The 123,405-nt window shown below is 46.7% G+C and overlaps 1 protein-coding gene across 1 annotated transcript; it reads left to right on the forward strand.

The window, feature by feature from the left end:
- The first annotated feature begins 7,487 nt into the window (after positions 1-7,487).
- ITPKB (inositol-trisphosphate 3-kinase B) lies at positions 7,488-97,474 on the forward strand. The gene is made up of 8 exons (XM_066595134.1): positions 7,488-7,784; positions 14,806-16,108; positions 77,889-77,988; positions 78,218-78,431; positions 81,006-81,210; positions 89,148-89,249; positions 89,808-89,879; positions 95,371-97,474. Exons 2-8 carry the CDS (start codon positions 14,966-14,968, stop codon positions 95,584-95,586), a joined length of 2,052 nt encoding a protein of 683 aa, XP_066451231.1. The 5' UTR covers positions 7,488-7,784; positions 14,806-14,965; the 3' UTR covers positions 95,587-97,474.
- Positions 97,475-123,405: the final 25,931 nt, after the last annotated feature.

The raw sequence follows: 123,405 nt of genomic DNA on the forward strand, positions 1-123,405 counted from the left end.
GATCTCTGTAACTTGCTTCCGCTGGGGGTCACTACGGGCTCCATGTTTAGGCGTGATTAATTTGTTACGTCTTACTGGTGCTGGATAGGAGCCGAGGGTGTAGCAGCCATGCAAGTCGGTAGTCAGGATAGCCAGGAGTCATTATCGGGAAATCTCTGTTTGCAGTAGAAAGGGATGAGGCAGGTAACGGATTCAGATGGAAAGCCAGAGGTCAACAACTGGATGTCTCGGTGGGCAGTACAAAGGAATGAGGCAGGTAATGTAGTCAGGGAGGAAGTCAGAAGTCAGTATCAGGAGAAGCAGTCAACGCGGCGCTGGATTAAACAATGCTGTGAAGCAGATAAATCACGCGCCGATGCAGTGGCAGGGCAGGGCTTTTATAGGAAGTCTAATCGAGAACCGGGCGGAGCTAGGACATGGCTGGGTTAGCAGCATCTATGAATGAGGTAACAGGTATGCAGAGGAACTGTCCAAGGGCTTATGGCTCAATAAGGAGGGCTACCGCTTGAAGTGCAGGAGGTTCCCGGTTCGAGTCCTAAAGGATTTAGGGCTATAGGAGTTAGGGCTAATAATACGGATACTGAAGTTTATACAAGACTTGGGTGCTTGAACCTGGGTTAAGGAATGTGTTGTTTAAAGGAACATTGCACGAAGAAAAGGGGAACTAGCTTTCGTAAGAGACAATGTGGTATTGATCACCAAAAGCCAGGTATTGTTCTTTTGTAAACAAACTGTGGTATTGAACTTGTTTTGATGGTAATTGTGTTTGTGAAAAAAATGCTAATGATCCTAGGATTTACCATATATACTCGAGTATAAGCCTAGTTTTTCAGCACATTTTTTTAATGCTAAAAAAGCCCCCCTCGGCTTATACTCGAGTGAGGTAAAAAAAAAAAACAACAAAAAACCTGCAATACTCATCTCCCAGCCGGCATCTGTGTCCCCGTCACGATTATCTCCCCGGCGGTGCGGCAAGCTGCTTGAGAATTCACCCCGATGTCATCTCCCTGCTCAGCTTTGATTTCCCTTGCCGTCAGCGCTGTGTAAGTAAGCGCTGTGATTGGATCGATCGCCAGCCAATCATAGCCGGCGCTCAATCATTCACAGCCATTCAGTGGATGAGATCACTGAATGGCTGTGATTGGTTTATCGAGCGCCGGCTGTGATTGGCTGGTGCTCAATCCAATCACAGCACTTACCTACACAGCGCTGATGGTGGGAGAATTCAAAGCCAAACAGGGAGATGACAGCGGGGAGAATTCTCAAGCAGCTTACTGCACCGCCGGGAAGACAATCGTGCCGGGGACACAGACGCTGGCTGGGAGGTGAGTATTGCATTTTTTCTTTACCTAGTATATACTCGAGTATAGCTTATACTAGAGTCAATAAGTTTTACCAGTTTTTTGTGGTAAAACTTATTGATTCGGCTTATACTCGGGTCGGCTAATACTCGAGTATATACGGGTAGTTAGCGGTACTTAGCGTTCGGTAACTCTAGGTTAAAGGTTATATTGCTTTCTTGTTATTCTAGCATTGCTAATTTTTATCGGCTTGTTTTCAAATGAACATTGCAGATTTTTGTAACTCTTGCTATATAGTATCCTCAATCTGCATTTTGCTATCACCACCCGCAACATATTTTAGCGTAGTCGGCAGGATACAATAATGGAGATGGAGGTCCACTGTAAAAAGGTAGGGGTTTCAGCTGCTCCTTTGGATAGTGGCAGTACCCTGGCCAGGGTGCTACAAGTTGGAGTCATGTTATACCACCAGACTAAATGTGATGGACTCTGATACTTATGCTTTGTGTAGCTGGGCTGCAGAGTACCAATCGTCTGTATAATTAATGTCCCTCCTGATCTGCAGACAGAGTTAGCTTGGAATGCCCCAGCGGGAGATGCCCACAAAACAGTATTGTTAAGGCCTGATTGATAACACAGAACTGTTGAGAAAATCTGTCAGCTCCTTGAGGACACGTACAGAGAGACAAGTCCCAAGAACCTTAGACTCAGGTTTTTCATTCAACACCAACGGGAGGAGGAAGATGTTTCCCAATATGCCCCCGCTCCCCGGCAAATTCTGGCTAGTCTCTGGAAGAGAAGTGAACTGGTTGGACACTATGGGACATGCAGAGCAGATTCTGAGACACCAGTTCATTAGTGGATTACATAGTGTCCCACTAGGACAAGTGATGAGAAGGAATCCTGGTGGATCCTTTGCTAATTTTTCACCAGTTGTAGGCAGAAGCCGTTGCCAGGAATAAAGATGAAAGTTACAGCCCATATATCGTGAGATCTCAGACAGCAGAGAGCCGCAGTCTGCCCAGAAGACAGGAGGTTTGGAGAAGATGGACCGAGAGCTGCAATGTACATTGCGTTCTGTGCAAGAGAGATTGATCCAAGTTAAAGCTCTAAGGAAACAGCTTTCAAACGAAAAATCGTAGAACGAAGAGGCCCGGTACCCATCTGGACCGTCATCCCCGGTTGGGTCGGAGGTATTCCCAGTCTAACTTGAACAATAGACTGGCATGAAGCTGACTGCAACCAACCAAGTGCCAGTCCCCATATTGGATGTTACATGGATAGACATGAGTGTGGTGCCAAGATGGCAAAAAGGAGTTGTAGTTGTATCTAAGTCTTCTCGAGGTGATGTCTCTGTGATCCTGGGCTTGAATGTACTCCAGATGCTGGATCAGATTATGTACGGAAAGTGGGCCTAAATAGTAGAAACAGGCGACTAGCTGAACCCAATTTCCCTTACTAATTTAGACCCAAGGATGAGGATACAGGCGCTGAAGTTCTATCAACAGTGATCCTGGAAATCCCTGCGAGAGACATAGTTGGTGTGTTCAAGAAAGAAGAGCGCCTTAAGGTTGAGCAAATTGCCTTGCCTCCAGTGGTGGCACCAATAAGTGGAGTCCGTACCCCCCGAAGGCATTGCTGGGAAAGACCAATGCAAAGTGCAGCAGAATCCAATATGATGATCTGGAAGGGGTGCAAGTAAAGTCTGGGTAACTCGGCAGAAGAAACCGGGTAAAGAAGAGAGAATTCGCTTTAGTCAAGAGTCCCTAGCGGTGTTATGTCAGTGGGACTAGCTGCAGGTACAGAATGACGTTCTACACCACAAGCATCTGGGAGCACAGTAATCATGCAAGGGAGGTAGGTATAGGGCAAGGCTTAAATAGGAAGTCCAATTAGCAACAGGGTGGAGCTAATCAGCAACTGGGTAGCGGGAACAAGGAACTGGGACACGATTCAGCAAGGGAGCTGTCCAACAGGCTTGAGAGCTCAACAGGTAGAGCTGCCGCCTGGAATACTGGCTATGAGCCCTGACACTATGGGCCAGTATGTGCTGAAGCTAGGGCTGACGCCAAAACCGTCAGACGTAACTACTAGGCCTAATGGAGAGGATTTTGCCCCAATAGTTTGCTGCTGACACTGCCATTTGATGAATATGTGTAAAATATGTGCAGTACTGCATTTTTTGCTAGGAACTAGCAGCCTTTAGTGGGGGGAACATATAAGGGACTCACCCCAAATAGTTAAAGGGGTTGTCCCGAGGCAGCAAGTGGGTCTATACACTTCTGTATGGCCATAATAATGCACTTTGTAATATACATTGTGCATTAATTATGAGCCATACAGAAGTTATAAAAAGTTTTTTACTTACCTGCTCCGTTGCTAGCGTCCTCGTCTCCATGGTGCCGACTAATTTTTGGCCTCCGATGGCCAAATTAGCCGCGCTTGCGCAGTCCGGGTCTTCAGCAGTCTTCTATGGAGCCGCTCGTGCCAGAGAGCGGCTCCGTGTAGCTCCGCCCCGTCACGTGCCGATTCCAGCCAATCAGGAGGCTGGAATCGGCAGTGGACCGCACAGAAGAGCTGCGGTCCACGAAGACAGAGGATCCCGGCGGCCATCTTCAGCAGGTGAGTATGAAGACGCCGGACCGCCGGGATTCAGGTAAGCGCTGTGCGGGTGGTTTTTTTAACCCCTGCATCGGGGTTGTCTCGCGCCGAACGGGGGGGGGGGGGTTTAAAAAAAAAAAAACCCGTTTCGGCGCGGGACATCTCCTTTAAACTGCTATGAAAATGGGAAACCTGACGTTGTAATAAGCTCTAGTGGCTAATTTGAAAAACAGCACCCAGATATTGCCTCCTATGTGCTATGCTCTGATCGTCTGTCAGGAGGTCACATGATGGGAGGTCCTAAAATGAGAGAGAGAAGGAGGTGAGCGTGCTCACTGAGGACTTACTAGGGCAAGTATGCCCTCATATAAAAGGGAGCAATATGAGCTGCGCAACTGGAGAGGTACAATAGTCTGCTGGAGAGGTGCAATAGTCTGCAGAGAAGCTGCTTTTGCCAAGGAGAAAGGGCAGCAGGAACCTTGACACCTGGATGTGAGAGGGGCTATGATAAGATTACGGTACAGAGGGACCAGAGACTGCCTGAGACCAAGGAGAGAGAGACCTTGCTATGGGGCCAACCCGAGCGGGGAATCAGGCCTGCGACAGAGATCCACGGCAGTCATGGTATAGACGACCTCCTGATTTTGGACTAACCTGGGCTGGTGGTAGCGATGATTCCCACACAACGAATTGTAAGTGAGGCTGGCCCCCACACTGGCTGTGCACACCTGAAAGGGATTCAGTCCCTTAATTAGCATTTCTGCTATAGGGGATAGAGCCAATAATGCAGACACTGAACTTTCTGCAAGTTTTGGGTGTTCGAACCCAGTTAAAGACTGTTATTTAAAGGACCATCGTACGAGAAAAAGGGGAACCAATGAGAATGTGGTATTGATCACCAAAAGTGAGGTGTTGGTCTTTCGTAAATGAACCGTGTTATTGAACCTGTTCTGCCAGTAATTGTTTTTGTGCATAAAGCATTACGTTGGGCCAATTTACGGTAAAAGATTCATTGCTTTCTTGTAATTCTAACATCACTCATTTTCATTCCTTTGTTCGTAAATAAACATTGCATATTTTTGTAACTCCTGAATCTGCTTCATGATGCCACCACCCACCATATATTTTGGCGTAGTCGTCAGGATCCGATAACAGAGAAGGAGGTCCACAGTGAAAGCATAGGGATTGCAGCATCTGCTTTACTTAGTGGTGGAACCGGCCGGGATCCTGCAGGTGGGAGCCGTGGTGAAGCACCTCACTAAACAATAACTAGTTGGGGCCACTAGAATATCAGAGTTAAAACCCTACGACGTGATAGGCTACGCCGCCAACTACTTTCCCAAGCCACGCCCCTTTCACCTTGGCTGGTATTTTTTGTGACAAAGGTGGCAACCCTAGTAAAGTTGGAAGCAGGCGGGCTGTGAGGCGCAGGAGGTCGGCCAGAGGAGATGCCTAAAGAGGGCCAACCAATCACAGCGCAGCTTTCATGTTTAATGCTGTTCATAAAAAAATAAAAGCTGTGATTGGTTGCTATGGGCAACACAGAATGCTTTCTTTAAGTCAGTTTCCATAAACCTGCTACATATAGATATGGAAAATTGTCAAAAGTAGACAATATCACACATAATAGGCTTAGATACACCAGCTCAGTAGGCAGTATCACCCTTAATAAACTAAGAGGAACCGAATCTGCTGAAAGTACCCCAGTTTAGTAGACAGTATTACCCATGATAAGCTTAGATTCCCAGTTCAGCAGACAGCATCACCCATGATAGGCTTAGATACACCGGCTCACCAGAGATTATTGCACATCATAGGTTTAGCTATTCTTGCACAACACAGAGTATCACATATGATAGGATTAGATACCAGAGTACTGAGGACAGTATCACTTACGATGGGATCAGATACCCCAGGTTTTGATATCTTGATTCAGCAGACAGTATCACACATTTTAAGCTTAGAGACCCCATTACAGCAGGCAATATCACTTATAATAGGCTTAGATACAACACTTTAGCAGATGGTTTCCCAGATGGTTTTGCAGGCAGTAACACCCATGATGAACTTAGATACCTTGGTTCAGCAGAAAAGCTTAGATTCCCCAATTCAGCCGGCATTATCAATCATGATAGGCTTAGATACACCATCTCAGTATTAAGTATCACATCATAGGCTTAGGTATGCTTGCTCAACAGACATTATTACATCTGATAGGATTGGCTCCCCAGCAGCACATATGATGGCATTAGATACCCCAGTTGAACTGGCAGTATCACATATGATGGGATTAGATACCCCAGTTCAGCAGTATTTTGCATGATTAACTTAGATACTCCAGTTCAGCAGACAGTATCACTCATGATAGGTTTAGATGCAGGAGAGAGTATCATACAAGATTAGTTTGGGTGTAGGTATGCTTGTTCAACCGACAGTATTACACATGATAGGATTAGATACCCCAGTTGAACAGGTAGTATCACATATGATAGGATTAGATACCCCAGTTGAACAGACAGTATCACATATGATAGGATTAGATACCCCAGTTGAACAGACAGTATCACACATGATAGGATTAGATTCCCCAGTTGAATAGGTAGTATCACATATGATAGGATTAGATACCCCAGTTGAACAGGCAGTATCACATATGATAGGATTAGATACCCCAGTTGAATAGGTAGTATCACATATGATAGGATTAGATATCCCAGTTGAACAGGTAGTATCACATATGATAGGATTAGATTCCCCAGTTGAACAGACAGTATCACATATGATAGGATTAGATACCCCAGTTGAACAGGTAGTATCACATATGATAGGATTAGATACCCCAATTGAACAGACAGTATCACATATGATAGGATTAGATACCCCAGTTGAACAGACAGTATCACATATGATAGGATTAGATACCCCAATTGAACAGACAGTATCACATATGATAGGATTAGATACCCCAATTGAACAGACAGTATCACACATGATAGGATTAGATACCCCAGTTGAACAGACAGTATCACACATGATAGGATTAGATACCCCAGTTGAACAGACAGTATCACATATGATAGGATTAGATACTTTAGTTGAACAGGCAGTATCACACAGGATAGGATTAGATACCCCAGTTGGACATGCAGTATCACACAGGATAGGATTAGATTCCCGAGTTGAACAGTATCACATATGATAGGATTAGACACCCCAGTTGAATAGACAGTATCACACAGGATAGGTTTTGATAGTAGATAGTATCATCTATGATACTGTAGGCTTAGATACACAGTTTCAACCACACACTCTCCCTGGGGGATCGGTTTATAAGTGTTTTCAGTGCATTATAACATCTGCCTCCCCCCACATCTTTGCATTTATTATACCCCATGAATATAACTCTGGGCAGCAGTGGCGCCCATGCCAGGGTGCCCAGGGGCAGCCATCCATACAACCCTCTGTCTATTCTCTCTCTGCTATTAGCCATGGAGCTGGCGTGTCCTCCTCCTGCAATCCACTGATTGGATGGGAGAGGAGAGAAAAGCAGTCTGCTGTCTCCCAGTGCAGGCAGTGGAAAGTAGCAGAGCTGCAAGCAGAGGGTGCAGCGAGTCTGACAATGGAAACTTTCTCAGTTCCCCCAGTACAAGGAAGCTCGCTGAGCTCGGCCCCAGACAAACTACACAACTTCCTTCCTGCTACATACTTGTACATTGCACATTGAACCAACACTGCAGGGAGGCACAAGCAGCGGAGCGGTGGTCCTGCTCGTCTGTGGACCCCCAGGCTGGGATCTGACCCCACAGAAGAAGAGGAGGGGGGCCAGAAAGGCGACAAGGACTTTGGGAGAGGACAGCAGGGACTAGGTCAACTCTTGCACAGGTAAGAGTGTATCACACTGCCTGAGCTGAGATATATGTACATTGCAACATTGTAACCATAATATACCCACGTGGGACAGTAGGGCGCATTACAAGGCGTGGGTGCCCGTCGCTGGGTGCCCTGTGTGGGCAGATGTCTGTCTGTGCACCAGTTAGGCATCTGCTGTTTGTTACACAGGGATCCGTTCCTCTGTAAAACGCGTTGGGGGGGATATTCGCCTGAAATGTGGGTCATAAAATTGGCACAAATTTTCGGACGGCGAAATTGTAATCAACCTGATTGGTCGTTCTCATTTCTATCGAACGCTGGCGGTTGGTATTCGCCATGACGGTTGTGATGAGGATAAGATCCAAACGCTGAAACAAGTTTCCATTTACAGAAACGTTTCGTCGCCACGGAGCCTCGCTATCGGCCGCATCATGGCGGCACTACAACCCCCATCATACCGCGAAGGCGATCGTTGTGTCCATCTGAGCTTCATATCAGAACCTCCAAATTCACCAGAACCCATTTTGTATTGTATAACTTCACCAAGGAACTCGCATTAAAGGCGGCCCGCATTGGCGCATGTTTATCCGTGAAACGCACGCTATATTTGTCCAAAAAAAGGATGAAAACGTATCGTTTCACGGATCCGCAGTGGTTTATGCGTAGTCCGCCTACGGTTAGCCTAACATACGTTTGTTGTTTTCTTTGTGGGACCGGAGCTCGCCGCCGCTACATTTCTGTTCTATAAAAAAAAACCTGGAAACGTATACGTTTTTTTTTTAACATTGCAGTCAATGAAAAACAGATGGGAATATATGGCGCACGTTTCCATATGGTTAACGCGTCTTTTTTTTTTTGTGATCAAGGAAAAAAAGTGTTGAACCACAAAACTTTATTAGAATTAATAAAAAAAAAGCGTTTACAGTGAAAAACGTATAAACCGCGTTCCGCGCATCGGAGTTTAGAGATATAAATATATGCTTAACTCGCAAATATGGAATGTATATATGGTATATATGACGGGCCGGGATGGCAATTACCCAACCGTCCGTCATCAGAGGTACACGGGACTTGGAGTTTATGGTCTCCTCGAATGTCCCATGACTTCTAATTGTAGTAGGTGCTATTACAACACCTGAGCTACAATGAAGGAATTGTTATGTATGCAATTGTCTGAGCTATCATAGGCTAGATTCATGGAGCTGCAGGAAAACGTGTAAAGTATCACTGGTATCAGTATAAACTCCGGTTATTGGAAAGTGGGAAAGCATACTGGATTTCAAGTCTAGGTCTATTAGGGAATTGCATAAATAGCAATTACGGAATCTACAGCCATTATCGGAGTCTCTCCCGCCTGCTCAGATGCACAAGACATGAGGGTTACAGCCTCCTCAATTATCCCATGTATCCTAATGGTAAAAGGGGCGATTACAATACGGGAGGAATTGCTCTTTATGCAATATTCCAAAATGCTATAGGTTTCATCAATCTATAGGCAAACATATTGGTACGATGTGCGTTAGCACCGGTCGCTGGACATCAATAGAAACTCCGGGTTTTGGATAGTATAGTGTAGGTTTATTAGGGAATCGCATAAATAGCAATTACTTAATCTACAGCCATTATCAGAGTCTCTCCTGTCTGCGTAAATACACAGGACCTGGGTCACAGCCCACACAAATGTTATTTGATTCCTACACTGCATGAATTATAATAGAGGAATTGCTATCTATGCAGTTTTCCAAGATGTTATAGGTGTAGATTCATTGAGCTGTAGGCAAACGTATAAATGATCGCAGGTCACCGGGTGTCAGTATATGGAAATCCGGGATGAGAGGATACTGTATTGTACATGTTGCATAAAAAGCAATTCCCTCATATCTTCGGAATGAGTCCCCACACGAGCGGAGGAGATCCAGTAATATAGCTGTACGGCCTCCATGGCCCCTGTGAAGGGAGGGATCCTAATAGAGGTATACGGGTGCATGTGAGATATCCGACCAATAGAAATCTTGCCAGCGATGGCGGCTATAACTGACCGGAGGGCTTACAGGATCCCATCATATCGGACCGATACTGGGGAAAGGAATCGCCAATTATTTCCAATGGGAGTTGTAAAAGATCGCATCGCACTCACATATTAAGTCGCAACGCTAAGAGCGCGATATCTGAGTTTCTCGGATTGATATCGCGCTCACCAGTGTGAATACGCCCGTAGGCCATATTTACACGTCCGATTGTATCACGCAGGTTTCCCCATTGAAAATAATGGAAAACGCTCCTTGATCCTCCGGAGGATCGCTGCCTCCCCGAAGTGATGCGAGACTTATTAAACACCCGGGCGAGCCCGATATGAAGTTAGCCTTAGGGAATTGCTGCTTATGCAATTCCCCGGATATGACATAGTGCGTCATTATATACTCCGCAGGGGCTCCGGACTTCATTAGTTTTCGGTTATACTGTAAGATCGCTTTAATCACCAGCTGTCAGTAAGCTGCGGAGTATAATAGAGCCTGTTGGAGCCCGGCGGGATATAATAGCCGGTGACCTTTAGAGTATTTAGAAATGAAGTGACAACACGAGGTTCTGTCACATCGGGGACAATGAGGGTGTGAGCGCCATGATGGCGGCGGCGGATCATCACTGCGCAGGTTGACGTATCGTTACATAGCAGGGGGGGCACGCGGGTGCGCAGGGAAGGGGTGCAATACTTTTGTCAATGGAGAAAAAGTCAGACCACCTGATGCTCCAACTTAATGGGAAAATGACCCAACTGCTGGAAATGTGCGCCGTATAGATTAACATGTTGTTTGCCAAATAACCATATCACTAATGATAGGGGATAGAAACTTAATCATCAACTCGATAACAGATGGACTGCGGGGGTCCCTGCAGGAGGAGCAGCTCAGATAACGTTGTGTAAAATGGACTTCCCCTTTAAATCCGTACTGCAGCATGGTTTTATGTATTAAAGGGTTAATAATCTGGCGCTTTATCATATGTAAACTATATAGGTGATCATCAGTAGTCCGTCATTACACACCTCCCAGCCAACCAGTACCCTGCTCTGTACTTATGGGGGTCTCTGGTTTGGTTGGTATGAAAAGTTTTCTTTCTGGAGGAAGGCTAATTTGCATGCTTTTTCCCATGAAGCACTGCCTGAAAAATAATTGTCTGTAGAGTACCAGGATCTCCTCAATGGTACCTAGTTATATACTCCTGTCTAGAGCTAACAAACCTGGGACAACCACCACTGTCATTGCCTGTCACTCGGGATCAGTACAGGATAAGTAATGTATGTACACAGTGACTCCACCAGCAGAATAGTGAGTGCAGCTCTGGAGTATAATACAGGATGTAACTCAGGGATCAGTACAGGATAAGTAATGTATGTACACAGTGACTCCACCAGCAGAATAGTGAGTGCAGCTCTGGAGGATAATACAGGCTAAGTAATGTATGTACACAGTGACTCCACCAGGCAGATTAGTGAGTGCAGCTCTGGAGTATAATACAGGCTATAACTCAGGATCAGTACAGGATAAGTAATGTATGTATACAGTGACTCCACCAGCAGAATAGTGAGTGCAGCTCTGGAGTATAATACAGGCTAAGTAATGTATGTACACAGTGACTCCACCAGGCAGATTAGTGAGTGCAGCTCTGGAGTATAATACAGGCTATAACTCAGGATCAGTACAGGATAAGTAATGTATGTATACAGTGACTCCACCAGCAGAATAGTGAGTGCAGCTCTGGAGTATAATACAGGATGTAACTCAGGATCAGTATAGGATAAGTAATGAATGTACACAGTGACTGCACCAGCAGAATAGTGAGTGCAGCTCTGGAGTATAATACAGGATGTAACTCAGGATTAGTACAGGATAAGTAATGTATGTACACAGTGACTCCACCAGCAGAATAGTGAGTGCAGCTCTGGAGTATAATACAGGATGTAACTCAGGATCAGTACAGGATAAGTAATGTATGTACACAGTGACTCCACCAGCAGAATAGTGAGTGCAGCTCTGCAGGATAATACAGGATGTAACTCAGGATCAGTACAGGATAAGTAATGTATGTACACAGTGACTCCACCAGCAGAATAGTGAGTGCAGCTCTGGAGTATAATACAGGATGTTACTCAGTACAGGATAAGTAATGTATGTACACAGTAGATTACATATAAGCTGCACATTGATCCTTTCAGGTGGACATAACTTTCCTCCTGGTCTGACTGGTGTTATATAATGGCTCATACGCTGGATTGGGGTGAGGCTACTCCCTAGATAAGCCCCTCTTCTCAGTACTGGTTGAGCTGTATATCTGGTAGGGTTGGGGAGACGGGCGGCATCGGGACGTAACTGTTGAGCTGGTTCCTCCCCCCCCGGTTGCTTAGTTCTTCTGGTATGTAGATTGAGTTCTCGCCTCTTGCTAGGATTGGGGTCACCCTGTGTTCTGCCCCTCTGCACCTCTAGTAACCCCATGTGTCCTATAAATATAATGGCCTCGCTGTGCTCCTCACAATCCTACCGCCTAACCGTTCTATTTCTGGTTCGCAGCCATTCATGTAACCCCGTAGTATTGGAGTTTTCTGTTTATGCAATGGATGCCAGCTGCCCGGGAATTCCCTGTGTCTCCCGGTCACGGACAGCGTACGGAGAATTCTCTGCAGCACAAACATCGCTGCCTCGTGCCGAGCAATCACCTGTCGCTGAAACCGGTTCTGCTTAATGCCAGGGCTGGAAACGCGCCAGTGTCAGGTCCTCATCCTGGTACGGATGACCTGGAAGATGGGCCATCTGTTAGATGCCCGTACCGCTGCGTTCTCCTAATATTATGCTGGGGTTATGGAGTGGTGAAAGGTAATGGCGCCATATAGCAGGGACAACCCAACTATTAACTATATGCTTGCTGTGGTCCCACTAAAGACAAGTGTGCCCTATCCAGGGGCACAAGAACAATGAGCGTGCAAACTGCGGTCGCACCTTCGCCCAGTGCAGCGAATGAAGCATTTAGGGGCTTTTGCATTGAGGCCCAGCAGCTTGAAGTTACGCTTCTGCCCCTATCCACATGATAGCGGATGAATGTCTAATCGCTGGTGGTCCAACCGATGGGACCTTCAGCAATCCAGGGACTGCTGCACTGGAATGCTCCATCTAAATGCAGCGGTGGTGCACATGGTCTACCACTACTCCATTCACTTCTATGGACGGGTGGTTGGCAATCTCGTTGTGTCCCATAGTAGTTAATGGAGTGGTGGTCACCGCCGCTGCGATTATATGGGGCATTCGGGTCCCAGCGGTCCTGTGCATAGGGGATAAATGTCTTTAGTGGTAAAACCCTCTTTAATTAACTGCGACACACATGTATTAAAGGGGGTTTCCAGGACTAAGCTATTGATGACCTATCCTCAGGATGGGTCGTAAATAGTGGATCAGTGGGGCCTGCCACCACTCAGCTGATTGAAGAGGCCATGGTGGTCAGTTGAGCGCTGTGGCCTCTTCTAAGGCCTGCGACATCGCGTCCATTGGTCACGTGGCCTGAGAGGAGCTCAATTCAAGTGAATGGGATTAAGCTGCAGTACCAGAAACAGCCACTATGCAATGTACGCCGCTTGCCTGGTATGGGCTGAACAGATGATGGCGCTCATGTGAGCCCTGCTGTCACTTAAATCAGCTGATCGGCCGGGATCCCAAGTGGTGGACCCCCTCCAATCAACTATACGTATGCCAGGAAAGGCCTTTAAAGACAAAAGTGATGTTATATTAAGGTCCCTGGGAAGTTCAAGCAGCTCAGATCAAAAACAAGGAAGCCTATACTATAGCAATGTACAATATTACATCTCGGGTAAAACCGATAGAAAGGCTAAAAAAAATCTTAGAAGAAAAAACAAAAATATTTTTAGAGAAGACAAAGTATCGCCGTAACTGTACAATAGATGGAATAACCCGAAGGCCACACGGGGGGGGGGGTGCAATTCGCAGTGAATAGAACCCATTGATTTCAATGGGTTTGTTCACATGTGCGTATTTTCCTGCACATTTTGGTCACGCAAAAAAAAAACATAGTTCCACAAACATGCTACGCTCATGCGCACAAATACGCATACGCCTGTGTGAATCTGACTGCAACTGCGCTCGGGAGTGTAGATGCGCCTGAATGAGGAAGATTTCTTCTGTCTCACCAGCAGTCCAAACTCCACGCCAGAGCGTAGGAGTTTGAAAAAAGAAGCGGGAAGACAGCGGCTGCCCGATCTTCCCCGCATGCGGTGCTTATTACCTTCGGGGAAGATCAGGTAGGTACTGTCTTTTCCCGGCTGGGAAAAAGGGTGGTGAGAACGAGACCACTGAAATCCCATCGCGATCAGTGGTTTTGTCCCGTTATACGGCTGTGATTATACCGGCGGTTTAAGGGGACAGCACCGCGCTCATCTGAATCCGCCCTCAGATTGTATTTTTTATTACTTTGCATGAATTGCACTAGTGACTAATGAAAATGACAACATAAATAAATACAAAAAATTCCCTGATGTTTTTGCCATTCCCCTCGTGATATAATCCTCCATTATGTCTCAAACTGTTCCTAAAAAAATCTCTATTTTTAAAGTAAAAACTACAAAAAAATTCCCAAGCCTTTTCTACAAGTATGAGGTCACAATGAAATAACAATTGGCTGCAAGGGATCCCGTCCGTTTTTGTACTTTTTTTCCCACGGTCTGTACCATAAACACGCTGCATCCTACAGGACACAAAAGAGGTTAACTCGATGGAGGGGGAAGTGACTCTCGGAAGCCGCGCTCACAATCCTGACAAGGTTCTACAAGTCCGTTCTTGCGTCTGACATCAGGCCTTGTTTACAACACAGGCTGTAAGTGTTGGGCAGGTATATGCAAATGGAATCCTCCCATTGGCGTTTATGACGGCCGTCAACTTGCCAAACTCTAGACTTTTTTTTAATAACCTCTTCGTCTGTCGAAAGAGTCCCGGCAAAGTCATTTACATTTCTCTCTTTCTCTTCTCATTTACAGCTGATTTGTTTATGGAGGTCTGGGCAGTTGCCCAGCTTCGTCGTCATCTGCTCAACTCTTCAAGCAATGCTGTGGACGAGAAGACATCTTTGGGATCTGTGTGCATGAGCTGGTGGTGCCCAGCACGCCCCGTGACTACAGCTCCGCTCCTCACAGGACTATGGCTGTGTATTGCTATGCCTTGAATAGCTTGGTCATAATGAATAACAACAGTGTGACGAAGACGAGCCAGAGACCCGTACTGCCCATGCCCGAGAGACGTAGCACCTATTGTCCACTGTTGGTCCGATCACCACTGCCTCTCCATAGCCCCGGAGCCACCAGTCCCGGTAACTCTCCAAGGAACAACACAACCTCCTTTGTCTTTCCCGAGTCAGGAGAACGATCCTCACCAAGGAGTCATAGTCCTAGTTTTAACGGCAAAGACAACCATTCCCCAAAGTTGGCAAGAGTTAGAAGGTGTCCCTCACCTTTACGGCTTCACGGGGGGAATGTGGGGGAAGCGGTTTCCGTAATAGATTCACGATCGGGGTCTTTGTTAGGGTTTGGGCACGGCAATGGGTCGGGCATGGGACTTGGGGAATCGGAAGAGAAGAGACGTCTTAGTCAAATACAACGGGAGCTCCAAAATGTTCAGGTTAATCAAGTGGTTGGACTTTTCGAAGCCCATATTCAAGCCCAAAACAGCCCGGTTTCTCCAGTGCTTAGAAGTCCTCGCTTGAGTAGTAGGTCCCCGTCACCTCTACGGTTTGGTAAGCGGGAGGATAATGTGTTTAGTTTTATTCATGATCGAGGACACAAATCATCTTACTCCAGCTTGGAAGGAACATCGACCCCTACATCACCTATATCACCATCAGTGATCCCAGTGTCACCATCATCGGTTCCAGGAACTCCATCAGTGGTTCTGGTATCACCATCAATGGTTCTACTATCACCATCAGTGGTCCCCTCTGTCGAAAAGGACACCTATAGAACTTGCAGTAGTACCAAATCTGAGGACAAACTCCATATCTTCGCGGAAGAACTAAACAAGCCTACCCCACCCAGGGTTGTTTCTCCAGGACCCATCCCTGCTGTCATAGTCACTGACCATGGGGAAGACGGCGACAGTCATGCCGACAATAATAGCCTAAGCATCAATCCTACTAATCTTCCTAGGAAACTATCCTCATCTTCTGCTTCGTCTACTGGCTTCTCTTCTTCTTGGGATGAATCTGAGGATGACGTCTCCAGCGATCCGGAGAAATCCCCAGAACACAGCACTCCGTTTCTTCAGACCATCGAGCAAAAGCCAAGAGTGGTGAGTGTCCGACTGTGTATGGACTAAGTCGCCTTGTGTTTAGGCTGATGTTACAGATGTAGCAGAGCTGTATTGCTGACGCTAAGTCTTGCACCTGCGCCCCATCCAAATTACTTACATTTGTATTGGGGTTTTTAGATAATTTTTGTTGGATTGGCGTTGTCTTGCGGCCATCAGACGCTTGTGGACTACGTCACGTGTATACAGAGCGCCTAAAGAAAAGTATTCACTAGACCTGTCCATGCTTCATTGTGCAGCAGCATCGCTTCCCAATGTATTTGTTGTGGGCGTGAACAGTTTATACATGTACGCTAATCTGCATACAGCGGTTTGCAAAAGTATCCAACCCCCAAAAAGTCGTTCATGTTCGGTATTATGTGCGCGCCCGTAATCCTACATATTTGCGCTGCACCTCATCCAGATGGCTGACATTTGTTTTTGTGTTTTTACGTATATATTGTCTTGTTGGATTGGCATCGCCGTGCGCCATCAGACGCTTGTGGACTACGCCGCGTGCATGTAGGATGCTGAATGGAAGGGATTGACTCCCCTAGATTTGTAACAGCATCGATTCACAGTACTTTTTATATGCACCGTATACAGTACGACATTACAGGAGATAGATATTAAATAACCAGCGGGTTGCTGATCCGCGTCTTGGCGTCAGGTGGGAACTTTTCAAATGTTGAAGCAGGCATTATTCTGACTGTCTCTATGAAGTCGAGAAATAGTTTTTACCCCTAAAATGTGGTAAATTGGCTTCTGCCTAATTGGTTTTTTTTTTGCCTTCCTCTGGATCAACAAGGTGGGGAGGGGGGAGGGAACAGGCTGAACCGGATGGACATTTATCTTTTTTCAGCCTAGCATACTATGTTACTATGTTGCAAAAATATTTAACCATACTGAAAAAAAACCCTTATCTTGAGGGTGCATTCAGACGACCATATATAGGCCGGGTATTCTCTCTGCAGGGGGAGGAGGCTGGAAGAGACGGGAGCAGTGCTCTGAGCTCCCGCCCCCTCTCCACCCCCCTGCACTATTTTCAATGAGGAGAGGCGGGACGGGGCAGAGCTAATCCCCGGAATTTAGCTCCGCCTTGCCTCCTCTTATTGCAAATAGTGCAGAGGGGCAGAGAGGGGGTGGAGAGGAGGCAGAGAGGGGGCGGGAGCTCAGAGCACTGCTCCTGGCTCTTCCAGCCTCCTCCCCCTACTGCAGAGAGAATACCCGGCCGATATACGGTCGTCTGAATGCACCCTGGGGGGTTAGAATACTTTTGGTCTTCATTCAAACAGTGTTTTTTCTCTATAACGCATTTTATATGACTCATACATATTCCTCATCACTCATCATTGCTTAGGCCTCCTGTCCACGGGCGATATGTCACTGCGTTGTCCGCGGCGATAATCCGTCACGGCCGCCTTGCTCAGGCTCACAACCTAAATCCACCTATTAGTATGTTGTTGGAGTGTGAGAGGAAATCGGAGTGCAACGCAAACAAGAACATACAGACTCCATGCAGGGGTCGCCCTTGGTCAGATTTGAACTCAGGACCCGGTGCTACCCACCAATGTGACCCATAGTATGCGAACTGGAATAGTATGTGTATCCAGAAAAATCTAGACTCCTAATTCCCAGGTAGAGGCCAAATGAAACCAACGCTCAGACCGTTACCTCTCGTTGCAGACATGCAGCTTCCCAACACGGGGGTGAATACTTATGCAATGTCTTGTCAACTTTTCATTTTACTTATTTCTAAAACTACCGACCACTAATGGCTTGTGAGGGAGGAGGGGGGCAAAATTAGGGGGTTGAATACTTTTGCAATGCGCTGTATATAGTATTTGGATTGTGGATTTCGGTCTCTGTGTTCTGGCAGATAGCTAATAGGAGTCTTATATTACTTTGTCTGCTTTTGTGGCTGTCTTTTTACTATTCCATGCATGGGAGGGCTCTGCTGCGTTCATCCTGAGCCTCCTGGTTCATAAGTAAAATACTAAATCTTCATATTTGTATGTTATTTCAAACAAACAATGCGGAGGAAGCATGATATAAAATTTTGCGCCCAGCCCTTGCATTCACTCCACCACACCCTGCTTCAGCTACGTGACCTCCTTGGTATCCAAGACCTTCAGAACCTTCCTGTAGATACACTTTTTGCAGAAGTTTAAATTAAGACGTTCGGTGGTAACTTGTGAGCGCAGATCACCGGCGATAACCACGCTGAGTACATGGGTCACATGACCAGAAATGACTTCCTCAGTTTAGGGGTGACAATCACTTTCGTCTTAGGTCACCGTTCCATGGATCCTTAGCAGGAGGCTACGACTTGTGTGTAAATAGGTCGCTATCCGTAGACCCACCAAAACTTATACAATGGCTGGCGGGATTAAGGGGGGGGGGGGCAGTTACGGCTTTTGAAAAGTGAAGATGAAACTCCCCAAAACATTGTTGCATCCTTAAGTTCAAAATAGGGCATGGCACTAAGGGGTTAAAGGGAACCTGTCATGTTCTTATGTCCGCTGTGGCCCTGCGGACTCCAGCAATGTCTCTCTTTTTCCTCTGCTCCCTCCCTTTCTCTTCTAAAGGCTCTTTTTGGCTTCAGTTTCGTGTGATTTTCGCATGATGCGCGAGTGAGTAAAAACGCAGAATTATGAAATCAATGGTTTCCAATGGTTTCCTTCACATTTGCGATGTTTTCACTTATGCGATGCCGAGTGAAAAAAAATCGCGGCATGTCCTATCTTTCTGTGATGTGCGATTTTTTTTATTTATTTTTTTTTAATTTTTAATTTTTTTTTTTTAATCTTCCATGTTTCCCTATGAGCCTCCTTTTTATCGCATCACAAAGCATGAACTTGCAGTTTTCATGAGATGTGATGCATTTTTAACATTGGAAATTCTCATCGACTTTCATGCTAGAAAATCGTGGCAAAAATCGCACAATAAAAACGTGTGAAAAAATAACACGCGGCCGCGATGCTGTAGCGAGAAAAAGCAGCGCTGACTCTCAAAATTCGCAGGGATAAAGTTGCAATTTTGATGCTATTTTCTAGTGGCGATATCGCAATTGCCAGTTTGAAGGAGCCCTAAAAGTGTCATGTGGGCGTTTCCAAACACTTATGGTCAATGGGTGACGTCAGGCAAATCTGGGATTGACAAGACAACTGTTAGGTGGATTCACAGCTGGCTGAGTGATCATACTCAAAGAGTGGTCATAAGTGGCTGCACTTCCAAGTGGAAGAATGTATCAAGTGGGACCACAAGGCTCTGTCCCAGGCCCAGTGGTGGTCAACATTGTTATAAATGATCTGGAGGAGGGAATTATGGGAAACTGATCAAATTTGCTGATGACACAAAGCTGGGAGGGATAGCTAACAGTAGGGAAGAGAGAGAGAGGATTAAAAAAAAACTAGAAAAGCTTGAACAGCGGGTGGCGACTAACAGACTGGTATTTAACAAGGAGAAATGCTAAGTCCTACATCTGGGCAAGAAAAATGAAGAAAGCACATACAGAATAGGAGGAATTGGGCTAAGCAGCAGCACATGTGAAAAAGACTTCGGTATACTAATAGATCATAGACTGAACATGAGTCAACAATGTGATGCAGCAGCCAAAAAGGCAAACACAATTCTGGGATGTATTAAGAGAAGCATAGAGCCCAGATCACATGAGGTCATTATCCTCCTCTACTCTTCCTTAGTCAGACCTCATCTGGAATACTGGGTCCAGTTCTGGGCACCCCACTTTAAAAAAGACATAGACAAACAGGAGCAAGTTCAGAGAAGAATTATCAGGATGGTGAGCGGTCTGCAAATCATGTCCTATGAGGAACGGTTAAAGGATCTGGGAAGGTTTAGCTTGCAGAAGAGAAGGCTGAGAGGAGCCTTAATAGCTGTCTACAAATATCAGGAGGGCTGTCACAGTGCAGAGGGATCAGCCCTATTCTCATCTGCACAAGGAAAGACTAGAAGCAATGGGAGGAAACTGAAAGGGAGGAGACACAGATTAGATATTAGACAGCGAGGGGATCAATGAGTGGAACAGGTTACCACAGGAGGTGGGGAGTTCTCCTTCAATGGAAGTCTTCAGAGGCTGGACAGACATCTGGGATGATTTAGTGATCCTGCACTGAGCAGGGGGTTGGACCCGATGACCCTGGAGGTCCCTTCCAACTCTACCATTCTAGGATTCTATGATTGACAATGAGCAGTAGGAACCGCCCACCTGACACCTTCACACTGAAATTAAGAGGAGCCCATACAGGGTAACAGAAGGGAGAGAGACATCCTCAGAGTTAGCCGAAGCTGTGCAGACCGCCCCACGGACATGACAGGTCAGCCTTATGTGCTGGCGGAGGGATGGATCTGCCGCGGTGCGTCTGTTCGTGGTCAGACGTGCCCTGAGGATATAGGAACAATCACGGAAAACATGCAAATTCCGTACAGATGTTCGCCTGCTCCGGGCTCCAATCATCGCTGTAATAATATCTGCACTTACAGGGATTCTTCCCTGAGTCACAATGAGGACCCCTCAGAGTCCCTGAGTCACAATGAGGACCCCTCAGAGTCCCCGTTCTGCACCTTAATGACATTTCACTGATGTTACTTCTCTGCTGATATATAAAGCTAATTTCACAGTCTAACACACTGTGTAGCACTATTAGATTAGTTAATGTACAGAGCTGTTATATGGTCACTGTATGGCGGTATTTACATTGTATGGCACTGCTACAGTTTCCTTCATAGTCTGTGGTGGTGGCGGCACTATATACAGCAGCGTTGTTACACCGCAGTATTGTAATTAGATGAATTAATGTATTGAGCTTTTATTTGCTCAATGTTTGGTAGTATTATTTGAGAATGACGTGGTAGTATTTATTTAGGTATTGAGTGGCACTGCTACTTAGGAAGTTTACACTACAGTGCATTGCCATGGTGGCACTCTATGGCATTATTTGGGCAACACATGGCACTGTCATTTGGCCACCATCTAAAATGACTCTGCTATTTGTGCACTGTATGACAGTAGACAACAGAACTCACATCCAGCCTAAAGCCGACCCTAGGCAGAAATAAAATCGTGGAGCTCTTTTTTGGTTACTGATTATTGGTGTTATTGAAGCATTGTATGGCGGCATTTATATTGCATGGCACTGCTGCAGTATATTTTGTAGTCTATGGTAGTGGCGGCACTATTTGTAGTATTCACCCAGAGTGTTGTTAGATAACTTTATTATGGAGCTTTTATTTGGTCATTGTATGTTGGTATTACTTGAGCACTACATAGTAGTACTTACTTAGGCAATGAGCAGCGACTTAGCATTACAGTGCGTCGCAATGGTGGCACTCTGTGGCATTAACCGGGCAGCATATGGCACTGTTATTTGGCCCCCATCGATTGTGACACTGATATATAAGCACTATATGACGGTAGAGTTATTTGCGCACTATATGACGGTACACAACAGGGCTGGCATCCAACCCTATGTGGAGCTGAAAGTCCCAGCATGCAATGCATGTCTCCGAACCACATGGCATTCAGCCTGATGCCCTTCTAGCTAGCAGGGCATGCTGAATCATGTAGTACCACCATATCCATAGAGCGGCAGCCGATACATCCTGTACGGCATCATCTATAATCTGCAGGGATCCTCGGACCGCCGCGCCGATTTCTATAACATCCATCGGACGGGGTTGCACGCAGCGGCTACAGTTATGGCGGAATTCACTTTTTATGGAACTCCTATTGAGCGATGAGATATAAATAGCGCCGGAGCCGCGGGACGAACGCCAGAAAAAACAAAATGGCTATTCCTGTCTGATCCTCTATACGTCCGTCTATAGGAAGCGCTCGCTGGAGAATAGCGGCCGGCCAAAGAAAATATACTTCAATGCATATTAGAGCCTGGAATGTCGCTGGAATGGCGAGCGGAGCGTGCCACAGGAAGCGGAGTCTCTGCGGGGAGCGTCTCTGTGTTATGGTTGATTTATGTGGCCAGCGTCTGCCAGGATGGTCCCCACTTATATCCCTTCCTGGGAAAGCTGGGTGACAGCGGATACGGATCATCTCTCATTGCCTACAGCAGCAATCCCGATTCAGAGACACCGGACAACACAGCACTGAGACATTTATCAAATGCTTGACTTATCTTGGATTGATACTGAGTTACATCATATCTTATACTCTAGTTGCTTCCAGAGCTGCATTCGGAATTCAGCGAGTCCAGTTTTTATGAAATGGCTACTTTTAACAGTGCGATCGGGTGTCACCAGTGTCCTGAAAATCTAAACATTGTTTTAATTCTCTAGTTACATCCAAAGCTGCATCAAGAATTCAGCATCCATCATTCAAATACCCAAAGTTCCAATTTTTATGGAAATGCTATTTTAAGTAGCTACGTGTACTCTAGTCACATCCAGAGCTGCATTAAGAATTTAGTTTGTGTTTTAAAGGAGTTTTCCGGGATTAAACTATTGGTGACCTATCTTCAAGATAGGTTATCAGTAGGTAATTGGGGGGGTTCGCTGTTTGAGTTCCCCAACGATCAGCTGAATGAAGCTCTGAAGAGTTCTGCTGTGACTTCAGCTCATACCAGGCATAGCGCTGTACATTGTAGAGTGGTCGGGATTAGTATTGCAGCTAAATCCCATTCACTTAATTGGGACTGAGCTTCTCAGGTCACATGACCCATGAACATGACATCACAAGCCTAAGAACAGACCGTGGCACCCACCTGATCACCGCAGCCTCTTCAACCAAGCTGATCGGCAGGGATCCAAAGCAGAGGATCCCCGATAATCAACTATTGATGACCTATTCTTAGGGTAGGTCATTAGTAAAATCCCTTTAAGGGGCTCAGTGATTCGGCAAGAACGTTCTTAGGAATGTTCGTTTGCCCAATCATTGGGCCCTGTGAACATGGCAGACCAGGTAGATGAACGCCGATATCATTGATCGGCGCTCATCATCGCCACCATATCTATAAATGTAAAAGGACCTTTAAATATCTGCCAAGGGTCCCACTTTGTTTGACCCTACAATTTTTACTAGGCTGTGGGTAAACACTTGGCAGGTCAGTTTTTTAAATGTCTTAAAAGGGGCGTGGCTAAGAGGAGTTGTAACCATGTGTGCTATTTTTAGCGCTGTATGTGTTAGATGCTATTTATAACTCCCTCCCACTTGGTCCTGATGAAGCTGCACATAACGGCGGTGATGGAAGGACCCGCCCACAAAGGTTTGAATCCAGCAACCGCCGCCACAAAGCCCAAGATTCAGCCCCCTGACAACGGCATTTAGGGGGGCGCCGTCTAAAACAATCCGTGATCCTATACTTTATCGTGGATTCCGCTTACATCGGCATATAGATATACACTCGGAGGAGTTGCACTTTAAGTCAAATTGGAGCGGCTCACGTCTCCAGATTGTAGTCAAAATTGGTATTTCCTTTCATGGAGATTTGAGGCGCAGCTCCTGGCGCCGAGCAGCGATCTTGTGTTCTCACTCGTATGAGAGGTGCGTCCGCTGCAATCTTCACACCATCTGCCCGCTCCGGTCCTATTCATGGGTGTAGAAGTCGGAGCGCCCGCTTCTCCACAGCGGACATTCGCACTGCTCTGTTTTTGATGAAAAGTACAAGATATGCCTGCAGGATTACGGGACTTTCCGGACGGCAAATCTTATCCCTGCAGATTTATTAACTGCGCCGGTGGAACTGCGAAATAGTTTCCAGCCGATTGTTGGATCAGAAACCAGAAGGGAGAACAATGGGAGGAATCCATCAGCTCACGTATCGGCCAGTAACAGCGCAGAGGGTTTCTGAATTTTCCATATTAATGGCCATTGTTTTTTTAGTATTCAGGGGTTTCTTAAGTGAATTTCACACGGAGGTTATTATTGTTTGAATGAAGGTATTCTGCACTGTATGGCGGCACTCATCGTCGTAGATGCTCTGTATGCCGCCATATGGCGCCTCCACACCGTCTTATGGTATTCTTAGGGGAAAACACCCATTTAGTGGATTAGCAACAAGAAAAAGTCAAGTAGAAGGGAGTGTCATCGCAGAGTAAGGCTGCCCCGGGTTGATTTGTAGTCTGTTACCATGGAGACACATTGGACAGCCTAGGAACTGTAGACAGAAAACGGGAAGAGATGTTTTTTATTAAAGAGGTTGTTACAAAATCTCAAATTATTCCTATAAACAGAGTAGGGGATAACTTTCTGATCAGTGGGGTCTCACCCTTGAGACCCCCGTCAATCCCCAGAACAGGACTCTCGTGTTCCATTCTGATTGTCATTGCAGGGGCCTCATCTCTTCCACATGAAGGGGGCGCTGTCTGAGCATGTGGGGTAAGCACTCTATTCATTTCAATGGGGCTCACGGAAATACCCGAGCATCTGCCGCTGGGTTATCTCTGCAGCCCTATTGTAAGTGAGTGGAGCGCTAGTGCACTTACACAACCGGCACTCCATTCAGTCTTCTCCTCACTGCGGGGGGTGCAGTAACCATGCAGTGAGGGGTGCAGTAATCATGCAGTGAGGGGTGCAGTAACCATGCAGTGAGGGGTGTGGTAACCATGCTGTGAGGACGGGGGATGCAGGAACTCTGTTTTCGAGATCGACAGGGAATTTAGTGATGAGACCCCCACCGGTCAGCAAGTTATCCCCTATTCTGTGGATAGGGAATAACTTGTAATCTTGGTACAGTGCTTTTAGGACTAGGATATTGATCATGCACCCTCAGCCAATCAACTGTTTGAAGAGCGACGCGGCCTCTTCTCAGTCCAGTGATGCCTCATTAATTTGTGACGTAGTCATTCATCAAGTGAATAAGATTTAGCTGCTATACCAGGCACCACCACTCTGAAATGTACAGCAGTGAAGAGGCCGCGGTGCCCACCCAAGCACAGTGGCCTCTTTGGAACCATTAATCTGCGGGGGTCCCGAGTGAACACTCACTGATCATCTATATCCTTAGAAGGGGTTATTCAGAGAGTAAAATATTTACCCAATCTGGTCCGATCCAGCTGTGATGGCACCTCCAATTCCGCCTTGGTTTCTGACATGACATGGTATGGAGCTCTTTCCACCTTCCAGGTACTGGTGCCATCATCGCAGAAGGCTGGCTATCTATTTCAATAACTAAACAAGCCCCTTATCTGTCATGGCCAATGCATCGTCCGAGAAAGGGGCGGCTTAGTTATTGAAATCAGTCATTCAGCCTATCCCCTGCGAGGACGTCAGCAGCGCTGGAGAGATGGAAGGAGCTCCGTACCATCTGACATCGGAACCGGCTAGAAGTGGAGGGTGGATGAGATAAGTATTTCAATCTCTGGATTATCCCTTGAAGTCTATCTGCAAAGTTGCTTCCATTCTCACTTTAGATGCATTGCTGCAATTAAAAATGCAATTCCGCAGATGGACATACCCTTTAATATGAGAGCCACAATCGCCTCGCCGGGTCTGACGCAATCAGCGGTGAGGCATGAATCACACACCGTCAAAGACCATGTATACTACTAGAGAATGCAAATCAAGAACGTCCCTAAGCAATTTACACTGATAGCAAAGTAGTCAAAGAAACATGGCCGCCGACCGGCTGATTCCGCTCCACTCATTTGCGTAGACAAATTCTGTTTAGGGTTCAGAGATTACCGGGACAAGATCAGACCTGATACATTACAATGCAAAGGTGGCTTATCTGGAGCAGGAAAATGTAGAATAAAACACCCGCCTGCCTGAAAATCTGCCCTCTGCACCTGCCAGAAAGACCGCTTGGTGAATGGGAAGACGTCTGTGGGCAATACCTGTATGTGAGAAGGGTCTGTCAGCTATATGTTGCCCTACTGAGATCCCCAGCAATCAGCTGTTATCTGTAGTACTTGATCGGAAGTGTTCAATTCCCCTGCAGCGCCTCCGCAGGAGAACTGAGGCATTACATTGTTCGCATTTAATGGTATAATCAGACTGGAGCAGAGGATGTTAAACCAGTTTTGCCAGTATAATCGTGATTGCTGCCATCTCTGATGTACGCTGGTATGAAGTAAGAGATTGAGTACTGAAGGCCTCGCTTCTATGGAAGGGGTTAATGTGCCTCTGTCTGGTTGTATACTGTGCCATGTTATGTCATGCTATAACACAGCCGCCTCGTCTGGTGGGCAGGGCGTGGGCGAGGCACACTTACTATGGAGTGGAAACTTCATGCTGCATGTGGTTACCAGCTCTGCAGAAACCATGAGATGCAAAATGAATTCGATGTATGGAGGGGAGGGGGGGGGGGGGGGATTTACATGTTTCACACAGTGATGGGGATCATTGCATCCATGTATCATGCAATTAAAAGAGCAACCTAGCCTCTAAATGTATTTGCTATAGTCCCAAAATTTTGGCCCATAATCCTTTGCAACAGGGTAGTGCATCCAAGCTTCTCTTAGCCTGGAGGTGGTTCACATATTTTATTTTGGGAGTGGGTCTCCATTCAGGATTTCATCTATTAGTCAGAGCAAAGGAAAGCTACAAGAGCGTCTCTGACCCTGGAGGACCGCAAGTGTTTGTGCATTAAGTATACAGTCCATTGGTTTCAATGAGAACTGTGTAATACTTCATTTCTCCTGTGGGGGTGCTGCTGGAGAATCGAACACTACCTCATCAGATTACATCTCTTCACTGCGAATCTCAGCAGCTGGACATCTTGCAGCCAAACAGTTTATATGCCCAAAGAAACAGTCCCTGCTGTGTGCGCCAATTCTTTTTTCTGTGCCACTTTGTGCCTTTCTAAGTAATAGAGTCCCTCATGTGCGCCACCGGGGTAATAGTGCCATTCTGTACCCCCTGAAAGTAATAGCGCCACTGTATCTCTCAAAGTAATAATGTCCTCTGTACTATAGTGCCACTCTGCCCCCCTCAAATTTAGATTGCCACTCTGAGCCTCTTAAAGTAGAAATGCCTCTCTGTGTCCTTGAAAGTAATAGTGCCATTCTGGGTCTCTCAAAGTAATTATGCCCCTCTGTGCCACAGTGCCACTCTGTCGCCTCTCAAATTAATATTGCGTCTTTTAGCCTTCCAAAGTATTAATGCCACTCTGTGCCCCTCAAAGTAATACCGCCATTCTTTGCTTACTGCAGTCTACAGCTACCGCTGCCCCCTCGAAACACCAACCAACAGAGGACAAACTTTGGTGCACACTGTCGCAGATCGCATCGCTGCTCAGTGAATTTCAGAGCCTGACTCCTCCCCCTGTCTCCTGCTGTCTGTCTGACCTGACTCCTCCCCCTGTCTCCCGCTGTCTGTCTGACCTGACGCCTCCCCCTGTCTCCCGCTGTCCGTCTGACCTGCAGCGGTGGGAGTTAAAGGTTCTTCTCTGCCCTTGGGTCCGTCTTTGTCTTGTGTCCTGCGGACATCCTACATGGGGCAGTGCCCAAAAATGGGGACTGTTCCGCTGAGATCAGGCCAGTTGGGAGTCGTTACTGTTATGGAATTCGGCTGTAAAGACATCGCCACTGAATCTGTAAACTGTTCCTGTTGCTTAGTTACAATATGGCGGCTTCTTCTGCGCTGCACACAAGATTCCTGCGTCTTCCTAAGAATGTTTTCATTCATTGACAGCAAGCCAAAAAATGTCGCGTGACGTTCCGTTAGATTTCCGTAAATCTAGGGAGTTCCGCCTAAGTGCCGCCTAGTGCCATGCTGGGAGTAGTAGTCCTTCAGCAGTTGGAGGTAAACAACACCTGGCACCATTGTAGAAGACGACTACTTCTCATCTGAAAGGTAAACAGACGCAGGACAATAGTTGTCAATCCGATGAACATATTTACTTTTCCGCCCGTAGAGATTTTCCGTCTCGCTCAGCCTTCCGCTGTTTAGGATGCAGGACGCTGGCGCGTTTCTCAAGCTGTTTCTGCTTTTGTGGAGATGCAGAAAATGGGGCCCTTTGTACTGCAGCCTCCCCGCCAGGTAGAGGGGATTCTCCGGCTGCTGCAGCGCTTCGTTCTTTTATTCTTCGCAGTTATGTCGCTGACCTCGTTTCGCACACATCAACTATTCAATCTGCGTTCAGCCGGTGACTGATACGGCTTCGTAGAAGACGCTGCGGTTGAGGAGACAGTCAGTATGCCACCACCGCTCGCAGGCTCCGCAGTAACCTGCTAAGTTAGATGGCGCTCACATTCTGCGACAGATCAGCCGTGGAATGTCTGCCTCCAAACCCGCACCTTCTGAAGCGGGTTTCATCGTGACTTCCTGTGTGGAATTGGCGACATAATTGGCACGTCGCGGATTGGAATTCCACGCCGCAAGTCGTTTTTCGCACGGGTTTTGTGCGGGTTATTTCTGCAGCTTGTGGATGAGATTTTCAAATGCAGCAGAATGTCCGTGCAGGGGGTCCGCATGCAAATGCAGAATGTCCGTGCAGGGGGTCCGCATGCAAATGCAGAATGTCCGTGCAGAGGGTCCACATGCAAATGCAGAATGTCCGTGCAGGGGGTCCGCATGCAAATGCAGAATGTCCGTGCAGAGGGTCCGCATGCAAATGCAGAATGTCCGTGCAGAGGGTCCGCATGCAAATGCAGAATGTCCGTGCAGAGGGTCCGCATGCAAATGCAGAATGTCCGTGCAGAGGGTCCGCATGCAAATGCAGAATGTCCGTGCAGCGGGTCCGCATGCAAATGCAGAATGTCCGTGCAGAGGGTCCGCATGCAAATGCAGAATGTCCGTGCAGAGGGTCCGCATGCAAATTCCGCTCTGTGCGAACCTTACTTTAACGTTACAGTAGAACTGGGGGGGGGGGGGGGGGGTTGGAAGTTTCTGGCTCATAGAGGAAAGACCAAAATGCAGAGCCCCCAATTTTGGAACAATGTAAAGAGGGAATATTCTTTGAGTGATATTTTTGTTAGGTCACATCCGTTACACACTAAGCCACGCTCTGTGTGTCCCCCGAAGTAATAGTGCCCTTTAGTGACCCCCTCAAAGTAACAGTGCACCCACAGGTCCCCCTCAGTAGTAATGTCCTGGCATGCCCCCCTAAGTAATGATGGCCTTACATGCCCCCTCAGTGATAATGGCTCCGCATGCCCTCCCTCTGTAATAATGCATGCCCCTCCTCAGTAATAATGCTCCTGCGTGCCCCCCTCAATAATAATATCCCTACATGTTCCCTCTGTAATATTGCCCCCCGTAGTAATAATGTCCCTGCATCCCCCCCTCAGTATAATAACCCTCCACAGCACTATGACATCACAGGATCTAGACATTAGGTGATCGCACTACCCAGAAGTCATTGGGAGACCAGAGCTGCTGGTGGGGTATATGAGAGAGCTGAGTATAGTCTGTTCTTCATTCTACTCCATTCCCTGTGGAATATTTCCCCTGCCTCCTGGGACGGTTGGACAAACCCCAGAATCTAGGACTGTCCCACTGAATGAATGATGGTTGGGGAACGTGCAAAATCAGGTTGGCAGCCAACTTTAATACACTGATAAATCTGCCTAGGTGGGCAGCCATAGAGCACATGGTGGATACATTGGAGCTTCCATATGTAAATTTGCCAGTTAGAAATTGGGAAAGTTGGGTGAAGACCCTTGCAGGAGATGTTGGGGGAGGACCCTTGCAGGAGATGTTAGGTGAGGATCCTTGCAGGAGATGTTGGGTGAGGACCCCTGCAGGAGATGTTGGGTGAGGACCCCTGCAGTGGGATGTTGGGTGAGGACCCCTGCAGTGGGATGTTGGGTGAGGACCCCTGCAGTGGGATGTTGGGTGAGGACCCCTGCAGTGGGATGTTGGGTGAGGACCCCTGCAGGGGATGTTGGGTGAGGACCCCTGCAGGGGATGTTGAGTGAGGACCCCTGTAGGAGATGTTGGGTGATAACCCTTGCAAGAGAAGTTGGGTGAGGACCCTTGCAAGAGAAGTTGGGTGAGAACCCTTGCAGGAGAAGTTGGGTGAGGAGTGGACCCTTGCTGGAGATGTTGGGTGAGGACACCTGCAGGAGATGTTGGGTGAGAACCCTTGCAGGAGAAGTTGGGTGAGGACCCTTGCAGGAGAAGTTGGGTGAGGACCCTTGCAGGAGAAGTTGGGTGAGGACCCTTGCAGGAGAAGTTGGGTGAGGACCCCTGCAAGAGAAGTTGGATGAGGACCCCTGCAAGAGAAGTTGGGTGAGGACCCTTGCAGGAGAAGTTGGGTGAGGACCCTTGCAGGAGAAGTTGGGTGAGGACCCCTGCAAGAGAAGTTGGGTGAGGACTCCTGCAGGAGATGTTGGGTGAGGACTCCTGCAGGAGCCTGTTGGGTGAGGACCCCTGCAGAAGATGTTGGGTGAGGACTCCTGCAGGAGCCTGTTGGGTGAGGACCCCTGCAGAAGATGTTGGGTGAGGACCCCTAGAGATGTCATATAAGGTCCATCGTAGTACAGTATGTTCTTGCAGGCTGCATTGAGAAAGTTTTACATCACGTTATGAGGAAATGTTCACATGATGTAACAAGGCCCCTGGTAAGTTTTCATAACTGATACATTGCAGCAGCATCTCTGTGCTGTAAAACATAGCTGATGTTTACCGGAAATACTGCCACTTTTCATTAGGGACACGTCTGGTATTGCAGCTTAGTCCCATTCAAATAAGCTGCAATACCATTTACAACCTATGGACAGAAGTGGCGTTGTTGCTGAAGGAAAGTAGCCATGTTTTTCTAGCCTTGGACAACTCCATGTGATCCGGGAGGGTTCTGTATGTTACTCTTTTTTTTACGTTTTGCAGGAAATCGTGTTGTTTTATTTGTGACAAATGTATCAAATGATCACATGTCGTACACTGATGATAAATTAGTTGCATCTTTAACCACTTCACGACCGCTTAATATTAATTTACGCTGGGCGGTCCTGAATTGTGTATGAAGGGGCTCTGGAGCCGAGTCCGCTCCATACCTGGCGGATATCAGCTGTTTATGTCAGCTGATGGCTGTTGGTAACTGCTGCGATCAGAGTTGGTCCTGATTGGGCAGTTAACTCTTTAGATTCCGTGGTCAAAGCTGAAACAGTCAGCGGGAGGGAGGACCCTTCCCATGCTTCATTGGCACCCCCTACAGTACGATCCGAGTGTGCCGATGGGCTAGCATGGCAGATCAAAGCCTGCTGGAGGCTCCTATGGCTGACATGCTTAGATGATTATCAAAACCTGTAGGGTTCGATAGACAACACTAAAAATCGCTATACTGAAGCATTGCAGCATATAGTACAGGCGATCAAATGATTGCAAGTTCAAGTCCCCTGCTGGGACTAAAGAAAAGTGTAAGAAAAGATTTAACAAAGTTTTTAAAACAGGAAAAAAAAAGGTAAAAATCTTAAAAATTAAAAAAGAAGTCAGAACTATTAAAATATCACATTATTTAACCCACTCAGTGAAGGCTGAAAAAGAAAAAAAAAAAGACGGAATGCCAGAATTGATTTTTTTCCCATGTATCTCAGCTCCCAAAAATTGTGAATAAAAAGTGATCAAAAAGACTTCCGGCTCTCAGAATGGTAATAATAAAAATTACAACTCACCCCACAAAAACAAGTCCTCATACAGCCCATTAAAAGAAAAAAGTAAAGAGGTTACGGCTCTCAGAATATGGCGATGAAAGCAATTTCTATGTAACCGTAGAACAAAGTTCATATTTCATTTTTACTGCATTGTGAACGCTGTAAGAAGTAAACCTCCCCAAAAATGGCGCCATTGCATTAAAAAAAAATTTTCCTCACATTTTTAGGGTGCACTCACACGACCGTATATCGGCTGGGTTTTCATGCCCAGCCGATATACGGCGTCTCTCTCTGCAGGGGGAGGAGGCTGGAAGAGCCGGGAGCAGTGCTCTGAGCTTTCACCCCCTCTCTGCCTCCTCTCCAGCCCCATACATTATTTTCAACAAGACGAGGCGGGACAGGGGCGGAGCTAATTTGTGCAACTTAGCCCCGCCCCCGTTCCGCCTCCTCTCATTGCAAATAGTGCCGAGGGGCGGAGAGGAGGCAGAGAGGGGGCGGGAGCTCAGAGCACTGCTCCCGGCTCTTCCAGCCTCCCCCCCTGCAGAGAGAGACACCGTATATCGGCTGGGCGTGAAAACCCGATCGTGTGAATGCACCCTAAAAATGTTTTCATAGACTAAAAGGTACATTAGATACGACCATTAAATATACAACTTGTCCCGCAAACAAAAGCCCTCGTACGGCTACGTCAATGGAAAAATTTTAAAAATGATGGTTCTTGGAAGGCAAGAGAAACAAAAACACAAATAAAAGGAAGAAAAAATCTCTAGTCCTGAAGGGGTTAATAAGGTCTAGAAAATGACGTCCTTTTTTACACCACCCAGCTAGTGGAGTAGGATTGTGACAAACTGCGATTTAAATAAAAATATCGCATTTCTTAAATTTGCCTAGAATCCTCCCTCTCCTCGCAGCACGCCCCTTTGGCGGAGTGAGGTGTACAGCGGCAAAAAGTTTATAAGCAAAACTCAACTTGCGCAAAAAAATTAGCAACTTTTTGATAACAGAAAATGACAGCCAGCCTTGATAAATTCCCCCCTTTATGCTTGAAGTGGGAACTTTCATATGAAAAAAAAAGAATAAACCCGACGGCCTCGCAGAATTTCCTGCTTGATAATGGAAAATAAATTTGAGCTGAAACCGTCTCAAAAGTTTTATGGCCGACGGGGGAAGGGCGAGCGGAACAACGTCTGTTGTTACCACAAATAGTAGAATATCAGCCATCCTGACATAGGCAGCGCCAACAATGGTGTCATGGGGAATAAATTAGGCTGTTCCTTATATTATAATATTGTTGTAATAGAAGCAACAGAAGTGCCGCCATCTGACCTGCCGGCAGACTCAGGGTGTCCTTGTTGTTGTGCCATAGGCAAGGATACTGGCTGCCCCGTGGGACACACTGATTAGTAGCCCGGGGTCCACATGGGGCCCTGAGGACAGGATACCTAGGAGCAAACGCTAACCGGGTAGTATTATTTAGCAGTATGTGGTGGTATTATTTGGGAAATCAATTGTAGTTTACCAAGTTCGGCTTTGCATCACACATTCGAATGCATGCCCGAAGCAAGGGTGTCGCCGTTAACGGGGACGTCGTGGAGCACATCTTTATTTTGGCACTCTATGACAGTATTATGTAAGCAGTATTTTGGCACTACTCTACGCTATTCTGTAAACAGTATATAGTAGTGTTTTTGGCATTATATACATGACAGTAGTATTTTGGCACTATGTGGTTGTATTATATGGGCTGTGTATTACAATATTATCTTTCCACTATATAGCGATATTATGGCGGTATTATCTTGGCAGTATATGGTGGTATAGCACACGGTCAAGATGCATGACTAATATGTAGCTGAGAGAACGCAGAAGATTGTTTTGGGGTGTTTTCCTGTTTTATATTAATAGAATTCAATCTTCATATAACAAAAAGTCTTGAAATTCTCCAACATGTTCCGTGATTCCAATCTCCGCTCGCCGTCAAAAATGTGTTCTGTCCAAATCCAATGCTTCTCACAGCTGAGGGTTACAATGTTATAGTCTAGTAAGCTAACAGCCGAAGCTCTAGGTTGATACATTTTACATTAAACGGATACATTGTAGCAAATATCAGGATTCTAGTGAGATTTGTACTGCTGATTTGCTTCATGGACAGTCCCTTATAGGACGGACTCCTATATATTGGGGGTCATGTGCTCATTGGGGGTCGTGTGCTCATTGGGGGTAGTGTGCTCATTGGGGGTCGTGTGCTCATTGGGGGTCGTGTGCTCATGACCTTTACCACCACTGAGGAGGGGCATTGGTTTTTTTAAGTTAATTACAATACTCCCCTTCGAACTATTAGAATTATTATGTGGAAGGATAGACCAAAACAAAACTCTCCCCCACCTGTAATCTGAAATGTAGCATTGCCTTCATTGGCCAGAAGGGGTTTTCAAAGCTCATCTCCATTTCAACTGGCAACAACAACCTACATTTTAGTCACTTTAGGGTGGTGGGTGGAGCTATGCAAATTATTGTAGTGTTTAAAATCTGGCACTAGCTTTACAGTTTACTGTATACGGCTATGTAATTGAGCTCAATGTATAAACAGTATTCAGTAAGATCCTGAGCTCCCTCTTGTGGTGACTGTAGGCAGACAGAAATTTTATTACTTAAAGGGATTTTCCAGGCAAATACGATGACTGCTCCTCAGGATAGGTTATCAATTGTTGATCAGCTGAGGTCCACCGCTTAGGACCACAGGCAAACAGCTGATTGGGCACCCACTATTAGCACTACAACACACAAAGTGGTATGGAATGGAAGCAGATTACTCCAACCCCTGTAGTGGCTGGCACTGGTAATTGCAGGTGGAGCTCTCATTAAAATGAATGACAACTGCAGGCCTGCAATTATGAGCACCGGCCACTACACACCTGTACATCCGGCGTGCCGAGCGGTGGACCCCAGCTGATCAACTATTGATGAGCTATCTTAGAAAGATACTTAGGAAATTAATCATCACAAGGTTCTGCCTCTATAAATGACACAATGATGAAAGGCGGAGATTCATGTTAACTTTCATCTCCTAGATATCAGATTTTTGCTGCTGTCTGGATAGCAAACGACTGAAGATAAATGGTTGCTAGTGACAACGCTAGTTTTCCTAACCAAGTGTAATGCAGAATGTAACTGAATACAGAATAAGTAATGTATGTACACAGTGACTCCACCAGCAGAATAGTGAGTGCAGCTCTGGGGTATAATATAGGATGTAACTCAGGATCAGTACAGGATAAGTAATGTATGTACACAGTGACTCCACCAGCAGAATAGTGAGTGCAGCTCTGGAGTATAATACAGGATGGAACTCAGGGTCAGTACAGGATAAGTAATGTATGTACACAGTGACTCCACCGGCAGAATAGTGAGTGCAGCTCTGGAGTATAATACAGGATGTAACTCAGGGTCAGTACAGGATAAGTAATGTATGTACACAGTGACTCCACCAGCAGAATAGTGAGCGCAGCTCTGGAGGATAATACTGGATGTAACTCAGCATCAGTACAGGATAAGTAATGTATGTACACAGTGACTCCACCAGCAGAGTAGTGAGCGCAGCTCTGGAGTATAATACAGGATGTAACTCAGGATCAGTACAGGATAAGTAATGTATGTACACAGTGACTCCACCAGCAGAGTAGTGAGCGCAGCTCTGGAGTATAATACAGGATGTAACTCAGGATCAGTACAGGATAGTAATGTATGTACACAGTGACTCCACCAGCAGAGTAGTGAGCGCAGCTCTGGAGTATAATACAGGATGTAACTCAGGATCAGTACAGGATAAGTAATGTATGTACACAGTGACTCCACCAGCAGAATAGTGAGTGCAGCTCTGCAGTATAATACAGGATGTAACTCAGGATCAGTACGGGATAATTAATGTATGTACACAGTGACTTCACCAGCAGAATAGTGAGTGCAGCTCTGCAGTATAATACAGGATGTAACTCAGGATCAGTACGGGATAAGTAATGTATGTACACAGTGACTCCACCAGCAGAATAGTGAGTGCAGCTCTGCAGTATAATACAGGATGTAACTCAGGATCAGTACGGGATAATTAATGTATGTACACAGTGACTCCACCAGCAGAATAGTGAGTGCAGCTCTGCAGTATAATACAGGATGTAACTCAGGATCAGTACGGGATAAGTAATGTATTTATAAAGTAGCTCACCAGTTTGTCTCCCTCTCTCTCTAATATATATATATACTATAAAAGGGTGTTCATATGTGAACTTACGCTCTAAAAGGTCAGGTTTTGAGTGGGCAATAAACAGCGTGAAGCAATATAGTTCTGCCCATGTAACACGTGGCTGAATCTTATAAGACGCTCTCAATCTCATCTGACTATCCTCCGTAGTGTTGTAATCCTGAGCAGGAGCCGGTGTTGTACTAACGACCCCGCACAGGGCATCCCTTGTAATGTAAGGCTGTCTGGTGTTGTGTGCACAGTGCCAGGCTTCTCCATGGAAAGCTCTGACCTTTCCTGACGACTTCAGAGCTGGGAAACTCAAGTCAAACTATGACACTTAATAGTTTGTTCAAGACTCAAAACTGTCTGAGGTTTCCCTTTGCGTCTGTGGATATATCCCTGTACGAATCCTGTGTAGAGGCCGCGTCATGGACAGCACAGAATGTCATACATGGAGTTATTACAGGGGGCACAGGAAAACTCTGCCACTAATTAGCAGTGTGTTAGTCCGTCGCTCATATTGTATTTCTCTAATGTACTGTTGCTGGTGAATGACTCTATAACAGTGGTGTCTAGCCACTAAATGCAGTAGAAGAAGCTCCAATCCTCAAACCTAGGTAGATCGGGGCAGATTAGTGGCATACAAAAGTCGCAGCTTTGGCACAAATGCCCAAATTGAAAAGTTTTCATCTCATCCCATATCTATCTATCTTTCTTCTATCTATCTATCTATCTATCTATCTATCTATCTATCTATCTATCTATCTATCTATCTATCTATCTATCTATCTATCTATCTATCTATCTATCTATCTATCTATCTATCTATCTATCTCATATGTTTGTGACAACCAATATGGCCACCATTTCTATTCCAGCATTGGTTGTCACCTTGTTCTTCTCCTGATTGCTTAGGACTCATTTACACGGTGTATTTGGTTTCGGTACATGATTACGCTGCATATTTAATGAACCAAAACTATCTGTATTTATTGCGTATTTTGACTTTCTTGCATCACTGAGTATTTATGCACGTAAGAAAACACCAAGAAGGTCCAGTAGGTTTGTCCTTCCTTCGTGCACTGGAAAGATTGGGCAGGTTCCTGGTGTTACGGTATACTACCCTTAATACGCCAGCCCGGGTGCCCTTGATCTCACCCACAACCCTTGTCCCTGCCTGCTTGCCTCCACTCCTGGCTAACCCCAGGCGGGCAACTGGGTGGTGAGCCCTACTCTCACTAGAGACCGAAAAAGGGACGCTGGCGTACCTGGATGGAAAGGGTAGAATACCGACAGAAAAGGCAAATGTAAATAACAAACATGAACAAACTAAGCAGAACTGAGGCAGATGGAGAAACCTGCCGGATAATAGCAAAGTATAGCGGACAAGATTACAGAAGCAGGAGACCAACAGAGGCAGACTAGCTAGCACACTGAGGGAAACCAATAACTGGCAGTGATTGTAAGTCTCTGCCTGACTTTTAAACAAAAGCCTCTGCCCAGGGGCAGAGAGAGGGAGACAGCCAACTCCCAACAGAACATAATAAAAGGGAGCTTGTGCGCGGCAGCTGCACTTACAGGTGCGCGCGTGCACGCCGCCCACACTGACCAGGCACCCGTGCCCTCGGCAGCTGGACAACAAGCCGGGGGGACGCACCCCAACCGCGGGACCCCGCACACTGCCACCTTGGGCAGACCAGCAACTGCCGCATGGTAATACCTGACCGTACAAATCATGGCCGGGAAAAGAGGGGGTGAAAACGAAAGCACTGAAGTCCCATAGAGATCAGCGGTTTGGTTGCACGCGAGTGCGATATGTTGTTCCCTATTCAATGGGAAACACTTGCCAATCCTCCGACGGGCGGAAAACAAGCGCTGGAGGGTTGGAATTTCAGAAAAGTGATATGAGGCATTTTTGAATAAAAAATTCCTCGCATTCGCAGGTAAAACACACGCTGACAAAGCACGAGATCAGGCCGGGTTCCTCGCCCGCATGAATGTAGCCTTATATAGTGTTTCTGTAATTGTAGGAGGAATATTCCTTAGACTGATTGTCTCAAGAAGGATGGCTGGGTGACACCTGGCATGGCTGCCATCACACTGGTGCCAGGAGTTGGCACCTGATACCTAACTTTACAGAGCTAGGCACAGGTCCTATTCAGGTGACAATCCACATGGAAGCTGCGTGCAGCGCAGAGTGTTAAGGCAGCAGTATGCAAGCTCTCGCTCATGACCTGAAGGTTGTTCGATCCCCGCATGGGTCAGGTAGCCGGCTCAAGGTTGACTCAGCCTTCTATAAGGCCTCCTTCCCACGAACGGATTTCCGCCGCGTAATTCGCGGCGAAAATCCGCTGCGTTGCACGCAGCTATTAGGTTCTATTGAACCTAATAGCTCAATGCTCACGATGCGTAATTCCACCGCGGAATTACGCACCGCGATTTCTCCCGTCCTCACCCGCAGCATGCTCTATTTTCTGCGGGTGAGGACGGGCTGTACGCACTGACGGCTTCCATTGCAGTCAATGGAAGCCGTCCATTCACGCTATCTCCCGCTGTAACCAGCGGGAGATAGCGTGAAAAAACGCTTTCCCGCCCACCGCCGAGCGTCATATGACGCCAAATGACGCGGTCCGGCCGCGTCACGTGACACGGCCGGCCGTGCACGTGACACGGCTGGTGACGCGAGAGCGGTGGGCGGTGACGAGCGGTGACGCGGCGGTGGTGGGCGGGGAAGCGATTTCACGCTATCTCCCGCAGGTAAGTAAAGGGGCTCTGGGGGGCGCCGTGACGGGCTTCACTGCGTAATATTACGCTGCGGAGCCCGTCACGCTCGTGGGAAGGAGGCCTAAATCCGAGAAGGCAATAAATAAAAATGACCTGAGAGCGCTGTGGAATAAGTTGGCGCTATACAAACAACAAGATTTAGTTATGTTAGACTCTGTAGAGCATGTACTGTATTGATAGGGGGAATGCTCAGGTCCAGTTGTCAATATCTTAAAGGGGTTGTCTCGTGGCAGCAAGTGGGGTTATACACTTCCGTATGGCCATATTAATGCACTTTGTAATATACATCGTGCATTAATTATGAGCCATACAGAAGTTATTCACTTACCTGCTCCGTTGCTAGCGTCCCCGTCGCCATGGAGCCGTCTAAATTCGCTGTCTTCTGGCGTTTTTAGACGCGCTTGCGCAGTCCGGTCTTCTGCCTGTTGAATGGGGCCGCTCGTGTCATCGTAGCTCCGCCCCGTCACGTGTGCCGATTCCAGCCAATCAGGAGGCTGGAATCGGCAATGGACCGCACAGAGCCCACAGTGCACCATGGGAGAAGACCCGCGGTGCATCGTGGGTGAAGATCCTGGCGGCCATCTTGGAGAAGAAAGAAAGAAGTCGTCGCAGAGCGGGGATTCGGGTAAGTAATATATATATATTTTTTTTAACCCATCCCTTGGGTTTGTCTCGCGCCGAACGGGGGGCCTATTGAAAAAAAAAAAAAACCCGTTTCGGCGCGAGACAACCCCTTTAAACCATTTCCAGGAGGAATAACAAAGGAATAAGACATTGTTCTTCGCCGGCTCTTCTTCAGCCTTTGTCACTTGGTCGTTTTTCATCCCTCAGCGCCTCAGTTCCATTAATAATAGCGACGCTTCCGTTAAATATTTTCACAATGTATCAAGGAGACGGATCACCTTGGCGGACTTGCGTCATCTCTGCTTTGTTTCCTTCCAGCTGTCTCCTTTACATCATCCTTTACATCTCCAGTTAGACAGTCCGCTGTCCTCTCCTCAGACGGCAGAGCGTTCGCGGGGCGCAGCGAGCGCCGACTTCTTTCCTGTTGAATATTTTCCTGACAGCCAGACATTTCACAGCTTCAGTTTTGGACAATAGAACGGCGCAGGAAGATGCAGCCGGCGGCAATTATTATCATTACTGGCCGGGACGTCGCCGCCGCCGCACATGGAGAGTGTCACACGTCAGATCTCATAGTGTATGCAGCAGAGCTGCGGGGGTTAAAAGCCGCTGCATGAACACTCACTAAATCCGATTATCTATCTCCGGGGACATTGACACAAATAATTTTTCCGTGCGACTTTCGGGGAGAAAAATCAATCTGAAATCGCACGGAAATAGAGCACATTGATCTGCATGGGGCGCGCTTTTTTTCATTTAGATGAACAGTCTGTAAGGCAGATTCGGACGAGCGTTTATTTTCAGCCAGGGTTTATTTTCAGGGTAGGGCTTATATTTCAAGCCCCATTTCCCACCCCGAAAATCCAGGCAAAATGTAGCAATATCACCCAGAACACAGATGCGGTTTCGCTGTCACCCGTGTGAAAGAGGCCTAAGGGCTCAGCCACAGGGGCGCCGATCCGCTTGTGTTTCAGGACGGGAAGACAGCCGCACCGCGTGTCGGCGCCTGTGTGGCTGAGCCCTAGCGCACAATCTCACTTTGGCTAGACGTTTTTGCTGCTGGTGTATTTCGCTCTCAGACAATCTTCTAGACTGGATACAACTGTGACAAACACTCAGCTGCGAGAAGGATTCTGTCAGCGTGGATTTCTGGGTGTAAAAAAAATAGCTTCATTCACTCCCAGAAAGCAGAGATGTAAATGGAAGGAGCAGAAAAAGTATATTAGGAGTAGAGATGAGCGAGTAGTGCCTTAGCCGAGTATCTCCCCGCTCGTCTCTAAAGATTCGGGGGCCAGCGGGGGTGACAGGTGAGTTGCGGCGGTGAGCAGGGGGAAGCGGGGGGTAGAGAGGGAGAGAGATCTCCCCTCCGTTCCTCCCCGCCCCCCGCCGGCCCCCGAATCTTTAGAGACGAGCGGGGAGATACTCGGCTAAGGCACTACTCGCTCATCTCTAATTAGGAGGTTTCTAAAGTTCCCATCATGCAAAGACTAAACTTTTACTGGCCGACCTCAATAATAATGAACACTTCTGTTTATGGGGCCTCTTTAGTCGCATGAATTATGTAGGGCCAGATATACCGTAACTGGGGTGCGCTGACCCCCCAAAAAATGGCAACACTTCAAGTTGTAAGTGTCATCATTTGTCAAGCAGATGTTAACATTTTCTTATGCTATTTAATTGTCTATGAAAAACTCGATTCCCTGAAAGACTTTCTGAAAAACATCGGGGGATTCCCCGTTAGATTGACCTCTGAGGCTCCGGTGTTACCGCGTATCTGCAGCATCATTCAAGCTTCATGCCATTACTCAATACCGCATGCAAAAATAATAAGCTTCACCCTAATTATGGAGTGTCAGAAACCATTCAGGACCTCGTCACTCGCTGAATACAGCGTCACCTGCGAGGCACGAGCATCAATGGAGCTTTCAGTCCGAGGGATCATGAAAATCACCATCTTTTCATCTTTACAACCCGTACAATGAAAGCTGATGATTTACATATCGCTAATTTTATGCCCTCCTGCGCAGCAGAGCAGAACGGCTCTTGTAAAGTATTTTTAGCCCCAGGATATTTTTCATTGACTGATGCTTTACAGAAAAGGGAGCAACAACGTCACTATGGCAGAGCGCCGTCACTATGTAGCAGAGCGCCGTCACTATGTAGCAGAGCGCCGTCACTATGTAGCAGAGCGCTGTCACTATGTAGCAGAGCACCGTCACTATGTAGCAGAGCGCTGTCACTATGTAGCAGAGCACCGTCACTATGTAGCAGAGCACCGTCACTATGTAGCAGAGCGCTGTCACTATGTAGCAGAGCACCGTCACTATGTAGCAGAGCACCGTCACTATGTAGCAGAGCACCGTCACTATGTAGCAGAGCGCCGTCACTATGTAGCAGAGCGCTGGCACTATGTAGCAGAGCGTCGTCACTATGTAGCAGAGCGTCGTCACTATGTAGCAGAGCGTCGTCACTATGTAGCAGAGCGCCGTCACTATGTAGCAGAGCGCCACGAGGGTCAGAGGATTCCAACAGCAAATGTTCACTAATCGGTAATATTCCTGATATTCATCCACTTAGTTTACTAAGTGCCAAAAGTCTCGGAAATCTGGGAGCAAAACACAACAGAATGTTTTCAGATACTGATGTACACAATATTTAACCAGCCTCTAAATCTCAAAGAATATCATGTTTCAGATCTGGAGCAAGAATGGAAAATATAACGTGCTGACTAATAGCTATACTAAAAGTATATAGCACCAGCCTATACAACTACTATGACCCTTATGTAGAAGAATATAAATACTCTAATATTGCCCCCTATGTAGAAGAATATAACTACTATAATACTGCCCCCTATGTACAAGAATATAACTACTATAATACTGCCCCCTTATGTACAAGAATATAACTACTATAATACTGCCCCCTATGTACAAGAATATAACTACTATAATACTGCTGCCTATGTACAAGAATATAACTACTATAATACTGCCTCTATGTACAAGAATATAACTACTATAATACTGCCCCTATGTACAAGAATATAACTACTATAATACTGCCCCTATGTACAAGAATATAACTACTATAATACTGCCCCCTATGTACAAGAATATAACTACTATAATACTGCCCCCTATGTACAAGAATATAACTACTATAATACTGCCTCCTATGTACAAGAATATACCTACTATAATACTGCCCCTATGTACAAGAATATAACTACTATAATACTGCCCCTTATGTACAAGAATATAACTACTATAATACAGCTCCTATGTACAACAATATAACTACTATAATACTGCCCCCTATGTACAAGAATATAACTACTATAATACTGCCCCCTATGTACAAGAATATAACTACTATAATACTGCCCCCTATGTACAAGAATATAACTACTATAATACTGCCCCCTATGTACAAGAATATAACTACTATAATACTGCTCCTATGTACAAGAATATAACTACTATAATACTGCCCCCTATGTACAAGTATATAACTACTGTAATACTGCTCCCTATGTACAAGAATATAACTGCTATAATACTGCCTCCTATGTACAAGAATATAACTACTATAATACTGCCCCTATGTACAAGAATATAACTACTATAATACTGTCTCCTATGTACAAGAATATAACTACTATAATACTGCCTCCTATGTACAAGAATATAACTACTATAATACGGCTCCTAGTACAAGAATATAACTACTATAATACTTCCTCCTATGTACAAGAATATAACTGCTATAATACTGCCTCCTATGTACAAGAATATAACTACTATAATACTGTCTCCTATGTACAAGAATATAACTACTATAATACTGCCCCTATGTACAAGAATATAACTACTATAATACTGCCCCCTATGTACAAGAATATAACTACTATAATACTTCCTCCTATGTACAAGAATATAACCGCTATAATACTGCCTCCTATGTACAAGAATATAACTGCTATAATACTGTCTCCTAGTACAAGAATATAACTACTATAATACTTCCTCCTATGTACAAGAATATAACTGCTATAATACTGCCTCCTATGTACAAGAATATAACTACTATAATACTGTCTCCTATGTACAAGAATATAACTACTATAATACTGCCCCCTATGTACAAGAATATAACTACTATAATACTTCCTCCTATGTACAAGAATATAACCGCTATAATACTGCCTCCTATGTACAAGAATATAACTACTATAATACTGTCTCCTATGTACAAGAATATAACTACTATAATACTGCCTCCTATGTACAAGAATATAACTACTATAATACTGTCTCTTATGTACAAGAATATAAATACTATAATACTGCCCATATGTACAAGAATATAACTACTATAATACTGCCTCCTATGTACAAGAATATAACTACTATAATACTGCCTCCTATGTACAAGAATATAACTACTATAATACTGTCTCCTATGTACAAGAATATAACTACTATAATACTGCCTCCTATGTACAAGAATATAACTACTATAATACTGCTCCCTATGTACAAGAATATAACTACTATAATACTGCCTCCTATGTACAAGAATATAACTACTATAATACTGTCTCCTATGTACAAGAATATAACTACTATAATACTGCCCCCTCTGTACAAGAATATAACTACTATAATACTGCCCTCTATGTACAAGAATATAACTACTATAATACTGCCCCCTATGTACAAGAATATAACTACTATAATACTGCCTCCTATGTACAAGAATATAACTACTTTAATACTGCCTCCTATGTACAAGAATATAACTACTATAATACTGCCTCCTTTGTACCAGAATATAACTACTATAATACTGCTCCCTATGTACAAGAATATAACTACTTTAATACTGCCTCCTATGTACAAGAATATAACTACTATAATACTGCCTCCTTTGTACCAGAATATAACTACTATAATACTGCCTCCTTTGTACCAGAATATAACTACTATAATACTGCTCCCTATGTACAAGAATATAACTACTATAATACTGCTCCCTATGTACAAGAATATAACTACTATAATACTGTTTCCTATGTACAAGAATATAACTACTATAATACTGCCCCCTATGTACAAGAATATAACTACTATAATACTGCTCTCTATGTACAAGAATATAACTACTATAATACTGCCCCCTATGTACAAGAATATAACTACTATAATACTGTCCCCTATGTACAAGAATATAACTACTATAATACTGCCTCCTATGTACAAGAATATAACTACTATAATACTGCTCCCTATGTACAAGAATATAACTACTATAATACTGACTCCTATGTACAAGAATATAACTACTATAATACTGCCCCCTATGTACAAGAATATAACTACTATAATACTGCCCCCTATGTACAAGAATATAACTACTATAATACTGCCTCCTATGTACAAGAATATAACTACTATAATACTGCCCCCTATGTACAAGAATATAACTACTATAATACTGCTCTCTATGTACAATAATATAACTACTATAATACTGCCCCCTATGTACAAGAATATAACTACTATAATACTGCCCCCTATGTACAAGAATATAACTACTATAATACTGCTCTCTATGGACAAGAATATAACTGCTATAATACTGCCCCTATATACAAGAATATAACTGCTATAATACTGCCCCCTATGTACAAGAATATAACTACTATAATACTGCCTCCTATGTACAAGAATATAACTACTATAATACTGCCCCCTATGTACAAGAATATAACTACTATAATACTGACCCCTATGTACAAGAATATAACTACTATAATACTGCTCCTATGTACAAGAATATAACTACTATAATACTGCCCCCTATGTACAAGAATATAACTACTATAATACTGCCCCCTATGTACAAGAATATAACTACTATAATACTGCCCCCTATGTACAAGAATATAACTACTATAATACTGCCCCCTATGTACAAGAATATAACTACTATAATACTGCCCCTATGTACAAGAATATAACTACTATAATACTGCCCCCTATGTACAAGAATATAACTACTATAATACTGCCCCTATGTACAAGAATATAACTACTATAATACTGCCCTTATGTACTGTTAACTGTGTACAGTTTTAGTAAAGTGTGTGGTTATTACGGTTCAGCTCTTCTCTGTTATTAAGAGATTAAGCAGTAATTTTAGGAAATCCCCGGGGCTGCAGTATGATCGCCCCTTATAGTAATGGCAGAGCCCTGGGATATGTTGTGCAGTGCAGTTCATACTCGGTGTCTCTGCTCTGCTGCTTCATCGGTGGATTGTGTTTGCACCGCTACAATGGAAAATTAAGGGTTCCATTTTCCTGTTTCGAACCAGTGTTTCCCCTCAGGGTCAAAAACCGCTTCCTCCGGAGCATCAAGCGGCACAGTAAACAGAAATACATGCTGAGTATTTCCCTTTATAATAGTGTGACAGTGACAGCGCGCTGCTGGGGTCTATAGTCAGTGGAAAATAACCTTCAGCCCAAAATACCGGAAGCCTGAGCTTGTCCTCTCACCCCAGTGCCATCTAAGCTGTGATGTGCTTTATATAGTCATGTAAAATAAGTAGAGCCTGCAAGAACAGCGCCACTCTGTCCGGTTGTGGTATTGCATCTCAACTGCATTCAAATAAATACCGCCACGTCCAAAGGACTAATGAAAATAGCCTTTACTTCTATGGGACATCGATGTAACCTCCCTCAGTCCCATAGAAGTGAATGGAGCCACAGTTGAGCATAAAGCACCATTAGGCATTGAGGTGCTCCAGTCTCAGGATGACTTGGGGTCCCATTAGTTAGACCCCCAATACTCAGACATTTTAATAGGAAAAACCGTTTTAATTTCTATACACTCAGGAAGGAAGGCTAGGAATTGTGGGTAGAGATATGCAAATAATTTTGACTGTACTTGGCTGTATCTCATATGTTACTTATATACTCTTATATACGTTATACTGTGTATGCAGAGGCAGTGGCGGTTATCCCTTACTCCTATGTCATGTAATAGATACAGTTGTGGCAGCCTATGCGACTCACTCAGTAATGGTTTAGGGGTCATACTCAGAATCTCCTCCATGGGTCCGATGTCTGCCTTCTATTTATTTTTGACCGTCAGTGGGTTTCGTAAATTAGTCATGTGACTTTTTGATTGCTTTTTATTACATTTTTTCTTGGAGATAGCGGTGCTGATCGGAGCTGTTGTGGGCAGGTATCGGCTTTAAGAAACAGCCAGCACCCACATTGTATGTAGCAGGATCGATCCCCCAAACCCTCTCCATGCAAACCCCGAACCTCCATAATGTAAATGTGTATCCTGGAGTGTTAAGAGGTTAAAAATATTGTAGGCTGAGCTGTGAGCCTCTTCATCAGACGTGAATCCTCATCCTCTTAGGGCTTCTTTCAGGAGACCAAACAGGTGATAGTCCGACGGGGCACGATCAGGACTCTAGGGAGGAGGCTTCAACATCTGAAAACAAAGTCTGTCCCGATAATGTTCCAATATCGGTCTTTGAGATTCCATTCATTTTCCGGCTGATGGTTGACTTTTGGAAGTTTTCCTTGGTCAGTGATTGAGGATTTTTCCATTTCATACTCTTGCACTTTTCTTGCACTGCGGTCACAAATAAACTGACGTAACATCTTCAGAGCTGCAGAGCAGTGACTGGGGAGACGGCGACCTCCAAAGGAGCCTTAATAGGAGAGTGCGGCCAACAGAAGTCTCAATATAACGGGAGTGCGGATAATTTTTGACTCACCCTCGTAGATTTTTTGCATTGGGCCCCAGAAACTCTTGAGGTTACCTTTCTGACTGTAGTGGTTGTCACTCTGCTATCCCAAACTGTCAATGTTTAGAAGTGATGGACTTAATGCCTCCGTACAACAACGGCCAACTGTCTGTCCGGCTCCTCCGTACACAAGAATGTTCGGCTCTTCCGTGCGTTCATGTGTTTAGGGAGGTAAGCTGCAGGCAGGCAGCTCTAGCGGTGGCTTATCTCCCACGGAAAAAAAAAGGATCGGCCGTTGTAAATTCATCATTCCTCATCTTTTTTTCCCTAAACATCATTTATAAGGGGAACATTAAGATGCCCGCACATGCATTAGGCCGTCTGCACACGCCGGATTTGGATGGCGGAATCCACAATCGTCTGCGATATTCCGCAGCCATTAGCAAGAATAGAACCTTCGCATGTCGCTCACACGAGTGGACAGTGATCGGATTTCCCCAGCATGTTCTATCTTTGCGTGGACTCCGTGCGGACGGCTTCCATTGAACTCATTGGAAGCCATCAGACCCGCGGCCCTTCCGCAATTGAAATTGCTGAAAGGTCGTGGATTCCGCGTCATCGCCTCGCAACGTCACGGGAAAAGCAGGGATTTTAAGAAAAATCTTTACTGCGCATGTGAGCCGCCTGGACCATCCGCAATACAGAGAAATAGTCGTACAGGTACCTGTGGGCGCCGTCCGGGCACAGGGTCGGCCCCGTTTGTGTGCAGCCAGCCTTAGAGAGTTGCCCAGCCCCACCTTTACTGGCAGGTCCGGACAACTAATCACCGCGGCGTACGGAGGCCGTCTAAGACATTTAATGACCATATTGACTGTCGCGCCGCAGTTGGGGCTCATTCACATTTACCAGAAAAACAGAATTAAAATGGAATTACAAGTTTGTTTTTCTCCCTCCCTGAAGTCAAGGAGTTTTCAGAAGAAGGTGAAGCTTCCAGGCGCCTCCGGCCCGCCATGTTTTATATCAGTACTGATAAAACACGATTGAAGCAAACTGAAAAAACTTTAAAAAATGGAAATGTTTAATTTTGTTTCAAATTCGTTTCTCTATCCCAAAAACGGAACAGCTGGCCGTAAAGCCCTAATGCAGATGTGACGAGCCCGTACGTCTTATCGCTTATCTACGTAACATCAGATTTGACCTATTTTGTTTTTGCGTTATTCTGTGGCGGGCGGGAAATGTTTTTGCCTGTAATTGTGAGAACGTTTTACTTTTAGCTTTTTTTTTTACTCTAATCTTTTAATCTACTCACAGCCGGGACATATTGTTCATGGTAAAAGGACATTGGCTCAGAATTTCCACTGCCCCCCCCCCCTCTCTTAACCCTTTCCAATCCACTGTCTGACGTCTGAAGACATTATGATTTAAGGCTGTACAGCTCCGAGGTTGGAAGACGTCCGTCGGGGTTCTCTTACTGTATATTGCCGGCCTCTCTGCAGCCTGTCCAACGTGTCACCTCATGCCGTACTGGCTTTAGCCAGCAGATAGCGCCGTTGTATAACAGCAGAAAAAGAGTAAGCCCCCTAGGAAAACCAGTATAGAAATTGGATTGGAAAGGGTTAAAAACAGGAAAAAAAGTATAAAAATAAAAAACCAAAAAAGTTTCAAAAAAACACAGCGAACAAAAATATCAGATTTTAGGAAGTTCAGTTTAGTTAGAAATTGAGCGTTTATTTTTTCCCCAGTAAGGAATTATAGGAAGGAGTATGAGTAATGGGTTATTAATTCAAGAAGATTAGCGGAAGCGCAGCAAATAGAACTTCAAGGGGTTTTCAAGTGTAGGGGTCATCGGGCGATGTGTAGGGGTGATCGGGCGATGTGTCGAGGTCATCGGGCGATGTGTAGAGGTCATCGGGCGATGTGTAGAGGTCATCGGGCGATGTGCAGGGGTCATCGGGCGATGTGTAGGGGTCATCGGGCGATGTGTAGGGGTCATCGGGCGATGTGTAGAGGTCATCGGGCGATGTGTAGGGGTCATCGGGCTATGTGTAGGGGTCATCGGGCGATGTGTAGAGGTCATCGGGCTATGTGTAGGGGTCATCGGGCGATGTGTAGGGGTCATCGGGCGATGTGTAGGGGTCATCGGGCGATGTGTAGGGGTCATCGGGCGATGTGTAGGGGTCATCGGGCGATGTGTAGGGGTCATCGGGCGGTGTGTAGGGGTCATCGGGCGGTGTGCAGGGGTCATCGGGCGGTGTGCAGGGGTCATCGGGCGATGTGTAAGGGTCATCGGGCGATGTGTAAGGGTCATCGGGCGATGTGTAGGGGTCATCGGGCGATGTGTAGGGGCCATCGGGCGATGTGTAGAGGCCATCGGGCGATGTGTAGAGGTCATAGGGCGATGTGCAGAGGTCATAGGGCGATGTGTAGGGGTCATCGGGCGATGTGTAGGGGCCACTAATCAGCTGATGAATGAGCAAATGCTTATTGGCTTGCTGATTGCAGCTTTTATGCAGCACAAAAAACTATTGTCATCAGCAAATCTCCCCGTGTGAACAGATGTGCTGCCAACAAAGATGGAGATGAGAAGATGGAACAATGTATCCACAGCACCACCTTCTAGAAGTTAGCATTCCTGCAAGTCAATATCTGACATTTGAATCAGCCTTATGACAATGACTGGGAATGTAAACCAATGCGTCTGCTCTAGCAGGAAAAGATAACCATGTACAGACAGCTCTTTCAGGGCTTTACCACCTAATCAATGTACAGTCGGTTGCAGGCTATCTGGGTGAGGGGCCTACAACGTGAATCGGTCGGGTAAAGTTTCTCCGTAAAGATACCACCTAGAACTGTCCCCGAAAATAAGACCTACCCCAAAAATAGGCCCTATGCTAATTTTTCAGAGAGGCTTGAAATATAAGCCATCCCCCGAAAATAAGCCGAAAGCTGCATTACATAAACATCAAACAAAGAAACCAATACATTACCTAGCATACCCCGCCCAGGTCCCTCCCGCTGCTATCCGGAGCTCCAGTGCGCTTCCTGCAGTCCTCGGTCGCCCACAGAAGATTGCATTCTGGTTACGGGATTCACAAATCCTGCCCCCAGGAACCAATGCGATAGCTGTGATTGATTCATCCAGCGTTGCATTGATTGGCTGGATTCAGCTCGAGAACTAATCAGAGCCATGGCTTCCAGGAGGCGGGATTTATGAATCACGTAACCAGGAAGCGATCTTTTGTGGTCAGCCAAGGAATGCAGGAAGCCTGCCAGAGCTCCGGAGAGCAGAGGGAGGGCCTTGACCGAGCCTGCTAAGTAAGCATAATAAGACATTCCCCGAAAATAAGACCTAGTGCTTCTTTTGGGGAAAAAATTAATATAAGACAGGGTCTTATTTTAGGGAAACACAGAAGGCATTAAGAGACCATAAATCTTTGCATGCTCCTCTGGGAAATTTAGGCAAATAGAAAGATGGAACAATGTCTCTATAGCGCCACCTATTAGATGGTAGCATTCTTGCATGGGCTTGTAAGTCTCCTTACATCTACTAGGTGCTCTCCCTAATAAGAAACTATACTGTATAACAGCCGGGCGCTCCGAGCAGAGAACAGCTGGATGCAGAAGACAAGCGGCCCCACTTGTCTTCTGCATCCCCCCGCTCGGAGCGCACGGTCATCGCTCAACGTTCACCTTGCGCTGTAAAGGCACACAATGATTATCGCTCAAAAGATATCTTCTGAGCAATAATCGTGTCTAAATGGGCCTTTACACGTACAACTAACACAGTAGGGATTTTTTTCCCTCCTGCCTCCATTTTCATGTTGGCCTGTATGTACACATTGGATTTTAGCCGTCCACACCTGCTGATAGTGACGGTTTGGATGTTCCTCTAATGCGTATGGGGGCGGTTCAACTTTTCCTAGACGGATGATTTGAGGAAGCATCGGCGACATAGAATTTCAGTGCCTGATCCTATTGTTCTCCGAGAGATAAGCCCATGCCAGAGCTGTCTATAAACACGTGAACCTTCATCTGGCAGTTGTTGAAGGTGTATGAGTCTCTTATACTATTGTTATACAATATGATCACAGATGTGTAATGGGTTCGGGTCTGCAAGACCTCAGCGGGGGGCAGGTTACCGGGCAAATTAATGGCCAGTCAAAGATAACTGACAGCTGGGAGCTGGCCGGGCAGCAACCCAACAGGCATTTTACTTACCCAGTCCACAGCTTCCCTTCGGCGCCAACTACTGGTGAATCTGTTACTATTACTACTGTGGCAACTATGGGGGACACTATTACTACCGAGGTCACCATGGGGGTCACTATTACTACTGGAGCCACTTACTGGGGCACTATTACTACTGGGGTCACTAACTGGGGCACTATTACTGCTGGGGTCATGAAGGGGTACACTTACCATTGGGACCACTACTCAGGGCCACGTTTACTCAGACAAGTCTCAATGGTTCAAATATGTGTTGCTTTTTTGTGCATTGGCGCTGTCAGTGCCCATAAATGTTTTTTTTGGGGGGGGCATCATTTCACACTTTGCCGCAGGTAGCATAAAAGAGAATAAGGGTAATTGACTGCACCTTCACGCGACCTGATGATTGGGCCCAGCGCAGGTGCATCAGCGCTGTATAGCTGAGATCCCAGAGTACATACGAGTAGCACTATATGTACTTTACACCCCGTGCGCTGTATACAAGTAGGAGGAGAGATGTGGACCTCCATCAGGCAGTCCAGACTTCCTTTACGCCCTGGAGCTACGTGTCGGGGAAGTCATCTGGGAGATTGCGCTTACTAGAATGAATGACAGCTCCTCCTGAGAGTGCGAAGGAAGACTGTGCCCAGGACTCGGGCACCATCTGCCTCTATGTATAGGGGGCTGCACCCAGGACTCGGGCACCATCTGCCTCTATGTATAGGGGGCTGCGCCCAGGACTCGGGCACCGTCTGCCTCTACGTATAGGGGGCTGCGCCCAGGACTCGGGCACTGTCTGCCTCTACTAATAGGGGGCTGCACCCAGGACTCGGGCACCATCTGCCTCTATGTATAGGGGGCTGCGCCCAGGACTCGGGCACCGTCTGCCTCTACGTATAGGGGGCTGCGCCCAGGACTCGGGCACTGTCTGCCTCTACTAATAGGGGGCTGCACCCAGGACTCGGGCACTGTCTGCCTCTAAGTATAGGGGGCAGCTGGCCAAGGAGCCTCTAAAGAGTAAGCTATACTATTTACTAAAGCAAAAAATATGATAGATAGATAGATAGATAGATAGATAGGAGATAGATAGATAGATAGATAGATAGGAGATAGATAGATAGATAGATAGGAGATAGATAGATAGATAGATAGATAGATAGATAGATAGATAGATAGATAGATAGATAGATAGATAGGAGATAGATAGGAGATAGATAGATAGATAGATAGGAGATAGATAGATAGATAGGAGATAGATAGGAGATAGATAGATAGATAGATAGATAGATAGATAGATAGATATGAGATAGGAGATAGATAGATATGAGATAGATAGATAGATAGATATGAGATAGATAGATATAATTATCTGTCGTCCCATTTCCACAAGAGCTGGTAAAAAGTGGAATACAGAGGAGACCTCTATATTACTTGTGTGGAAAGTGTGCGCGGTTTTACGCCAACTGCAGCCATCTTCCCATGACTCTGACACTGTGAACATTGCAGTATTTCCACTCAGACTCAACAAATAATTCCATTGTAAGAAAAAATGTAAGAAGATTCCATTAAAGGAAAATAAAATCTTATATACACGAGCTTAGATACTTCTAGTTATTAGTTAATGATGGCACTGCGGTATTGGAGATGGATAGATAGATAGATAGATAGATGGATAGATATATAGATATGAGATAGATAGATAGATAGACAGATATTAGATAGATAGATATGAGATAGACAGATATTAGATAGATAGATATGACAGAGATAGATAGATAAATAGATAGATTATAGATAGATAGATATGAGATAGATGGATAGATAGATAGGAGATAGATAGATATGAGATAGATAGATAGATAGGAGATAGATAGATAGATAGGAGATAGATAGATAGATAGGAGATAGATAGATAGATAGATAGATATGAGATAGATAGATAGATAGATATGAGATAGATAGATAGATAGATAGATAGATAGATATGAGATAGATATGAGATAGATAGATAGATAGGAGATAGATAGATATGAGATAGATAGATAGATAGATAGATAGATAGATAGATAGATAGATAGATAGATAGATAGATAGATAGATATGGTAGATAGATATGAGATAGATATGAGATAGATAGATAGGAGATAGATAGATAGATATGAGATATATAGATAGATAGATAGATAGATAGATACGGTAGATAGATATGAGATAGATATGAGATAGATAGATAGATAGATATGAGATAGATAGATAGATATGAGATAGATAGATATGAGATAGATAGATAGATATGAGATAGATAGATAGATATGAGATAGATAGATATGAGATAGATAGATAGATAGATATGAGATAGATAGATACAAGTCCTCTCTTCATGCTCTTGTACCCGGGTAACCCCCTGCAGGAGTCTCCTCTTGGATTATGTAGAAATAGTCAGAGGAAGTCGGAATGTCTCCCGGTTTTTGTACTCCATCCAGCAGACTGTTGACATAAAATCTGACCAGAGATTAAAATAAAGGAAATGTTAGCCTCGTAGTTTATATTGTACAGACGTTTTTTTTTTCTCTTGTGTCTACTTAACTCTCTACAGATTAATTTTATCATAAAACGGGATAAATCCAGGCAGATCTGGACTGTGATATCATGTCAGGGCAGAGAATCCATCTGTCTATCTATCTATCTACATATCTATCCATCTATCCATCTATCTATCTATCTACATATCTATCTATTTATCTATCTATCTATCTATCCACATATCTATTTATCTATCTATCTATCTAATATCTATCTATCTCCTATCTATCTATCTATCATCTATCTATCTATCTCATATCTATCTATCTATCTATCTCCTATCTATCTATCTATCTATCTATCTATCATCTATCTATCTCATATCTATCTATTTATCTCCTATCTATCTCATATCTAGCTCATGTCTATCTCCTATCTATCTATTTCATATCTATCTATCTATCTATCTATCTATCTATCTATCTATCTATCTATCTCATATCTATCTATCTATCTATCTATCTATCTATCTATCTATCTCCTATCTATCTATCTATCTAACTCCTATCTATCTATTTATCTATCTATCTCCTATCTATCTATTTATCTATCTATCTATCTATCTATCTCATATCTATCTATCTATCTATCTATCTATCTATCTATCTATCCCATATCTATCTATATATCTCATATCTATATATCTATCTATCTATCTATCCCATATCTATCTATATATCTCATATCTATATATCTATCTATCTATCTCATATCTATCTCTCTATCTCCTATCTATCTATCTATCTATCCCATATCTATCTATCTATCTATCTATCTATCTATCTATCTATCTATCTATCTATCTATCTATCTATCCCATATCTATCTATCTATCCCATATCTATCTATCTATCTATCTATCTATCTATCTATCCCATATCTATCTATCTATCTATCTATCTATCTATCTATCTATCTATCTATCTATCTATCTATCTATCTATCTATCTATCTATCTCCTATCTATCTACTGTATTTATCCTTCAGTCACTTCAATACTTTTCACTGCAAAACACTGAACATTTCCCTACAAGACAGAACAATTACATACAAAATTGCAGAATAGAAACCTCTAAGTCCCTTATTTTCCATAATAGTTGCAGCCTGTGGTGAATTATCTGCATTAGTCCTTCTTAGTCTCAGCACAGCTTAGTTGTCACATGACTCTGCAGATAAAATCCGCAAGTTGCTACAATGTACAAACCATACTGTAACACTCAGGTGTGCAGCTAAGGGGGGCTGGCGAGTGCCCTTGGTCCTGGGTGTCAGGGTTGGGGAGACAACAAAGCCGCAGTCACACTTGCATTGGGCTTTTGTTTACTGCTGCATTGTGGAAGCTGGAAATCAGAACCCACCTAGCCTAAAAGGATCTGCCCAATGGCGGAATCAAACAGCTCAGAATGGACCCTATTTACTATTATGGGGTCTGTCTGGCATTCTTTATGCCCTCTGGCATTTTCCTGGACACAATAGTGCACATTACTGCACGGTTTCCGGTGGATCTGCGTCGAGCCTCCAGCGCAGATGTCAGTGTGGTCTAAGCCACTCTCCTCAGTCAGAGTATAGATAAAGGGCTTTGGCAGCAAAGTGATTTTTTGCCCCAGGAGATCTAAAGTCTAGATGTACTTCAACACCATCTGGGAACGGACATGTTACATCTTCCACATGCATGAACTCAGGCGGAACCACAGAACTGTGGAACGGACTTCATACACGCTAAGAGACAAACTCAAACTGAACTGTGAACTAGACTTCATTATCATGGACAGACATAAACCAACGACTGACAAGCGCTCAAAACACTCACCTGCATACCTAACCAGATGGAATAACTATAGAATCTACAAGGTATTAGTTTGTATTTTGGCCAAAATACTTAAGCCTGCGAGCCCACTACAAGGGTCCTCGTCTCACAGGTCCTTACTCTAATGAGACAACTGACCCCAGGAAACCTGCCTGCATGCAGGGTGATCATCCCAACAGGGACAACCCTGCGCTGTAACCTAAGGACCTACCAAATCTTAGATGATAAACGATCAGCAGCAAGACACAGTTCACACCACAAGTACAGAAACTTGCACAGACAGACAAAAACACGACACTGTTCACACCTGAACACACTGAACATGACCGCAGGAACAAACGGGAAAGACCAGCAGCCTTTAGCAGAGGAGGTGGTATATATGAACAGAGGACCTGGGGGGATTGGCTGGCTGAAGCAATCCATACCCAGCCTGCCCAGTTAACCCCACCTGTGCAGCTGTGCTGCTGGAAACCCATGTAGTACAACAGATCCCAGCAGCACACCCTAAGAGTACCTCAACCTTAAAGAGAGGCCTCCGGAGACACAGGTACCTAACACACAGGGGTCCGTTGCAAAAGAAAAGGCGAATCATCGTGACACGTCCAAACCGGATGCGCTAATTCAAAACCAGAAATACTGCGCAAATGTGCACACGAAACACCAAGAGAAAGAGAACAAATCACACGGGCCGACATACAGAACACGATCATACTGCGAATAGCACCAGAGGCTAGACGCCGGAACTGACAGACCACGGAACAATAAGACTGCGAATAGCACCAGGGGAAAACCAGCAGCCATTAACAGAGGAGCTGGTATATACGAGCAGCAGACCCACACCCAGCCAGCTCAATCAACCCCATCTGTGGAGCTGAGCTGCTGGAAACCATGTAGTACAACAGAGCCCAGCAAAATGCTGTAACAGGATATGGGACCAATCCTGTTCATGGACCCCAAAGCTGTGCCATGCGTTGCCTTTAAAGGTATTGATACCCATTTAAATGTATCAGTAGAGAACAATAGCATTATTACACATTAACGACTATATTTTGCATTATCTGATGGTCATAGAAAGATACATAAACTGATTTTTACGGGTAGAGACCCTTCAGGGCGACGGCCCACGGAGTCCCCACTGGCAGATTATCAGATTGCTAGAATGTTACATCAGAGTGCATGCGGAGCGCGGTCCTCCGCCACTACACAGACGTGTTATTGGTAATTCACAGGGAAGATAAATATTAACATTCACTTTGACGTTGATGGAGATTCAATCTCTGCGATCGGTAGGTTGTCATCTGGCTTCAGAATTCCTTGTGAAAATGTCAGAGTCGCTTTGACATTTCTGACTTCATGAAACAACATTTGCTCAAGCAGAAAATTACGCCCGACGGGTCCCAAACCAATGGGACTTATTTAGTATATATTTGACGTTAACTAAAGATGAAGAAGTTTGACATAAAATCCACATTTTTCTGCAAACTCAGCTAAATGGATACATCTGCAGCTCTCCTTTACAAATGCTGCAACCACCGGGATAGACGGCACCCTGCGTGAAATGTTAATTTGGCGCTGCTCCAGTCCTATGAAAAAAATAGTATACGCTGCACTGATATGCAGTCTGTCTGTATTGTGCTTGGGCTGAAAGCATACCCACACCGGAACGGCTCAGGGAATAAATACTGTACCAGAACCAAGCTCTGTACATAAATACAGCACCAGAACCAAGCTCAATACATAGATGCAATGCCATAACCAAGCTCAGTACATAGCAACAGAATCAACCTTAGAACATAGATACAATTCTTGAACCAAGTTTATAGCATACGGCATCAAAATCTATCTTGGTACATAGATACAGTACTAGAACCAAGCTCATAACATCAAAACAGCACCAGAACTAAGCTCAGTACATGCATACAGCACCATGATGAACCTTAATACACAGATGCAATACAAGAATTAAGCTCATGACATAAATTCAGCACCAGAACACTATTATAGCATAAAGACAGCCCCAGAACCAAGCACAGCACATAAAGACAGCCCCAGAACCAAGCACAGCACATAAAGACAGCACCAGAATCAACCTTAGTACATTGATACAATACTACAGCCAAGCTCATAACATAAATGAAGCATCAGAACCAAGTTCATAAAATAAATAAGGCACCAGGACCAAGCTCGTATCATAAATACAGTAGCAGAATTAAGGGATTGTTGATGAATGAGCAAACGCCAAAAGTATTATTGGTCTCGGCAGCATATCTCCCTGTGTGAACGGTGAATGTGCTACCAACAGTAATGGTTCTCTATGGGGGACAAATTATCACATGAATGATCATTCATCCTATGTAGGGTCTGAATCAGGCTGTGCAAAGGATAGGTGAATGAGTGCTGATCACTGTGATTAACCCCGAGGTGTATATTTACCTCTGAGATGCACAGGGCTTGTATGCAGTGGGATCGGCAGATGATTCCACCCCATACACGGTGGGTGTCAGCTATGTTTGAAATCTGATGTGCCCCCAACAGCCATGAACAGCCACGATCAGTGTTTGGGAGTCCCGAATGGCCCCCCGTAATGAGATTGCGAGGTGCTGTTTGGTTGTCATGGCAGCGCAGGACCTTTTGAAGTTAGACTGACTGTCAGAAGTGGTGTAGTGCAATACTATGGTATTGCATTATACTGTGAGTAATCAAACGATCGCAAGTTCAAGGCTCCTCTGGGGACTGAAGTAAAATTTTTAAAAAGTTTTATTAATTATTAGAAAAAGTAATAAATGTTTTAAAATAAACCCTCTTCCATGTTTATAATAAAAAACACAAAAACATATTTGGTTTCGCTGTGTCCGTAACAGTCTGATCCATTAAAGTAACGCATTATTTCTACAATGCCAGTATTGCACTTTTTTGCCCAAAAGAATTCTATGCGCAGATTAAAGCTACCCAATAGACACCACCCTTTTATTTATGTTGGCACCTTTGCCATCTAGCAGGCTGGAGCGGCTGCCCTTGAGAAAGCTATACTTGGGGCCACCCAACTTTCCCGGAAACAGAAGAAGATGAATCGGAGGTTTCTTCTAGGGATTTCTGGATTTTGGCGCAGCCGTCGTTGTTCTTCATCAGACCCATTGTCAGAGTTCTCCGTCAGCCGCCCCCCCCAGCAGTCGTGAAGCTCATGAAATATGGATGTGTTGACAGATGTAGCATAGGATGGAAAAGTAAACTGAGGCTTAGCTAAACAAGTGTGCTTTGTGCCCGCCTGGCAAACATTGCTGCTATTTATAAAATCAGGGCCCGGGCACAAAGCAAACACTATTGCTGAGTGCCGATGACCAATGGGAGTTCCCTTTTATTAAACGCCATACGAGGTGCCAACCGCGGTGACACCGGAGAGGGACAATGGCTCGCAGCGGCCGAGCTTGTTCCTTCAGCCTTGTAGGAAATAGAAATGGAATTGTTCTCTGGGATGATTATAAGTCATGAAAGGGGCCGTATGTTCCATACAAGTAGCCCCCGCTGCCCCTTTAATAGCTCAAGACCGCGGCCAACGAAAAATGGTCGAATATCATGATTTTTCATCGTATTTTATACCAATTTTATATGAATTTACATGATTTCAGTGACCTTTTTAGGTCTCTCAGTTTGTCTCATTTTGTGTCCATTCCATCAGTCTTCCATTTTTTCATGTAAACGATAGCGTAGTCTGCGGCGTTATTTTTTTCCGTAAAACGGGAACTTGATGGAAGGTAGATTTCTGCTTTTTTTATATTGTTGTCAATGGGCAATGAATGCATTTCTGTGTGACCTTAATTTCCATTTGTTTGTATCCATTTTTGAATACTTTTATAGGGTGCTAAACCAATCTATTAAAAAACGAAAACTTTTATGGGGTTGCCCAAAGTTGGAAAAATATGGCTGCTTTCTTCCAAACACAGCGCCACCCTTGTCCATTGAGTTGTGTCTGGTATTGCAGCTGAAGTCCATTGAAGTAAGTGGGAGTTGAGCTGCAGTACCAGGCATAACCCACAGACAAGGGTGGCGCTGTGTTTAGAAGAAAGCAGCCATGTTTTTCTAACCCTGCGTAAACTCTTTAAGGTCTTGTTCATATTAGGGCTGTGATACACCGTTGTGCGCCCCTGTCCCAGGAGCCAGACAATGGTAAAACCAGAAGTGGTGGATGTGGCACATGTTGGATTTAACAGAAATTTACCACAGAGCCTCCAAATGCAACCTTGGACGCAGATACGAACGAGTCCTAAGGCAAATATGAGCCGAGAACGACTACACAGAGCGCCTCCCACTCCAGAGGCCCCAATAGGCATTACATCAACAACCCATTAATTCCAAGGGAAATAGTGTAATGCCTCATTTCCTCTGTGGGGGCGCTGTAGGGAAATTGAGCACTTGCTGCCAAGCTCACCTTCAGATTATTACTGAGGCTCTGGACACCCTGCGAGTCTTCCCACAAGTAGGAAGGGGAGTTAGGATGGTGATATTCTCCCCACTGACTTTACTGGGGCTTAAAAAATTGTTACTGTGGAACTAGTAGACAAAAAATGTTGCAAACTGCCATATCCCAAATAAGTCCTTCATTTATTTGCACTTGGGCGTGCGTAGATCCGTCCCTACGAAGATATACTCACGTCTCATGGCGAAGCACCGATGAGTTGGATACACTGTTATAAGAGGATGCCTCTAGGCTTCTTCTTGCCGTTGACTAGAATGGGCCACATCATTCTAGCCATGGCTGGGGGCACAGCGCTCGGAACCTCGTCAATGGATCATAGGTGGCATATCCTAAGGTGAGGTGCAACTTGAAGCTCCTGGGCCCCAGTGTAACATCACCTACCATGTGCCATTAAGGATACCGGGGCATTTGGCCCCCCTTGGGGACCAAGCCCCAGAATGCACTTGCTAGCTCTGCACCCTCTATAGACACTCCCTGCTTTTAAAGGGGTTTTCAGTCCGTTTAAAAAACCTTGTTTGCTCGCTGTCTTCTCCTGTGTAAATGTTCCCGGCTGAGCGCTTCCCATAGGCGGTGAAGCTCTGAGCGAAAAGCGGATGAGCAGCCTGCGAGCCGGTGGCAAGTCTTTCAGTCTGAATGCTCTGCATGAGCGCTGATGACCTTAGCGGTGACGTCAGCACTCGGGCAGTTGTTTAACAGACTTTCGGACGTGTAAAAGGGCCTTTATCCAGGGGATAGGTCATTAGTTGAAAAATCGGCAGAAACCCCCTTTAAGAGTATTGCAGGTTTTGAAAATGGGTAAAGTGGGTGCGAGGAAAAAGTTAAGCCTAATGCTTTTGTACAGACGTGTGGCATAGTGTGGCACACTAACCATGAGGTGGCACGTGGAAGAAAATTGAGTCTACCGGTGCCAAATTTTTAATGGTCAGTTGGCCATTTCGAGGGCATTGGTTCAGCTTGCACACTCCCTGCTGTCATCCCTTTGATAAATGCGTCCCACTTTTTCCTTTTCCAGCTGGCACACCAATATTTTGTGCAAAAATAATGACACCCGTGTATTAATTTTTTTTTTTTTTTTTACAAAAAGTTCTTCCTACATGAAGAGCCAAGTCGAGTTAATTCCCTTTTCGCAGGTTGCATTGTGTTCCAGGAGGGAGCTGCGGTCACGGCCTGCCTGGGCTTGCACTGAATAACTCATGTAATGCACTTGTGTGTCCAATGGAGGAGGGGAAGGGTGAAAACCCTGTAGTAATGATATTCGTCAACTTGTTATTATCTGTTCTCGTTCTTCACCTGCGGACGGGCAGAACGGTCTCTCTGGGAAACCCTGCGGGAGATTAGGCGAGCGGCTGGCAGCGATGGAAAATCCAACAAGCATTTGTTCTGCCATTTAGAGGCCAGAGTAAATAGACGGAGGCCTGTAGAGCGGCGGAGGGCCTCCTCGGGGTGTGGGGCGAGAGGTTTATTAAATTAAAACTTCACAAAAGCAAACCTCCACAATGGAGTCAAAGTGTTCGGCGCTCGTAGGGTGAAGACTGCGGGGTTTGTGGAGAGTGAGCGCTTACCTAAGGGGATTAATGACAAGGGACAGCGAGTTCTTCGAGGAACGGGTCACAGCACCAGAGTCGGGTACGGACGGAGCATTAAAGGACGCATTAAATAATCGCGTTTCACAAGAGAAAATTCTGGAAAAGTTTATTTCTTTTTTAGTTTTCACATTTTTTTGTAATTCAATTTAGACAAGGTTACTACTGATTTGCGCAAAAAAAACCTGCCATATGTCACACCCAGTTCTGAGGCCGGTCTCACACGGACGGGTCAGATTTCGCAGAGTACTCCGCTCCTGACCGCGGCTGGCGACCGCAGGTACCTGAATTATCTTTACTATGGATGACCGCGGACACTCGCCGTCGGTCATGCGCAGTACAGATTTTGTTTTAAATATTTGTATTTCCTGCGCGGCCGCTAGGTGATGACGCAGGTACCCGGGGCCTATCGCAATGTCAATTGTGGATGGGCCGCAGGTCAGGCAGCTTTCATTGACTTCAATGGGAGCCGTCCGTGCGGAATCCGCACAAAAGTGGAACATTCTGCGATTTTATTATTGCTCACGGAGATCGCAACCGCTATCCACTCATCTGAGCGGATATGAGAATGTTCTATCGATGTAATGTGCGCGGAATACCGCGGATCGTCTGCACGGGTGACGATTGCGGATTTCGCAATTCAAATCCGGTCATGTGAGACCGGCCTAAAACATCTCAGTGAATAAATACAGAACCAAGCTCAGTACATAATACAGCACCAGAACCAAGCTCGTTACATAAATACAGCACCAAAACCAAGCTCAGTACATAATACAGCACCAGAACCAAGCTCACAAAATAAATACAGCATCAGAACCAACCTTATCACATACATGCAGCCCCAGAACCAAGCTCATTACATAAATACAGCACCAAAACCAAGCTCAGTACATAATACAGCACCAGAACCAAGCTCAGTACATAATACAGCACCAGAACCAAGCTCAGTACATAATACAGCACCAGAACCAAGCTCAGTACATAATACAGCACCAGAACCAAGCTCAGTACATAATACAGCACCATAACCAAGCTCAGTACATAATACAGCACCAGAACCAAGCTCAGTACATAATACAGCACCAGAACCAAGCTCATTACATAAATACAGCACCAAAACCAAGCTCAGTACATAAATACAGCACCAGAGCCTAAGGCCAGTTGTCCACGGGCGTTGGAATATACCGCCACCTATCATTAAGATACATTCATCGCGGAAAATCGTGGCATAATGTGATTTTTATATGCGAGCGTGTACATTGGGCTGCGCTTTGGATAGTAATCCTATGGAAAGCGTTCATGGTGTTTCCCGCGTGCGGATTATCGCCACAGGTAACGAAGTGAAATATTGCCCATGAACAGGAGGCCTAACTCATAACATACATGCAGAACCAAGTTCAGTACACAAATACAGCACCATAACCAGATGCATAACATAAAATTAGCACTGGAGCCAAGCTCAGTACATAAACACAGTACCGGACCCAAGCTCATAACATAAATACAGTCTCAAACCAAACTCATAGCATACATACTGTGCTAGAACCAGTCCCATAACATAAATACAGCCCCAGAACCAAGCTCAGTACATAAATACAGAGGCAAACCAAAAATGATAACATACAGTAAATACAGCATCAGAACCAAGTTCATAACATAAATACAGCACCAGAACCGAGCTCAGTGTATAATCTGAAGTAGCAGAACCAAACTCATAATTTAAATACAGTACTAGAACCAAACTCGTGGCATACATACAGCACCAGAAACAAGCTCTTAACATATAAACAGTAGCAAAGCTAAGTCATTGTGTTGTTAGGATGCTGATTGGCTTACAACGATACCTAGGAACTTTAGAGGGGAGGAGTCAGGGCAAGCAGAGAGTGATTCCTGTAGCTGCGAGACTATACCATATTGAGGAAGAAGATCATCTGACCGGGCGGTTCTACATCTGCCTTGTGCCTCCCCTATAAGCTGTTGGCCGGCACCCTGGGCTGGGTTACACCTAGCTGAGGCCGGTCATGGTTACACCTCTCACTAGAAGAGGGTCGGGTTTGAGTGGAGTAAGGTTTATAGACAGATGTAAGAGTTGCAACTTTTTGAAAAGTAGCAAAATGTGTCCCAGTCTGATGCCAGGAGCTGGGTGGTGTGCACAGTGATACAAAGCTCTGTGCGAGATAATCTCCTCTAAACGCAATAGTCCATAATCTCAAGTACACGAACGTACAGTAGAGACCGATAGAAGCCATATACGGCCTCCCTCACACACGCTCTGCGGTAATCGCGGCGCTTTGCTACATTAACTTTCGAGCTAAAAAGCTAAATGCTCAATGTCCTGGGAACCCCCTGAGCGTCTCACCCAGCGTGTACAATAATACTACCGCATATGAACGCTTAGGGAGAAAGGTTGTTTTACTGAGGCTACAAATCACTGGGATGATCTCGGATAGTCCGGCATCCAGTAATCCGGCACCTTGCAGGACGGCAGATGATTCCAGCCATTATATGTTATATGCACACAGTTCATGTATTGATACATTTCAGGCATAATCAGCATTATACAAAATACTAAACACAACGGTTATATCTCCGGCCTCCTCACTGCTGACATATATTGATTTATATCATAACTGCGATCTATTCTTAATACCCGGAGTAAGGCCAGGTGGCAGCGCCAAGCAGGGAACATTTGTTCTGCTCCTTCTATGTCCTGGCACCGGTGTGTAGCATCTGTTATCAAACGTAGAGCGCGGAATACAACAGCAGATGAGAACGCAAGACGGAGCGTATATCATTCCAATTACATCATAATAATGTGTTATAGTCTTAGAGTAGTTCTATTGTTAAATATAGGGGGCAGTATTATAGCAGTTATATTCCTGTACATAGGGGGCAGTATTATAGTAGTTATATTCTTGTACATAGGGGGCAGTATTATAGTAGTTATATTCTTGTACATAGGGGGCAGTATTATAGTAGTTATATTCTTGTACATAGGGGGCAGTATTATAGCAGTTATATTCCTGTACATAGGGGGCAGTATTATAGTAGTTATATTCTTGTACATAGGGGGCAGTATTATAGTAGTTATATTCTTGTACATAGGGGGCAGTATTATAGTAGTTATATTCTTGTACATAGGAGGCAGTATTATAGTAGTTATATTCTTGTACATAGAGAGCGGTATTATAGTAGTTATATTCTTGTACATAGGGGGCAGTATTATAGTAGTTATATTCTTGTACATAGGGGGCAGTATTATAGTAGTCATATTCTTGTACATAGAGAGCGGTATTATAGTAGTTATATTCTTGTACATAGGGGGCAGTATTATAGTAGTTATATTCTTGTACATAGGGGGCAGTATTATAGTAGTTATATTCTTGTACATAGGGGGCAGTATTATAGCAGTTATATTCCTGTACATAGGAGGCAGTATTATAGTAGTTATATTCTTGTACATAGGGGGCAGTATTATAGTAGTTATATTCTTGTACATAGGGAGCAGTATTATAGTAGTTATATTCTTGTACATAGGGGGCAGTATTATAGCAGTTATATTCTTGTACATAGGAGGCAGTATTATAGTAGTTATATTCTTGTACATAGGAGGCAGTATTATAGTAGTTATATTCTTGTACATAGGGGGCAGTATTATAGTAGTTATATTCTAGTACATAGGAGGCAGTATTATAGTAGTTATATTCTTGTACATAGGGGGCAGTATTATAGTAGTTATATTCTTGTACATAGGGGGCAGTATTATAGTAGTTATATTCTTGTACATAGGGGGCAGTATTATAGTAGTTATCTTCTTGTACATAGGAGCAGTATAATAGTAGTTATATTCTTGTACATGGGGGCAGTATTATAGTAGTTATATTCTTGTACATAGGGGGCAGTAGTATAATAGTTATATTCTTGTACATAGGGGGCAGTATTATAGTAGTTATATTCTTGTACATAGGAGCAGTATTATAGTAGCTATATTCTTGTACATAGGGGGCAGTATTATAGTAGCTATATTCTTGTACATAGGAGAAGTATTATAGTAGTTATATTCTTGTACATAGGGGCAGTATTATAGTAGTTTTATTCTTGTACATAGAGGGCAGTATTATAGTAGCTATATTCTTGTACATAGGGGGCAGTATTATAGTAGTTATATTCTTGTACATAGGGAGCAGTATTATAGTAGTTATATTCTTGTACATAGGGGGCAGTATTATAGTAGTTATATTCTTGTACATAGGGGGCAGTATTATAGTAGTTATATTCTTGTACATAGGGAGCAGTATTATAGTAGTTATATTCTTGTACATAGGGGGCAGTATTATAGTAGTTATATTCTTGTACATAGGGGGCAGTATTATAGTAGTTATATTCTTGTACATAGGGGGCAGTATTATAGTAGTTATATTCTTGTACATAGGGGGCAGTATTATAGTAGTTATATTCTTGTACATAGGAGGTAGTATTATAGTAGTTATATTCTTGTACATAGGGGGCAGTATTATAGTAGTTATATTCTTGTACATAGGAGGCAGTATTATAGTAGTTATATTCTTGTACATAGGGGGCAGTACTATAGTAGTTATAGTCTTGTACATAGGAGGCAGTATTATAGTAGTTATATTCTTGCATATAGGAGGCAGTATTATAGTAGTTATATTCTTGTACATAGGGGGCAGTACTATAGTAGTTATAGTCTTGTACATAGGAGGCAGTATTATAGTAGTTATATTCTTGTATATAGGGAGCAGTATTATAGTAGTTATATTCTTGTACATAGGGGGCAGTATTATAGTAGTTATATTCTTGTATATAGGGGGCAGTATTATAGTAGTTATACTCTTGTACATAGGGGGCAGTATTATAGTAGTTATATTCTTGTACATAGAGGGCAGTATTATAGTAGTTATATTCTTGTACATAGGAGGCAGTATTATAGTAGTTATATTCTTGTACATAGGAGCAGTATTATAGTAGTTATATTCTTGTACATAGGGGGCAGTATTATAGTAGTTATATTCTTGTACATAGGGGGCAGTATTATAGTAGTTATAGTCTTGTACATAGGAGGCAGTATTATAGTAGTTATATTCTTGCATATAGGATCAGTATTGTGATAGCTATATTCTTAGACATAAAGCTACCACTGTACTTGGGAGGTGTCGATACTTTATATGCCACTGTATGATGTTCTACACCATGCCATGCTGTGCTCTTTAATATGTTGGCTGATGATATTTGCCATTTTTTACTCTCAGGTGCATCTTCAGTCGTCTGGGATACTCTGAGTTCACTGATACCATTTTTTTTTTGTTATTTTTTTATGTCTTTTTACGTATTGCAGAAAATAAGTGAAATCTAAATATATAGAAACATAGAGGATTGATAAAAGAAAAGACTATATGGTCCATCCAATCTGCATTTCATTACTCTCTTAGTATATATATATACTTATCACCGGTTTAGATTCACATAATCGTAGTCTTCTAGCCATTGTTACAAGCTTCTCCAACTCTTTCAGTAATATACTGTTTCCTGACATTTGCTTCTGATCTTCCCCGCCCCCCTTTAGTTGAAGTTTCGCTCTTGCCCCCCACCTTTCCCCTCCTTCCCGCAGGCTACATCTGTAAGTAGTTCTCTACATTTCTGTAACAACCTCATGCTCTCTTAAGTTTTTATTACATCTTTAGTTACAAAACCCCTATTAGACCCCAATCCCAGGGACTTTTAGATGCTAATGGGGATAATCCGGATCCTCCTCATATTGAATTCAAATTTGCGTCAGAGATCTTCGCTGACGGCGCAGCTTCTTGTCGTAGATTTTCATTGACATCCGTGCTGGATTCTTCTGAAGCAGATTTCTTATTGTGAGCATGAGATTGTAGGGCAGGATCACATGGCGAGTAATGGGACCGATTCACATGGGATCTTTCCGATCTACTACATCATCCACGGCAGAAATCCGAAGCTAAGGCTCAGAGTTCTGATGCAGATTTGCAGGCCGCGATCAATAAGGGCAAATCTACATATCGCAGCCCCCGGTGACGGATCTCAATGCTGAAGAGATGGCTGCTTACTTCAAAAAGAAAATTGATGACATCCGTCAGGAAATAACTTCCCAACCCCAGACTAGCCCTGACCCTAGTCTTGTCAGCACTACATTTAACTCCTGCTCACTGTTTGTACACAGACCAGCAACAGAGGAAGAAGTCTCCAAATTGCTCTTCTCTGCTCGCCCCACCACCTGCACTAGCGACCCTCTCCCCTCACACCTCCTCTGATCCCTCTCCCCAGTAGTCGTCTCCCATCTCACCACTATATTCAACCTCTCTCTGACCTCTGGCATCTTTCCCTCTTCCTTCAAACATGCCATCATATCCCCACTGCTAAAGAAGCTGACTCTGGACGCGACCGATGCTGCCAACTACCGACCCATCTCAAACCTCCCCTTCATCTCCAAACTACTAGAACGCCTGGTTTACTCCCGCCTTGTAAGCTACCTATCAGAGCACTCTCTCCTAGACCCCCTACAGTCTGGCTTTCGACCTCAACACTCGACAGAAACTGCCCTTACAAGGGTATCCAATGACCTACTGACAGCCAAATCGAGGGGCGATTACTCCCTACTGATCCTCCTCGACCTCTCCGCAGCATTTGACACTGTTGACCACAAACTCCTCCTCAGTATGCTACACTCCATTGGCCTAAAGGATACTGCCCTCTCCTGGTTCTCCTCCTACCTATCTGACCGCTCTTTCAGCGTCTCCTTTGCTGGCTCTACCTCTCCTCCTCTTCCCCTTGCTGTTGGGGTCCCCCAGGGCTCGGTCCTCGGCCCCCTTCTTTTCTCTATCTACACAGCACCTATTAGACAAACCATCAGGAGTTCTGGCCTCCAATACCCCCTCTATGCTGATGACACCCAGCTATACACCTCTGCCCGTGACATTACTGCACCTTTCCTCCAAAACATCACCGACTGTCTGTCCGCTGTCTCTAACACCATGTCCTCTCTCTACCTAAAACTAAACCTCTCTAAAACTGACTTACTGGTATTTCCACCCTCCACTAACCGCCCTCATCCTGACATCTCCATCTCAGTGTGTAGCACCACCATAACTCCTAGACAACATGCCCGCTGCCTTGGGGTCATATTCGACTCTGATCTATCATTTACCCCCTACATCCAATCTCTGGCCCGAACATGTCAGCTGCACCTCAAGAACATCGCAAGAATTCGCTCTTTTCTCACTGTGGACACGTTAAAAACGCTTACTGTTGCCCTCATCCACTCCCGGATCGATTATTGCAATTAGTTGCTGATCAGCCTCCCCTGCACCAGACTCTACCCTCTCCAATCCGTCCTAAATGCGGCAGCCAGGCTCATCCTCCTGTCCATCCGCTACTCAGATGCCTCTGCCCGTGCCAGTCACTGCACTGGCTGCCAGTTAAATACAGAATTCAATTTAGCGCCCCCCTATATTGCCTCCCTCATCTCAATCCATCACCCAGCCCGGGCTCTCCGCTCTGCTAATGAAACCAGATTGAGCGCCCCTTTAATTCGAACTTCTCATTCCCGCCTCCAAGACTTCTCCAGAGCAGCACCCATCCTCTGGAACGCACTACCAAAGGCTACCCGAGCAATCCAGGATTCGCAGAACTTCAGGCGTGCTCTAAAAACGCACCTCTTCAGGGAGGCATACCATATCCCCTAAAGAAACCCCTCTGAACTGCGCCTGATAACATGCTCCCTGACCTACTGACTGCAATCCCTGCTAGCCACCATCATAAACCGCTCCTGCAGTCACACCGATTCTGCCGTCACATGGCTAAATGTCTGACCATTGTCTATGTGTATAGCATCCCTCACTCCCCACCCCGCCATACCGTGCACATCTCCAGCCCGCCATACCATGCACACCACCAGCCCCTTTACCTTCTGTATCAGCCCACTATTCGTAGTATGTAACCTCGTTGGAGCAGGACCCGCACCCCTATTGTTTCCATCAATTGATTACTATGTAACCGTGGTTCTGTAATGTTTGTACTTTTGTCTTTCTGTATCCCCCTGTCTATGTAAGCGCTGCGGAATATGTTGGCGCTATACAAATAAAGTTTATTATTATTATTATTATATGGCCACCAATATGGTTTCCATGTGGAATCCTAATCAAGAATTGACATATTAACTCTTTTTACTCCACGGCGTAGATCCGCATGTGGAAGAATCTGCACCATAAGAAAGCTACAAAGTGGATTCCCACTGAAGTCAATGGGATAGTGAAATGATGTGGATTCAATCACTGCAGAATCCGTCTGTAAGACCGCAACAAAAACTGTTGTAGAAACTGGCCACCAATATCATTTTAAGTGTTTGTCTTGTGCACTGGTATTGTCAGTGTCTTCTATGTGGTATGCATTTGATGTGTATTGCACCACTGCAGCATTGAATGGGTTAATGTCTGGGTTATGTCTGTGGTTTGTATCTTGTTGTCTGTCATGTGACTGTGTTTTATTTATATATATATGTTGGTAAGGATGCTATGTGGAGAGAAAGAGGAAAAAGAAAGGCTAGCTGGCAAGAGAGGAAGAGGGTTTGTGTGGATTGTCTGGATTTCCCTGTCGCACCACCTTCAAACAGTGTAATTGACTTTGTGTTACTGTTACTTTGTTGAACATTGAAGTAAACAGACATTACCGACCGTTCCCGGTTATGTTCAGAACGTTATCATGTCTGGTATTGCAGGCAGAGTAGACATGACACATCACCATCCCTCTTCCTTCTGTAGCCTCCAGGTATTGCAGGCAGAGTAGACATGACACGTCGCCATCCCTCCTCCTACTGTAGCCGCCAGGTATTGCAGGCAGAGTAGACATGACACTTCGCCATTCCTCCTCCTACTGTAGCCGCGAGGTATTGCAGGCAGAGTAGACATGACACTTCGCCATCCCTCCTCCTACTGTAGCTGCCAGATATTGCAGGCAGAATAGACCTGACACGTCGCCATCCCTCCTGCTACTGTAGCCACCAGGTATTGCAGGCAGAGTAGACATGTCACGTCGCCATCCCTCCTCCTACTGAAGCCGCCAGGTATTGCAGGCAGAGTAGACATGACACTTTGCCATCCCTCCTCCTACTGTAGCCGCCAGGTATTGCAGGCAGAGTAGACATGAGACGTCGCCATCCTTCCTCCTACTGAAGCCGCCAGGTATTGCAGGCAGAGTAGACATGACACTTTGCCATCCCTCCTCCTACTGTAGCCGCCAGGTATTGCAGGCAGAGTAGACATGACATGTCGCCATCCCTCCTCCTACTGAAGCCGCCAGGTATTGCAGGCAGAGTAGACATGACACTTTGCCATCCCTCCTCCTACTGAAGCCGCCAGATATTGCAGGCAGAGTAGACATGACACATCGCCATCCCTCCTCCTACTGAAGCCGCCAGGTATTGCAGGCAGAGTAGACATGACACTTTGCCATCCCTCCTCCTACTGTAGCCGCCAGGTATTGCAGGCAGAGTAGACATGACACTTCGCCATCCCTCCTCCTACTGTAGCCGCCCGGTATTGCAGGCAGAGTAGACATGAGACGTCGCCATCCCTCCTCCTACTGTAGCCGCCAGGTATTGCAGGCAGAGTAGACATGACACTTCGCCATCCCTCCTCCTATATTACTATTTTGGCTCTGTGACTACCAATCACAACTGAGCACCAACCCGTTGTGTGTCTCCATGTAACCCTAGTCTTTAGCGGTATGGAAAGGGTTTTTTCAAAGCATTAAAGGGTTAAACTGCTTTAAAACCTGGTTGGTAATACGCGGATACGAAGAATCGCGACTCCCACCAATGATCTTTCCAACATGATGCTCCACATCTTCCAGGAATCTCGGCCCTGGAAACAAAAGGTGCGGCTGCTAAACAAGATGTTTAAACAACACCCAAGGACAATAATAGCTCAAAATTTGGCCATTGTTCTGAAATATCAGATTTAAGGTCAGTGTTTCGGTAATTACCGTGCCGGACGTCATTACATTTTCCATATAAAGGCATTGTTTAACCCTTTCACACAATCTGATGTTAATACAGCATGTGTGTGGGGTTAATATGGAGCAGGCTCGGGAGGTAAGCACACTCTAATTATAAGGGGTGCCGGCTATAATATACACCTTACACAGAACTGCAACTGCTGGGATCAGGGATAACTGATCCCGGCCACTTAACCATTAGATGCTATAATCAAGCGGACCCGACAGATAAAGGGGCCTCTGGTTGGTTGTCGTATTAGCCTGGGGCCTTGCGATGGTTCCCAGACCTGCCATGAATTTCAGTCTATTAAGCCCTGCCTTGGGCACGGCTTAATAGACTGCCATCAGAAGCATAGTGTACTGTATTGGCGTATATGTATTGTGTTTTGTACACCAGATTTGGTGTAAGGGCAAAATCTTTTGCTTCTCGTTTATCATGTAGGCATAAAAACAATTGTTCACTCCTTCACATATCACTGCGTGTGAACAGCAATTATTTAGTCGTTCATTCACTGGTACTGAATGATATGCGAATTTAATTGCGAACTATTTTTCTGCCTGTATAAACAGGCTGCACAATCTATATATATATAAAAGTGAAAGCCCTCACTGACTGACTGACTCACCACTAATTCTCTAGCTTCCGGATGTCGTACAATTTATGAAATTTGGCACGAGCATTCTTTAGATCCTAAATAGGAAAAGTAAAGGGGGGCCACAGCTTGATTCAATGCTTGATTATACAACCATGAAATTTGGCGCGAGCATTCTTTAGGTCCCAAGTAAGGAGAGTGTTAGGCGCGTCACATTCTGCAGAGGGACATCGGTACATGCAGCCAGAGGAGAATCTAACGCTCTTCTATGTGTATACGTATTTTATTCCTCGGATCCTCTAAAGTAAGAACGACTACGTAAAATTTTCCGTGTGAACAATTCGTAAACACCTGTACCAAATTAACTCTGGCGAAGGCAGGTATATCAGCTAGTTGTACATAAGGTATATTCTGTATATAAGGCATGCATACATAAAGGTGTTATAGGTTATTTACACTGTATATTGTATACAGCATTAGTACAGTACATTAGGGCATGTATAGCATATGTTACAATTGTTACATAATGCTATAACAATTCTACTGTATATAATGTTTTTGTACCGTATCTCTTATTTGGCATATATACTTTATATAAGGCCATATACACTGTATATTATGAAAATAATACTAGATTTTAGGACATTTTACTTGGCAAGTGTTTGTTGTAGACTGTTTTAGCCTATTATACTGTATATTAGGTTATTGTTGTATGTTAGACCATTTATACTGTATATTAGACCTGTATATATCATATAAGAGGTAACTGTTACATCATTTATACTTTACATATAGGTGTTATACTGTATTTTAGGCTATTTATACATCATAGTATTCTTTTGCTACTGGCCCTTATGCCATATATGAGGGCACCTAAACTGTATATTAGGCAATGGTTACTGTATGTTAGACCACGTATACAGTATATTAGGCTTTCTAACTGTACATTAGGCTATTTATATTTTAAATGTAGGTATTATATGGTGTTTTAGACTACATATTAGTCTATTGGGGCATCTAAACTGTATATTAGGCGATTGCTGATGTATAGTATAGCACTTAAACATATATTATGCTGTTTGTATTTTGTATTCAGGCTTTGTTACATATATCATGGCTTGTATACTTTATATTAACGCAGTATATTCAGATATGTGGCTCTTATTTAGGCCATCTACATTGTATACTGCGCCCCGTGATGGCGGTCACGTACTGTATATACAGCTGTGCCTTACTGCATCACTTATGATATATCTGGTATGATCGCTCTGGCGGCTCGCTTCCTGCGGGCCGGGGATCCCACATTCCGTACTGGGGAACGGTTCAATATTCCCAGCATGTTCTCCTCCAAGACGCAGACTTTTGTTTCACTGCTGCTGAACTTGGAAGCGAGAACACTGGGAGATTTCTTTATTTGGTTCTTTTGAAGCATCAATGCCATTTTTGTATTTTCTCCTCCTTGAAGTCGTCTTTTATAGGTTTTTAAGTATTCTGCATTATACAATAGATCAGTGATCCCCAAGCAGGGTGTTACGGCACCGCGGCGCGCAGTGGGAACCCGCCAGCTAATTCTGCCTAAAGGCCTGTGCCGGTAATTATTTTTTATTGGCCATGTTACTAGCCGGTAAAGAATAATTTGGCAGCCGTGTGGAACTTCGGGCCAGGCTGCATCCCTAAAAGCCTGCTAAGCCATTCCAACTCTTACGGATGCTCTGTATGCCGCACAGAAGCGATCAGCTGACTCCTCCCCCAAGATCTGTATGCGCTCTGTACAGTAGTACAGGATCGGAGGGGGAGGAGTCAGCTGATCGCTATAATGAGTCAGTTGGAACGGTTCCCCAGGCTTATAGGGATGCTGATTGGCTGGAGCACATAGGTGGGTGGCATTTATTGGGAACATCTGAGACTGGCACTGTAGGGCATCTGAGGCCACAAGAGTTATGGTGGCATCTGAGACTGGCACTGTAGGGCATCCGAGGCCACAAGAGTTATGGTGGCATCTGAGACTGGCACTGTAGGGCATCTGAGGCCACAAGAGTTATGGTGGCATCTGAGACTGGCACTGTAGGGCATCCGAGGCCACAAGAGTTATGGTGGCATCTGAGACTGGCACTGTAGGGCATCTGAGGCCACAAGAGTTATGTTGGCATCTGAGACTGGCACTGTAGGGCATCTGAGGCCACAAGAGTTATGATGGCATCTGAGACTGGCACTGTGGGTGAATATGAAGTAGGCACAATGCGGAAATCTGAGGTTGGGGCCCTTTACAGGCATCTATGGGAGTATGCGAAAGAGGATGTGGGTGTCTGTGTCAGGCACTACGGGGGCATCGGAGGCCTTGAGGGGGTCTTTTAGGGATGTCTGTGAAATGTTATTACTACAAGGGCCACTAAGGGGTGCTCTCTTACTATTGGGGCCACTGAGAGGGGTGCAATTACTACTGTGGCCACTGTAATGGGGTGCTGTTACTACTAATACGGGCAACTGAGTGTCAAGAAGGATTCACCTTCTGTAAGAACGTTCCCTACGCATGAAGTAAGTTTACTTTTAGTTCTTTTAGGGAAAGTCGCAATATTATTAAAAATCCATCTTCAGATATCCGTTTGGAGAAATCTGAATTAACATTCACACCCCTCATTCATCTACAGAAAAGCCTGTAGTAGGACGACTACAAAAAGCGTCTCCATCTGGATGACCCAACGCATCCATACATTATACAGACAGCCCATTCATTACAAATAGTACTATGTAATCCCTCATTTCTCCTGTGGGGGCACTGCAGAAAAAACTGAACACTTGGTGAGTTTTTCCACAGATTACAGCTGATCACTGTGGCCCCAACAGCCTGTGATCCACTTACTACAGAGGAAACCTTATAACTAAAAGTAGTCCACTAAAATAAAGGATCCCTTTAACCCCTTAGTGACCGCTAATATGCATTTTTATGGTGGTCACTAACGGACTTTAATCCTGCACATACATCTTTTTAGTGCGGTGGCTTGGGTGACTACTGACAGCCAGGCTCCTGCTCTAACCACCAGAAGAGGAGAAATCTCAGATCCTATCAGTTTAACCCCTTACTTGCCACAATCAATAACAACTGCAGCATGTAAGCAGATGATAGAGGGAGGGGTTCCTTTTGTTACCTATCAGCACCTCGCAATGTGTTTGCAAGGTACCAGTGGGATTTCATGGCAGCCAGATGATTGATAAACACCTCCATGTCTGCCATGTATCTCAGCCTATGTGATCCCACCTCCTGCAGAGTCTAATCAGCTGATGTCATGCCTTATTAGAAAGCACTACCTAAGTAATGCAGTGTACTATCCGAGCCATTGAACACTCACATCGTCAAGTTGCCTTCATGGACTTTTTAGGGTTTTCATAGCATCAAAAAAGTTCAATAAAGTGTAAGTTTAAGAAAAAATCTAATGTAAAAAATAGGCATTTTTCCAGGACACAAAAATGAATAAAATACTTTTTTTTTTTTTTTAAAGCAGCACATATTCGGTATTACCTCATTCATAATGACCCAAACAATGAAAATATTTATTTACCTGGCCTGGTGAACGTCATAAAAATAATTTTAAAAAGTAACGCCAGAATTGCTATTTTTCGTTTATTCGTCTCCCCAAAAAACACAATGAAAAGTGATCTAAAAGTCACATGTACCTCAAAATGGTAGCGAGAAAAACTGTAACTTTAAAAACTGCCCCTTTAAAATGCTGTGCTGGGGCGTTTGATGTGAGGGAGGGGAGATGTCATTAAGTTACGGTTTCTCTATATTAGACAAAGAGGAGATCCGCTACAGCTTTAGAAAAACAAGAGGATTGCGCCTTCTGCAGCATTTAAAGGGACAGTACATTGTGAAAACCTCAAAATTAACTAAATGAAGTCTATGACCGTGTGAGTCTGCTAGCTTCAAGGCTGAAAATTTTTGCCAGAAAATGACAAGAAATGAATGTCCCACTGCATCTAACTGCCTTCAATTTGGCCACTTACCTACTGAGGGGGGGAGGCTTGGATAAAGGAGTGGAGCTTGGCTTACCAGGTCTCCTTTTGTAGGTAGACCAGTGGATGGGGGGGGGGGGGGGGGGGCTGACGCCACTGCAGGGTACTTTTATAGGTCTCAATAACTGTGGTCTGTATATCACAAATATAGTATAGGCTCCTATAGAAATCACTCCCGACTATTTGTGGTTTACTACCATAGGCCGTCAATATCTAATTGGTGGGAGTTTGAGTCCCACATGCCAGCCAATTAGCTAAATGATGGGAAATTCAATGATGCAGTACTAGGCACAACCACTACTGTATGTACAGCGCTGTACCTGGATAAACAGTGGAGGAATGCAGTTTTGTCTATCTAATCAGCTGATTAGGCATGAGGGGCATGAATGAACCCGCAAAGATCAATTAGTAACATCCTATACTATAGATACTGTATACCACCAATATTACAGTCCCAGAAAACCAAGTTTAATTGATGGTAATGATGTCCGTCAATGATTGTCCTGTTAGGCGATCTGTGTTTTTGACATTTTATGACTTCATGTATAGATTTTCTGTGCAGAGGACTTCCCGAGTCTGATACTTATTTACCGCTATGGTGTGTAATCGAGGCAGGATTTAATAACTCAGGGTAGAAAATAGAAATTAAGGAACTAAATCTGGATTATACATGCTTTATCTTTTAATTTCCACTGGTCTACATTTTACTGTAGGCTCCAACTACACAAGCCTTCACCTATATATACTGTTGACCATAAATAATAGTAACATGGCCGGCCTTAGGTATGTGGTACCCTTATCATTGCACAGACAGCCAGATACCAGTCTTTGGGAGAGGGAAACAGGTGGATGTTGGGTCTGGGTGATCGCCCCCCTTAGATCCGCCTGGCCATATTATCTTATTCCTCCATGCGGCAGCATCTTGTGCAGCTACATAAATCCTCCTCCTCCTGGTTCTGTCTCCTCCTCTCTGATGTTCTGAGGCGCCACTGTATCATTGTATCAGGGATCGAACCCGGGGCCTCCTGTGCTCCAGTTGGCAGCTCTCCCTGCTGAGCCATCCAGCCCTTTGGATAGCTCCTCTGCTGAAGCCTGGTAATGATCCTGTGTTTCTTAGTCTGTTCCCCTGTCCTTGACCCACCTCTGCTGCTGATTAGGCTAACTATAAAAACCTGACCCTGCCACTGCTCAAATGCGTGATTATTTTGTTCCACGGCTATAGTCAAGCTTCATTACCAGCCTGTTCTTCAACAGACAACTTGAGACCTCCTGTTATCGACCCCTGGCTTTCCTCTTGACAACACTACTCGCGCCTCCTCCCTTTGTACTGTGAACTGAGACCTCCCGTTATTGACTTCTGGCATTCCTCCTGACAATGCTACCCGCCTCCTCACTTGTACTGAGAACTACCGTTGCCGACACCTGGCTCTCCCCTGACTACTCTCTAGACCTGTGCGGATGCTACACCTGAAATCTACATAAATGAAAAGATATAATTAATAATGATACAACTAATGGTAATAATAAACACAACTCTGAGCAAAAATCTAATATCTGATGTTCTTTCATTTGCAGAGCAAATCATGGAGAAAAATCAAGAACATGGTGCACTGGTCGCCCTTCGTTATGTCCTTCAAGAAGAAATATCCGTGGGTCCAACTGGCGGGACATGCAGGTAGCTGAAAGAACAACAAGACCCCCATTGTGTGGCCCGGATCTTGTGAAAGTGGCTTCTGTATAAGAAGTCGGACTGCAGTAGTTGTTGCCATTTAGGCTGCTGGCATCCACTGCCCCCCACTTAGGCTTCTGTTAGTTCCCCCCACAAGCCCAGGCCACACCATTGTGAACATTTATGCCCCATATCTTCCCTTGAGTTGACTGCTTTTATGTCGTTGGATCTGCAGGTAGTTTTAAGGCTGCAGCAAATGGTAAAATCCTGAAGAAGCACTGTGACTGCGAGCAGCGGTGCCTGAACCAGCTGATGAGCGACATCCTGAAGCCTTATGTGCCCGCTTATCATGGCGACGTCCTGAAAGACGGCGAGAAATACAACCAGATGGAGGATCTGCTTTCCGAGTTCGACAGCCCCTGTGTCATGGACTGTAAAATGGGTGTCAGGTGAGATTATTGTCCACAAGTAGGAGCCTGGGACACGGGAGGTCGCCGTACAGCGAATTAGGAGCCTGGGACACGGGAGGTCACCATACAGCGAATTAGGAGCCTGGGACACGGGAGGTCACCGTACAGCGAATTAAGAGCCTGGGACACGGGAGGTCGCCGTACAGCGAATTAGGAGCCTGGGACACGGGAGGTCGCCGTACAGCGAAGTAGGAGCCTGGGACACGGGAGGTCGCCGTACAGCGAAGTAGGAGCCTGGGACACGGGAGGTCACTGTATAGTGTCCTGTCAGAGCCGGACAAATGGGCCAACCTGGAAAGAATAAATGACCCCCAGCCAAATACAAATATAAGGGGATCAGAAGAAGTGTCAGCCATATTACCCCCATAATAGTGCCAGCCACAGGATGTCATAACAGTGCTAGCCATCCTGCACTTACTGTATAAAACAACCCATCTTAGGTCCTACATTACAGAGCCAACTATAGAGGCTGTAGCTGAGACAGCCACAATGCCCCATAATAGTGCCAGCCATAGTGCCCCATAACAATGCCAGCCATAGTGCCCCATAACAGTGCCAGCCATAGTTCCCCATAACAATGCCAGCCCTAGTGCCCCATAACAGTGCTAGCTATCCTGTCCCTATACAAGTACCAGTCACAGGCCCGACAATTACAGAACCAGCTGTAGATGCTGGAGCCTTCCACAAAATCCCCCCCATGACAGTGCCAGCCCTAGTGCCCCATAATAGTGCTAGCTATCCTGTCCTTATACAAGTACCAGTCACAGGCCCGACAATTACAGAACCAGCCACAGAGCCCCATAGCAGCACTAGCCATCGTGCCCCTATACAAGTATCATTCACATACTCATAATTAGAGGACCAACTATAGAGACTGTAGCTGAGCCATGCACAATGCCCTCATAACAGTGCCAGCCATAGTACCCCATACTAGTGCCAGCCACAATGCTCCCAAAAAGTGCAAGCGACAGTACCCTCATAACAGTGCCAACCACAGTACCCCCATAAGAGAGCCCACCACAGTGCCCAAACAAGGCCAGTTACAGTGCCCCCATAACAGAGCTACAGTATGCACAGCTGTCTTCTGAAAACTGACATGTGGTAGGCACACTGGAAAATAGTGTCCAGAGGTTCTATAAATATGGCGCCCCCTGTCTGCGCCATTTCCTATTCCATTTGCCCTATGGTATATAGATTTGCAGTGGACGATTTCCGCACGTGTTTGGGGTCCGTTTGTGCGCCGGATCACCAGGTGGCGGCCGCTGTAGTCCTTCCAGCAGACCTTGACCTTTGATCTTCAGTGTTACATTGTGACAGTGGCTTTTCTCGGCGGTTGCTCCTTATCTCCTCGGCTCCTCTTCCTGTTTGCTTTTTCCTCCTCACTATAATATAATTACAGAGGCTATTGTTAAATCCGTCAGTGGACGAGTTTCCATTGTCGGCAATACCCAGAGCAGAGCGAAAAGGCGCAGATCCAAAATACATGGACAATGAGGCGCACGCCCTGTCCTTCCGTACAGCCCACCGCAGGGAGCAGGGGAAGGGGGTCCGGGACTCGTTAACAGCAGAGCAGAGGTCTTTTGTGGAAAGTTCAGTGAAATTCAGTTAGTCCAGCACTTAATCATCCAGAATGTCTAATAATCCGGCACTTGTATGATAATCCAGTTATCCGGACATCTGATAATCTGGCACCTGTAAGCTCCCATCACGGCCAGATCTTTTAGTGTATATGTACAGAGAAATGGGGAGCATGCGGACTGGCTCCCAATCTGAAGGACTCGGGACCACCATGTATTGTATCAGCACTGTCAAACTCTGAGGGCCACATCAGCATTATGGTCGGGCCGTTTATAAGGGCTTATTCACATGGGTGCATCCGCTCATGTGAATGAGCCTTAAATGTAACTAGTCTTTATATGGCTGCGGCTCTCTGCACTTTGATGGGTCTCTCCACTTCCACCTCTTTAGCGCCAAGTTGCCTACCTTGCATGGTGACTAGGGTACCCAGGTAGGGCTGTCAGAGCTGTGCCACCACTTACGAGCTGCCGAAGAGAGCGTTGTGGAAGTGCGTGCCAGAGCATCCAGGATGGCAGCTCCCTGTGCTGGCGTCTCCCCCTCTGCCAAGTGCTGGCTGTGTGCTCCAGAGAAAGTGAAGAGCTGGTCCTCATCACGGGCCACATAAAATGATGTGGTGGGCCACAATCGGCGCAGGCCTTGAGTTTGAAACGTGTATTATATGGTTTCCCCACGTTTCAACTGATTCTTAAAGGGCTTTTACCACCAAAGACATTTATTCTCTATCAGTTGCTGGAGGTTTGACCACTGGGACCTCCAATCATCTGAAGTACGGTGCCCCCAAATGCCCATGTGTGACCACTGCTCCCTTTACTTCTGTTGGACGGGTGGAGATTGATGCGGATGGCGATCTCCCAGAAGTGGATGCAGTGGTGGTCATGCCATTTACGACCACCGGACCAACAGGGTACAAGCTCTAATAATGCCTTAGCAAATACATTTACTGACCGCCATTTCACTATGTGTCGCTGTATACAGGACCTACCTAGAGGAAGAGCTGACTAAAGCCCGGAAGAAGCCAAGCCTGAGGAAGGACATGTACATTAAGATGATCGAGGTCGATCCCGAAGCCCCAACTGAAGAAGAGAAGCAGCAGAGGGCTGTCACCAAACCACGATACATGACGTGGAGGGAGACCATCAGCTCCACCGCCACCCTGGGCTTCAGAATTGAGGGCATAAAGGTAACGACCAGAATGAAAGGTGTATTCCACCATCTATGGAAAATAGATGTATGTCAGTAAATCAGACCTTAGAGCCAAAGTAAGTTTATTAGGCTTACAACAGGAAGTGCAGCCGAATGAGTTGTCCTTTTAGAGACTGACAACCAACGATCATATTTTCAGTTCATTCAATCAGTAACAAAGTCGCAGGTACTGCGGTGGCCATGTTGGTGGTCATCCACCTGTCCTAGAAGTAGATACCACTAGGAAGCAACACAAAGCCTTTCCTATCTGTATGAATGTCACAGAGGTGCAGGCTGGGTATGAAGCCGGCTCAGCAGCTGAGCCCCCTGCATACCTGGTGGGTGCTGGCTGTTGGATAACAGCTAACACCCACCACAAACAGCCATGACCGGGGCTAGCTCTGACTGTGACTGGCAGCTGATGTGCTCTGTAAATCCAGATCGCAGCATTGTCCCTCTTCCAACTCACCATTGGCCCCCAACGATGTGATTGCGGGCTTCCAATGGTTGCCCTGGGAGCCCTTGGTCTAGTGAAGGCTCCCAAGGCTGCCATGTATTTAACCCTATTTAAACCTGTGGCCTATGTCAGTATGTGATATGCGAAGGTTAAAAATGTAATGTACTGAAATACTGAAGTATTGCAGTATATTGTGGAAGTGATCAGGCAATCACAAGTTCAAGTCCACTATGAAAAAAACGACAACCTGAAAAATGTCTGGCAGTTAAAGGGTTAGAGAGTTTCTCCCCTTTTATGTAGATACAAAGACTAATCTATGTTTAATGAAAGGTTCTGAAGCTTTGTCACATGCCTCGTGTTTGAATGAACTGTCATTTTTAAGAGCTCTGCTTATAGTCATTGAATAGCAACATTGTTTATATCCAAGGTTGACAAGCTGCACGGAGCGGATTCTTCTCGCAGCTGAGGGTTTGTTCGGGTGCTCACCGCAGACTCCCTCTTGTAGAATATTAAGCACAAAATCCGCACTCCTAACATGTAGGTTTTGGTGCGAAATTGAAAATGGAAATAAGGGAGATGGAACAGTACCTCTGCAGCGCCACCTATTGGATGGCAGCATTCCTTCAAATCAATGTACGACTCTGTACCAAGTCTGTAAAACAAGGATTAGGAATAGGAAACCAAGCCAGAAAACCATACACAGATAGCCGTTTCAGGGTGTTTGCCCCTCATTATAGGGCAATGCTGCCATCCCATAGGTGGCGCTGCAGAGGTATTGTTCCTTATTTGCATAAATTACCCAGAGGAGCGTGCATGGCCGTATAAGTCTCCTCACTCACCTCTTAGGTGTTTTCACACCCCTTTTGGGTTCTCTCCTTGGGAAGAGACGATGCACCACTCACCGCCCGGCCCACTCACCCACTAGGTTTCTCCACACACTCTCTGGGTGCTCTCCTTAAGAGAGATGACACCCCCATTGAAAATGAAAGAATTCCACCAGCAATCCCACATCGAAGTCCATATGTAGGCGTGTAGATTTTGGTCAGGGCTGGACACCAGTGTAGTAGATTTGATTTTCGCTGATACATTGTAACAAACTATCAGAAAAGGAGAGAGATTTGTTCTCTTGGTGGGTTTACAGCAGCACTAAGCAAACACCACAGACCCTAAAGGCCCGTTTACACGCGACGATCATCACTCACAACCTGTTCAAATGAACGAGACTGATTGATAATCGCCCGGAGTAAATCCAATAAACTCGTTTACTATTCGCTCACTTCTCGGTATCACCGACTTGCAGTCAGCATAAAAAACATCGCTGGATCGCGGGATTCTCGCCAAGTGTAAGCGCTCCACAAAATGGGACAAAAGCCGTCAGTTCGGCCCAAGTGTTATTTTACACCACGGGGGACCCGTTCAGATAACTCAGACAACCGCTTTAAGTTATATCTGCCGCTGGGAAAGCTGGGTGACAACCAGCTGGCCATCGTTAGCGCCCCTATGGGTCGTCACTGAACTTTCCAAAACTCTTAAACAACTTTACATGTTCACCTCATACCCACCAGAATACCGTGTCGGCGTGATGTTACGATGACATCACATGGGAGATGGCTATTTAACAGCTGTGTCCTATACATGCCGGGCCGACGTGTCTCAGGAAGGATGGAATGGGATCATACAGGATGTGGACTGTCCTTCCATCATGTTGTCACTCCGCTTCCTACATTCCGGAGTATTTATGTGAGGGGGGGGGTCTCTATAGATTGCAATTGTAGATTCAGCAAGAGAATCCATGTAGTCATCTGTCAACTAAAGACGTGCCCGTGGTGCCCGTGTTCTACATTCATGGCACCATATGGAAAGTACTTCTTACTCATGCTGTAAAAGTACGGCGTCATACGGGAAGGGATTAAAATGCATTTCTATTGGACATCCCACAACCCTGCGATGCAGCTCAAACAATGGGGCAGAACCTACCATATACCGATACTGACTTCCTGGTCTGTGAATAGAATGCCTGAACTGCAGTGCAGACTGACACCTTCAAAACTTAGGGAAGCGGTTGCCTGGGTTTTGTATGGATGTGTTCACATATAGCTGTGGGAAGCCGCATCACCACATGAATACATATATACGGTACATGTAGATATTGTGTCATATGAAGTCTCTTGTATCGTGCACAGAGAGGACGGTATCTACAGGTGGGGGGATTTGGGGTAGATATGAAATAAATTCAATTTACTGAGACGTCTGGAACCTGCCCTTACATGGAGCACCGTGCGCTCGTTGCCAGAAGCTAAATACAGGGAGATTTAATAAAGAAATACCTGCGCCAGGAGCCGAGTGCCAGGACAGAAATGTGACTCTCCTACATTATAGATCAGGAATGTTACTTTGTCAGCCCGTACGTACAAGGTTTATCGTTGCTGCGAGGCCTTGTAGCATTGTAATGTAAGGAATCATTGGGGGCATTAAGGGCTTATTCACATGGGTGTCATTCTGGTCCGTGTGCTACTAGTGTAGAATTACCACTCCTGTCACCCGTTTCAGTGGCCGCTATAGTAATAGTGCCCCTCTCAGTGGCTTCAATAGTAATAGTGCCTCCTCTCTGTGGCCCCAGTAGTAAAAGTGCCCCCTCTCAGTGGCTTCAATAGTAATAGTGCCCCTCTCAGTGGCTTCATTAGTAATAGTGCCTCCTCTCTGTGGCCCCAGTAGTAATAGTGCCCTCTCTCAGTTGCTTCAATAGTAATAGTGCCCCTCTCAGTGGCTCCAATAGTAATAGTGCCCCTCTCAGTGGCTCCAATAGTAATAGTGCCCCTCTCAGTGGCTCCAATAGTAATAGTGCCCCTCTCAGTGGCCCCTGTAGTAATAGTGTGCCATCTCAGTGGCTTCATTAGTAATAGTGCCCCTCTCAGTGGCTTCAATAGTAATAGTGCCTCCTCTCTGTGGCCCCAGTAGTAATAGTGCCCCCTCTCAGTGGCTTCAATAGTAATAGTGCCCCTCTCAGTGACTCCAATAGTAATAGTGCCCCTCTCAGTTGCTTCAATAGTAATAGTGCCCCTCTCAGTGGCTCCAATAGTAATAGTGCCCCTCTCAGTGGCTCCAATAGTAATAGTGCCCCTCTCAGTGGCTCCAATAGTAATAGTGCCCCTCTCAGTGGCTCCAATAGTAATAGTGCCCCTCTCAGTGACTCCAATAGTAATAGTGCCCCTCTCAGTGGCTTCATTAGTAATAGTGCCCCATTCAGTGGCTTCATTAGTAATAGTGCCCCTCTCAGCGGCTTCATTAGTAATAGTGCCCCTCTCAGTGGCTCCAATAGTAATAGTGTGCCCTCTCAGTGGCCCCTGTAGTAATAGTGTGCCCTCTCAGTGGCTTCAATAGTAATAGTGCCTCCTCTCAGTGGCCCCAGTAGTAAAAGTGTGCCCTCTCAGTGGCCCCGGTAGTAATAGTGTGCCCTCTCAGTGGCTTCAATAGTAATAGTGCCTCCTTTCAGTGACCCCAGTAGTAATAGTGCCCCCTCTCAGTGACCCCAGTAGTAATAGTACCTCCTCTCAGTGACCCCAGTAGTAATAGTGCCCCCTCTCAGTGGCTCCAATAGTAATAGTGCTCCTCTCAGTGGCTCCAATAGTAATAGTGTCTCCTCTCAGTGGCCCCAGTAGTAATAGTGCCTCCTCTCAGTGACCCCAGTAGTAATAGTGTGCTCTCTCAGTGGCCCCTGTAGTAATAGTGTGCCCTCTCAGTGGCCCCTGTAGTAATTGTGTGCCCTCTCAGTGGCCCCGGTAGTAATAGTGTGCCCTCTCAGTGGCCCCGGTAGTAATAGTGTGCCCTCTCAGTGGCCCCGGTAGTAATAGTGTGCCCTCTCAGTGGCTTCAATAGTAATAGTGCCTCCTTTCAGTGACCCCAGTAGTAATAGTGCCCCCTCTCAGTGACCCCAGTAGTAATAGTACCTCCTCTCAGTGACCCCAGTAGTAATAGTGCCCCCTCTCAGTGGCTCCAATAGTAATAGTGCTCCTCTCAGTGGCTCCAATAGTAATAGTGTCTCCTCTCTGTGGTCCCAGTAGTAATAGTGCCCCCTCTTAGTGGCCCCAGTAGTAATAACGTGCCCTCTTAGTGGCCCCAGTAGTAATAGTGTGCCCTCTCCGAGGCCCCAGTAGTAATAGTGCCCCCTCTTAGTGGCCCCAGTAGTAATAGTGCCCTCAACCAGACCATGAAGTACTCATTCTCTAGCTCTGGTTCGGTCTCCGGTTGCTGTAACTCTGACCCCTCCCCTGGTGTCTGCGCCGTGTACAGGGCATGCAGGAACGCAGACGCTATCGCCAGGGTCAGGTTCAAAGCATTGCTCACTGCTGACTCCTCTCTTGTCTTAGCTTCTTAAAATATCCCTAAAGGACATTTTTAAAGGGATTCAGAGATGTCCGTTTAATGTATTATATTTTTATATATCTTGACCTGGATGGGGGCGACTATTCTTCAAAATTGTCTTCACCGGGATTTGTGAGCGATAAAGTTAAAACAGTTTGAATAGTCCCAATCAGGGCATTAGTTAGAAACCAGGAAGTGTTACCGATAGCAACCGATCCTCTCTGGGCCTCCTTTCTAGTGCGGCTACAAAATGAAAGTAGTGATTTGATTGGTTAATGCTTCTCAGCCGTTTATGTGCAGTCACAGCAGTGCAGAGGATTTCAGAGGCCGACGGAAGGTTTCAGCATCTTATGTTTTGGGTTTTTTTCACAAAAAGAGCTGTATTTACGGTATTGCGCCATTTTGTCTCTAAACACCGTTCCGGTTTTTGCTGAATAACGGTTGCGGCCCTCGGTTGTTCTTGTCGCGACATATTCCTATTACCAGACCTCCCCACTAACAAACAATGGCGTCCCCGCGAGGCCTCGAAGGCCGATGCAGCTGATGTCCGTTACATCCTCACTATGGTGAACGCACACGGATGGAGGCAGCGCTGATGTGACCGCCATACGTCCCCCCTGTAGTAGTCCCAGTGTAGGAGAGAATGTATACATATATATACTATTCAGAAGGTCTGTCCGTTAGTCGCAGGAGACGTTTCTGGGGGAACTTGTGCTTATTTTGTCCCTTTTTACGTCCGGGATGCCAACCACAAAACCACCGATGACCTTTCAATGTGTCACGCCGGCAGCATGATGCAGCAGAGATAACAAGTATATATATATGTTTTTAGTTTCTTTGCATGCAATCACATTCCCGCCGCCCTCTGTAGCTGCGGGAAAATGTCATGGAGTTAAAATCAGCCCGTTATCCTTCATTTGGGGCGTTGTGTTTTTTTCTATGGCCTCTAAGGCTACCTGCACACGGGTGCCGTGAAACGCGGCCCAATATCGCGTTCGTCAACGTGCAATTTACTCGCTGAGTTTTCTTTAAAAACGCCTCCCATCAATTCAGGTGAAGCAGCGATCGGCAAGTGTTCCCCATTGTTTTTAGTGGGAGACCTTGCATGGTCGTTGTTGGGGATTTCGGGGATGAGAGAGAGAGATTGCAGCAGCACCCCGAAGTCCCTCGTTCGGCTGAATGGCAAGTTTTCACTTTTATATGTTCCACTAAAAGGTCTTGTTAGTCGCCGGCGGGGATACATTGAACCCCTGGGAAGATGAAGGGAAGCCCCGGGGAGTCCCCCATCCCTATGATGCAGGGAACCCCCAGAAAGATGAAGGGAAGCCCTGGGGAGTCCCCCATCCCTACAATGCAGGGAACCCCCAGAAAGATGAAAAGAAGCCCCACCGCGAGGATGAAGGGAGTCCCCACCGCAGAGCTTTCCCTTCATCTCCATGGGGACACAGTGCTTCTGGGTTTAGCGGCGCGGCAGAACTCCCCTTCCCATTTTTTCCAGCTCCCATAGAAGCCCATGGACACTGCTGTGCTTCGCGCATCAAAAATAGGCCAAGCTCTATATGTTCGCGCAGCAGGGAATTTCGGTTGCTGATGTCCTATTTTTTTAGGTGCACTTTTTTTGGCGCGCGTCTGGAAACTATTAGGTCTAATAGTCGCATTTGTTTTGCGCATGTAAGTTAGCGGCACAAAGTCCCTCCTGTGAATGAGCCCTTAGGCTACCAACACACAGGTGAGTACGATATCGGGGCGAGAATTCGGCCTGATATTGCCCCTGCCAATGTGCATTGACAAAAACGCCTCCCATCTCTTCTATGAAGTAGCGATCCTCCGGCGTTCCCTATTGTTTTCAACACTCGTGTGTCTTACTGCCCGATGGAAGACAACGGGCGATACGTTCCGAGGAACACAAAAAGCCGGGGCAGGCAGTGGTTTTTTTCATGTATATTACTCCATTCAAAAGAATGGAGTTCATAGTCGCACAAGTTTAGTGGATCTCGCAACGCACCAAACTCGCACCAGTGCTAAACTGGCCTCAGGGTACCTTCACATGTCACTGATTTGATGAAGTGTGATTGTTCTCATTAAGAAAAACCAAGTCGTCTTGTAGATATGATAGCTTTTAATGGCCAACAAAAATACATGATGTAATAGCGAGCTTTCCAACCTACTGAGGAGCCTAAGGAAGAACCCTGAGTAGGTTGGAAAGCTTGCAGTAACACTATGTATTTTTGTCAGCCAAACTCCTGGTTTGCTGGGCATTGTAGTGCGGATCTGCAGCAGTTTTCACCCATTTAATTTGATTTTAATTGAAAGGGTGAAATCTGCTGCAACAAAATCAGTAGCAAATCAGCGATGTGTGAACGCCCTCTTAAAGGGGTTTTCCAGGACCTTTCTATTGATGACCTAATCTCAAGATGTGTCATCTATAGTTGATCGTCAGGGATCTCCACCAATCAGCTGTCTTCTCAGGTATATAATGTCACCTTCAGTCACATGACCTGAGAGTTGCTCAGTCGCATTCATGGAATAGTATTGAGTTGCTATACCAGGCACGGCCACTATACAAAGTACAGCACTGTGCCTTGTATGGACTGAAGCGGCCGCAGCGCTCACATGGACATTGCTCTGACTTTGATCAGCGGGAATCATAAGCGTCAGACCCCCACGATCAAGGATTGAGGACCTATCCTAAGGGAAGGTCATCAATAGTCTAGTCCCCAAAAAATCCCCTTTAATCTGTCTAAAATCCTCCCTCGCCCTCCACACTCAAAACCCCTCCCCTTTCCGAGACACTTTTGGAACGTGGAGTAAGAGGTGAAACATCTGTTCTTTTTGGCACAAATCAATAGTAAATTTGTCTACATTGATTTGTGAAAAAAAAGGCACAACTTCACATTAGACTTCTGTCCCGTTGTCTGTCGGACCCCGAGGTACTGTGAGACCCCCTTCTTATACTAAATCTCAACAGCAGCAGCTGTTGCCCTGTCTGTCCGCCATGCTTTCCATGGAAGCTCTGCTTGTCCGCTGCTGTAAGCACATTCTAATGAATCGATACATTGTTATTCTCTGGTGTTTCCTGGAGTCGCCTTAAAGCAACTCTTCGTCTTGTTTTGCAGAAGGAAGATGGAACTGTGAACAAAGACTTTAAGAAGACCAAAACCCGGGAACAAGTCATGGCCGCCTTCCGGGAGTTTACAAAAGCCAATGCTAACATTCTAGTAAGTGCCGCTACCGTAGTACTTTGAGATACGGTAGTACACGGGCCAATGGCTGCCAACAGGCATTCGCTAGAACACTTCTTCACCCGACCGTTGCTGGGCAGCAACCGACCGCCGAATGATCAAATCCTCCTGGGGCGGCTGATCGCTTCTTATGTGCTACCAGAAAACTCCTCATTCTCAGCAGCACATCCCCCCGTGTGAATGGGGGGTGTGCTGCTGACAGCAACGAAAGTGCCTGGGGTGAACGATCATATGATTCGGTCTATGTAAAAGGCCCGGTACATGAGCACCAGTCTCTGTGCCTAAACTGGTCCCTGTAAAAGAGCCGTTGGTGCTGCTTGAGTGTCCTATGGGAGTCTACAGGAGCCGTCCAAAAAAGGGAGGGGGGGGAGTATAGCGGCGGCGAGCGCTGCTGAACACTGACAGGTGCCTCTAGTCGAGGCATTTAAAAGTTATTAAAGTAGTTCTGCCGCCCGAGGGGGTTCGGGATGCGGCGTTACTTCAGCAGACTTTCACATCTGCCGTCATTTTCTGATGTCTGATTTATCTTTGCAGAAGTTGTACCTGAACCGATTAGAAGAAATAAGGGGCACCCTGCAGCAGTCCTCCTTCTTCAAGACCCACGAGGTGAGTCCTGTCCTACAAGCCAGATCGGTTTATACTTGATGGGCAAAGAGCGGGTGAAACGGCAATTCCGCTTTAGGCCCAATGTCCACAGGCGGATCCGATTCCGCATGCCCGCAGCAGAATCCCCCCTGCCTGCAGCCGAGGACCCTGCGTACCCTGTCCGGGGGTTTTATTTTCTTCACTGTGGATATGTGCGGACGCCGGCTGACCGTCGCGCTGACGCACATGCACAGTGGAGTTTGTTTGGTTTTTTTAACTCCTGCTTTCCCGCCGAATCTGCTGCCCATCCACAATTCAATTGCGGACGGCCATGCTTCCCTCTGGGCGGCTTGATTTACGGATCTTCCTGCGCGGATTCCGCAAATCAGATCCGCCTGTGGACATTGGGCCTTAATCAGTCCAATGAACGGGCGCAAATAGGGCAACTGAGTGATTATTATCTATAGGGCACAAACAGGGACGGCTGCTTTGCCCTGGGTGCATAGAATGTGAAGCGCTGAGCCAGAAGCCTGATCCAGCGGTGAAGTCATTCTATGTAAGCGCTCTGCACGAACGCTGATGACCCTCGCGGGGACGCCAACGCTCGTGCAGTTGTTTAGACGACCGTCGTCCCATTTAAATGGGACATAGGAATCGCTATTGTAGATGGGCACACATGCCAGTGGGACCCCGCGAATACATCCCCATATGGAAGGAAACATCGTCTCTGTCCCACGTTTTCCAGATGGATGCAACAATAGGTAGGTTGCAGACCGGACCGCAAACTGCGACCAGGTGGATGACATTATGAGACGCGCGTGGGAAGAGAGGGAGTCTTATCCTCACAATACGTCCCTGAGAGACATCCAGGAGAGGGACGGAATTAGGGTTCGCACCACACAGGTTCATCCATTCGCCTGTATGGCCTCGGAACCGTGGAATGGATGAAGCTGCGGACCACCGCTGTAGGAGAGGAGCCGGCCACTGACTTCTGTATCAGGGAGGTCCCCCTCAGGACTGCGGGGCATTAGAAACTTGAAATTGTTAACCCTTTCTGCCTCTGAATATGTAAAGTTGCTTCCATTCACTGACAGCAAGCAGAGATCTTGTAGCACAAAGTATATTAGAAAGTTGCGGAACTTTTTCTGACACCACTTCTAAGCATTTTTGGCCATTCCTTGTGCGATCCTCAGATAATGGGACGCCTGCCACTTGTTCTGACCGAGGACCGCTGGCCGGTGGAATGCGGGTTGCGTCAGCCGCCGACATCCAGGACTCTACGGGGTCTCAGTCCGCTTGCTTAGCAACAAGAGCAAATATTGTCTAAGCCGACGAAAATGAGAATTCTGTTGCGGACCCGATGTTTATTTATATGGAGGAGCAGATGAATATTCCCCAGTGTCTCGGGGATGTGGGACGTTTTCTCAGGCTTCTGCCAGGACGCTCGTCCCTTCAGAGGGGGTCATCGAAAGTCAGCGTCTCCCAGGGAGAAGAATTCCACAAGGCCCTGAGCCCCCTGAAGACGGAATATTCCATGGCCGCCGTGACGGGCGCGGGCAACAATCGCCGGCTTCATCAACAGATCTGGCATAGAAAGGACTCAGATCCCAAAATGAGATAAAGACTCCGAGGCGCAGCCGGGACATTGCATCATCCTGGGAAAGCTGAGTGACTACCAATATGGCCGTCATTACAGCTTCCACAGGGGCTGCCACCCAGCTTTACTGCACCCTAGATAGGCAAATAAGCACAAGTCTAGTGTGAGACGGAGGAAGGAACATCATGTTACATAAGTCGGCCATTTGGGAAAGTTGGATGACCACCAATATGTCCGCCATTGCCGCTTCCTCATGGGTGACCACTGAGCTTTCCTAGACACCTGAATGACAAATCCTCTTAATTATTTGGTGTTGTTGGAGCAGGAGGTAAAATGTTGCGTATATGAACAATCAATGTTCCATTCAGGAGCACGGGAAAGTTGGGTGACGTACAACATGATTATGCCCCAGCTTTCCAAGAATATGAATATCTGCTATTGACCTAGTGCTGTCCCCCGGTGGGTGTCACCCAGCTTTCCTAGACTTCTGAATGACACATCCGCTGTGATGTTAGTGGTCACCCAGCTTTTCCACAGACAGACATGACTATCACATAAGGAGCGCTTATTTATAGACACTGCTGGCTTTTCTACTGTCACTGTATGGGAATTGCACAAGTCCTCACACCCCTGAGCCGTCGTTTTACTGAACCCTTCCTGGGGAGGTCCTGCGGGTGCTTGCTGGAGAAGTAAAGTGACTTTCCATTCTCAGTTTGCCGCGGGGGGCTGATGGCAGCGCAGACATTTACCTCCGCATGATGGGATGTCTGTTTACTCATCCAATGTGTTCCTGGAAAGGTAAACATCCCACGGCGGGCACCTCGGCATGACATGCGGCACTTGGCACAGGTAGGCATACAGATAGTGACATGATGTAGGGGCTAGCGGCCCGCAGCTGAACGGGAAGCGGATGTAGCAAGCAGATTTAACATTATAGGGTCTCCGTCCTCCCTGGACTTATTGAATCAGATGATAAAGATGGAAAAATACCTCTACAGCGCCACCTACTGGATGGCAGCATTCCTTCAAATCAAAGTGACCTTATGACAAGTCTTAGCAATGGTTGGGAAAAGGGAACCAAGACAGAACACCATGCACAGACAGCTGTTTCGGGGTGCTTGCCCCTCATCAGTGTGCGGCAGGCTTCTGGCTTAGTCTGTGAGGGGCCTATGATGTGAGTCAGAAGCGGTGTCGTGTCTCCTTAAGGATAGCACCCAAAAAGTCTGTGAAGACACCTATGGGGTGAGTGGGTCAGGGGATGGTGTAGTCTCTCCCCAAGGAGAGCATCCAGAAGTGGTGTGGGGGCACCTAAAAGATGCGTGATGGCGCTGTAGAGGTATTTTTCCATCTTTCTTATTTGCATACATTTCCCGGAGGATCTAGCATCACCTTATAAGTCTCCTGACTCTTCTTTTAGGTCTCCCCACACCCCTTCTAGGTGCTCTCCTTGGGGAGATACTATACCATCCTCTTACCCACTCACCCCCTAGGTGTCTTCATACACTTTTTGGGCGCCCTCCTTATGGAGACACAACACCGCCTCTGACCCTGGACTTATTGATGGACAGTAGCAGCAGCAGGGCATTATTCCAGTAGAGGTCACAAAGCATTTGGGGTTCCACAGCTGTTCTATCTCTTCTGGTAACAAACTGGGGTACAAATTAGCACTAAAGATCATTAATGGTCCTTGGGGGGTTCTGAAGCATCATTACCATTTGTAGTTCTCACGTATTACCAGTACCTGGGCTTCCGGAGCATTAAAAGTACTTGTGATTCTGGAGTATTACTAGTACTTGTTGTTATAGAGCATTGGTAGCACTAGGGGTTCAGGAGCATTACTAGTATTTGATGTTCTAAAAGATTACTAAATATTGGGGTTCCAGATCATCCCTAGTATTTGTAGTTCTCTAGCAATCCTAGTACTTGTGGTTCCTAATGCTTGTTGTTCTACAGCATTACGAGTATTTGTCGTACTAGTGATGATCTAGGGCCACAAGTACTAGTCATGCTCCAAAAGAATTACTAGCATTAGTGATACTCCTAGTTCTAGAGCAGGGGTCCCCAACTCCAGTCCTCAGGGACCACCAACAGGTCATGTTTTCAGGATTTCCTCAGTATAGCACAGGTGATGTAATTATTATCGGTGCCTCAGACATTGCCACAGGTGGTCTTACCATAGGATATCCTGAAAACATGAGGACTGGAGTTGGGGACCCCTGGTCTAGAGTATTACAGGCACTTGTTCTAGAGCATTAGTAGTACCTGGGGTATTACTAGTAGCTAAGACTTTGCAGTATTAGTAGTATTTGATGTTGTAAAGCATTACTTGGATTTCTAGAGTATCCTAACGGACTGCACTTGTGGTTCAAGAGGAAACCCACTACTTGCTTTTCTGGAAGATTACAAGTACTTGTGGTTTTAGAACACTGGTAATGGTTGTGGTTCTAGAGCATTCCTAGTATAAAAAAAATGTTCTTGAGCATTACTACTACTTGTCGTATGAAACATTAGTAGCACTTGCTCTAGAGCAGTCCTAGTACTTGTTCTAAAACTTTACTAGTACTTGTGATTTGGGATCATTACTATTACTTGTGTTTCTAGATCGTCAGTAGTACTTTGTATTTTAAAGCATTACTTGACGCCTGGGGTTCCGGGTCATTGCTTATATTTGGGCTTATGGAACATTGAAAAGCAAGATCATTTAGGCTGTGAAGCCTTACAAACAGTTGTGGTTCTAGAGCATTACTGGTACTTAGTATAACTGATACCTAGAAAAACATTTGGGATTCTAAAGCATAATATCCATCAACCATTGCAGAGGAACCCCGACATTTGGAGACCCAGAACATGTTTTTTTAACACTTAGTGCTCCAGAGCAAAAATGGGCAGGAGTGGTTCTAGTAGCCTCACTAAGATGTTGGTCATAAGGGACGGAACAGGCTGCATGATGCACCACATGCCACGGTAAATCGTGCTCCAAAATCTGCTCCAGAGCAGTGCTGCCACTTGTGGATATTTGGGGTTCTAGAGCGTTACAGCGGGGGTTTTAGAGTATTATATTCTCCTGGTACTCCACAGCTTTGCTGATATTCAGAAATGTAGACGATTGTGAAGTTGTGGATCCAGAACACTTCTGACACTTTGGACATATTGCTAATATTTGGGCTGACATTGGCGGGTCATGAAGCATTGCTGACATGGGGTTCCTGAGCATTGCTGGAGGTTCTTACTTGGGTCTGGTGCTCTCCGGTTGGTCACTACATGTGCGGTTTGGGTATTCGGAGCTCGCAGCGCTGGCCTTTACAACTGCAGGGAGCTGCTAAATATGGTCCTCTGTTGAAACCCAATATATCTTAATCTTTTCTTTATGACTCATTTATGATGCAGCAAAGCCCTTCTTATCTAGTTATAAGCGCTAATAGTTTTACGCTGGCTGCACACACGAGCGGACGGCGAGCCAAGTACCTCGGCCGAGGGGTTAGCGGGCTTTACAGGAGAACTGGGAGCTGAAGCAAGTGAGACAAGGGGATTAACTAACTGGTGACGGTCTGCAAACGCGCTCACATCGACGTAAACACTTTACTAAGCCTGAGCGTTGTTGTTAGTAGCGTTGTATTACGTCTTTACTCTCCATTCACATCCAGAGCTGCGATCACTATAAGGGCGCAATTACACCGGCGGTGTTCACTGCATTGCAAGAGCCACAGAAGACGCATGGGAAAATGACATTATTTACAACGGGCGCCTTGTACTGCCCGACTCAGCGGGATAGTCCTGGTTTTGGGGGCTGTCCCGGACGGGCCCCCATGCTGCAGTTTGGGTGGACATTCCCTTTGAATGGGCTACGGAGGTTGGGTGGGGATGTGAATTGTTGTGACCCGGGTTCTCAAGACTGTTTTGTGTCTCCCCCTGCAGGTCATCGGGAGCTCTTTACTTTTCATCCACGACAAGAAAGAACAAGCCAAGGTCTGGATGATCGACTTCGGAAAAACCACCCTGTTACCGGAAGGCAAAGAGCTGGACCACAGGATATCGTGGGCGGAGGGGAACCGCGAGGACGGCTACCTGTTCGGACTGGATAATTTGATAGACATCCTCAGAGAGATGGCAGATGAGAAAGATGCCAATTAACGTGGTTTTGGGGGTGGGAGGAGCCATCCTTCTCCGCTTCATGAATGCACTACAGGACTTTATAGGGATCCCCCACCTACGGATACTGGAAACCCCGCAGTGACTCTCCGAGGGCGGAGGACCACCTATTTTTATATCTTGACGCCGCAGTCAGAGAACTTTTTGTAAATACTCCTCAGAACAAAGAGACTTTTTTTAACCAGGCCGTCCTATAGACTCGCAGGCGGCCGTTTGTCTATTTTCCGAGTCTCGTCGTCTTTTTATCCTCCATATTATTTTAGCCCGTTAGAACTTATATTTACTCGTATTAACACCTGCCAGCGATGCGCAGTGAAGGCCGCCATTTTTATTGCCCCCGGAGCTGGTATTCATGAGTGCAGCCGATTCATTGGAGCTCCAATGGCTCTTTTTACAGAATAGCGCAGTGCGCCCGCAGAATGGCGGCTCCCGTCGTCTGTAGGGTTACAGCACTGTGTTCAAGACGGAGCGTAATGCGGAGAAGCAGTGGGTGCGGCCCTAAATGTGCCATGCCAGGTCGTGCCGCCGATGCCAGCTCTAACATGATCAGAAGGGCTCGTTCACACGGGCGTATGCATACACAGCCCGTAAATATGTAGCGTTTTCTCTGGGTGTGTTTGGCGCATATTTGGGCCTCCCTCTTTTTTTTTCAGCGTCCATTCAATGCGGTTTCACTTGCGCAAAAAAAAAAACAGGAAGGAAAAATTGATTTCTCCCGCCTTCGTGCATAAAAACGCAGCGAATACGCATATTTCTAACGCTCCCATACACTTGCAATACGGACCGATATCGGACTTGCTGCAGTTTTTTTGTAACCCGCGTAAAATATGCGCTTAAAAAACGCACGTTTGAACAACCCAACGCGAGTCAACAGGTTTATGTTGTCTGTATTATGCTTTTAAAAAATACACGTGTCATATAGACTGAAAATCCACCCGTGTGAATGAGCCCTTAGATTGTAAGCTCTTTGGATCGATCGCCACACTATAGGACTGTATTCACCTTAAAACCTATAGGCTCTCAGGCGGAGCCAAACTTAAAGGGCGACTTCAGGCAAATGTAGGAACTCTGCCGCCTCTTCGGTTCCACATTTTTGTCTGTAGGGGGCAATGGTCATTTTGATATACCTTAACCATGTGATTAGGGCCTTGTGTTAAAATCCACAGTGACTGGAGTTGCCCTTTAAGATCCCTGTTGTTGCACAGATGGTGACAACCCCGCGACCTGAGAGATGGACCCCATTTTTGCAAGTGCTTCTGGGTAATCTGAATCAAATGGCTGAAAATTACTCTTTGCTGAATCTGTTTTTTGTTGCGTTTGTGCTGTTGCTACAGTAGCGCAAGGAGGAAGGAAGGAAGTGCACAAGGAGGAAGGAAGGAAGTGCACAAGGAGGAAGGAAGGAAGTGCGCAAGGAGGAAGGAAGGAAGTGCGCAAGGAGGAAGGAAGGAAGTGCACAAGGGGGAAGGAAGGAAGTGCGCAAGGGGGAAGGAAGGAAGTGCGCAAGGGGGAAGGAAGGAAGTGCGCAAGGAGGAAGGAAGGAAGTGCGCAAGGGGGAAGGAAGGAAGTGCGCAAGGAGGAAGGAAGGAAGTGCGCAAGGAGGAAGGAAGGAAGTGCGCAAGGAGGAAGGAAGGAAGTGCGCAAGGAGGAAGGAAGGAAGTGCGCAAGGGGGAAGGAAGGAAGTGCGCAAGGGGGAAGGAAGGAAGTGCGCAAGGGGGAAGGAAGGAAGTGCGCAAGGAGGAAGGAAGGAAGTGCGCAAGGGGGAAGGAAGGAAGTGCGCAAGGAGGAAGGAAGTGCGCAAGGAGGAAGGAAGGAAGTGCGCAAGGAGGAAGGAAGGAAGTGCGCAAGGGGGAAGGAAGGAAGTGCGCAAGGGGGAAGGAAGGAAGTGCGCAAGGGGGAGGGAAGTGCGCAAGGGGGAAGGAGGGAAGTGCGCAAGGGGGAAGGAAGGAAGTGCGCAAGGGGGAAGGAAGGAAGTGCGCAAGGGTAAAGGAAGTGCGCATGGGGGAAGGAAGTGCGCAAGGGTAAAGCTAGTGCGCATGGGGGAAGGAAGTGCGCAAGGGGAAAGGAAGTGCGCATGGGGGAAGGAAGTGTGCATCATTCAGGGCAGAGATTGGTCACCTTAAGGGTCCCTACACATAGGCCCATATCGGCATTAAACGCGCTCTATTAACTGGCCTTTTAGACAGTCCTACCAGACTCTGCTGGGGAATGAACTATAGTTCGTCCCTCATTCACCTTAGTTGCTGTCAGCAGAACATCCCCATTCATATAGGAAGATTTGCAGCTAAGAATGATTATTGTTAAGGCGGCACGAAGGATGAATGATGGCTCGTTCGGTATCTGATCGCTCTCCTGCATACGGGGGGAGTTAGTTGGGTGAATGACCACTGGTTTGTGTAAGAGGGCCTTAAACCTCGCACCGCTTTACGTTTTCTCTGATGGATCCAAACACATTGGACCAAATTGGATTAAAACATAGTTTTTAAATAATTTTTTTTTACTCTGACCCTCAAAAAAACCTTTTTTACGTTTTTAACTTGTTTTTACATTAAGATCGACAAACAGCAGCGCTTTACACCCCGTGTCCAATCAGCAGACGTTCCATTCACTTACAACAAAAAAAGTGGAAACTCAAAGAAAAAAAATTGTTTTTGCTTTTTTTTTTTTAAAACTTCTAACCAAAACATAAATGAGGACAGAATGAGTCGATCGCGGTCACCACATCGGGTCAAAATCCTTCACTTCACTGGTTTTGTACTCGCATCTCACAGTGTCTCTTGCTGTTCTCTCCATTCACATCCAAAGCTGCTTTCGGAATTTTGTTGGTTGCCCTTGGCAACAGACTGCGGTTGGGCTGTACCCCGCTGCCGGTCCTGTCACCTGTTAGTTGTGATTAATTGTCGTCTGAGCCCCGTTATGCACTTCTCTCTGGTAACTAAAGGATTCCGGAGTTTGCTTTAGGCGTGAATGGAGGAGAAATCGTCATATTACTGAAATCTGTAGAAAATAGGAAATCAGACTTCCAGAGTGACGCCCTCTAGATTTTACACTGTACAATGTTGTAGGATGTGGGTATATATATATATATATATATATATATATATATAGGGGGTCAGAGGTCTCTCTATCCAACACAAGGCACCAAATCCCCTGCGTAGACATAGTTTCAGAATTAAATTCTGTCTGCACTATAGGGAGCTCGCTGCATACTGCATATACATTGAATCCAATTGTAAGATTGTATGCAGTAACCCCCTGAGCTCCCCCTAGTGGTGGCTACAGACAACAAGAATTTCATCATGTAACTCTGTCTGTGCACGGAATTTGAAGCTGTGTATCAGGAAGACAAAGCCTATGTAAAGACATGACTTCGCACTGAATAACGGACCTTTAAGGTCATCACTCACATCCGCTGGGTGGCTGTTTCTTGCCACCACTACTCTTTATGCTTGCAGAATCTTTGGGGCCTCTTCACGTGACAGGATTGCTCATCAGCATTTTGTAAGCCGAAACCAGGAGAGGAACGTGCAGAGAGAAAGTAGAATGGAGAGATTTGCATTTCTTCCAGATTTTGGAGCCGCCCCTGGTTTTGGCTCCTGTCATGTGAATAAGCCCTCAGGCTGATGGGATCTACCGCAGCACACATACATATATAGAGCAGTCACTTTATTAGAGGCCCCCATCTACTAGCGCGTTGGACGTCCTTCAAAACCGCGGCCGTTTGTTGGGATGTATATTCCACGAGGTGATGAAACTGTTCTGCAGGAATATCGGCCCCTGCGGACAGGAAGCTCCTTGTTTGTGTATATTTATATAAAAGAATATTTGGAGCTGGTTGGCGCCATCGTGAGATTTCACAGATCCACAGGTAGGGATTACAAAAAAGCCCCGGGGGGAAGAGAAGAAGCGCTATAAAAGCCCTGGTGGCACTTTAATGACCTTGTTATTATGACTTGGAACATTTTTACTTTCCTGTTGCGCCCCGTTATCTGGACTGTTAGAGCGCAAAACAAACTGAAATCACTCGGTGGAAAAATAGCAAAACCTACATAATGTGGTTGCAGAAGTGTTCACACCCTCTTATATTTGGGGATGGGGTTGTGTGCAGCATTAGCCAATCACATGTGACCTCCTGATAGATAGCAGTCTGCACTCCGCTGCCATTACTTACAGGGATTCTGGATCCCCCATATAAAGTTCGGCTTTTCCAGGAGGATTTCCTGACATTTTCTTAGTTGGTCGGTAAGGATCTTACAGAACATCAAAGGGGTCTGATTGTTGGAAGGTGTCAGTCAGGAGAAGGGGAGCAAAACCTATTCAAGACATTACACATACCATGGGTCACAGGGGAGACCATCAGCAAGAAGGGGGCCAAAGCATCTCTAAGACATTACATATACCACGGGGCACAGGGAAGACCATCAGCAAGAAGGGGGCCAAAGCATCTCTAAGACATTACATGTACCATGGGGCACAGGGGAGACCATCAGCAAGAAGGGGGCCAAAGCATCTCTAAGATGTCACATATACCATGGGGCACAGGGGAGACCATCAGCAAGAAGGGGGCCAAAGCATCTCTAAGACATTACATATACCACGGGGCACAGGGGAGAGCATCAGCAAGAAGGGGGCCAAAGCATCTCTAAGACATTACATATACCACGGGGCACAGGGGAGAGCATCAGCAAGAAGGGGGCCAAATCATCTCGAAGGCATTACATGTACCATGGAGGACAGTGGGAACCGTCGGCAAGAAGGGGTTACATTTGGACTGACAGTGACATCAGCAAGAACTGGACGTCCCTCACAAAGTGAGGAAAAGACCAGAGGAAGATTAGTGCCAAGAGGCCGACAGCAACATTAAAGGAGCTGCAGGAGTTTCTGGCGGTCCTGGTTGTGCAGTCATGTGACCCCACCTCCCGTGTTCTTCATATCTCTCGGCTTTGGTTCCATTATTTTATTTACATTTTCCACCCTGAATGATCTCAGTTTGTTTTCCGATGGGATTGTCCCCAAAACCGGAGCGCATGGAAGGTGGAAATACGTCTGAAATGATTGGCCAACCTGGCCTTATATCAGGGGTGCAGTCTTCTTCTATCCACTGTCCATCCTGACTGTTTCCTGATAGACTCCCTGTTATTGGACGCAGACCGCTGGGATCCCAGACACATTCCGGAAATGACGAGTTATTCTAATGAAATGATCAGATAATTAATATTTTACGATTCCACAAGCGATCGGTGACTGTCGGCTAGCGGACGCCCGCTGGCACCACCGGCAGCATAAATCCCCACTCTACCAATTATTTGGGAAATGTCGTACATGTTTGTTGTAGAATTACGGGTTATTTGCAATTAATCTTGTCGATCGGCCAAATTTAAGTTGCAAAGTTTTGCAAAATAAATCCAGAATCTGTTTTTCAGACCAGGATTGGCTCGTTGTGGTGCAGACTGCCCCCTGGTGGCAGAGTCGGGGCCGTTCTTTCCAGTATTTATGACAATGTCATTCCTTGCTTGTATTTTCCTGTGTTTTCAGGAAATCCTTTGCACGGACTGCGGTCCCCGGATTATCCAACCATTACTCATCAGCAGATATCCGGGTCACTTTCCTGCCCCCCCCCCCCCCCGCACCCCCACGAGCCCCGAAACCCCGACGCTGTTTACACCACTAATGCTAATTTTTTGCCAGAAACAATGCAAAAGAAATTCAAACAAGTTTCCTGTAATTTTCCAAGAACCAAACAATCCGCATTCCTCGGTATCCTCTGCTAATAAGATATTAAGTAACGGGCGTGAGGATGGGGTCATTACATGGGGGGATCAGATAGATAGGGGAAAAGCTGGGACGCTATCCAAGTAAAGATATAAAGCAACATTTCAGTATGTGTATATATATATTTTTTGCAGATGCACCGCGGACAAGATTCTTTAAGCTCGTGTCCCGTTGGTCTTGGGGTATGTCCAATTTGGAGGTGGATCAATCTGCAGAGAATTCACCCCTTCAAGTGAAATCCACTGCAAATCTGGCAAAAACTGCGTCAACATTTGCACCAAATTGTACAGATTTTGGTGCAGTTCTGCACCAAAATCCATTAAGTGTGAACACACTCTTAAAGGGGCTTTCCAGGCAATTTTTATTGACCTGTCCTCAGGATGGGTCATTAATAATTGATAGTCTGGGGTCCAAAAAAAATCAATGAGAGCTGCGCTTTTAATTACCAGCGTCGGCCACTAGACAGGAGTCAGAGCTATCAGCTTCCGCTCCGTGCCCTGTGACTTGGCCTGCGAACTCCAAGACGCAGCCATACTTTTAGGAACGTCTGTGTCTCATGTAGTAGCTCAACCCCTTTCACTTGAATGGGACTTAGCTGCTCTCAGGCCATGTGATCAATCAACATGACGGCACAAGCCGGAGAAGAGGCCGCGGCGCGCACTCAAGCATCACGGTTTCTTCAAACAGCTAATCGGCGCAGATCCCGAGCCGCGAACCTCCAGCGATCTGATATTGATGACGCATCCTGAGGACAAGTCACTAATATCGGAGTCCTAAGAAACCCCTTTAGTGTGTCAAGGTAACGTTTGCTAGATCTGTGCGTGGCCGTCACTCCACATACGATCTAGACACCCCTAAAGTAAGGCAGTGCCATCTAGTATGATGACATCACTATGCAGGTAGCTTGACATGACATCACCGTACTAGCATAGGGGCCTGTCATACCTCTGCTCCCTGCTGCAGATGTGTTATATAACGCCCCGTAGTGTAATATCCAGAGCGTTTTGTACTGCAGGATGAGATCTCCACAGATAATATTCAATATCGCTGTGCAAACAATCTAATTAATGTAACGAGCCCTCGAGTTAATGTTCTAACCCCAAACGTGTCTCCGCCAGCAGCAAATATTTGTATTATCCGCCATCATTTCCATCCAGGATGCAGAATAATATGCGCTAACGGCGCCACCTGCTGGCCAGAATGAGGAGCTGCATCGGGCTATTCACAAAGCTCCGAGTCATTTATCACCCAGGCCTCGGATTAGTATAACGTGTAAGTGGGACCCGGCAGCTGACGAGGGGGCGACGGCATCTGTAATGTCACCCCAGTACTGCATTGAGGTTGGAGGCACAGGCCGCCTCCCAGACATAGGGGGTTATGCATCAAACCTCCTACACCAGAATTCCGGTGTATAAAACTCACAGTTTTGGTGCAGGTTACAAAATTGCAACTTTTCGAAGGTTTTTGCAACACTGTTTCTAGTTGTGTGCAGGGCTCAGCCTTAGGGCCGTGGCCACACATGATTTTTCTCCCATAGGGAATAATGGGCGTTTGCAAGTGCAGCGATGTAAGTGCGATGCGATTTTTCTCGCAAAATGCATCGCACTCACATGAAACCTGCGACAAACATGGCGGCCACACCTGCTTTTCACAAACCTGTGATATGAGGAGGATACGTGAGATGCCACTCAGGAACCCGGTAAAGCTGGGTGGGCTGCCGCGGCAGCCATATTGGTTGTCACCTGAGTTTCCCGGATTGAGTAGAGGCTGAACAGATGTTCTATTTCCCAGCCGTTGTATGATGTTTCCTCCCACGTTTACATGGCTACCCGTAGAGTATATATTTCTATCATGGTATATTATACAGTGCCTTAGTAACTCGCGCTTTTTTCTGTGTATTGTTTTCAATGTATATTTATTTAATTTTTTGTATTGCACGGGACACTAACAGCGCGGCGGCGGCGGCGCGGCTTGTGTGTTATTACGGCTTGGTTAGTCTTCGATTGCGACATGTCTGGCTGTATATACAGTTTGTGGGGTTGTTTTCTCATGTGGAGGGCGGTTTATCTGGAACGTGTTTCTTTGCTGTGAACATTACCTGGTACATGCTTCAGTGTGGACGTAGTGGACGCACCCACCGCGGTGCCTCCAGCCCCGTTTATCCAATAAAGGCATGTATACGAGACTTCTGCGTCCTGTGAGGATCTTTTGGGGAAGTCAAAGGGGTCTGTGGTGATCAGTGTACAAATCATGGCGACATACACTGCTATCTGCTATAGGGGGGGTAGAGATGGCAGTCACATCTGGTGCCTGTGAGGGCCCCAATGTCCCACTGCCACATAAGACACCATTTTTATAAATGGCACATGGTAGGTGTGTGCCCAGGATATGACTGTGTGTGATGATGACTGAGCTGAGAAGAAACACATGTGAAAAAGACTTGGGTATACTAATAGATCACAGACTGAACGTGAGTCAACAATGTGATGCAGCAGCCAAAAAGGCAAACACAATTCTGGGATGTATTAAGAGAAGTATAGAGTCTAGATCATGTGAGGTAATTATGTAGTAGCCCGGAGTTGGGGTGTCTTTAGGGTGACTTTATGTTACGGTATACTACCCTTGATACGCCAGCCCGGGTGCCCTAGATCTCACCCACAACCCCTGTCCGTGCCTACTTGCCTCCACTCCTCACCGAAGGGACAAAAGGTTTCAATAATGACTTATGAAAAACCCTATGAACCCTCCATCTAGCTGGCAAATCAAGTTCATAAGCCAGCGGATTTACTACCTGCGTGATGACAAAGGGACCCACGTAACGCCGCGCCAGTTTCAAAGACAGAACCTTCTAGAAGACAAATATACCTTCTGCCCTACCCTGTAAGGTTCAGATACCGACAGACTCCTCCCACTACGCCACTGCATACGAGCCCCCGTTGCTTCCAGGTTCTTCTGTACTTCTTTCCATACTCCCTGCAGCGCATCTGTGGCGACATCAGCTGCAGGACAGACAGACGGAGCAGAAATAGCTGTAAGGATGCGAGGGTGCTGGCCATATACGCAAAGGAATGGAGATACCCCAGTGGAAGAACAAGTACGGTTGTTTAACGCAAACTCTGCCAGCGGCAGGAACTCTGCCCACTGATGAGCCTTCTCGCTAGCAAACAACCGTAAATATTGCACTAAATCCTGGTTCCTCCGCTCAGTCTGACCATTGGTTTGCGGGTGGAATGCTGACGAGAAGGAAAGCGACGTTTCCAGGTTTCTACAGAAAGGTCGCCAAAACTGCGCAACAAACTGAACCCCTCGATCAGATACGATGTTCCTGGGAACCCCATGTAGGCGAATGATTTCTTTTACAAAAATCTTGGAAAATTCTATCGCAGAAGGAAGCGTCTTCAACGCCACGAAATGTGCCATCTTTGAGAAGCGGTCCACAACAACCAGGATCGTGGTGAACTTCTGAGACTCAGGGAGATCGGTGATAAAATCTATCAATAAATGCGACCATGCACGAGAAGGCACCGGTAACGGTCTCAGAGGCCCCTCCGGACGCCGACGACGACTTTTACTGCGTACACAGACAGAGCATCTCGTAACAAACTCGCGGAATTCCTGAGACATGCCTGGCCACCAGTAGTGTCTGATACAAAGATCCAGAGTCCCCTGAGCCCCCGGATGGCCTGCGAGAACAGATGAGTGAGACTCTTCAATGACTCTGAGACGCAAGGTCTCTGGCACAAACCATCTGCCCTCTGGTACCCCCGAGGGAGCGTCCTGCTGACAATCTTGTAGATGAGGAACGAGATCAGATTCTACAGCTGCCACCACCACCCCCGGTGCCAGGATATTCTCGGGAGCCACGGTCTCGCTTTCCGGCGAACCGAAACTCCGTGAGAGGGCGTCTGCCTTCCCGTTCTTCTCCCCTGGAATATATGTAACGATGAGGTTAAATCTGGTGAAAAATAACGCCCACCTGGTCGGACGAGCTGTGAGATATACCAAGTTTTTATGATCAGTATACACAGTAATGGGATGCCTTGCCCCCTCAAGATGGTGACGCCACTCTTCTAGAGACCACTTAATCGCCAATAACCCACGATTACCCACGTCATAGTTACGTTCCGCCGAACTGAACTTCCGCGAGAAGAACGCACATGGACTATACCCAGGTCTCCTGCTGATTTCCTGAGTCTTCCACTCATCTCCCTTTCAGATGCGAATTAAATTGTTAGCCCCCCTTAAGTCCAATTTGGAAAACCAGTGGGCCCCTACCACCTGATTCAATAAATCAGGAATCAGGGTCCTGGAGCACTGGTTCTTCACTGTAATTGTATTCAAAGCCCGATAATCCACACAAGGCCTCAATGTCCCATCCTTCTTCTCTACAAAGAGACCTGCCCCGGCAGGGGACCTGGACAGCCGGATATGTCATTTGGCCAGAGACTCCGAGATGTAGGACTTAAGGGCTTCATGCTCATGCCCAGACAAATTGAAAATGGCTCCCTTAGAGATGGGACTGTCGGGGATCAAATCAATACCACAGTTCCACTCCCTATGGGGAGGCAAAGCCTCAGACAGTTTCTTGGAAAATACGTCATGAAAATCAGACAAATACTCAGGAATAAGTATGGCATCTGCTGAACACACGGATATAGTAGCTAAGTGACTATGACAGGAGAACCCCCAATGTGTCAATTCCCGAGTGGACCAATCAAATCGGGGATTGTGCAGTGCCAACCAGGGCATACCAAGCACTACATCAACGGACATCCTTTTCATTACCAAGAACGACAGATTCTCAGAATGGAGAACACCCACAGTGAACTGTAACATGGGAGTCCTCCATTGTACAACCCCTGCAGACAGAGGGGTAGAATCAATACTAGTGAAGTGTATGGGAATCTTTAATGCCGAGAATTCAGTCATCAGGGGTCTGACAAAACTTAAATTAATCAAAATGGCGGCAGCACTCGAATCAATAAAAGCTTGACCGGACCGAGTGAAATTCTGGAAGCCAATCTGACAAGGCACCAACAACTTAGGGAGTACCTGTGATCCTAGGCGATCCTCCCAAAAATCGCCTATGATCTGAAGTTTTCCGCCGATTCAGACTGATGTTGCAGATGCTTCTGACGACAGGTCGCTACATAATGTCCGGCCTTCCCACAATAGAGGCAGAGACGATGAGTCATCCGGAACCATCGCCATTCCTCGGGACTTAGCTGGTCCACTTCCATAAACTCGGCATCAGAAGTTGGCATGGGAGAAGCGGGAGTGGGTCTGCTGGATTCCTTAGCCTTACGGGCCTGGGGTTCCTCCTTTCTAGATCTCAACCTCCTCCCAGCTTTGACCGCCAATCCATCGCATCATTGAGTGTCACGGGAGCGGAATGAGAAATGAGTAGATCCTTGACAACGTCAGAAATACCCAACAAAAACACATCTTTAAGGGCGCCATCGTTCCAAGAGGTTTCACCTGCATACAGTCTAAATTTAGAGCAGTAGTCCTCTACCCACTGCTGCCCCTGACTTAGAGACGTGAGATGAGATACTGCCAACCCCGCATGGTCCGGCTCATCAAAAATACCTCCAAGTTCCTGAAAAAACAAATCAACTGACTGCAGGCAAGCCGAACTCTCGGGTAAGGAGTAGGCCCATGTCTGGGGGGAACCCTGAAGTAAGGACATAATCAATCCAACTTTCTGGGATTCTGAGCCGGAGGAGCGAGGCCGCATCCGAAAATACAATCTACATGCCTGCTGAAAAACATAAAACTTGCTCCTCTCCCCTGAAAATACCTCAGGAAGCGGAAACTTGGGCTCCGGAATAGAAGGGGCGGCAGAAACATGCACTAACTCCCGCTGCTCCTGTCAGGTCTGGGATCACGACCACTAAATCCTGCAACTGACTTGCGAGGGCACTTATGGCCTCCATTAGAGAGCAATTTTAAGGGCCAGTTATTATGTTACAGTATACTACCCAATATACGCCAGCCTGGCTGCCCTAGATCTCACCCACAACCCCTGTCCCTGCCTATTTGCCTCCACTCCTGGTTAACCCCAGGCGGGCAACTGGGCGGCAATCCCTACTACCGAAAAAGGGACGCTGGCGTACCTGGATGAAAAGGGTAGAATACTGACAGAAAAGGCAGATGTAAATAACAAACACGAACAATACTAAGCAGACTGAGGCAGATGGAAAAACCTGGCGGACAAGATGACAGAAGCAGGAGACCAACAGAGGCAGACTAGCTAGCACACTGAGGGAAACCAATAACTGGCAGTGATTGCAAGTCTCTGCCCGACCTTTAAACAAAAGCCACCGCACAGGGGCGGAGAGAGGGAGACAGCCAACTCTAAACAGAACATAATAAAAGGGAGCTCGTGCACGGCAGCTGCACTCACAGGTGCATGCGCACGGTGCCACGTGCCACCAGCACCACGGCGGCCAGGCACCCGCACCCCCGGCAGCTGTACAACAAGCCGGGGGGATGCGCCCCGACCGTGGGACCCCGCACACTGCCGCCCCGGGAGGACCAGCAACCGCCGCATGGTAACACTTTATGTCTGTTCCATGTGAACTGTCTTTTGTGTTTGTGTGTATCTGTGTTGGTCTGTGTGATGCTAACAAGCTGTGCTGTGACAGTCCTGACTCTCTTAACGCGTTATTTGTGTATGTTGTATCATGGGGTTTTAAGAGACGTTGAGAGGTGGAGTTTAGTGACAAGAGTAGGAGAGAGCAGAGATGTAGTCGGTGGTGGCAGACGTGTCAGTGTGAGGCTGACACTTGCCTTGCTTCTGCCTACGGCGAACCATAGGCCTACCTTAGTCTTGGTGGGATGATCTCTCCCGGATCCTGAAGCACAGAGCGGCAATCCCTGCCATGACAAGTCGTTGGGAGGCGCAGGAGAAAGGAAGGTGTGCAGCAAGGTCGCAAACGTAATGTTGCTAGAGTGGAACGTAAAAGTACCTTGAAACTAGAGAAGTGAGCACATTGTGGAGAAGAAACAGGGATGGAAGCCGTCCACACGACAGTGAGTTGTACGAGCCCGTTAGATGAAAGTCAGGGAAGTGCAAGTGGCCCTACCCCAGCTAATCAATTACCTGCTAACGTAATCCCTGGGAAGACAACCCTCAGATAACTAGGACTGATGGGAATTGTTCTGGAGAAACCCTAAGTACAGAGAGAGAGCGTGAAAGAGAAACCTTGTGTTAAATGTGTGCTCGGAGCAACATTGATTCAAATACTAAATAAGACAGCACCATTGGGAACTGTGCTTGTTAAACTTGTGAATACAAAGTACTGAGTAAACTGTGTACCTTCGGTTTACCACAAAGCTACGCGGACTTGTCTCAATTATTTAATCACCATCAACTGGAGTTCACCCTCCAAAGGTACTGGCGTCACCGTGACAACTACCATTTGACTGCGCCATTTTCCCCTTGTGTGCGACTGGGTCGGCCCTATGTTTTTCCACCGTTGTTCGGGGAGAGATCGCAGAGCCATCTTGAAATCCCCCTGGTTCCACCCCGCAACGGCCCGATACTCGGCCCAGTTGCCGCAATTATCCCCCTCTACTCTTCCTTAGTCAGACCTCATCTGGAATACTGTGTCCAGTTCTGGGCACCCCACTTTAAAAAAGACAGACAAACTGGAGCAAGTTCAGAGAAGAGTTACCAAGATGGTGAGCGGTCTGCAAATCATGTCCTATGAGGAACGGTTAAAGGATCTGGGAATGTTTAGCTTGCAGAAGAGAAGGCTGAGAGGAGACTTAATAGCTGTCTACAAATATCTGAAGGGCTGTCACAGTGCAGAGGGATCAGCCCTATTCTCATCTGCACAAGGAAAGACTAGAAGCAATGGGATGAAACTGAAAGGGAGGAGACACAGATTAGATATTAGACAGTGAGGGGGATCAATGAGTGGAACGGGTTACCACGGGAGGTGGGAGTTCTCCTTCAATGGAAGTGTTCAAATAAAGGCTGGACAAATATCTGTCTGGGATGATTTAGTGATCCTGCACTGAGCAGGGGGTTGGACCCGATGACCGTGGAGGTCCCTTCCAACTCTGCCGTTCTGTAACCTTCATTACTAAGTCATCATATGATGATGTGTAAAATTATTCTGATCATTGCAGATATTTTGCAGCTCTTGCCCCTTTTACAACCAATTAACTCTCCAGTAAAGGACCATTCACACAGCCTTTTTTAAAATGCTATGTGACCCCGCTTGAGGATTCTGTGACAGTAGTGGAAACCAGCGCTGTGATGGAACCCCTGGATGAAACAAACATAGCCACTCACTTGTCTTGTGGATTGGGCGCCTCGTTGGCGTTTATTTTACAAGGTTTCCATTTGTTTCAGTTATATTTGGAATATAGAATAGCGCAGTCGGCTATGTTAGGCCCGCTGCACACAAACGGATTTGCATTGTGGAATTCGCGGGAGGCGTCCACACCGCGGATCCGCAGCATATACCATTCATAGCATGCTATGCAAAATCGATTCTTCCTGCACACTCGTGGAAACCAACTGCGGTTTCCGTGAGCGGAGGACAAATCGCAGCATGCTGCATTTTTCAGCGGATTCCGCGTGGACGGATGCCATTGAAGTCAATTAAAGCCATCCGACCCGCGGCTCTTCCGCAATTGACATTGGCTATGCAATGACGTGGGAGAAGCAGAAATCTTTTTAAGAATCTGTATTGCGCATGTCGGGCAGCTCGCCGCAACTATTCGCAGTACAGATGAAGTAGCTAAATGACAGGTACGTGCGGAGGCTGGCCAGGCACGGGGTTGTTTTCCGTTGTGGGGTCCCGCATGCGGAATCTGACTAGTTTGTGTGCAGCGGCCTTATTCTGTACTCCAAAAAACCCCCAGAAACAAATGGACACCTTGTAAAACAAACACCAAAGAGGCGCCCAATTCACAATACAAGGGAGCCGCTATGTTTGTTTCTGTTCGCAGCGTCACAGCATTCCATCGCAGCGCTGACTAGAAGTTTTCCAGAGTTGTGACAAACCCCAAGCAGAGTTGCACAGCATGTTAAAAAGTGCTGCATGAAAGCTCACTAAATTGGAATATTTATATCTATCTTATAGATGAGAAAACAGCCACTAGATGGCAGTGTGTGCATTCATTTCACTGAGGAGAAACATCGGCTAGCCTGCTGGCTGATAGTTGTGCTAAATCTTCTATCACACTTGTGATGCAACATCAGTTACTGTATATGGGGAGAAAAGTCATAAGTGACCTTGTCACCAATGTAAGAGTTCCAGCTATGTCACTGTTTTCCTAAGCAAGAGATATTGCGTTCCAGTTTTAGATCTATCTATCTATCTATCTATCTATCTATCTACCTACCTACCTACCTACCTAATCTCTCTCTGTCATGTCTATGTGCTCCACTGGGACCCATTGAGATCAGCAGACTGCACAGCTCAGCCTCATTACAAAAACGAGCTTCTGTTTGGTTTGCCCTCTCTAAATACTATTGGTTTCCGCAGTGTGGTGCAGTTGATAGCTGTGACAGCATATATTCTATCCAGGATTAATTGTTCTAGTTTTAAGTATGAGGTTCTTAGTCCAGTCTTGTCTATATAGTATGTCTTGCTCTTTAGGGAAAGGGGGACAGGGACTTGTTATTTGCATAGCACTAAGCTTGGTACCTCAGAAGGATGGAAGACTAAGTCAAGTTTCAGTCAGATACCTGACCCTTGCAGGCATTGAACTCACAACCTTCAGCTCATGAGCAAGAGCTTAAGACTGTATACTGCTGCCATAACTCTCTGTGCCATTAGTCCTGTCTTGTCTCGTTTGTCCATTTTCTGTGACTTGCTCCTTGTTATCCCAGTCTGTGTTTCCTAATTTGTGGTTTGTCTTAATCATTCTATCTAATAATAATTTTTATTTCGCATCACAACTTATTCCGCATCACATCTGCCTTGGATCATTCCAGCATTTTCTTCTTTAGCCACTTACGTGGGTACTAGTGCTCTACTGTTATCAGGGATAGTGTTTTAGACAGGATCGCCCGTAGAGACAACTTAGGGCTGTTTGAGTTCTGGTGTTGAAGGCCAGTGTCGGAGAGAGACATAGGGAGATCTAGTGTTAGGGTTAACATTTCTCTGGTTGTATTTTGGTTCTATAACATCTGTTCCATTCTCCACTGCCAGTTTCATTATATTCATCATTCTCATCCTTCGGTTGTAGTCACCCTCTGTCTCTGTCATCTAATGGGGAGTCCTTAGTTGCAACTGTGTTTCCACTGTGCTCATATGTGCTTTATGACTATATTTATTGCTACACCAGGTTATTTTACTATTTGCTTCACCTGCAAGTCATGGGGCTTTCTGAGTATTGTGGACACTGTTAGGACCCAGGAAAGGCGACTGCTATAGGTGAAGGCTGCCTCCATGATTACAAACCACCAAACCCTGTGCAGCCTGAACTTACAGTCATTGTCTTTGGCTAGCACCACATGATGAGAGGTGTAGTTTGACAGCAGCTGGGGAGCCACAGGCTGGAGAACACTCTTGTACAGATCGTAGAAGGTGATGCAGATAGAAGGGAGTAACACATGAGTGCAGGGTCAGAGAACCAAAAGGTTTGTTTCTTTCCTGTTACAATGAAGACATATACACTATGCTGACAGAAATAATGGGACACACATAGAAGGTAAGGAAATTCAAATTAATTCACTTTTTTTAGTCCGGTGTTGGGCCGCCTTTGGCCTCAATGACTGCAGTGACCCTCTTAGACCACTTTCTATCACATTCCCATAGACAAGTGGAGGGATTTGCCTCCATCCGATCGGAAGATGGTATACTGCGATACAGCCGTCCACAACACTGGCTTCCACTCGATTACAGTCCATCGCTCCAAGCCCCATCGCAGGCGCCACTGTGCATTCACTGCTGATGTTGTAGGCAGCCGCTCGTCCATGTTAACTCTTCACATGCAGTTCCCTACGGAGGGTTCTGGTACTAATGGATGTTCCAATGGGCTGTGAGACCTCCTCAGTGAGGGCAGATGATGTGTATGATGTCTTCACAGCTCCTACAAGGCTTTGTTGTCCACGTTCTGTCAGTTTACGGGGTCTCCCTGAACGTGGCGGCACCGTGCACACCGGATGGCCTCCATGCCCCAATAACATGGCCAAAAGTGGACTCTAGAAGGTCCAGAAGCTGCCATGTCCCATACCAATTGGTTGGTGACTTCCCCCCAGCAGACCCCATTGTCAGCTCTATACCTGGGGGCATCCCACCACCAGACCCCACTGTCAGTTCTACACCTGATGAGATCCCACTACCAAACCCCATTGTCAACTCTACACCTGGTGACATCCCACCACCAGACCCCGTTGTCAGCTGTACACCTGGTGACATCTACCACCAGACCCTGTTGTCAGCTCTACACCTGGTGACATCCCCCCACCAGATCTCAACGCCAGCTCTAAACCTGGGAACAAACGCCCACCAGACCCCATCGCAGCTCTACACCTGGTGATATCCCACCACCAGACCCTGTTGTCAGCTCTACACCTGGTGACATCCCACCACCAGACTTTGTTGACAGCTCAACACCTGCTGACATCCCACCAGCAGACCCCATTGTCAGCTCTACACCTGGTGACATCCTTCTGCCAGACCTTATTGTCAGCTCTACACCTGGTGACATCCCACCCCCAGAGACCGTTGTCAGCTCTAAACGTGGTTACATCCCACCACCGGACCCTGTTGTCAGCTCTATACCTGGTGACATCCCACCACCAGACTCCGTTGTCAGCTCTACAGCCAGTGACATCCCACCACCAAACCACGTTGTCGGATCTACACCTGGTGACATCCCACAACCAGACCCTATTATCAGCTCTACACCTGGTGACATCCCACAACTAGACCCCATTGTCAGCTCTACACCTGGTGACATCCCACTACCAGACCCCCTTGTCGGTTCTACACCATGGGACATCCCACCACCAGACCCCGTTGTCAGCTCTACACCTAGTGACATCCCCACACCAGACCCCATTGTCAGCTCTACACCTGCGGACATCCCCCCTGCCAGACCCCGAAGTCAGCTCCACACCTAGTGACATCCCACCACCAGACCCCATTGTCAGCTCTACACCTGGTGACACCCCCCCACCAGACCCCAAGGTCAGCTCCACACCTAGTGACATCCCACTACCAGATCCCGTTGTTAGCTCTACACCTAGTGACATCCCACTACCAGATCCCGTTGTCAGCTCTACACCTAGTGACATCCCACTACCAGACCCCAATGTCAGCTCAACACCTGGTGACATCCACCAGACCCCGTTGTTAGCTCTACACCTGTTGACATCCTCCCACCAGACCCCGTTGTCAGCTCTACACCTGGTGACATCCCCCACCAGACCCCGTTGTCAGCGCTACACCTGGTGACATCCCCCACCAGACCCCGTTGTCAGCTCTACACCTGGTGACATCCCATCACCAGACCCCGTTGTCAGCTCTTCACTTGGTGGCATCCCCCCACAAGACCCCGTTGTCAGCACTACACCTGGTGACATCCCATCACCAGACCCCATTGTCAGCTCTACACCTGGTGGCATCCCCCTACCAGACCCCATTGTCAGCTCTAAACCTTGTGACATCCCCCACCAGCCCCAGTTGTCAGCTCTACACCTGGTGGCATCCCCCCACAAGACCCCGTTGTCAGCTCTACACCTGGTGACATCCCATCACCAGACCCCATTGTCAGCTCTACACCTGGTGACATCTACCACCAGACCCTGTTGTCAGCTCTACACCTGGTGACATCCCCCCACCAGATCTCAACGCCAGCTCTAAACCTGGGAACAAACGCCCACCAGACCCCATCGCAGCTCTACACCTGGTGATATCCCACCACCAGACCCTGTTGTCAGCTCTACACCTGGTGACATCCCACCACCCGACTTTGTTGACAGCTCAACACCTGCTGACATCACATCAGCAGACCCCATTGTCAGCTCTACACCTGGTGACATCCTTCTGCCAGACCTTATTGTCAGCTCTACACCTGGTGACATCCCACCCCCAGAGACCGTTGTCAGCTCTAAACGTGGTTACATCCCACCACCGGACCCTGTTGTCAGCTCTATACCTGGTGACATCCCACCACCAGACTCTGTTGTCAACTCTACAGCCAGTGACATCCCACCACCAAACCCCGTTGTCGGATCTACACCTGGTGACATCCCACAACCAGACCCTATTATCAGCTCTACACCTGGTGACATCCCACAACTAGACCCCATTGTCAGCTCTACACCTGGTGACATCCCACTACCAGACCCCCTTGTCGGTTCTACACCATGGGACATCCCACAACCAGACCCCATTGTCAGCTCTACACCTGGTGACACCCCCCCACCAGACCCCAAGGTCAGCTCCACACCTAGTGACATCCCACCACCAGACCCTGTTGTCAGCTCCACACCTAGTGACATCCCACTACCAGATCCCGTTGTTAGCTCTACACCTAGTGACATCCCACTACCAGACCCCAATGTCAGCTCAACACCTGGTGACATGCACCAGACCCCGTTGTGAGCTCTACACCTGTTGACATCCTCCCACCAGACCCTGTTGTCAGCTCTACACCTGGTGACATCCCCCACCAGACCCCGTTGTCAGCGCTACACCTGGTGACATCCCCCACCAGACCCTGTTGTCAGCTCTACACCTGGTGACATTCCATCACCAGACCCAGTTGTCAGCTCTTCACTTGGTGGCATCGCCCCACAAGACCCCGTTGTCAGCTCTACACCTGGTGACATCCCATCACCAGACCCCATTGTCAGCTCTACACCTGGTGGCATCCCCCTACCAGACCCCGTTGTCAGCTCTAAACCTTGTGACATCCCCCACCAGACCCCATTGTCAGCTCTACACCTGGTGACATCCCATCACCAGACCCAATTGTCAGCTCTACACCTGGTGGCATCCCCCCACAAGACCCCGTTGTCAGCTCTACACCTGGTGACATCCCATCACCAGACCCCATTGTCAGCTCTACACCTGGTGACATCCCCCCACCAGACCCCGCTGTCAGCTCTACACCTGGTGACATCCCCCACCAGACCCCAAGGTCAGCTCTACACCTGGTGACATCTACCCACCAGACCCCGTTGTCAGCTCTACACCTGGTGGCATCCCCTTACCAGACCCCATTGTCAACTGTAAACCTTGTGACATCCCACCACCAGACACTGTTGTCAGCTCCACACCTAGTGACATCCGGCCACAAGACCCCGTTGTCAGCTCTACACCTGGTGACATCCCCCCACCAGACCCTGTTGTCAGCTCTATACCTGGTGACATCCCATCACCAGACCCCGTTGTCAGCTCTACACCTGGTGGCATCGCCCCACCAGACCCCGTTGTCAGCTCTATACCTGGTGACATCCCATCACCAGACCCCGTTGTCAGCTCTACACCTGGTGCTATCCCCCACCAGACCCCATTGACAGCTCTATACCTGGTGACATCCCCCACCAGACCCCGTTGTCAGCTCTACACCTAGTGACATCCCACCACCAGACCCCGTTGTCAGCTCTACACCTGGTGACATCCCCCACCAAACCCCAAGGTCAGCTCTACACCTGGTGACATCCACCCACCAGACCCCATTGTCAGCTCTACACCTGGTGGCATCCCCTTACCAGACCCCGTTGTCAGCTCTATACCTTGTGACATCCCCCACCAGACCCCGTTGTCAGCTCTACACTTAGTGACATCCCACCACCAGACCCCGTTGTCAGCTCTACACCTGGTGACATCCCATCACCAGACCCCGTTGTCAGCTCTACACCTGGTGGCATCCCCCCACCAGACCCCGTTGTCAGCTCTATACCTAGTGACATCCCACCACCAGACCCCGTTGTCAGCTCTACACCTGGTGACATCCCCCACCAGATCCCAAGGTCAGCTCTACACCTGGTGACATCCACCCACCAGACCCCGTTGTCAGCTCTAAAGCTTGTGACACCCCACCACCAGACCCCGTTGTCAGCTCTACACCTGGTGGCATCCCCCCACCAGACCCCGTTGTCAGCTCTATACCTGGTGACATCCCATCACCAGACCCCGTTGTCAGCTCTACACCTGGTGGCATCCCCCCACCAGACCCCGTTGTGAGCTCTATACCTGGTGACATCCCATCACCAGACCCTGTTGTCAGCTCTACACCTGGTGGCATCCCCCCACAAGACCCCGTTGTCAGCTCTACACCTGGTGACATTCCCCTACCAGACCCCGTTGTCAGCTCTAAACCTTGTGACATCCCCCACCAGACCCCATTGTCAGCTCTACACCTGGTGACATCCCATCACCAGACCCAATTGTCAGCTCTACACCTGGTGGCATCCCCCCACAAGACCCCGTTGTCAGCTCTACACCTGGTGACATCCCATCACCAGACCCCATTGTCAGCTCTACACCTGGTGACATCCCCCCACCAGACCCCGCTGTCAGCTCTACACCTGGTGACATCCCCCACCAGACCCCAAGGTCAGCTCTACACCTGGTGACATCTACCCACCAGACCCCGTTGTCAGCTCTACACCTGGTGGCATCCCCTTACCAGACCCCATTGTCAACTGTAAACCTTGTGACATCCCACCACCAGACACTGTTGTCAGCTCCACACCTAGTGACATCCGGCCACAAGACCCCGTTGTCAGCTCTACACCTGGTGACATCCCCCCACCAGACCCTGTTGTCAGCTCTATACCTGGTGACATCCCATCACCAGACCCCGTTGTCAGCTCTACACCTGGTGGCATCGCCCCACCAGACCCCGTTGTCAGCTCTATACCTGGTGACATCCCATCACCAGACCCCGTTGTCAGCTCTACACCTGGTGCTATCCCCCACCAGACCCCATTGACAGCTCTATACCTGGTGACATCCCCCACCAGACCCCGTTGTCAGCTCTACACCTAGTGACATCCCACCACCAGACCCCGTTGTCAGCTCTACACCTGGTGACATCCCCCACCAAACCCCAAGGTCAGCTCTACACCTGGTGACATCCACCCACCAGACCCCATTGTCAGCTCTACACCTGGTGGCATCCCCTTACCAGACCCCGTTGTCAGCTCTATACCTTGTGACATCCCCCACCAGACCCCGTTGTCAGCTCTACACCTAGTGACATCCCACCACCAGACCCCGTTGTCAGCTCTACACCTGGTGACATCCCATCACCAGACCCCGTTGTCAGCTCTACACCTGGTGGCATCCCCCCACCAGACCCCGTTGTCAGCTCTATACCTAGTGACATCCCACCACCAGACCCCGTTGTCAGCTCTACACCTGGTGACATCCCCCACCAGATCCCAAGGTCAGCTCTACACCTGGTGACATCCACCCACCAGACCCCGTTGTCAGCTCTAAAGCTTGTGACACCCCACCACCAGACCCCGTTGTCAGCTCTACACCTGGTGGCATCCCCCCACCAGACCCCGTTGTCAGCTCTATACCTGGTGACATCCCATCACCAGACCCCGTTGTCAGCTCTACACCTGGTGGCATCCCCCCACCAGACCCCGTTGTGAGCTCTATACCTGGTGACATCCCATCACCAGACCCTGTTGTCAGCTCTACACCTGGTGGCATCCCCCCACAAGACCCCGTTGTCAGCTCTACACCTGGTGACATTCCCCGCCACACCCGGTTGTCAGCTCTACACCTCGTGACATCCCCCCGCCATACCCCGTTATCAGCTCTACACCTGGTGACATCTCTCCACCAGACCCCTTGTCAGCTCTACACCTGGTGACATCCCCCAACAGACCCCAATGTCAGCTCTACACCTGGTGGCACACACCTACCAGACCCCGTTGTCAGCGCTACACCTGGTGACATCCTACCACCAGACCTCGTTGTCAGCTCTACACCTCGTGGCATCCGCCCACCAGACCCCGTTGTCAGCTCTATACCTGGTGACATCCCCCATCAGACCCTGTTGTCAGCTCTACACCTGGTGACATCCCCCTACCAGACCCCGTTGTCAGCTCTAAACCTTGCGACATCCCACCACCAGACCCTGTTGTCAGCTCCACACCTAGTGACATCCCACCACCAGACCCCGTTGTCAGCTCTACACCTGGTGACATCCCCCAACAGACCCCAATGTCAGCTCTACACCTGGTGGCACCCCCCCCCACCAGACCCCGTTGTCAGCTCTACACCTGGTCACATCCACCCACCTGACCCCGTTGTCAGCTCTACACCTGGTGACATCCCCCACCAGTCCCCATTGTCAGCGCTACACCTGGTGACATCCTATCACCAGACCCTGTTGTCAGCTCCACACCTCGTGGCATCCCCCCACCAGACCCCGTTGTCAGCTCTATACCTGGTGACATCCCCCACCAGACCCTGTTGTCAGCTCTACACCTGGTGGCATCCCATCACCAGACCCCGTTGTCAGCTCTACACCTGGTGACATCCCCCCACCAGACCCCGTTGTCAGCTCTATACCTGGTGACATCCCATCACCAGACCCCATTGTCAGCCCTACACCTGGTGAGATCCACCCACCAGACCCCGTTGTCAGCTCTATACCTGGTGACATCCCATCACCAGACTCCGTTGTCAGCTCTACACCTGGTGAAATCCCCACCAGACCCCGTTGTCAGCCCTACACCTGGTGACATCCCACCACCAGACCCTGTTGTCAGCTCTACACCTGGTGACATCCCCCCACCAGACATCGTTGTCAGCTCTACACTTGGGGGCATCTGATGGTTTCTGTACTGGGATCTCCTGTGTGATCCTCTCTTTTAGGCCACTTTCACACGGGCGACAGCAATTGCAGCTGCGTTCTGTGCGATATTGCTGCGTCTTCTGATGGCACTATCGCAATTTGGTGTCGCAGGACTTTTAGCGCTCTTTTGCTGGGATATCCAGGGGGGAGGAGACTTGAATATAATCCCCACCCAGAAAATGAACCCTAGCTGCCTTTAAACAAATGATACATCACCTGACAGGCGCTGTCAGCTGCGAAGGTCCCCGACACTTGTCTGCAGTCTTCAGTCAGCGCTCCCTGGTCAGGGGTTTGAAAAACTCCGCCTCCAGGAAGCGCTGGCTCTGATTGGTTCTTTAGCGCCGCGGCTCAGCCGATCACTGCAGCACTCGATGAACCAATCACAGCGATCGTATTGAATGAAGGGTTGCAAAACTGTACATGTCTTTTAAACAAAAGCGCAACCTGAGGCCTAATTCCCACGGGTGGATTTAAACCTGATAGTGGAATGCTCACGGTGCGGAATTCCACCGTGGAATCCTGCCCTGTGAAAGCATCCATAATTACCCGCGGCATGTTCTATTTGCCGTGGGCATACACGCGGACAGTTTCCATTGCAGTCAATGGAAGCCGTCCGTCACCCTATCTGAAAACGCTTCCCCGCCCACCGCTGACCACGTCATATGACACGGCCGGCACGTCATGTGACACTGTGGGCGTGTCATATAACGCTGCCGGCGCGTCAGGAGGTAAGTATGGGGTCTCTGGGGGGGTGCCGTGACGGACTCCGCTGCGAAATTCCGCTTGCAGAGCCCGTCATGGCCGTGAGCACTAGGCCTAAATATATAACATCTGGCGGCTCCTGCACAGTGTGAGGATGGGGGTCTAGGGTCTGCTCGGTGGTGCGCTGCCGCTGAGCAGGGAGGTGGCACTGATGGCCTGTCACTACTGATTTACCCTGCTGGCACAATCCTTGTTTGTCTTATTCTTCCTAAGGACAGAGTGCACCAGTGAATATTAACATCTCCTCTGCCCTCCTTGGGTAAATATATATATATCGTATATACTGTATACAAGTGATTACATATCAGAGCAAAAGGATCATTTATTGTGGAAAACTGACCCCTTGTAGGGAGGCTCTAGTACACTGTTTTACCGCCTCTAGCTTGGATACAAGATGTGATACAGGCAGGCATGGAGGCTCTAGTACCCTGTTGTACCACCTCTAGCTTGGATACAAGATGCGATACAGGCAGGCATGGAGGCTCTAGTACCCTGTTGTATCGCCTCTAGCTTGGATACAAGATGTGATACAGGTGGGCATGGAGGCTCTAGTACCCTGTAGTACCACCTCTAGCTTGGATACAAGATGTGATACAGGTGGGCATGGAGACACTAGTACCCTGTTGTACCAACTCTAGCTTGGATACAAGATGTGATACGGGGGGGGGGGGGGGGCATGGAGACTCTAGTACCCTATTGTACCGCCTCTAGCTTAGATACAAGATGTGATACGGGTGGGCATGGAGGCTCTAGTACCCTGTTGTACCACCTGTAGCTTGGATACAAGATGTGATACGGTGGGTATGGAGGCTCTAGTACCCTGTTGTACCACCTCTAGCTTGGATACAAGATGTAATAAGAGTGGGCATGGAGGCTTTAGTACCCTGTTGTACCACCTGTAGCTTGGATACAAGATGTGATACGGGTGGGCATGGAGGCTCTAGTATCCTGTTGTACCACCTGTAGCTTGGATACAAGATGTGATACGGGTGGGCATGGAGGCTCTAGTACCCTGTTGTACCACCTCTAGCTTGGATACAAGATGTGATACAGGTGGGCATGGAGGCTCTAGTACCCTGTTGTACCGCCTCTAGCTTGGATACAAGATAGGCATACATTCTATATGGTATCCTGCGTTATATCGCTCCACATTTGCTGTAACTGAGCCTCTAAACCATGCAGACTCCTAGGCTGTCGCAGTTGGATCCCCAGATGGTCCCATAGATGTTCTATTGGTGATAAATCTTGTGACCGGGCCGCCATGGAAGTGTGACAATGTTGTGGGGGCTCCTGGGACCCCCTTGTGTGTGCGGCCGTGTATCATATCCTGCTGCCTCTTGGAAGCCGCCATGAGAGGAACACATGTGGCTGCAGGATGTCCTGAACATATCGCTCAGCTGTCATTGTCCCTCGTACCACTACTAGGGGGGACCGACTGTTGTATGTAATGACTCCCCCCCAGACCATCACACCAGCAGGGGGCAGTGTGCCGCTCCACAGCAAAGGCAGGATTGAGGCGCTCACCCCGAGGTCTCCAGACATGAACATGGATGTCATCAGCGCCCAAACTAAACCTGGACGCATCACTAAAGACAACCCGGTTCCCCTCCGTAGCGTCCAGTTTCATCGTTCACAAAACCACTGCAAGCAGAGGCGACGGTGGGGGTCAGAGGCCGTAGATGTAATGGGGGCCGAGAGACCAAATGTCTTTCCGCCAAGTGAATGGAAATGGTTCTGACAGACACAGGGGTGTAGTGATTGCGCCCCCTGTCTGTGGATAGTGGACAACGAAATACTTGGAGCTGCTGGTGCTTGTTAGACAATCAGAGCTCCTCTCTACTGGTGGTCTGTAGAGGGCATCCTGAGCCCGGTCACCTTGTGTGCCCCCATCCACTGGTCCCAACACCTCCTAGCAGTCTGGTCAGAATGGCTGGTGGGGGACAATTCATGGATACGACCATCCAGCTTCTCACATCCCAATAATGCGCCCCTCTCAGACTCTGGTAACGGGGTGAAACCTCTTCTCTGCGTCGTAGAGGCGTCTAGTGGTCAACAACCTCTACAAACAGAAGAAGAGGTCACTACACACAAGGAGCCTCCGAGAGCCTCTTATAGGCCAAGGGGGAACCACTTTTAGGGTCTCTGGTGGCCCTCATTTATATTAGAATCCTAGAATGGTAGAGTTGGAAGGGACCTCCAGGGTCTTCGGGTCCTCCAAGGTCTTTGGGTCCTCCAGGGTCTTCGGGTCCTCGGGTCCTCCAAGGTCTTTGGGTCCTCCAGGGTCATCGGCCCCAACCCCCTGCTCCGTGCGGGATCACTAATCATCCCAGACAGATATTTGTCCGGCCTTTTCTGCTATTATAATGTATTTGCCGTTTGTATCACTCTCTGTAATGTGGAAATAATATTTTGTAGCGACTTTCTGGAAACCATCAGCAAGCAGCTCTTCACAGATCCGTAATTCTAAATGCAATTTGTTTATTTATTGTCTCCATCCACCCAGCCTCGGTTCTGCCTAAGAAAGCCCCAGACTGGCATACTGTGCGCCCACATCCATGCACCCCCCCCCCCCCCCCCCCCCGATCAGTCGGCGGATTGCTTGACTCTCACAGCCGATACGATGATGAAATATCACATTAATGTTTTATTCAATACAAAAGAAGAGTCTCCACATTCATGAATTAGATCCAAAAACATTAAAAACCACGAATCCCATGCGCTATACTGATGTGTGGGGGCGTACAAAACATTATATACAGTATAATCTACACCTGGCAGCTTAGATACAGTACCATAGTATAGCTCACAGCTTAGATACACCAACGTAGTACATCCGAGAGCTTAGATACACCAACATAGTACATCTGAGAGCTCAGATACGCCAACATAGTACATCTGAGAGCTCAGATACGCCAACATAGTACATCTGAGAGCTCAGATACGCCAACATAGTACATCCGAGAGCTCAGATACACCAACATAGTACATCTGAGAGCTTAGATACACCAACATAGTACATCTGAGAGCTCAGATACACCAACATAGTACATCTGAGAGCTTAGATACACCAACATAGTACATCTGAGAGCTTAGATACACCAACATAGTACATCCAAGAGCTTAGATACGCCAACATAGTACATCCAAGAGCTTAGATACACCAACATAGTACATCTGAGAGCTCAGATACGCCAACATAGTACATCCGATAGCTCAGATACGCCAACATAGTACATCCAAGAGCTTAGATACGCCAACATAGTATATCTGAGAGCTTAGATACACCAACATAGTATATCTGAGAGCTTAGATACGCCAACATAGTACATCTAAGAGCTCAGATACGCCAACATAGTACATCTGAGAGCTCAGATACACCAACATAGTACATCTGAGAGCTCAGATACACCAACATAGTACATCCAAGAGCTTAGATACACCAACATAGTACATCTGAGAGCTCAGATA

The sequence above is a fragment of the Eleutherodactylus coqui genome, chromosome 3 (genome assembly GCF_035609145.1).
Source record: "Eleutherodactylus coqui strain aEleCoq1 chromosome 3, aEleCoq1.hap1, whole genome shotgun sequence".
Classification (NCBI taxonomy): Eukaryota; Metazoa; Chordata; class Amphibia; order Anura; family Eleutherodactylidae; genus Eleutherodactylus; species Eleutherodactylus coqui.

Excerpts from the sequence above, each read along its gene's own strand:
- ITPKB (XM_066595134.1), top strand. The coding sequence starts at position 14,966 with ATGGCTGTGTATTGCTATGCCTTGAATAGCTTGGTCATAATGAATAAC. Across the intron at positions 78,432-81,005 it reads GACTGTAAAATGGGTGTCAG|GACCTACCTAGAGGAAGAGC; the intron begins GTGAGATTATTG and ends CGCTGTATACAG. Across the intron at positions 89,250-89,807 it reads AAGCCAATGCTAACATTCTA|AAGTTGTACCTGAACCGATT; the intron begins GTAAGTGCCGCT and ends TTATCTTTGCAG.